The sequence below is a fragment of the Podarcis filfolensis genome, assembly GCF_964270895.1.
Source record: "Podarcis filfolensis genome assembly, chromosome: 7".
Taxonomy (NCBI): Eukaryota; Metazoa; Chordata; class Lepidosauria; order Squamata; family Lacertidae; genus Podarcis; species Podarcis filfolensis.
This window is the reverse complement of record NC_139603.1, coordinates 26628967-26742459: the sequence shown is the minus strand read 5'-3', so window position 1 is coordinate 26742459 and position 113493 is coordinate 26628967. Positions and strand designations below refer to the sequence as shown.

Below are 113493 nucleotides of genomic sequence, written 5' to 3'. Positions count from 1 at the left end.
TCCCTCTTCCATGTGACAAACTTTGAGATATTTGAAGATGGCTATCATATCTCCTCTCGGTGTCCTCTTTTCCAGGCTAAACATACCCATCTCCTTCAACTGTTCCTCATAAGGCTTGGTTTCCAGACCCTTGATCCACCTTAGTTACCCTTCTCTGCATACATTCCAGCTTGTCAACATCCTTCCTAAATTGTGGTGCCCAGAACTGGACACAGTATTCCAGGTGTGGTCTGACCAAGACAGAATAGAGTGTCCCTTCACTTGATCAGACCACACCTGGAATACTGTGTCCAATTCTGGGATGTGTCCAATTGATCTGTGATGGGTCTATTGCTGAAAACCTCAGACACTGTCCAGCCAAAGTTTGATTTCAATGGGAGAGTATTAAGTAGGTATTTAATTCTCCCATTGAAATATATGGAACTTGAAGTTTTTAACTTTGACTAGTATGTTGTAGCTCCTGCAGGGGCTTTAGGTTATGAACCCCTATGTTTCGACCGATTTATGGAAAGAACAGAAGATTCAGTGGCCTTTCAAGTTGGCAGATCTATGCTGTTTACATCAGCATTTGTCACTGGCATGGAGGTGGGGAAACACCTCATAAAACAACTTTCAGGAAAAGAAAACCACCGCCCACAGATTACTAGTTAGATTGACGGCGGCCTGTAGCTACGGTAAATATCAACTTCCTTCTTGAGTGAGAAACCAATCAGCTCAATTTTCCTTCATCTCATTGATTTCTCTGAGAGCTGTGTTAAAAGCAAAGGGCTTCACTCTCAAGCTGCATAGCTTATTCATTTATAAAATGCATGTGTTCCTTATGCAGAACAGAAAAAGTCAAACCAATAAGAACAGTGAGGATAACAGCGGCATTTTTTAAAAAAATTAAAAATCCACTTCTGTAACGAAACTGATGTTTATCTACACCATGCCATCAACAGCTTGTCACTTTGTTTTAGAAGGCAAAGATGAGAACTTAAAATAACTTAATTATAGTGGCTATCACCATGTGGAATGCATTATTCCTTAAGCGTTTTCCCATTTCCAGTGTAAACTCTCAGGAACCAGGTTTAAATTCCTCCTCCTCCTTACGTCAGTTTACGTTTCTCCTTTTCATGCTTTTTTGAGAACTTGATCATGGGTCACAATTTCCCCCACCCACTGAAAGTCCTGTGGATTTGAAAGAAACCTAAAAATCACAGTGTGCAGTATGTCTAACTGTAACACAGATTATACAAGTGTGGGAACAGAGGATCCAGTTCTACCGTGTGTGTGTGTGTGTGCAAAATAATTTTTAAGCAGTTCCTACAGAGCTGCTAGGGATGCGGGTGGCACTGTGGTCTAAACCAGAGCCTCTTGGGCTTGCCAATCAGAAGGTCGGCGGTTCAAATCCCTGCGATGGGGTGAGCTCCTGTTGTTCAGCCCCAGCTCCTGCCAACCTAGCAGTTCAAAAGCACGTCAAAGTGCAAGTAGATAAATAGGTACCACTCCGGCGGGAAGGTAAATGGCGTTTCCATGTGCTGCTCTGGTTCTCCAGAAGCGGCTTAGTCATGCTGGCCACATGACCCAGAAGCTGTACCCCGGCTCCCTCGGCCTATAGAGCGAGATGAGCGCCACAACCCCAGAGTCATCCATGACTGGACCTAAAGGTCAGGGGCACCTTTACCTTTACAGAGCTGCTAAATAATTTGCAGAGCGAATGGAATAGTTGCCTTGCTCTTCCTTTGAGGTCACAACGAAGGCGGTTCACCCAACCCAAACCATATGGTCTTTTAACACATAGAAAGAAAGTCTTACTGGTTTGGCTTTCACAAGTTTCGACAAAAGGAAGGCTGAAAGATCATATCCCTGATTCCCCACCCACAAACATGGGTATCCACAGAGGGTTTTTTCCCAGGGGAGGAGACAAAGCAAATACTCTAGATGAACAAACAAACATAACACCAGAGAGAGAGATTCCTGATAGGTCCAATGACCTAAGCATTTTCTTAAAAACACCAACCACAAAACAAATAGTGTTAGTTCCCCCCCTAAAAAAATAGGTGCCAGTACTCACCATGAAGTTGTTACAGTAAATGCCACACTTTTTAACAACAACAAAAAGATGTGCCGGTACTACGTACCCTTGAGTACCCCCTGGGAAAAAGCACTGCATATAATTTTTTTTTTTAAAAAAATAGAGACTAAGGGGGCATTCCTATGGCAAGATCTGCTGGTTTGAGCAGTTTAGGATTCCTGGCTCAAACCCAGCTCAGCTGAAGATACTCTGGTGTAATTTGCTCATTCCACACTTCACCCTTACCAGATAGTCCCAAGCAGGATTACAGCCATAATAAAATACAGCATTCAAAACAATTGATAACAAATGAGAAACACAGCTAGAATTTTATATATATATATAAAATTAGTGTCAAAGGCCAGGTAAAAAAGTGAATCTTCAGCACACGAGGAAAGCCTACGTACAATTAAGGTGCCAGACACATTTTAATAATGCTGAGGTGCATTTTCTGTGGATTTCTTCTTTTCACATCAAAACCTCCATAGATAGCTTGTCTTTTAAAGTCGAAGTGGGGGGTTTACAGTCAAGGAAAACCCTCTTGTCAGCTCATTTTCATTTGGTGTCACCTTTCCCCTCGGATAGCTTTTGCTGTCTCTCAGATATAATGTTTCTGCTGCAATCAAGTCTTTTTCTTCCCTCTGCAAACGAAACTCCCACTGATACCCAAGCATCCAGATTAAGGCATCAATACGAAATGAAAATGAAAACAAATGAAGAGAGTGACAGGAGTGACTTTGTCCTGTCTCTCTGCCTGAGAGGGTTGGCCAGTGGCTTCTGGCAAGATCTTGCAAGAGCCCCACGACAACGTCTTGTGGACACGGCCAGAGGCCTCGCATGAGCTTCCTGAGACCCCAGTGAGCGAGGTAGAACGCCTCGCTTACCGGGGCCTTGGGAAGGACATGAGAGGCCTCTAAGACATCTCGCAGGGCTCTTGGGGAACCCAGAAGCAACCACCACTACTTCCCTTGGATTCTGTTTCCTGGGCAGTGGTGTAGCATGGGTTACTGGCTTCTGGGACAGAGCAAGTGTTGCTCCCCTCTGGTGGACTGGGCAGTGGTCAGTCCTTTCACCAGCCCACATCTAATCAAGGGAGTCTCTCCTTGAAAACTAGCCCTGACCTGGAAGCAGAGATAAGGCAGAGAAATGCGAAGCCAGGTGTGCCGCTGTGTCGCCTCGCCCTCCTATCCTTCTGGCAAGGTGCTTTAGGCAATGCACAGAGCTCTGGCAGTGTTTTTCCACCTTCCTCTTCCTTCCTCCATCCTCGGTGGGTGCTGCCACTGCCCTCCCACTCCCTTCCTCTCAGTGTGCAGGCTTCCCTTCACTGGCCACGAGGAGAAGGAGGTGCCACTGCTGCCCCAGTCCTGAAGGCCTGGGCTGGATACAGCTTGCCTCCCTGCAGCTCCAGCTTCAGTGAAGGAGCCTGTCCTGGAAGTGCCTAGTTATGCTCCCTCAGAAATTTGCACCCGGGGTCATGCCTCCCTGGCCCTCCACACTTTGCCTCTGCTCCTGAGGTAGCTGCCTCAGTCCTCTTCATGTACAGAATGGCCCTGTTGAGAAATTACCCCACCCTGTGCATCAAAATAACTTGTGAGGCCCCCTTTAAGTGTTTATTTATTGGTATTAGCCCCAATCCACATGCAAAGTGTTATGTACTGAGTTGAATAGGATCCAAACTGCAGCAGTCTGATTGGTCCTAGAACAATAGGATTCAGAATGCAGCAGTCTGATTGGTCCTAGAACAATGCAGCAGTATGATTGGTTGGCAAGAACCACCCAATCATGCTCCAGATAGAAGTGAATCCACAACCTGATTGGCTTACAGTAGAATTCCGGAATTAGCCAATCATGTGCAGCCCATTGTGTAAATAATGTATATAAAGCAGATGCTTTGAGGGGACATTCATTCATTCCTCCTCACCACTATGAGCTGAATAAAGAGCATGAAATCACTTTGCGACTCTGAGTATATTTCACAAAGGAAGCATGCATTGGAGAAGAAGCATCTGTCAGGAAGAATAGCCACCCCTGTGTACAAGGTGTAGAAGCCAAGTTACTACATTGTTTACAAGTACTCCCAACTACTTAGCCTTTCAGGTGCCATTTTGAATTTTGAGAATATTAGAAATGCCTCTCCATTTCAGTAGTTGCGGCCGCCCTGTGGAACGCCCTCCCATCAGATTTCCAGGAAATAAACAACTATCTGAGTTTTAGAAGACATCTGAAGGCAACCCTATTTAGGGAAGTTTTGAATGTTTGATGTTTTATTGTATTTTTAAAATTTTGTTGGAAGCCACCCAGAGTGGCTGGGGAAACACATCCAGATGGGTGGGGCATAAATATATTACTACTACTACTACTACTACTACTACTACTACTACTACCTGAAGACATCCCTTTTCAGGAAGTTTTTAATGTTTGGTGTTTTTAAGATTCTGTTGGGAGCCGCCCAGAGGGGCTGGGACAACCCAGTCAGATGGCCGGCATAATTATTATTATCTTAGCAGAAGGTGAACGATTTTATTTTTGCTCACCAGATGTACTTAAACTATTGATCTCAGTGCTTTGGCAGTGACGCCTCCAGGATTCTCTGTAATAAATGAGCAAATGAATTACGTCACTTCCAGAGAACCTATACATGTCTAATGCGACATAAAATGATATGAAAGTCTGATAGCATCTTATCTCTGTGTCTAATTAGTATTATTCATGCTGTTATAAAGAAAGTGAGGACCAGAGATGTCACGTTCTTTATTAGCTACCCTCCACTCTGTCTTTTTCTCTGTTACTCATATTCTCTTACTCCTATTCAGTTCAATGGAGCTTAAAGGTAAAGGTAACTGACCATTAAGTCCAGTTGTGGCTGACTCTGGGGTTGCGGCACTCATCTCGCTTTACTGGCTGAGGGAGTCGGCGTAAAGCTTGCCTAGTCCACCATCCAGTCATCTTGGGAAGCCTGCAAGGAGGACACAAGGCCAAAAGCACTCTCCTGCTGTTGGCCAGCCACTGGCATCCTCTGGCATGCTGCCTCCGTTTCTTGGGCAAGCATATAGTCAGCAAGATTATCATAGAGCTAAAAATCACAGAATTCTAGAGTTGGAAGGGGTTACGAGGGACAACTAGTCCAACTCCCTGCAATTCATGAATCTTTTGCCCAACGTGGGGCTCAAACCCACAACCCTGCAATGAAGGGTCTCTTGCTCCACCCACTGCAATATCCCAGGTCCATCCCAGTGGCCATTGAGAGCTTTATCCTCCATGAATTTGGCTAAGACTCACTGTTGTTTTATTTATTTCATTTATATCCCACACACCTGATTTCCCCCCTTTTATTCTTCCAGCAAACCTGTGAGGTAGAATAGGCTGAGAGACAGCGAGTGGCCCCAGCTAACCCAGGGAGCTTCATTGTTGTGTGGGCACAAATCTTCCTAGGTCTTAGCCCAACTCTCATCTTTTGAAAATTCAGTCCTTCAAAAGGATCAAAAAACATGAACCCATTTCAGGGCTTAAAAAAAAAATATTTTTCCAAGTTGTGTCTCTTTCTTTCTCAATTTGATCCTTTTACATGGTTTTGTGTGTATTGTGGTATTTTATGCATTGTGACTTGCAGTTATTCTTATTGATCATAGTTTAGTAGATATTGACTGTAAGTGCTAAGAGTGAGTTTAATTATTACTTGCTGATGTTTTGAGAGTTAATTTCATTGTGTACTATTATATACTAATAGAGTATTGAATATTACTTTGTTGGATATAAGTCATTCATTCTAAAGTTACATTTTGTGTGTGGGTTCTTCGCTGTGTATTTTGTTGCTGTAAACTGCCTTGTGTATAGCAATATAGAAAGGTGGTACACAAATCACAAGGGAAATGAATGAAAAACTTTTGCTCAGTACCTACGGTATTTTTCTTTCTTCCTGCTCCAGAGTATGGCTTGGCTCTCTTGCTTTAGTCATCTGCTGCACAGGAATCTCCTACAAAAACTTGCTCTCTGCCTGTGGTCTGAATTGTCTGTGTAGGCAGCCACTATGTGGATAGTCCTGGCCTTTCACCCAGAGAGTTGTACTACCTGGTCATTAGGATGCCACAAAACTACAGGGAAAGGGGTGACATTTCAAAATGTGACGTTTTAGGTGAGCATGTAACAGAGCTTGACTCCCCTCACAAGTCTAGCTGAGATGTTCTCTACACCCAATTTCATAGGCTTATATGAAAGGCTGCAGGAGATGATTTCTTCTCACAGTCTTAGGACATGGGAGTTTGCCCATCTAGGACTGAACTGATGCTCTCGGTTTCTAGACTCAGGGAAAAGCAAGCATCATGAAACGACCGATAAATGAAACCAACGTATTGTCTCCTGGAAATGGGCGCCAACAGGAGGTGAAATAAAATGTCAAATGCAGCTTGCAAGTCAGTGGCTGAAGCAGAAGCTTAAGCCAACAAGGTATTAGATGACACAGGTCTGACTACCCCGTTACTCAAGTTCTGTGGTCCTTGACTGAGGATGTTAATTTTTCCACTGTAGATAAAAGGTCATTCATTTGCTAGATTTGTCTGAGTTTCATTATTCCTCATGTCTCTGTACCCAGACACCCAACTTTGCACGGATTGTCACAACAGATTCTTGAGTCCAGGCTCACCTGAACTCCCCACCCAAACCCGGAAACTTCTGGGAGATGCTCCAGGAAGCACCCTAAACTGGGCTGTATTGGTACTGTGGTGCTATAGCTCCCAATGTGGGGCTCAAATCCACAACCTTGAGTTGCTCTACTGACTGATGACAACAAGGAATTGAGCCTTTAGTGTCACTGGCCCAGTCCTGTGGAATACTCTGCTAACAGATCCAGCAGGTGCCTTCCGTTTTGACTTTTTTAATGCCCGCTGAATATGTTTTGTTTTGTTTTTTCAATGCAGGCAATTAAGAATACATATTTCCACAATAGTTAATTGATGTCAGTTTTTAACTTGTTTTTACAGTATGGTTTTATGTATTTTTGTTGTTTTTAATGAAATAGTTGTCAATAAATTTAAATAAATAAATAAATAAATAAATAAATAAAAACACCTGCAGTCAGAAATTATATAGTCTAGGGCAGGCATTACTACTGCCTTCTGCTGATTGCATAAGCTAGCTATAAACCAACCATGCAATAGAGGGAGAATCTGTTGACGTACAATGGTTACTTGCACCCAAATTATGCAATGATACCATTACTGCTTCAAGAACAGCATCTGTTCACTGGTCAAAATTAAGTGACTTGGTTCATGAAAACAGTACATTCATGGGAGAAGGGTTTCCCTTTTATAAGAGAGCAGAGATCAAAAGTTAATCATCCACCAAACCACTGAAATATCTCTTCTCACCAAATCCTCTTCTCTTCCCCCTTGGGAGAACCCACAGCCACTTTCCCTTCTCTTATTTCAGCAACAGGTTTTTAAGTCTCAAAACTAGTTTTCTCTCTCTCCAGGAGGTACTCAAGGATATGCCGTACTGGCACCTCTTTTTTTTCAGTTGCTAAAAAGTGTGGCACTTACTGGAATAACTTTATGGTGAGTTCCAGCACCTATTTTTCTAGAAAAAAAGCACTGCTCAAAACCAAGACCCAGATTTCCTCAAAGCTTTGGTGCACAATTGTGGTGAAGGCTTTATAGTAGGAAACCTGAGTGATAAGCAGTAGGCAGCTTAGTTAGATAGAACATACTGCCATGTTACTGTGAGTCCGCAGTGGGAAGTCTGGTTATCAGAGGAAGACTGTGGTCTTTCAAGAACCCAAAGAAAACTGGACTTCTGCAAGAATCTTGTTATGTGTATACCTTGGGATATGGGGCTTAGAACAAGGTTAGCCCTCACAGTGCACACACCAGGAATGAGGAACCTCCAGTCTGGGGGCAAATGTGGCGTTTGAAGCCTTCCTACCTGGCCTCCAGGCCTCCCCTTAAGCCACACCCCTCAGTGGTGCTTCTCCATACCCTCCTTGATTGCTTCTGCCTGCATCCTTGAACTCTGAGGAAGTCTGTTGGTTGCCTGGATGGAGGACAGATGAATGTGTGGGAGTCAGGAGTGGGCCTGCAATAAATCACACTGAGTAAATGAAGTTAACTCTTTATTAGAAGAAACAAGGTGTGCTCAGGAGTGCAGGCCCAAGGAGCCAACAACTTTTCTTGGTAAATCTTGCCCCTATGAGGCAGTTGTGGAGACTAAAGGCCCCTGCCTTCCCACAGCTGCCTAAGCCTCCTCTCCTGGATCCTTCCCAAGCAATCAGAGAATGTGCTGAGGCACTTGTCTCTGCTCCTCCCTCTTCAGGTCTTGGGAGACCAGGCAGGAGGGGAGCTTGTCGCAGTAGGAGGGGAGACACCCTGGCTTCTTCACCAGCCTGATTCAGCTCTGCCTCTTGGCTTCCTTCCCCTCCTGCTTCTGGACATCTGCCACAGACTCTCCCTACTCACTAAATCCTGTTACCTCCTCAGCTTCCGACACCTCCTCCTCCCAGGCTTTTCCCTCTGACCATTCATCCCACCACCAATACCTGGGTTCAGAGGTTTCTTCGCTTAGGTGTTCCCCAACTGGTTGCTCCCACCATTCCTCTGCGTCCAACCAGTCCATGACAGTGGCATGTAGAAACCGCTGGCTTTTGTGAACCTGAAATGTACTCTATCATACAATGATTGGAGACACATCTGCCATGAGTCTGTTGGAAGTCCCCCCATGAGGCGGTGTGGCCCTCAGAGCTGTAAAATGTTCCTCACCCATCATACTTCACATGGGTAGAGTATACCTGCTTTATGTGAAACGCAGCCTAGATCTCTTGGCCATCAAGTGCTGGGAAAGTGGCACATAGCTTTTGGGTTTCCTTCACGTGTGAAGGGCTCAGCTGATGGGCATGTCAATAATCAGGCACACCATCCAGTTAACAGGGAAATAATATTCACTCTCAGCGTTTCAGCACTGCGTGGCTTCAATCATCTTCTCAAATGGGACGTGAATTTCCTTCTTTAAACATGTCTGTCAAATGTACTGGAAGTGTTTATGACTTTTTTAAAAACAAACAAACAAAAAAAACCAGTTTCCTGGAATGACTCCTTCTAATTCTGATCTAGGTTTCATAGAAACGCTCTGAGAATGCTTCTTATCTGCAAACTCTTGAGGGCTACTAGGGACAATCCACTTAATCATTTAATGGCTAAAGGTTACAAGAGTTTACAAATCACACAGCAATGATCTTTCACATGGTTGAGGAGCGTTTTATTAGGATTTGGACTCCATAACCTTTCTCGCATTACATATTGATAATGCAATGCACAGAAACTGATGCAAAGTCTCACCATCAATATTACTCCAGATGTGCCTGAAGACACCTCCTGCTGTGTTATTAATTTTTTTTAACCACATATGCTCTTGCATAGATTGCCAGATCAAGAATGACATTTTTCTAAATATCCCCTTATGCAATGTGTCACGTGGTTTGCTTTAATGTAAAAGCCCACACTGAAAACACACAGCAAAATATGATTAATATTCCTATAAACCAGCTGTTTGAGAGCCAGAGAAATACAGAGTTCATGTCTCTAGCTGCCTACAATGCAGCCTCTTTGTGATCACTCCCCATTATTATTGGCCTAAACTAGGATTTTTTTTGTTCACAATTGGCTGCTGAACAACACACCTTCTCCCCCTCAAAGGGGGAGAAACCTAAGGAGTCATTCTGCAACTCTCGCTCGTTTTTGTAGGAGTTCAGGTAAAAGGCAAGTGACCTCCTTAACCTTTTTAAAAATATGCTTCACGTAAACTCCAAAAGCCACAGACTAGGCCACGGTATCATAGATATTCCAGTTTAGACAAAGTGCTGAGGTCCCAGAAAATGATAATTCCCAGAATTCAATGAAGTAGAAATAGAAGATGAAAACAGAATGGAAGATGAAAATTAGAGGGCTATTCAACCCAGCATTGTGTTTTCTATAGTGGCCAACCAGACGCCTAACAAGCAAAAATTATAAAGGCCACAAATCCTCTCCCATTTTATTATGCAGTAACTAGAAGTAGAATATAGTCATCAGAACCAGTAGGCATTGATAGCCACATCTTCCATGAATTGAATTTCTCGGCCTGCCTAAGAACTACCATGATGGATCAGTCCAAAGGCCACCAGACCAAAGGTGTACCATGATAGCTAAAGCAGGGTAAGTACAGAGAACAGAGGTTTGTAAGCTCACAAAAAATTGATGATTTATTATGAAACTGGATCGGTTATAGGACTCCCTTCTTGTTGAACAAAGTATACCGTATTTTTCGCTCCATAAGACACTTTTTCCCTCCTAAAAAGTAAGGGGAAATGTGTGCGCGTCTTATGGAACGAATGCAGCGGGGAGGCAGGCGGGAAAAGCCCCCAAGAGCCACACACACACTCCACGCGGCTCGTGAAAGGGAGCGCTGAGCAGAGCCTGGGATGCATACAGGCTCTGCTCAGCGCTCCCTTTAAAGAATATTTGTTTTCTTGAATTCCCCCTCTAAAAACTAGGAGCGCCTTATGGTCAGGTGCGCCTTATGGAGCGAAAAAATACAGTAATTAAAGAACTGACTACATTCTTGCTGATAAGTGTACAGCATATATTTTGTGAATTAATTACATTCTTCTGAACCAATGAAAACATTTGCAGTATTTTATGATTTGTGTTGGTGCACATCTTGACATATATCAGGGATGGGGAACCTGTGGCCCTCCAGATGTTGTTGAACTCCAGCTCCTAACAGCCTCAGCCAGCAATGGTCAAGAATTATAGGAGCTGGGGACGCGGGTGGCGCTGTGGATAAAACCTCAGCGCCTAGGACTTGCCGATCGCATGGTCGGCGGTTCGAATCCCCGCGGCAGGGTGAGCTCCCGTCGTTCGGTCCCAGCTCCTGCCCACCTAGCAGTTCGAAAGCACCCTTAAGTGCAAGTAGATAAATAGGTACCGCTTTATAGCGGGAAGGTAAACGGCGTTTCCGTGTGCTGCGCTGGTGCTGACTCGCCAGAGCAGCTTCGTCACGCTGGCCACGTGACCCGGAAGTGTCTCCGGACAGCGCTGGCCCCCGGCCTCTTAAGTGAGATGGGTGCACAACCCTAGAGTCGGACACGACTGGCCCGTATGGGCAGGGGTACCTTTACCTTTAGGCCAACATCTGGAGGGCTACAGTTTCCCCACCCCTGACCAGTGCATGGAATGACTGAGTTCAGTTTAACAAGGTTCACTGGATCCATTGAAAAACTTCAAAACTACCCCTGAAAGTAGGTTCCACAATTACCAGGTGAACGGAACTTGAATTAAAATCACTTGGAGGCAGAACGATTTCTAATTCGTTTTCAACTTCATTCTCTTACGGGTGTTTGTTATGCTTTTGACTTGTATTTGGGCCTTGAAGCTAAAATATAACAATTGTGAGGAAAAATAAACTCACCTTTCCCTGTGTGTTTTGGTGTTTTCTTTGTCTTAAGTATATTTTATACTCCTACAAGACTGCTTGGTGTATTTGGAATGCTGAAAATCTTTTGCCAAAAGGTTGAACTTGAACTGAACAAACTTGTTTGCTTTGTAAACAGACAAAAATGAACTGGAATTAGTTCTTCTTTGGACACACTGAACTTGAACAGGTTCCTTTTAAAAATGAACTTTTCAAGCTCTGCCCTGACATACAAGTTTGTCAGCAACAAATCCATTATTAGCCCTTTTTTAAAAAAATGGCAGACTCTTAAGTACTCCAGAAACACACACAGACACACACACAGTCTCTCTCATAACTTGCTTTTGAAATTTGGGAAGAGAGAAGGAATTAGATAGCTACATTTTAGGATTGGGGTAAGAAAAGACTAATAGAGGCAGCTCTATTTCTGGTCTTACTGTTAAAAGCACATAAAAGGAATGTGTGAACTATTTATAGTTTTGTTTGCAGGACACAATCAAACAAATCCACAGAAAAGGACTGAATGATTCTGTCACTTTTTCATACTTAACATTTAGGACTTCACTTACAGTATGAATCTGACCTAGCATGTGTTTAATCATCTCTAGTGTTAATAAAACTAGGAGAAAATCCATGTTGTGAGACGGCAGGATGAGAGCAATCATGTTTAATACAGGAGTCGTGTGTGCAGGATGCTGTTTTAGGGCAGAAGATGGACTTAATGATCTCAAGGACCTTTTCCAGGACTGTGAATCATAGCATTCAAAAAGATGAGTAAAATTAGAGTTCTTTTCAGTCTTTCGGGTGCACTGTTATGTTATTTCCCATCAACAAGGCTGCCAGTAACCGACAGGCTTTTGTTGTTGTGAATCTGCATGTAGGGCACCCTTATCCTACAATATAACTGTTGCCAATAGACTATCATTGTGGGGAAGAGGTGTTGGGGATTTTCTTGGCTTTAAGCTATGAGCCTCCCCAACCCAGGCAGCCAGCAGAAGCAGTTCAGGAAGTAGTGCAAGTGTTGCTGCTCTTATGCCAGAGAGGGAGCTCTGCTTGTGGGACGACACTTACCTTTCTGGAGAGGACTGTTGGTGTAGATGTTCTGGGGCCGGGGAGGGGAGGACTGGATGTGTTAGGGACACGACCCACCAGATCCAAAGCCCTTTGTTCCCCTGACACACCTGCAGAACTCTATGCCAGGGGTGGTGTAGGTAATGAGAGAGAAGAGGAAGCAGCTGCCTTCTCCATTTCTCATTCTGGGTGGTGGGCAGAAATGCAAGATACAGTCATGGGGAAAAGAAAGTACACCTGTGATGTTAACATGAGATGAGAGTGCTGGAGGTGAAATAGTTAAACAGGTTACCCAATCAGAACCCAGGGGGTGGAGTCAGAGGGACTATAAAACCAACTCTGGGAGGGGCGAAAGGGGGAAGTTCATTGGGAGTTGGGTTGTTGGTTGGAGTGGGAGTGAATTGGGATAGAGTCTGTGGGTAGGTTGAGTTCGTGTAGCGAAATAAGCTGAACCAGGAATAGTTAGGGGCTAGGAAGACAAGTAAATATCTGAGAGGTAATTTAGTGAGTGAGAGCAGGTAGCAGAAGATATAGGTCTGGATAGGTAGCCCATGATTGTAATTGACCGATACCGTTTATGAAACCACACGCTTGTTAAACCACAATAAATAAACAGAAGTTTATGTTCCAATTTAACCTTGACTGGGCTCAGTATTTTACCAGGTAGGGCCTGGGTGGTGGCAGCGAGAAATAAAGTGGTGGCAAAGGGATCAATAGACGGTGAAACGTCTGGGGACCCTGTGTGATCGCCACAACACCTTCTTTGAATTTCACGATTTTACATACCGTATTGGCCTGAAAATAAGCTGCACCCCCCCATTCCTACTGTGAAAAGTTAAGTTGTGGCTTATATGCGTGACCTTACAACACGAGGGCCGTTGGGGGTGCAGGACAATGGCGCTCATTCCGACCGCGGCTCCCAAGCCTCCCCTGAGCCACTGGCTTATTTGTGGGTGCAGCTTATATTCGGGCCAATACGGTAACAATCACCCACTGCTTAGAATGAGGCACAGGCAAACTCGGCCCTCCAGCTGTTTTGAGACTACAATTCCCATCACCCCTGACCACTGGTCCTGTTAGCTAGGGATGATGGGAGCTGTAGTCCCAAAACATCTGGAGGTCCGAGTTTGCCTATGCCTGGCTTAGGTGGTCTTGAAATTAGGTAAATACAATCTCAGATGAACAACAACACGACATATTACACTGTGTTGTGGCTTATTTAACAAAAAAATGAGAGCCAAAAATGGAGAAGCCATGAGTGAAAAACTAGGTACACCCTTACTGCTTGGCTCTCCTATCCAGTTACAGCTCCACAGTCTCCGCTGCCTGGTAAGCCTCACTCATGCAAAATGGTGCCTAACTCTCCATAATGGGTTTAGTAACTGAATGGGGAAACCAAGCAAAGGCCCAGCGCCCTAACCCATTATAGAGCCACCACTGCTCATGAATTAAGTGTGAGGGACAGGCTAGCAGCTGCCCCAACCCGGTGGGTTCTGGCAAATGGTTCGGTATCATCCAGGCCTGAAAGCAACGCTGTAGTTTGTGGAAGATGTGTAACCTCCATACTGAGCCTTTGGAGTTTCGTCCATATTTTTAACTTCGGAAAAATAAGTGTCTATGCGAGTGTGCGTGTGTTTTACTCCCGCCATCTAACTTTAACACACATTCAATCACGAGTACACGCTTATATTTATTAGACAGTAACATTTCAGTACATTCTTGGTCCTCCAACTCCTGGGTAATAAAGCCGTTTGATCATTTGCTGACATAAAAGTCGCAGCATGTTCTCTGGTTGAAACAGATCATTACAAAGCTGGCAAATGGGGTAAGTAAAACCGAGAGGACTGTTGGTGAATATAGATGACAACCACAATCTGCATGTCGTCACCTGGTAAGTCAATAAACTGGAGAATTTTACCACATTTCTGTAGTTAATTAGAAACACGGGGAAGCCAGAAAATTCTCATTGTTTGATAGGATAATTGGCTGGCCAAACACATGTGCTGTGGTAAATTACCATATAGAAAATTGCAATTGGCATATTTTCAAGACAAACCCCCAACTACAAAAGCTTCTGTTAGGCATTCTTTCTGGCAATGAAAGGCTGGCAAATCTTTTTAACCTCTGGAGTTCGGATTCAAGAGACACAAATGGACCAACGTAGTTGTCGGCAACTAAAATACAGTAGCACATTGAGAAGAAAAAGCAGTTATCGGGACTGATACTGTTTCCTTTTCCTAACACGATTACATTTCAGAGTTGCCTTATGTCTTCACCATTGTGGAAGAAGAAGCTTGAAAGCATGTGAGCTGCAGCTGCATGCTACTCTTGAATATATTCAGTAGCTCTTCTAGCAACCTGTTCGAAAGGAAAATGCTTTTAAGGTTTCGACTGGCTTGCATGGTATTTTGGTCATGAACAGAATCAACAAACTTCATATACAGGGGGAATTAAGGCAGAAACAGAAATACATTGTGCCACAAATTGCTGCCCTTGGGCTCCTTTGGAGTATGAGGTATAAATTTAAATAGTAAAGAACGCAATGCATTGCATACACACATATAAGAGTATGTCTAATCTGCTATGTATGCTTACTAGGAGTGCTAGTTTAGTTTCATGGGACACACACACAATTTTCTCGGTGGGAGAAGACTCATAGCAAGGTTCAATGACCTGTTTTCTGATGTGTTCACAATAAAATGGAACCCTCCCCCATAGTATAGTATAACCATAGTATAACCCATGGTTTGAAACTTGGGCAAAATGGCCGCTTTTTCTGGCTTCTTAAATAGTGTCCTTGATTCTTACACTGAAGTGAATCACAATGAGTGGTGCAGACCCTGTGTCCTCCAGATATTGTTGGACTCCAACTCCTATCAGCCCTAGGCAGCATAAATTGATGGTCAGGAATGATGGGAACTGTGGTCCATTTGGAATGCCACATATTCCCCATTCCTGTCATAGAACTTGTGTCTCGTTTTGCAGGCTCACAGATCTTTTTAGCATTTGTGTGTGTTTGAAGTTGCAACAGCTTGAGGAAATTCAGACAGACAATGGGATTAGCCTACATAACCTCACTGTGTGGCACAACCAGAAACTGAAACCCTGTTGTTTGGGCTCCTTTCTCTTTGATTGCAATGTTTACTCATTAGTTAAATCAAAGATTCAATAAACATTCTCAGATTGCCAGATACCTATGATAAAGCCAAGCCTTTAGGTGGTAAGCATAATTTTTGTGTGTGCATGCACACTTGTGTGTGCATTTTTTAAAGGATCAGTAAAACCCTCAAAACTCTAGGAAAGAAAAGGGAAGAAACCACATAATTTTGTATTTTAAAAAAGATTGAGCTAGTCGTTAGGCAGCCACCACCAATTTCCTTTTGAAAAAAACGCAGCATTTAATAGCGGCAGTAAATTCCACAGCTGTATAATCTGTGCCAGGGCCAGCAAGGAAAAGACATAAACATGTCAGTATCTACTTCCTCAATAACACCCTGCAGGAACAGGTACTAGCAGGGCAGCCACACACAGGCAAATACTTAATAAGTCAATATTAAATATAATATGTCACTGGCAACATGAACAGGTCTAAATCATTCCATAAATGTGAATTCATTACAAGAAGTGTGCAGCGAGCTTGCAGATGCAACAGCAGTGTATGAGGGCAAATAATAAGGAAGAGGGAATAGAACCCTTAAGTTTGCCAGCTGCGTTCTGGAAGAAACTCAAGCGTTTCTGTATGCCAATTGCTGCTCGAAGTTCAGCACTGAAGCTGCTGGAGGCAAACCAAATCCCAAAGTTACATCTGGAAATGTAAGTGTGTTGACCTCCCAGCATCTAAAAGGAAACTTCCCTCTTGGCATCACTTAGGCGCAACGGGAAAGTTAAAAAAGATACGGGCTTTTTGGTGGCAGTTTGGTTAAGGGGACAGGGTGTCGCGTTTGGATGTGGGAAGGACAAGATCATATTCCTGATACTGCTTGTGTGGTGCTGAACTAAATTAGCAGGTCAGGAGTGGCGGACGTTAAGCCTGAGGCCCAAATGTAGCTCTCCAGGCCTTCAGTTTTCCCACTCTGCCTTCGACTAAGTTGCCCCACAGAGTGCATTCAAAGACAAACGGCATCACGATGATATTGAACGTGTGTGCAGAAAAGGGTCATAAAATAGACATTACTACTTTAACCACCAGCAAGGTGATTACTTCTTGGACCAACCTTATGAAATAACATTTATCATCATGGAACATTTTAACCATCCTACTGTTCATAGAACACATTTTCTAACTTATGAACTTACTTTTTATCTCCACCACTTGACAGCTGTGGCAAGGCTTCCAAAGCTTGCTTAAAGCTTGAGCTGTAACATTAAAACACACACTGATGGTATCTCAGATCTACAACGACCTTTTTATTCCCAACCTATATCCATGCTTTAAGCATAGACTCGTTTTTTCGATTATGCAGGTTGTATAGTTATGCATTTCCACAATACAAGCATTTACACTCTAATATTAACATCACAATAAAATGCCTCAATTTACAACACTTTCCAGCATGTAGATAGCATTCAGTGCACATGTACAAATGCAGATGTGTGCATGCATGAGACTGCATTTCGCTTAAAACTTTAGCCGTTTCCCGCTCCGTTTCATTTGTTATTTTGATTATGAAGCCTTTTCTCTATTTGCTTTGAAAACTAGCTGCTCTCTATGAATTCCTCCACATCTAATCCTTTTAATAAATGACAGATTATTATTATTATTTTAATAACATGCAGGGGTCCTTCACAGAAAGAACCAGGAAGGCGCTATGTTAAGGCTCCTGCTTTCATGGGAGAGAAGAGTTCATAACAGTTGCACCCAACCGGTCAAAACAAATGAACGCACAGGCTCTCTCGTTCCTGTTCTTGATGGATGTGTGGGAAAGGGAGCCTAATAGGAACCATATTGCCGACTGTTTCAGCTAATGCCAAGTATTTTTTAATCTCTGCTACACATTTGTAGAGCAGGGTAAAAGGTAACACACTTTCAAAATTATACAAAACTCAGCTACGAACAGTCTATGTGCGTTGCTTGAAACTATAGCCCTTAGCACAGTGTAATTTGTGGTTCTGCTGCAGAAGAGGAGCAGCTGCCTGGACAAGAAACTTCAATTCCAGGAACTCTACCTAACCAACAAGACCTCACAATTGGTTCAAAATTACAGTTCCCATTGCTTTGCTAATGTGTGGTAGCAATCAACGAAAAAGAAAAGGAATGATAGAGCCCAGCTAGAGCCTAACTCCTCTGGACCGAGAGCATCTGTGTAATCTCTAAATGAAGCGGATGACTGATTGGGGATCCCTTGGTTGGGAGTTCTCAAAAATCTTGCCTAGTGAGAGTGGCTCATGTGGCCATGGGGAACCTCTCCCCAAGGGTGATGTCATTGCTTCAAGAAGCCTGTCTGCTACCCAGGAAGAGGCTCAACCCTTGTTGTTAGTGTGTAGTGTGGTGTAGTGGTTAAGAGCAGTAGACTCGTAATCTGGTGAACCGGGTTTGCGTCTCTGCTCCTCCACGTGCAGCTGCTGGGTGACCTTGAGCTAGTCCCACTTTTTTGAAGTCTCTCAGCCTTACTCATCTCACAGAATGTTTGTTGGGAGGGAGGAAGGGAAAGGAGAATGTTAGCTGCTTTGAGACTCCTTAAGGTAAAGGGTAAAGGGACCCCTGACCATTAGGTCCAGTTGTGACCGACTCTGGGGTTGTGGCGCTCATCTTGCTTTATTGGCCGTGGGAGCCGGTGTACAGCTTCCAGGTCATGTGGTCAGCATGACTAAGCCGCTTCTGGTGAACCAGAGCAGCACACAGAAACGCTGTTTACCTTTCCGCCGGTAGTGATAAAGCGGGATATCAAATCCAAACTCTTCTTCCTCTTCTATGCTACTCAGGAGGTGATAATACAACAGCATAGGCTCATGTTACCTTTGTGCACATTTGCTGAACCTCCAACTTTTGCACTTACTTGCTTTCAGATGTGAGGAACACAGCCACTGCATCTCTCAGTGCACAGATTTCAAGCCGGGCCTAAAGGACATAAATGTTCAAACGTAAAGCCAGTGTATTTATAGCTTCAGAATCTGATTTCACAAGGTTTGGCTGCATAAGCAAAACAATGTTGTTGCTGGTGCAGCAGAAGGAGGCAAAAAGTTAAGAGAACTTCACCAAAAATTTGTTTCCTGTGCTGGAAACATCAGTCCCAAAACAGCTGTAAAGTCAACAGGAGATCTGGGAAGTTCTGGAAACGAATTAAACCAAATCTGACTATCAGGAAAAGTTCGCAAATATAGTTTCTTAAAGTCCCCCACCCCCACCCTGTAAATGTAAAGTAAAAGTCCTGGAAAGTGCTAGCATTTATTCTTACCAGGGAGGTTCTGGTCTCTTAATATACAGTGCCACCAAAGAGGAAGGAAGTGCAAAAGGGTGAAGTCTGTCAATATGCATCTTGTTCTCTCCCTCCCCCCCCTACTTTCTGGCTGCTGAACAGTAGCAACAACAAAAGGCTCCCCTCCACTCCTTCACGTGCTTTACATTCAGTGATTTTAAGAAGTTCATTTATGTCAGCCTTCTTCACCCTCTAGACGTTTTTGGACTACAACTCCCATCATCCCTGACCATCACTGGCTGGGACTAATGAATGTTGTAGTCCAGCACATCAGAAGAGCACTAGGTTGGGGAAGGATGAAGGGATAAATGGCCTTATATACCTATAGTAGGTACATGCCAGTGGTGGGCGGGGCCAGAGTCAAAAGTGGGTGGGATCTTGCAGGGTCCTCTTTCATATCCAAACCATGTGTAATGTAATTACAAAAGGTGACAAACTGTGGTGCGCTTAAGCGCTTACTGTTAAACTAAAAGTATCAGCAAATACCACACTGCTATATTCTTCCAGCTAGATATTCTAGTTCTATTGGAGCCCATGAAGTAAGAAGGAGGTTGGCTTCTCTATCTCCTCCACAACTTGTGATACGCTATTAAAAATATGTAAATTCCTAACTTCCTTGGGATGTGAGCGAATCAAGAAAACAGAAAACTGAGCTCTGGCTAAATGAATCCAAATTGTTTTTTTCTCTCCAATTTTTTAAATTGATTTTCAACATTTATCACAAAAATAACATAACAAAGCACACAACAAAGAAAAACACACCACACTACAACAAACTACCGTATTTTTCGCCCTATAGGATGCACCGGCCCATAGGACGCACCTAGTTTTTTGGGGGAGAAATCAAGGGAAAATTCTTTATTTCCCCCCCCCCAGGTTTGCGCAGCCATCCCCAAGCTAGAAGAGGGAGATGGAGCGCTCCGTCTCCCTCTTCTGCCTTCAGGGACAGCCTCTCTAGCCTCCGTGGGGCAGCACACTCCGCTGCCCTGCAGAGGCTTTGCACAGCCATCCCCAAGCTAGAAGAGGGAGATGGAGCGCTGCGTCTCCCTCTTCTGCCTTCAGGGACAGCCTCTCTAGCCTCCGTGGGGCAGCGGCTCGCCCTGCTGTCCCCCGAGCTTGTGGGGCTGGCGATGGGGAGAAGCAAGTTTGCTTCTCTCCCCCCCCGCCAGCCTCCAGATCAGGTCGGGGAATAGCGGGGTGGCGGCGCTCCACCTCCCCGCTGTCCCCCGAGCTTGTGGGCTGCAGGCTGTTGCCCGCAAGCCTTGTGAGCCCGCGGGACCTCCCGCCGGGCTTGCAAGACTTGCGGATAGCTTCCTGAAGCCTGGAGAGCGAGAGGGGTCGGTGCGCACCGATGCCTCTTGCTCTCCAGGCTTCAGCGAAAGCCTGCATTCGCCCCATAGGACGCACACACATTTCCCCTTCATTTTCGGAGGGGAAAAAGTGCGTCCTATAGGGCAAAAAATACGGTAAATACACACATAAAGAATATCTCTTCAAATATCCAATTCTCATCACATTGATAACTGACTTCCTCAAGTCCCCTCTAACTGAATTTCATTATATCTCCTGTATAACAGTTCTCCAAGTTCATATTTCTAATAAAATTAACTCCTTTCATTTACTAACCTCTTCTCCTTTATTGATATTCTAATCCTTAATATTTACTATCACATATTCTTATTCTACCCCTAGGCCTATTTGTTACTTCCAAGAATTTTCTATTTATATTATATCACAATATTTAGCTAAATATTCTTTGAATTTCACAAATGAATCCAAATTGTTAAGAGAGCAAAATTTGATCATAGAAAGAGTTCAGTCTCCCCAGGCAGTCTGACATGGTTTGATACACTTAGAAAAACAATAATTTGCACGTCACAATGCAGTAACTCTGTGTGGGTGTCAGACACACCAATACCTCTTCAGAAATGAATCTACACCACCCTTCCATCCTGGAGACTACACTTGATCATTTTTGCGCTGAGTTGCTCGTTGCAGGCTTCTAAGTCTATTTACATGTACTGCAAATGTGCATTCATTTCATAGCAGTTTAACTGTCATGGCTACCCCGAAATAATTTTTGGAATTCCCAACTGGTGGGGATGTGAAGATGTCTATGTGAGATCCTTGTATCTGTGCAGGGGTTGGAGGCTGCCCACACCTCCTCAAACTCCTGACCTTTCCACTTAGCAAGAAAAGGTCTTAAAGGAGTGGTGTGTGTTCAGCTGCACACAGTTAGCCTGTGGTTAATCTGTGGTCGCAAATCAAGCACAGTTTCAGATTGTGAAAAGGACTGTAACCATGTTCAGCTAAATGTACTTACAATAGGGTTGCCGTATTTCAAGAAGTAAAAATCCGAACACAAAAATCCTGACATTTTGCCAATTTCCCGAAATTCCCCCAGACGCTAATTCCATCATTGGAAACCCAGACATGTCCGGGAAAATCTGGACGTATGGCAACCCCAACTTACAACCTCCTTTTGAGCTTCTGAGCAGGTTGGCTGGGGGTAGAGGGAGTGCCGCCTCCACAGATACAATATACAGACATCTGAACAGGACCTAACTGTGTTAAAAAAGCTACATTTGCCCGCCACTCGTAGAATTCAGTTACCTGCAAAGCACCATTTCTGCTGAAGGATGAAACACACTGCATTAGCCTGCTGAGTTCTTCGGCGACTGCTTCGACAATCCTCGACAGCACTCGGGGTACGAGCTCTTTAGAGATGGCAAATACCTGCAGATTTCAAATTAAAATAATACAACCGAAAGCTCAAAAGCTGGAATTCCTTTTTCACTCTGAAAGCCTTGTCAGCATTAAGACGTTTTCTCCTGTCTAGAGGTGCACCCATGTTTGGATGGGACTCAATCGCCTAGTGGAAAATTTGTGTTGCATGATTATAGCTGCTTGGGAGGTCTTGTGCAACAAACCAACTTCCCCAAAAGACTTTTTTTTGCTGTAAGGAAAGTGATGGAGAAATGCCCTGGAAAGTGTGGGATTAACCCTTGCTTTGACACCGCACCACCCAACCTCCGCACAAATAAGAAGGAATGCTTGTTAAATTGTCATCGGCATCTGGTCTCCCTGCAAACAAGTTGGGATAAACGCTCAGTGAACAAGTCATGTAGAAGCAGCCTAATATCTGCCGACCATAAGTGATCCAAAATAGGTATTTAAAAAAGGAAAGTAAGTGAGCACTTGCAATGACCAGTGTCATGCCAGTCTCAAAAAGGAGTGCTCCTTTTCTATCCAGGTCTTCCTCTTCTGCTTCTCTCTAAAATATGGTTGAAGTGCTATTGGCAAAGCCCACCAAAGGCCAGGGCCTGTTCACAAGTCACAAACTGAATACCAACAGAACACAGTCCAGGCTAATATTTATTTGGAACGATTTTCTGGCACTGAAAAAGGCCTGCTTTTCTTGAACTTCCAGTTCCACTGATACGTTTTGGTTTGAACACAACAACACTCATCATAGTCTGAAAGAGCCTTACCTCGGCATGCACAGCAATGATGTGAACTAAGGCTTCCTTCAGATAGTTCCTGACACCTGTAATTAAAAATAATATACAACACAATAGTTGGTGATTTTCATTCTGTTATGCTGAAATATCACTTGACATGCCATGCAGGCCTTTTTATCCTGTAACAGGTACAACGTTGACTACGATACCAGCATACAGAAAATGAAAACTTCTCCCAACCACACCACTAAAATCTATTTCCTTTTTGAAAGTGAAATGGAGAAAGGCACATTTCCTTACACAAAAGGTTAAAGAAGCCAGAAGTTCCTAGTCTCGTCTGGCATCCCTTGTTCCCTCCTCTTCAAAATAGCATCAAGGGGTGGTTATTGTTGCTTTTTTGGTCATTTTTTCCAATACTATTCAATAAAAGGCAGCTTTCATCTGCGATTGTCTTATTAAATATATCTTGCTATTATTAAAGAGAAATATGAGCTTGGAAAACAGAATTGCATAAATCACTGGCAATAACAACCATCTCATTTCTATGTTGGTGGCTTCAAATGTAACTCATGACAAAGGTTGAGCAGACAACTGCGATCAAACAGCCCAAAAAGTTTGTGGCACTAAGCACAGTGAAATCAAGCTAAAAAGAAAGGCCATGAAATTTTCAGCATTTATTTCAACAGAACCAATATTTTACTTGTTACCAATAAATATAAAGAAAAAGCTTATAAACCACTTTGAGCATTCTAAAGACAGGCAATCCATTTTATAAGTAAATAAAATATTGAAACAGACAGGAAGTTTCAACAGGAAGAGTGTGTGTTAACATAGTAAATATATTTATTCACATTTGCTTATACCGTGCATATATTTCTGTCGCTCTGTTGTGAATATTTTAAACTGAGTTTGGTGAAATGCATAGAGCGTGCATGGGTTTGTTTAGCATTCAAATGGTTCTTTACAATGGAGGGAGATAAGCCAAGTTTAGAATGAGAAAAATAAAACGTGCTACAATAACGTCAGTGATGGCTTATAAATAGAACGGAAAGATATTATTCTGGGGAAAGCAGAAACTAAGATGAACTGTGAATCAGTTAGTCTTTAATTACAGTCATATGACCTGTTCAAATACAGAGCACAATTGACAAGGAAGAGAAGCAAGAATATTGTACTATTTGTTCCATTTAGGTAACACAGTCAACTAGCTGATCTAGACATGCACTTAGTAATATATAGGACCTTGTCTGATAAACATTTCATAACCAGTCTTTCATCTGGTTGTCCGAGTAAACTAAATCAAAATAAAAAAAGATGAATTATATTTTTAAAAGCCAAAATGGTGCAACAATGGTCGGAGCCACACCCTGAGGGACCCCTACTGTCTTCTTCTTTGGCGATCACTCGAAGCTGAGTAATATTGTCTTCCATAAACACGGTTTTAACAATGAGTCCGTAAGTGACTGTGGAGGTCAATTCTGGACCCACACGTCCTTCCACAGTGGGGACATTGGTTTCCGGGCAGGAGTTGATCACAGTGTGTGCCTTCCTCTTAGCACGTTTCTCCCTTGCGTTCTGAGTTGGAGTGTCTTCAAAGTCCACGGCACCTTTGGTAAAGGCTGTTCTCCAACAGGAGCGCTCACAGGCCAGTGTTTCCCAGTTGTCGGTGTTTATACTACATTTTTTAAGATTTGCTTTGAGAAAGTCTTTAAACTTCTTTTGCTGACTACCAGCATTACGCTTTCCATTTTTAAGTTCGGAATAGAGTAGTTGCTTTGGAAGACGATAATCAGGCACTCGCACAACATGACCAGTCCAACGAAGTTGATGTTGAAGAACCATTACTTCAACACTGGTGATCTTTGCTTCATCCAGTACACTGATATTAGTTGGCCTATCTTCCCAAGTGATGTGTAAGATATTTTCGGAGACACCATTGATGGACTCTTTCAAGAAGTTGGAGATGGCGTTTGTAAGTGGTCCATGTTTCACAAGCATACAGTAAGGTTGGTAGTATAATAGCTTTGTAAACAAGCATTTTGGTTTCCCTGCGAATGTCCCGGTCCTCAAACACTCTGCACTTCAGAGCAGTAGAAAACAACAGGCCTGTCTTCAGCACAGAGCTTGGCACAAGCATGCTGCACCCAATGGGTCTGATGCCAGGCTCAGACAGCATCCTTTCTGCCTTCTTATTTTAAAAAAAGCATTTTATATGCCGGAGGCTCCTGACTGTGCAAACACATAGTTACAGGCGCTCATTATTTTATCTTTAACTGCATCAAAACCTATTGTTTAACCATGGTAAAGAAACACCAATGTATTACTGTAGGCACAATGGTACAGTACTATGATTTAAGCTAAGCCTGGAAGACCATTTTGTACTGATAAAGAACTAAGAAATGAGTAAAAATCTGAAGTAGGCTCCACAGAATAGTTGTAGGAACAAAATCACATTGCATAAAAGGCTGGAAGTTTTATTATTTGAAGTGAGTGCCTGGTTAGGGCACAGAGAAGGAATGCTCTCTCAAGTTTTGTGTTCTTCGCTGTGCTCTGGGGTATCAGAAATGGGTTATTGGGTGAGACGGATTTATGTTAGAAGGTTAATTAAAGATTCTCTTGCAGCCCCCATCCTAAGCATGGGACTATTGGAGGCAGTCTGGGAGTGTAAGAACTTTTCCTCTAATAATTCCAGCAAATTACCACCTTCAAATGCCAAAACACATCTAACAGAAACCTGGGATGAATTCAAAGAGGGCATGAACTTCAAACGCTATAACCCCCTCCAGAACAAAGAGCTCAAAGAATGGAGTTAAATGCTGCCAAGAGAGCAGGAAAAGCAAGAATTCTTTTTCAACTCAATTTCCCTGTATGTTAAGCTCTTTGAGGTTTGCCCAGTCTGAAGATATGATGAACAACGCTGGCTGAATTAGGAAGTGCAACCTGCACTTCCCTTTGACAAGAGATCCGTAGTTTACCCACACATCCAAGACCAAAACCCCTCAAACCACTTTGAAAAGTGAAATAGCACTGCTTGCCAATTTGCAAAAGACCTATGTTTTATTCAAACGCACTGAGTTATGGATGCTTCAGGAGCAGAAGAACCCTTTCTGCATTCACTATCCTAGTCTGGTTGGGAGCTGTGTGCTGGCACGTACAGCTTCTGAAGGGAAAAATAAAAACCTTCTAGCCTCAGGTATAAACTCCTGAAGCCTGGTTCACTTTGTGGCCTTCTGTACCCAGCCCATGACATGAGCGTCACCATACCCTCCAACATTTCTCTGAGGAAAGTCTATGTCAAATTTGTGTGGTCCAAATCTGTCTCACATATACAGCTCATGAAATGCACATCATACATGGGGCAGGGTGTGTGTGTTTTTTAGCACCACCCATAAAACTGGAATACCACAAAGACCCCATGAGCTGGGGATGATGGGTTCCAAGCAAAAGTCCCTTCCAGAGCTGAAATGGAGGAGGAAAGTGAGAGGGTTTTTTGTGGCATCACAGTACCTCTTGAGGTACTTCCTGTGGTGCATATTATTGTCACACTACTCTTCATGGCACTAAGAGCTCTAAAGCCATCTTGTCAATTTCATGTGATGGCTTACTTCTTATAGGTGGAGGCCTGCCAAATTTGATAAGTTGTGTGAGGAACGCTGCACCAAGTTGCCCCTAGGTATGGCCTTCAGTTGGAGTGCTTCTTTCCTTGCCATTTCCCCAGTTCAGCGAAGAGGAGCAGTGATCACATTATGCTGTGAAAATGAGTCTTTCCATTCCCCGCCCCCAACGAAAGAAAAGAAGAAAATAAACGGAGGTGGAGGCAACACACCTTGAGGTGCAGAAAGGGTGCTATTTCCTCAGAGTAGACCCCACGGAGATGAACGAACATGACTAAGTTAGATCAAATTCAACAGATTTGTTCTGAGTAAAACGTAGTTGAATACCACTCCCAATTAATGTGCAGGTCAGTGTAAAAACTTGTGACTATTGTGCTTTGTGACATGGGTTTTTATCAAGTCTTCCTAACTGCCTTAAAAGAAAAGGAAGCCTTGTAAATCAAGTGGGTTTTTTTTGTCAGTCAGTGATGAACAAGGTATTTCTGATGAAGGTGCAAGTTATAAAAACCATAACCTTCTAAATGCAAAGACAGACATAGGCAGCAGATCTGATGTCATGGTATTTGTCAGAACTGTCCCCACCCACATGCCTTCTGACTCGTTTAGCAGAAGGTAGAAGTCTGACTGGGAAATTCCCCAGGGACACACAAAATAGACTGCTGTATTCGACTGAGTAGGAAAATGGATGAGATAGAGAGAGAAGGGGGAAAAACACACCTGATTCTTCACTAAGATACCACACTACTGGCTGGGCAGGTAGCATAGCATTACATTAGAATGGTCCTGTAGGTTCAGGCTAACGTTCAACTATCCAGAACCCTTTTCTCAACCAGCCAGCCTCCTGATCCAGCCACAAGCAAAAATGAACTATTCATATGCAGCTTTTAGCAAAATCAAATTAAACCCCAACATTTGAAAGAACAGCCCTGCAGGATCAAATCAATGCCCACCTCACCCAGCATCCTGTTCCTACAGCGGCCAAGGAGATGTCTATGGGATGTCTGCAGGCAGGACCTGAGTACAACAGCATTCTCCTCTGCCATGGGCACTGTATGGCTGTGCTGACTTTCTGGGTCTCCCAGTCTGGCATTTATTATTTGTAGACATCAGGGCCATGACCAGGGCTGACCCGGGGAACAACTGACCTGACCCAGATCTGGCCATAAATCAATTTTGGGAGCAGAGCTAATGCTCTGTTGTTTTTTTAAAGGGTGTTTTATTTAAAAAATGATTTACTCCTGCTTGGTGCTGGCCTGTAGCCAGCATGACTGCATGCTCCATGGCTTTGCAAGAATCTTCCTTGCGGAGGAATCCATGCAGTAATTCTACATTGACTATTGAAGAGGAACAGCAGGAGTTCTCTGAAATATATACAAAGACAAAGCAGCAGCTCGTTCTAAACCACACTGGGATGTGGTGGTAAGGGTGCATGGGCTTCAACAAGGTCACGTTTCCAGGGGCATTTGGTCTTGCCTGGTGGGGACTGAAGGCAGGATCTGCCCCAGGACCGTATCTTTCACTGCAATGCTGAGCAAAGGCAAAAGAGAATACACTACTCCAAAGAACGCTTGAAGGATGACCCTGATCATGTCAGTGACTGTGCAATCATTCTAGCTTCAGCCAGCTGTTAGAAAACTGCAATGTGCAGGTCTTCCCTGTGCTTTCCTGCACAATGGGGGCACAAAATAGACCTCACTAAACAGTTCCCCATGCTTGGAACGGACTGGGACACCCTTGCAAATTTGTGGCACTCTTGCCAACCAATGCTGGATCAGCCAAGGATTAAGAGGAAGTTGGAGAAATGCCTCTAAACACACACTGAAAGGATATTGAATGATCAAGTGCACTTCAGCATTTAACATATGGGGTGCTGATTCAAATCCATGGTAATGATTGTGAGAACAAGGACCAAGCATGTTGCAATCAAGTAAAGAGTAAGAGCATGTGATTTTCTGAAGTGTCAACAATTTCAACTGGTACAGCCTCTGGAAGTCAAAGAGGAAGCACTTTGTCAAATCTGAGGCTGTGATACTAACCTCACTGACGTCTTCGGCTGAAAGACCGCACTATAAAACCTTAAAAGGGTTTCTTTAAATTTCTTGGAAAATGGAACAATCAAAATCGGGATTTTATGAATATGCCAATTATTTGTAAACTGGTGCCACATGAATAAAACTAATAATTGCAATGTAAGGCCACTGCCTTCCATATTTATGCTCACAGACCCTTGATTATAATTTTGTTCCTCTTCAAGAGAATAAACTTTCCAAGAGCAAAGGAAAAAACAGATTTAGAGTGGCCATGTTTAGGTTGACCCTGACTGTAATTTAGAACCTGAACAACATGCACAGAAATCCAGAATGAAGAGGTTACAGTTTGCTTAAAACATTTACTGGAAGCGAATGGTGATCATCTGCATGAGGAAGGAAGTATTTTCTTCTATGAGCCATTTCCTGCTTTTAATGGAAACATTCCTCCACTGATCATAGCAGGATCTCAAGATGCTCTGCATCACTTTGCTTTGATATCATAGTAGCTAGAAAAATAAAATGTGAACATGTAGGCCAGCTCTGGAAAGTCTTTGGAGGGACTACCCACCACTTTAATCACATTTCCTGTTTTTAACTCCTTAATTCTAACGTAGTTGTAGCCTGACAAAAATAACTTGAAGAAAACAGTTGCTATAAATACCCTAGGGTTCTTTTCTCTCTCCTTGCTTTGAGCTTTTTTAAAAAAGGGGGTTTTCATTGCTCTCCTGAAAGCAGAAAGGTACCTACTTTGCACAAAATCTACCAAGTTCCAGCAGAGTTCCCAAACCCCCAGCACCACCCGTCACAAAGTTCTGGATGGTCCTCCGACAGGAAATGTAGGGAAAGCCATTTAAAACCAACTTCCCGCTTCTGCCAGCACAAATCCTGCGGGAGGAATTCTACCCACACACGTAGGCTGGATCTGACACTCTGATTTTGTGAGCACAAGCAACATTTCAATAGCAGGAATTGCTTTCTCAAGTAGACACCCAAGTGCAAACCATATGAGATGCAGGTTGCTGGCTGACTTCTACCACTGGCTAAGCCACTAGCATGGTTTAATCTGGGAATGGGTGCCATGTTATTTTGAGGCAAGAGGAGCTGAAGGACCCATCTCTCATGATACGCACCTCTATGGAAGATGCAAAGAGCTTAACTATGCCTCTTTCCCCCAATCTGGTGCCTCTATTCAATTTTTTAAATGCTATCAGCAGTCTTCATTGATTTGAAAGACACAAACTAAGTTACTTAAATATCTACTTTACAACACCACTCTATAAGCAGAGAGTGCTTATTCATAAACATATCAGTAATAGGTACATCTTAATTTAAACCCACTTTTTATTTAAAAAAAGGTGCCACCCACCAAAACAAAACAAAAAATAATGCTTTAGTGTTTGGGCATTTAATCCACTATTTCTTTTTATGAACATAAACCATCCACTGGGTGCAAGGTGTTATTTTCTCCAAACCCTCCCATCACTATGATTTTATAAAAAATTATATGAAAATCTTCAATACACAAACTAGCTGAAAAGTGATAGGCGCTTATAAATCCATAAAGCTGTTAGCTGTTGCCATAATAATAACCTGTCATAGCCTTTACAAGATGAAATGACAGCAATTTTGCAAATGAAGAATGGGCTTAGAGATATGCAATGTTTATGAATTTAGTTTGGTTGTCACTCAAACATTATGAATATTACTTTTTAGAAAAATAAGAAAATGAATCCATTGATCTGAAAAAGGACTTCATCTGGGGGAAAATGCCTGGAATGTGATGGAGATTACAGAAGCCTAATTCTCTCTGAAATACTTGTCTTCTCCTTGCATGGCCATAAAAATGCCAAAACCTTTGATGAGAGACAGAGGCTATAGTACATTGGGTTTGGGGCAATTTTTTTTGGAAAAATTCAATATAGGCAACCAAGTCAGCTGGGTAACTGGGCAACCATTCTGTCCCTTTTATTGTGTTACGAGTTGTCTCTGAGAAATGAGAATCCTCAAGCAGCCTAGGTTTTCATCTGTTACATAACAACAACACCATTATTCACCCTTCAACCTAAGGTCCTAGAACAAGTTACAATTAAAACTGCAACATTAAAAACAGTTTAAAACAAATCACAATTGCAAAAGTAGGGCAGGTCTTAAAAATATACACCTCAAGTGCCAAAGACCAGAGTAAAGAGGTGCGTCTTCATCATTCACCCAAAACAGTAAAGTGAAGTTGCCAGATACACTTCTGTCGGGGGTTCCACAACTTGGGCACTGCCCCAGAGAATGCCCTTCCTGCAGCCAATCAGAAGCCGCAATTTGGTTTTCGAACGTTTTAGAAGTCGAACAGACTTCCGTAACGGATTCTGTTTGACTTCCAAGGTATGACTGTTCTTGATTCTGACCAAACTAAGCCTATAAGGAGTATACACTTTGAGGATACACTTTCCGAGTTAATGCTAAATACATTACTTCTGGTAAATGAGCCACCACAGCTGCTAGATCAGGGGTCAGCAAACTTTTTCAGCAGGGGGCCGGTCCACTGTCCCTCAGACCTTGTAGGGGGGCTGGACTATATTTTTTGGGGGGGGAAATGAACAAATTCCTATGCCCCACAAATAACCCAGAGATGCATTTTAAATAAAAGCACATATTCTACTCATGTAAAAACACGCTGATTCCCAGACCGTCTGCGGGCTGGATTGAGAAGGCAATTGGGCCAGATCAGGCCTCAGTTTGCCTACCCATGCGCTAGAAGGTTGTGAAAATTTGTGTCTCAGGCTATTGTCTACCCATGTGCTATCTGAAACCAAAGGGGCACATTAGTTGCCCAATGTGAAATATATTTGGCATTATTTTCAGCTCTCTCACCCCACTAAAAGATATAACTTGGGGTTCAAGGTTACCCATGTGCCAATAATAATACTAATTTCTGTTACAATCTGCTTCCAGAACTTGTGTACACAGTTACATCTGCCAGTATGTTCCTTGTACCTTATAAGCCTGCTAGCATAAGGGGGAAATAGCTACTACAATTTGTGGTAGTCAGATCAGGGTTCAAAACCTGTGGTGGACCACTTTCAAATTAATCTCCCTAACATTAGCAGACATAGACCCAAAGGGGCAAATGGACCAAGGAGTTCAAGCTGGCATGCCACACATGGTTCCTTGTCTCTCTTTAATTCTCACAACAGCCCAGTGAAGCAGGTTAGGCCAGTCACTATCTCTCAGCCTAATGTCACCCAGTGAGGCTCCTAATTGACTTGAATCTTGGTCTTCCCAGTACTAGCTCAAACCACACCGCGGCACTGGATGCTATGATTCAGAACAGACAGAAGGAAACACTTATTCATATAGGGCATAATTAAACAATGAAATTTCCTACCACACCAGGTAGTGAGGGTCACCCAACTTAGACAGCCTTAAAAGAGTATTGCAGGAATTTGTGGGGGAATAAGATCATCAATGGTTACTGGTCCAGGGTCAGAGGAGGAGGCCTCTGAATGCTAGTTGCTCAGAAGCAATTGTTGGTGAGGGCTATTCCTCTCATGCCCTGGGGTTCTCATAGGCATCTTGATGGCCACTGTGAGAAACTGGATGCTTCATTTGTTCCTTTGTAACAAAATCACTAAGACCAAATACATGCTACCGCTGCTGAACACTCAGGACTATTTATCATTGTGTGTGTGTGTGTGTGTGTGTGTGTAGACTCAACACAAATGTTAAAAGATCAGTTCCTGGGAGCAGAACTGGATTAATTAAAAACCAGTGGGTTTCTAGGTATTAGGTGCATAGAGGTATTTCAAACACAGAATGAAGGCTTCGGACATCCCAAGATCTGAACAAACATGAATTAGGGATTTTTTTTAAAAGGTGGACTTTTGTAAACCACTTCGAATTTCTGCAAACTGCCTACAGATTTGCTCACAATCGCATGGTATATACCTGTTGTGAAACAAAGTAATGCAGACGGTGCCAAGGATACTGTTTGTGCTGATGAAATTGTGAATTCCATATGCACAATGTCAAACACTCTGCCACTGCATGTAAAGTATACAGTGCAACAGACACATATATGAGTATATGTCAAAACTCTATTTACTCTTCTATTTCAGAAAAGTAATGGGAAGATCATGGGGGCCAGGAATGCATGTAAGCAAATACATGTACATACTTGCTGCATAATAAGCTGCACCACAAGCACAAATGGAATATATATGTGCCCAATAGATTGTCCCACACAGAAAGGACGTATGTGGTGTGTGGGATCACAGAAATTCAACTGCAGTGGCTCAATCTCAAGAGCGCACACATGTATTTCCAGTCCAAAGGGGATTGTCTGCATGGAATCACATGCGCAAGGAATCTCGGGGAAGAGAGAACTGGGCCATGGGAGTTTATGTGTTCTGTGTGCATTAATGGGTTCAGTTATTTACAGCACAATCCTAATCAGGTTTACCCAGGTTTACTATTGAATTAAATGAGGCTTACTCCCAGGTAAGTAGGATTAGGATTGCAGCCTCAGTTTGCAGTCAAATTGTAACACCCATCCTTGTCTCAAGACTGCTGCATGCATTAAAGTCTGCGCAAACATTGGCAGCCTATTAAGATCTCATTATGCATGTTCAGATATTAGGCTTCCTGAAAAGAATGTCATCTCTCAATGTGTTTGACGATTTTAATAGCGAGCCCAATGAGATGCAAACAATTAATTAAATGCCACAAGGTAATAAGACAAAACTGCAGTTTAGAAGGCTTGAACTGGCAAACTTTGATAAAAATGGGATACTTTTACACACTATGTGCTACATGGTTTCTAAGTAGCTTCCTATTTACTCCACTCAGAGGGAAACTACAAAACTTTCCTAGTACACACCTTTAAATGTTTTTAGCAGTTCACGCTTCATTTTCTACTTCCAAAGAATCATCATCAAAATGAACCATAATCTTATATACTTGGGAGAGTGGCAGAATGGAAAGTGATTTGTTTTTTTAGTGTGAGCTATGGCACTCAGCTCAAAATTCAACATTTGGAACTTATCTAACCTTATGAATGAAGTAAAGAACTGGAAAGCTGAAGATTTTTCACAGTTCAAAGTTAAGGGTTTAATAATTCTGAATCACTCCAAGCTACAGAACAAGTCCAGAGCTCTAATCTCATCCAAACATTAATAAAATTGTGAAGTGTTTCATTAAATTGAAATTGCTAAGCAGAGTGTAGAGAAATTTTAAAATAATGAAATGTTTGCTGTTACAATGGCCCTGCTATACTGGTTAATGGATCATTCGATCTCCCAATATTACAGCTTGGCTCCAGACTAAGGTTTACATTCAATTCACCAGCCAAGGTTTTTTTAAACCTAAAACTCCACCAAAAAAATTATGGATCGAAAAACATTATGTTGAAAGCTACTAAAGTCACGTGTTGGGAGGAAAACCCCCAAAACAAACCAAATTCTTTTCCTGTTGCCCACCAATAAACAGTTTTCATAGTTTAACTTACTGGTGAACCCAACTCTGTAGACTGAAGAGTGCCTGACAATACTCTGATGTAGTAAAGGAGTTCACTGCTATGATTGTGCTTCAATACAAAGATTCAAACAGTTCATTTTATTTCTTTATTTATGGGGGGAAATGTCAAGCTTAGCAGTCACTTCAAGGTAGCCCATCCAGGAAAAAAAGTAATTGCCTACAGGTAAATTGTTAATTTTATTTATTTGCATTTATATCTCACCTCTGCTTCCCAGAAGTCCAGGGTGCTATTGTCTCTAGTCAATCAGGTTTTGCAGCTGTGCAATACTCCCCCCTCTGCTACAAAATCTTTTTGACTCAACTTGCCTGAAGGTCTTCAGATTCTGTGCACCATAATCATCACACAAGCTGGGAGGCGGGGAGGGGAAGAGCTGCATGGACTATTGTATTAGGTAAAAAGGTAAAGGTAAAGGACCCCTGGATTGTTAAGTCCAGTCAAAGGCGACTATGGGTTTGTGGCGCTCATCTCACTTTCAGGCCGAGGGAGCCGGCGTTTGTCCACAGACAGCTTTCCGGGTCATGTAGCCAGCACGACTAAACCGCTACTGGTGCACGGAGGACCATGACAAGTGCCAGAGCGCGCGGAAATGCCGTTTATCTTCCCATCACAGTGGTACCTATTTATCTACTTGCACTGGCATGCTTTTGAACTGCTAGGTTGGCAGGAGCTGGGACAGAGCAACAGGAGCTCACCTCGTCGCAGTGATTCAAATTGCCGACCTTCTGATTGTCAAGCCCAAGAGGCTCAGTGGTTTAGACCACAGTGCCACCCACGTCCCTACTATTATTCTATCTGGCAGGGTGGAAAGCAATGAGAAAATACGGAGGCCAAGATTGCACAGGGGAAGTCTATGATACTGGATCTGACCCGTACATTTTATTCTTTTCATCCCATACCACCCTTTCAAATTATATACCCAACACAAGGAATCTAACAAAGGGACAATATGAATGGACTCTCTGTCCTTCCTATGGCAAAATGACTGGTATTGATGAACCGGAAGATATGTACAAACTCGCTACACATGAACAAGTTGCATACAAACACAGATTTGCCATGGACAAATTTAACAATATTTGGAATTCATTTTTATAAATACCATATTAGGTTAAGGTCTGGTTAGCTACAGTAACAATTTCCCCTCTTTTTTTGGTACACAATATCTTTTTCTGTTTTGTTTTCTTCATGGGTACTATTTCTTGTTTCTTCTTCTTTTTGTGTCTTTTCTTACCCTGTGCATTTGTAATTTTGTACTTTTTGTTTTTCAATAAAGAATATAAAATAAAATAAAAACCATGGTGAAGTGTTTAGTCAATACCTGGAAGGTAATTGCACATCCCTGGGCCCATGCAACTGCCTGTTAATAAAAGCAAGGGTTATATATTTACACAACATTTTAAATCTTAAGTAGAAGGGTTTAAACAACCAGTATTATATTAGCACACATAATGAAAGAAGGAACTTAAGTTCCAAATAAACATGACCTCAAAATGAAAGAATATTATATTCTGTCTTCTTTTCTTACTCATCACCTATCAAAAATTTCTGAGTTATGGTGGTTAAGCCTAGTATATTTTTGTGTGTGCAGGGGACTGCCATAAGACCAAAATTTCACCATCTTTGCTCACTATTGATCTTGGATATTGAGAAACTGTTGAGATGGCAGTGCAGTGAAGCTTGGTTTGGGAGAAAGCAATGCCCTTTGCACTACAAGTATGTTCATATGATTTGTGAGACTTCCTTTCTGTGGGTACTAGGGTTGCTTGGTCCCATGCCATTAGCAAGCTGCACATCCAATGGTATAGTTACACCACTGCTCTGTGCACCTGAGCCACCATGACTCATACTGACTGGCTGGCCCTAAGTAGAATCAGTGCCAAATGGATCTGAGCAGAAAGACTTGTTCTTAGGTTCCTCCTCACCTACAACTGTTTCAACCATTTATGGTTCTGTCTCTCTTGTGGATACAGCACCAAACCCATGTGGCCTTGGGCAAGTCACTAGTTATCATGTTCTCAGTCTGTAAAATGAAAATTATAATGGCATCCCACATACATAGGGATGCTGGGATGGCAAAACTTGTGCAAATTTTAAGTTGCTTTTGAAGTGTTTTCCTCTTGCTGCGATTTCTGATGCTCGCCCTCGCTTTCTCTGCTGCTGCATTCCCTTGCCCCCATCCCAGCCTCTCTCCATTGCATGGCTTTTTCAGTCCTTTGCCTCCCGCCTCCTGTCTGGATCCCCACCCCGTACCCTCTCCCCCTCCTCTGGACCCTCTTCCTTTCCTTCCCTCTTTCCCTCTGCCAGGATCCATCTCCTTCTTCCATTCTCTGCCTTTCTCTGCTTTCCAGACTCCACCCTTCCTCTGAGGGCTTCCACAGAGCATTGGAAAAGCAGTGCCAGGGCTGCAGAAGCATCCAAGAGCCCTTACACTGCTTTCTCAAAATCAGGCAGGCTATGGGAAGGTGGCAGGGTCTACCCCCCTCAAAAATGCAAAAAAGAAACCCTCAACAACTCTGTCTGGATTTTCACTTTTAGAAATATGGCAACCCTACACAATTCTATATTAACGGGATTAAATCCTCCTCTCCTGTCCACTGAAATCTTATCAGTGGAAAGGTGCAAGGGGTACCCTTTTAAGGATGAGATTTGGTGGCAATGAAAGCTCAAATGCCCAGTAAACCCAATTTAAATGACAGGTACAGGAGTTGTAAAGTTCAGGGTACCCTGTTGTGTCAAGTTTCTAAAACAAAGTGTTGGCTCAGTGACAGGCACTAAACCATCCATCTTGCCGTCCCTTGCCTACCACCTCTGGGTATGTTGCCTCTCAGAGCAAAACCACATATTATTCAAGGATGACTGCAATGCATTCTACATGGGGCTACCTTGTAGAAGGTAACTTGGAAACTACAATTAAACCAGAATGCAGCTGCTAGACTGTATTTTTGTTGGAAGCTGCCAGAGTGGCTGGGGCGACCCACTCAGAAGGATGGGGTATACAAACCAACCAACCAACCAATGAACCAACATTATTATTTCTGATTCTAAATCTCTTGGTAACAGTTAGAGCAACAGTGGCATGTCACTGGAAGTCGATGACCATACCAATGTGTGCATAAGGGACTCTGGGACAAACATCACCATGGAGAACAAACTTGCTCATCAATTTTTTTATGAAAAAGGTGACACAAATCAGATCCTACTGGATTAACTAGGACAACTCTGCTAGGGCAACTGATCAGCTGCCATTTGGCTCCTTCTCTCCCTCAACTGCATCCATCCTCACCTCTCTGAACCATTTGCAATCAAGCTGGTTATTCCTACACAACTTAAAGGATTGATGCCAGTTTCTAAGTTTCTCTCTTTTGTCTCCATTACTTTTTCCTTTGGGGGTCTTCACTTTTAGACTGAAAACCAGAGGGCAGGGACAGTCTTGTTCTTAATCTGCTCACAGTGCTTAGTAATTATAGGCATGTGAGAAATAACAACTCCTTATCACAGATCACAAATTTACTATTGGAATGAACTCATCTTACAACTTACTGAAATATTCACATAAGTCTGTCCAAGAACTCCTGCTAACCGTATGACAACTTTCACCCCTATTCTTCTGTCCTCCCTTTTGCTTTCCAGTATGTTGATTCCCTCGATACCTGATTGCATCTGATTTTGTATACCAATCTGAAAACTGTCTATAAGTAAAAAAAAAGGGGGGGAAATAGCTATGTGGTATTTTAAAACACTAACACATTTCTGACATAAAATTTCATAGGTAAAAGCTACTTCAGCAGATGCAGGGGCAATATCCTAAAGAGAGAAAAAAGGTTTCCCCGAAGACGTCTCAAGTAATAAACACTTTTACTTTAAGTCTTTCAGACTTTGGTGTCTATAAGGACTTCATTTGTTTTTACAATTAACATTAATTTGTATTTGAAAAACAGTTCTGTTAATATCCTGTAACACTAGCGGGGATCATTGTACTGGCTTTCACTAGCACAATGGTTTCACTGAATACAACCCTAAGTGTCATAGCTGAGAAGGGATCTGATTTTCCTGTTTCCTTCTGTTTCCCAACGCCCAGCCCATGGCACCATCTGTGGCAACAGTTCCTAAGCCCTACTTTGCCAAGCAACAGTTTGCTATAGATTTAAGTATGCCATCTAATCTAGGTCAAACACTGAACCTCTATGGCAGAAAGTGAAATACAGATGTACCACACTTCATTTGATCAAGGACAGCAGCGGCACGTCCGAAAGTACTGAGTAATCAAGCGGTTCATATGCATACACAAACCTTCACACATCTTGACTCTTGCCACTACTTTCAGCAAAGCACAACTTAAATGCCTGTAGACCTGGACCTATGTTATATTGAATATGCTTGAAAATTAGTGTGGACAATGGATGTAGAAAGGAGGTAAAAAGTGATACGTTATTTCAAGAGTCCTGTGTACATGTGCCTCAATGCACATATGTAGATTTTGGAGGAAAAATCTACCTCCAGTAGCAAGCTTCTTGTGCAATGCCAGATAGCACTCAGTAGGTTCCTCTGTCTGAGGCAGGAAGTCAACGTGTACTCAGCAAGCCTTAAAATCAATGTTGGCCAAAGTATCTCGACCAAAGAGATGCTTATTGGACACTCTGGAACACTCAGTTTCATAACACATGCAGCCTCACCCCATCCCTGTTTCCTTGGGAGAAACTGTTGCTCTGCTCAATGGGGCTTACTCCTAAGTAAGTGGGGACAAAACTGCAGCCTAAAAAGTATGGCTGCAAACTGAGAATGGCATTAGCTAACATTGTGAGAGGAGGAACTGCACTGAGAGATCCACCAATGTAGCAACCTTCAGGATCCCTGAAGTTTATGGCAACAGCAGGATCAGCACGATGGGCAAAACTGCACATAAGTTGCATGCTGGTTCTGGCACATTACACTGTTCCTGCTTCACAGTCTCCTGCTCCCTGCTGCCACAAAGTGGTAGCTGTAGGAACTTCAGGCATGCCTCAGCATGCGCCCAGACTGGGCAGAGATGCTATCACTAGACTACAACGTACCAAACTTTAAATAACTTTTAAGATCCTTGAGTGCTCATATTTTTAAACGAAACTCAATTCTAAGTAGGCACAGATAATTTGCTTGTTAAATATATGCTTTGATGAACAGCGATCTTTAAAAAAATAAATACTGAAAATAACACCCATTACATATTTTATACTTAAACACGTTTATACCAGTTTCTTTTATCATCTGAGGGAGTGGGTCAGGTCAAGCTTCCCTTAAAAGTGCCATTCTCACACATTTTCTTACACAATGGCATTCTGGTACCATACACAAGTGACCAGATTTTATATAATGGATTTGCAAAAAAACCCAGCAAAGTTGTTTTTCATAACTATTCAAAAATGTATGAAAAATGAAGGTGGATGATAACAAAAACAACAATTCAGAGAGATTAGCACTGATAGAAGATGCTATAATTATATGGGTTATTTGAAAAGCATTCTAAGAATTATATACAATGGATCCACTGAAGGAAAAAAGCTTTAAGTAGTGATACATAATTTTTTTTATTTAAAAAAAAATCATATCTCTTTATACTACAGTTTCAGAGGCTTAAAGATTCCTACCTGTTGGAGGAAGACAGTCTTTCCAATCAAAATAACCTGCATAAATGCCAGGTTCCAATGAGCCTACTATCGGATCAGCCTTTAGTTCAATGTACATTTCAAACAGTCGTTGATCAAGTTCTTTTAGTGAGTCCATGCTAACCTAAAACAAAAAGGTACAAATATGATTATTTACAATAGTATTATTGTGTGTAAATCTCCTCTCATTTACTAAAAAAAAGCCAGGCATCTAACACTTTTATAATGTTATACAATGTATATTTTGGAAGTCAATATTTCTGTTTAAAAAAATGAACAAAGAGCCAAGAAGCTTCATAAGAAGCTGGCAGATTCCTCAAAGTCAGATGGATGGTATTTTTTGCCAGCCAGAATATTATATATTCCTTAATCATTCACTTGGACTGAGATGTTGTCCTGCCTGCTAGGATATGCGGAAAAGCTTCTACCTATTGATTTCTCTTCTTTTTATAGAAACCTGACTGAGTGAAGACCTAGGAATTTGGTAGTAAGATGAAGGACAGCTAAGAAATCCTTTTACAGGGAGGCTCTCAAAATGCACAACAGAGGACATTGGCTCCAATACTTCCCCAGCATGAAGGCACCGGGAATAAATTTGTGACAATCAAAGGGCAAAATTAAAAGTATGTTGGACTGGGCACTTATGGATGAGGTGCATCAAAGCCTTATTATATTCAATGCAGGTGAAGCTGTGCTGAAACAAGAATGGGAATAATAAGTAATGACAAAATTGTAACATCACAGATGTCTATATAGTATGATTTTGAGTCATAAAGACTAGCCATCAAACTTTGTAAGTGTGAAAGGAGCAAAGATTAAAGGATTCTATCAAAAAGGACACTGCAGGATAGATAGTGATATTTAGGTTTTAACCAACATTAGTCAAACCAATGGACAAGTAAGACTTGGCCAATATAGCTAAAAATCATGCAGCAGTACAAATTATGAGTAGTAAAATACAATAGAGATCTGGCATTTTGCCTCTCATGCCAGCACATTCCCTGTCTTTCTTCCTTAGCACAGAGAACTAGGGCTCAAAAAAAAAGGAGAGAGTTCTGCATGCAGGTGCCATAGTGCTGCACTATGTTATTTTTCTGGCACATCTAATTTCCAAAGGGCTGGAACAGGCTCCAAGAATAGAGCTGTGATGGTACATGTGAGCAGGGTGGAGCAAAAGGATGGGTGGTAGGTATGTTTTGCTACTTGGCTGCATGTTGGGGGCAACTTCCACTTACCCTACGTGAGGGGCAAATGTTAAGGTTGAAGAAAAGGAATGGTTGAATGTAATTTACAAAAATATAGCCACCATAAATACACCTTTGTTGTGTCCTAGAAAATGTCAAACAGGCTTACTATGAAAAGTATGCACACTTCTGTGAAAGAAACTAAGTGTATAGTCAAAATATTAGAGATTAAAAAGTAAGTTATCAATTTACAAAAAGTCAGGACAATGAGACATCATCTCCCGCCCACTTTTGACATTTCTCTTCTTTGTTAAGAAGCAAAACCCCAGCACTTGGCTGTGGAGTTTACCTTTAATATTTTTTAAAAAATGTTTTATATACCTTTGGAATTTTTTAATGCCACAAAAAACTATTACAACTATGTACCACTGACTAAAATTGTTCATAGAAATTTGATAAACGGATGAACATGAATGCAGACACCTTCCCTATCATGAACTCAAAAAGCTAGCCTTTTTCATTTAGAGCAAAAAGGGGGGGGGAAGGGGGGAGAAATTAAAGAGGTTTATCCAATTAGTAACAAAAAAGCATCCACTTAACATACATTTCCAGCAGCAGGTTCAGAACAAGCAAAAGAAAATGTCATAATCCAGTCCGTAGGCTAGATTTCTCTAACCCCATTTTTTCTATTGCATTAGCCTGTTGCTTATCAACCGATGGACCCCAACAGTTGGACCCCAATAGGCTGGTGCATCCTAAGTCCAACCTGCTTCTGCAGTAGGGTTGCTAGTTTAGGTCTCCAGGCTGGTTGCTGTCCAGCTGCCATCTACAGAAACAACACAGATTTTCCTGACCAGCTTCTCTGTCTTTTTATCAGTCCTGTAGTTTCAGATTGGTTTACAACAGAGCATTTTGGCTTCATTCTGCAGGGATGTGGCTAGAGACTCCGGTTTATGTGCATTTGCTTGAAACTCATCTAACTTTACCTTTTCACACAGCATGCAATGCATTTAAGGAATTGCTACAATGATGCAACACTAGTCATTGATTCAATTTTTTTTACAAAGAATTGGACAAATTCGCAGATAGCAAATCTTACAAGAACTTCCAGCTATAATTCAGGACAATGTAGTCTCCAAGTGCAGAAGATGTATACTTCTGATTACCAGATGCTGGGGCCACACAGTAAATGGCTGTGCTCAGCATACACTACGTATGAGTTTCCTAAGGTATTGTGACTGCTGTCACTGAATACTGGACTAAATTAAATTTTGCTCTGATTTAGCAAGGCAGTTCTTATGTCAACATATTGTCTACATATTTCTTTATGAATGTGGAATATGCCAGACTATGGATGTAGTGCATTTATTCTACTTAAAAATAAATAAATCTAAAGTTGTAAGTCCCAGATATGAAATCTGACTGAGTACTTCAAAAAACAACTTGGTAACAATGAAAGTTAAAAACAACAACAAAACCAAATTCTCTAGATTAAAATTCTCTAGATTAGGAACAAGATGTACAAACTACAGTATATGTGCTTCTGAGCAATTGCAGATTAAATTTCTATTCAGTGGTGCTAATCTTATTTATAATTTATTTTGGAAGCCTACTGAAAACTGAGACTGAAAGAACTGAGATCAAATACTTACTTGAGTGATTTTTTCAGCTCCTTGGAAGCCATGTTTCTCAAAGTGTTCAGCTAGGTTTAGGAAAGTGTGACGTTCTAGATAGCAGCAGTTGCTAAGCACAATTAAAAGTCTCCGCTCCTAAATCAAGGAAGATTTCAACAAAAAAATGAATTAATGGTACAAGAGAGGCACACAGGTAAACAATTTTGCTAAGAAGAAAGCAATTGTTGTCTAAGACAGAAATCACACTAAGGTTACAAATTATGACCACGGGGCAATACTGAGACTTTAAAATAGAATTGTCTGAAAGACAAGTGTAACCTTAACATGGGCACACAACACAGTATTCAGATGAATTGCCAACCTATTTGCATAGGTGAACCAGCAAGTCTGGTTATACAGCATTGTCCCCAACCATGAGATTCTTGCTGCAACACTGCCTACTTGTCCTTGATTGGGCAGTGGAGTTTCTGTATCATTGCTATTTGGCTACCACTTCCATAAGGTAGAGGCCATTTTTAACTCCTCAAAATGTACTGCTAATCTCTCTTTGCCATAACTGAAGCTGTTTACCAGAGGTCTAAATAGGGGAGTTCGGAACATAAATATAATTTTCGATAGGGCTTTCATCTTAATTGCAACTAATCTGTCCATAATAGCAAGATTGAGCTTCCACCCGGACAAAGCCTTATTTATTTGATCCCACACAAGGCCATACTTAATGATAAAAAATACATATTTAGATTTTTGTTTTATGTATGCCCAAATACCTGAATGAGACATAATGCACCTGAAAATTTAATATCATGGAGGACTCCTTTTGGATCTTGGGAGCAATATGAAAAAACGTGGGATTCTGATTTTTTTTTTAAATCTACCTTCAGGCCAGTAACCAATTCAGACTCAACACCAACTTTTAAGTAGATGAATGAAGGGCTCAGAAAAGGTAAGAGCGATACCACTCACGTCGATTCCTAGCAAGTATTCCTTTGCTTTAATTTTAACAACTTTGATTTCTGGATTGTGATGCAGCTTTTTGTTACACCAGCATAATTTACACTGGCACATATGATGCTAGCTTCCTATCATTTGGATTACTCTGCCCGTATGTGTACGTAAAGGTAAGTCCCACTTACCAAAGACAAACTGGAGTCTTCATGGATACTTCCAAATAAATCTGAAGATGAAACATCAGCTGAAAGACTGAAAGATTTTGTAAGAAGTTACTGGTGAAGTACTTGTTCTAAATACATAAGAATGTATCTCTACGTTACTAACTCAAATTGGGTTTTCGCTACTTAAACCCAAAGAGAAACAGGTTGCCTATTTGTAACTGCGGTTGTTGCAAGTGGTCATATGTGCAGTATGGGATCTATGCTCATGCAAAGCGCCGTTAAAGAACTTTTAAGAGCTTGGTGATAAAAGGTTTTGGCAGGAAGCCTGCTCCCATACCTCAAAGGGCATGGGTTTTCACCTTCCTGTTCAAATTCTTTTTCTTCACTGTCATACAGGCAGCATCTGTAGGGATCTTCAGTTCCCTCTCTTTCAGTGGGTGGGGAGTGAGCTAGGCCTTATTTCAAATATAAAGACATACCCCCCTATATGAGACTGCACAGATCCCACAAAGAAGAACCTGTAGTTCAGAAAAGGTGCTGAGAATGGTCTGTAAGAATTCTTAACCTCCCTCACAGAACTGCAGCTCCCAAGGAAGGAATGATTCTGTTTAACAGTATTATGGACATGCACTTATCGACCAGGGATGCCCAAACTTTTTTCAAGGAGGGCCAGAATTGATGGAGTGAACATGCGTGAGGGCCGACCAAGATTGTTGCTTTTTTTAGGATTGAAGTTGTTGAGCTTTTTTTTACAATTTTACCCCAAAGTTGGTGAGCTTCTTTTAGGATTTTACCCCAGGACATATACTGCCAAGGGGAATAGATCGACTGGTGGGCCAGATTAGGCCCCCCGAAACAGACTTTGGACATGCCTGACTTAGACCTTTTGGAGTATGGCTGGAATACAATGGGACCTCTGGAGTTAACGGCTCATGAACAATCTCGGCCTAAGTCATGGACTGGAAACATGTGGCCCTCCAGATGTCAGATTTAAATTGCCATTTTCTCCAGCTGGCATAGCCAACAGCCATGAATGATGGAAGTTGTCATACAATAACAATCTGGAGGACTACAGGTTTGCCATCTCTGGCCTAAGCCATCATTTTAAAGTCGTTTGTTCAGAAACATAATATCTAAATTAAAACAACAACACAGAAACAACTCCAAAAACAAGAACCAGAACATTGGAAGAATACCAATAAACTAAGACAAGCTAAAGATGCTGCTGAATAGATATGCTTTAGTGTTGGCAATTGAGAGACAATGAGGGAATGAGCAGGAACTCTGCCTCAGATGATTTCCCTTAATGAGAAGCATGGCACCATTCTCCATGGGGAAATGGTATTCTACTCTTTGCATGCACATCAACCAGTAATGCAGGCTTCCTCAACCTTGGCCCTCCATATGTTTTGAGACTACAATTCCCATCATCCCTGACCACTGGTCCTGCTAGCTAGGGATCATGGGAGTTGTAGGCCAAAAACATCTGGAGGGCCAAGGTTGAAGAAACCTGCAGTAACACAACCAGAAACCACTTGTTGAACTTTGGAATAAGTAGAACATGGATTACTGCCAAAAAGACCACGACCAGATTATTTTACTTACTGTGTATTATCTACATCACTATCAGGCTTGGTACTTAGCTGCTCCAGGAAGTCAATGAATACCTGTGAAGGATGAACGGAGGGGGAAATCACTATTTAACATCACTACTTTGATTGTTAGGAACATCATTAGCCAATGGTAAACTCTCAAACCACATATTCATAGCATTTTCCCCCTTCACTCTCACAACCTCCAATTTAACCAAATTTTAATGTCCTGTGTCATCACAGTTTTTGTATTTTATTACTCAGACTTCTCCACTTGAGAGCTGAAATTAAACTAATAGAAGGTATAATCTATGACAACAAACCCACACTTTTATAATAAGTGTATGCCTGTACCAATGGTTGCAGTTCTTCATGTTTCAGTTGTGCCTGTTGCTAAAAGCAGGAACTGCACATTATGAGGAAAACATACCCCAGATCTGTCTTTTGTTCAAAAGGCAAATGCAAATGGAGGATAGACTTGCAGGAAGAAATCGGTGGAAGAAGTTGTTTAATCCTGAAGCAGGTTTTAAACAGCACCACACTGTTCTTGGTTGCACAAAGTAGTTGTGTATTTGAAATGTGAACTCCTCGCTCTCTCAAACCTGCAGGCCTCAGTTCAGACCCCTCTGTTCAGCTACATGGCTTGGTCATTTGCAGCCAGGCCTCCCTCTTACTCATGATCTCCAGTTGTACATGGAAGAGGCAGGGTGCGTGCAATTCTTTGTCAGGACTAGCTCTAAGGGAGCTTTGCACAACACAAACTCATATTTGAGAGGGAAGAGTTCACAGTCTGAGCTACCTACTCTTGAACCCTCTAACCCACCCCTAACAGAATTAGACTATATGCTAACTGTCTGAAAAGCGAATGCTCTCCTCGATTTCTCAAGTATGTAGAATTCAACAGACACACATTTACTGCTTAGAGAACTGCCTTAAGCCACACTTTTATATTACCTGCATAATATCAGTGCTCAGTCGGCACACCTCTTCCTGTATTTTTGGATGCTGAAAAACCTAAAGAAACAGAAAATGGCAACTGAAAAAAGGAAGCATGGGAAAAACCTTTTAAATTAATAAGACAAAAACATGAGGACAGCATATTATGGTGATAGAGCAGAACAGTAAAATCTTAAGGCCAGACTTAGAACTTCCTCTTCGCTCTTTCTCATGCCACTCCTGGTTATGTTAGAATGAAGAAAATGCACAGGCTGGGTGGAGTTATATGGGAAGAGCAATGCTAATGTCATTTTTCCAGCATTACCATTGTTTGTGTGATGCAGTGGCACTACAAATAGTATTTGAATAACCTCTTTACTTATCTGAATAGCATTATTAGGAATTCCTTATAATCCCTTCCATTTATCCTGAGGAGTGTGTAAGGAACAAATTATTGTTCTATATACGTAAGAGGTTGAGATGATTTCAGTGTCCATCATGCTATTCATACCCTTGAATTTCCCCAAACACGACCTGACATGACTTACGCTGGTCTCTCCAGGTTTGCAGTCCAGGACACCTTTAAGTGACTGCAGAGAATGCACAATACACTGCTCAAACTGGGATGGCTAAAAGGTAGAGAATAAACAAGAAATTACTTCTGAAACCTAGAAATCATGACTGCAGTGGAACAGTCCTGGTTTCCAATCAACCATCTATTTAAAGCTCCCGCTCTCAATGTCCAGTCAGACCATACTGGCATTTATATGCTCGTTATATTGTGTAACAGCTATAGTGCCATGTTAATTGGAAGTCAATGTTGCAATCTCATTATTAAAAATACCTTATCTATTCAGTTAACAATACAGGGCTCTCCTCTCTCCTTAACGAATCGCAGGCTGAGAAATAGTAACACAGCAAGCTTCAAGACTGAGTTGGAACTTGATCCTAGTCTGATATGCCACTATATTTTACTAGCTCTCCATATACTGATATACGTATAAATTTAAATAAATGTAATTGCATTTGCTAACATTGATCCTGGCTTATCAGGACAAGATGACTAGGGCATGTATCAGTGTTTTCACTGATATGAGGGGATAGAAAAGGGTGGGATTTTCACAGAAGAGTGAGAAGAAACGAGGCTACTTTTCACCAGCAACTCATGAATAGGGTTAAGCTACTATATCCTCATAACGCACCCATTGAAGTAGATTAGGCTGAAACGAAGACTAGGCCCAAGACCCCCCCCCAGCCAGTTTCATAGAGAGCAGGGAGTTGGACTTAGACTACAGAATCCATCATTCAATACAGATGCCTAAAGACATAGCAGCATACCCACCAAACTGGTTAGGCCTTCATTGTCCACCACCCAGTCTTCTTTTTCAGCTAATCTCTTTACATCTGCAAAAGGTGACAAGTTTTTGGATGGTTATTTTTCTATTTAAAAAAAATTAAAAATGAGGAAAGTCCTCTGTCTATCACTGTAGTGATTTGTCATCCAAATACATTGCCGCTGGTACCTTAAAAAGATGGCAGCAACTTTATTACGCATCAAACATGCTTACATCAAGGCAAGTCAGCTAGTTATAGGCATGCAACAGGTTGGATATAAAGCATGCTGTGTCACAGAGATTATGTGTGAAATAGTTGTTTTATGATAAAACACTAATGCAGCATATTGAAGCCACAAGAATGAAAATGACTGTTGTGAAGACCAATACTTGTAATCCTTTGCTGAATTGTCATTTTTACTTTTAATATGACACAGCCATACACCCAGTTTACTAAAACACTTGAAAATAAGAGCATTGAATGGTATGCTTGACATATATGAAGGTAAAAATCACAAAGAGGATAACAACATTTAGGGAAAAAATCCAACCAGAAGGACACTCGTGTTGATATACACCCAACAAGACAGATAAAAAAGTGTATTTTACTACCTTCAGCTGTATGCTGTAATGTGATCATTATACAACGAACTCTGAGATCCAAAATAAGATCCTGGATGATCTGAAGCATATCATTTGGTATTTCAAGCGCAGCAAGAGATTCATAACTAAGCCTGGAAAATGAGGGAAATAATGTGAAGTTATAGTTTTTGATGTAGTTCAGATGCTAAGGGGAGTCTTTTTTTAACTTTTTAAACTTTTTTTAAAAAGCATGTTCATAGCGTTTTTATATGTGTCTAGATTCCACCCTGGTTTCATATGGATGTAACAATTTCCATTCCTGATTGGGTAGAATCATTTGAAGAACTTTAAAGAGCTGTTTTGATTGTGTTCCGGAGCTATAAACTAATATTTAAGCATTCTAAATAAATAAATATTTTCTCCTTATTTGTGTGTGTGTCACTACATGGTCCCAAGAAGCCTAGAGGTGACAATACTGATGCTTTGATAACATACTCTGTTTTTTTTTTTTTTGGCATGGCTGCTTGGCAATGCTGTAAGCCATCTTCTCCCCAACCCCTAGCTAACAAGCTGATGCCTGATTCCATCTTTTGAGTGCTTCCCACTTGCTATAATTTCTATAAATACTATTTGTCAGCAATCTACTCCAGTAAAGGTACTGAGTGGACACCTGGATAGCTGCACTGCTTAAATACCGTTTACACCTTCTTGCCTTTGCTCTCTGTGTCTCAGCCATCCATTTCCCTGGGTTGTTGATCTGGATCAGGGCCAAGCTATCATAACACCATGACTCCCAACTGTTTGGCTTCACACAGGACCCACGACTGGGTCAGAGAACAGAGCTTACTGAAGCTTAACCCCATGCCACTTATCCCAATGCACACAGGTGTTCTACTGAGTTACCACAGTACTTACCTAACTGTCTGGATGACATGAGGTAACCATTGGCCAGAAAGTTCAGATTTCATCTCCCAGCCACCATATTCTCTCAGTTCACTTTCTCCAAGGCTAAATGGAAGCAAAGCACCACGGATCAGTTTGACCAGGGACTTCATCACTTGCTGAATCATCATCTACAACAGGAAAAGGAAACATTTCGTGGATAAACACCGGAACATGTGTAACAAGTTGTGTTTTATGTAACCAGTTAATTCATAAGACCAGGGCTTTTTTCAGGTGGAACTCACTGGAACTCAGTTCCAGCACTCTCAGATCAGTACCACTGCCATTAAAAGAGAACAAGGGAGACATTCATGGTGAGCTAACTGCTAAATTATTCTACTTATTTCTAATTCAATGCTTATATCAACTAAAACAACAACAGACCATAACTGGGGTATCTCCTGCTCATTCCATCCTCTCCTCCAATTTTATTTAACTTATACCTAATGTTCAATAAATAGACAATGGAAAGGCTATTATGTGTATAATATGTGAATGTCCAGAGAATCTACTGCAGATCTGCCATGTCAGAGAGAGACAATTCCTGCCCTGCCTAACTGCACCAGCTATCTGAAGGGCAAACAAATGGTTGAAGCATGGTGCTAGGTCCAGTAAGGATGGAGAGCTCATAGAGCTTTAAAACCAGTATCTTCTTGATTGGGTGGTAGCTACAGTGCACCGAGGACTGTATGTCTTATTAGGCCATCCCATTACAAAATATTATTAAAAATAAACCTCTGCTGGTCTTCAAAGGTTTTACACCCTTCCACTTTGGGTGGCTGCACACCTACTTACCTTGAAATCATTCTGTCTTTGTCTAGCGTTCTTCTTTGATCTTTCCATTTGGCCTGATTTTTCGGCAGTCTTGGGAAACAGAAAAACAACAACAGAGATACTATGGCTGATAGCCATTGTGAACATTCACCTGGAACAAATCAGCAGGTCTATGTATTCTATCTTAAAAAGTAAAGGTATATGTTCAGGTTAGCTCTTAATAGACAAAGTCTGATTAGTTTAAGAAACAGTAGAAAATTCATGCTTAGATCAAACATATCAACGTGCCAGAAAACTTTGGCAAATTAATAAATCAAAGAAGACTAATGTAGTAGTGTAGTAGTAGTAATAGTAGGTCCTTCGGCAGCAGTAGCAATTTTATTATATATCTGACTGGGTTTCCACAGCTACTCTAGGTAGCTTACAGCATATCTAAAAACCTAATAAAAACATCAAGCATTTAAAACCTCCCCGCAGCCACTCCCAGTCAGCAGTCTAGCTGTTGCATTCTGGATTAGTTGTAGTGTCTGAGGCACCTTCAAAGGTGCACATAGAGCAGTAGTCCAAGCGGGAGACAACCAGGGCTTCTGCTGGAGAGGAGCACCCCAAAGCAGAAGCCACTGTCAATGGGGTGTCTCAGATCTGCTGGAACTTGTGCAGACCCTGCTGCCACCATGTGACGGCAACAGGTCCAATCTAGGACTCTTCACTGTACTATCTTGGAAGCTGCTGCAGTGAAGGGGTATTTTCCCTGGCTCCTCCACCACCTTGTGCCCTGGGCCTGCACAAGAACCAGAGCGGTGGATGCACTTTATCCAGTCTTGCTGCTGCTGTCCAGGGGTTACGATTACAGCCTTAACATATTGTTACAAGTGAATGACATCTCATGGACAGTAGTGATGATTGCAAAACTGGAGTTTGGAAAAATGCCTCTTTATTATTTTAAATGATAAAACTTGTATTTCTTTTTTATTTTTAAAAAGTGATGTTTCTAATATGGGTGAAACTAAAACGGCAGTAATGGAGTTCACATTTCCTATATTACATTCAGGTATACAGAGACAAGTCTGTCAGCTACAAAAAACCCTTTTTTATACTTTCCACTTTCTAAAGTAATATTCAGACACTGCCTACTAAGAATGAGCCTAAGTATGTACTGCCCCATTTAAATATTTGCTAAACATAGGAAGCTGATTCAACTTGGCCTGTCTTGCAAATTTTCAATATTTTCAATATTCATTAAACCTGTTTTGCTTACTTCCTGTGTTGTTCAGTCTAGATAGGCTGATCAGAGGGAGAATGAGACAGGGCAATGGATGATGCCATCTTTGTGCAAGGAGTTAAAATTAGATGTCCTCTGCTCCCTCTCAACCCTATAGATTCTAGAAACATGTAAAGGTGCACCAAAGCTACCGATTCCCTTCCACCCACCACTGATTTTGCTGAATAGTTACGCACCTTCCTATACAGACCTCTGTGGTAAGTACCAACGGTTAGTTCTGTGGACAGATTCAATCTGTACGCAGAAATGGGTCTCCGTTTAGCTACAAACCTTCTGTTGAAAAAAACTAAAAACCCTAACCAAAACGTGTGCGTTTTTAAAGAAATACAGATCACCCTTATAACTTCGAGAAAATAAATCACAGTTCCTTTATTACTGGTCGTTTCCTTTCAATCATTGCTCATCACTTTCATGACTACATGAGGCCCCTGAGGGGTTTTTCGTTTGCTTCTTTGTGCCTCAGTGTCTATGCTCAACTGTCCTTTTAGCTGTAAATTGTCAGAAATTCAGAACAGCCATAAAAATTATGGGCTAAGTGGGATGAAACCCCAAACAGTTTCTCTCCCTGCCTGCTTAAGTGTGGACTTCATTTTAAGGCACCCAGAAGTGCCCTGGATGTTGAACTTTGGGTGCATATGAAAGTCCAGACGTCAAAAGTACTAGAGGAGAATAATGGAGGACCCTTCCCTCGCCCTCTCAGAAGATGGGGGGCTCCAGGTTTGGGGGCACAATGTTTGAGAACTCCTCCTTTTCAGCCCTCTCATCTGCCGTACAGAAATCCAGGGTCAGTGGCAGTTGTGGCTGATCTTCGGTGTGGTAGTAGAAATAAGGCAATGAAGGGGAGCTGCTGTCAGGACTGCCATGCAGGGGGATAGAGGGACCCAATCCCTTCCGCCATGCCCACCATCAAGAGAGGGAAGGCACGCCAGAGTAGCAGGGGCCCTCCCTGTACCTTTGGCAGCTGATCAGTGTTGCTAATCACTGATGCTGGCCTGCAGCAGAACCAGAAAAAGGTATTATTATTATTATTATGTATTAGGTTTATATTCTGCTTTTCCCCCAAGCGCTCAAAGCAGTATGCTTGGATCTGCTTCCCCCTCCTCTCCTCCCCCAAATCTTTCCTCAGAAGAGCCCTGAGACATAGGTCAGGCTTAGAAATAGTGCTTTGTTTGAGGTCATTCAGTGAGCTTGGGGAGATATGAACCTCAATATCCCCAGACTAATTTGATACTCTAACCACTTTACATATTGGATCTCAAGGAGTGTAAGGAAGCAGTTTCAATCCAGTTGCATTGACAAGTCTCACACCGGCTGTTCCAAGGCTCTTCATCTGTTTTGGCTAGCAAGAGGGAACGGAGAGAGCACAAAGCACGACTGATACATAAACAAAGGAAACCTGGAGAAAGATGTCATGTTCCTCAAAGAACTGTATATAGCTGAAAGTATGGGAAAGACTGAATGCCATACCTCACTAAAGAGGCTCCCATTCACATAAGAAATCCAGAGTTTCCAGAAGTTGGGGAGCTGGCTTACGACAAGCTTTGTTAGCTTTTCGACAAACGCCACCTGCTGAGGAGCTTTAAATCGCCAAGCTGGAAAAGGGGCAACAAAATCAGCCGTTAACTACTGAAGGATCCTTGGTAAGGAATTGTTTTCAATTGTAGATGTGTCATTGGAATTCGTCTGCTTTACAAGTTTAACTTTAGGCAATTACAGAGGTGCTCACATCAAGAAGGAATTTTAACTGATTATAACAACCATCTGAGGAACATGCCGCTATGAGGGGCTGGCACATGATTCCATCATGGTAGAATAAATAATCTGATTAGTTTCTCATAGGTTTCAAGTTCTGGTGACAGCACACTGTAAGGATGCTGTGAGGATGCAGAGAAAAAAAATCATCATCATCAATCTACATAGCTCTATAGAATATTCAAACCACTTCACACAATCAGTCTACTGTAATCCTTACAACTGAAGTCTGAGGATGAAATTGCAGGAAATGGCATAAACAGTATGAGTTGCTTAAACACAACTAGTGAGTTTCTCTAGGTGAGAAATAAGCCAGGAAAACTTCCTGATTCATGGATTTATTTAACATAATGTATGTATCACTTGATTGTAAGAAAACCTCTAAGTGGTTTACAAAAGGACAAAAAGGATAAAAAACAAGGGCACTGAGAAAGTAGGCATCTGCTTACGTGACCAAACTTTCTCCCCACAACCCAATAATCTGCTTCAGAGGGCTGGAGCACACACACACACCCCAAGAGCAGATTCTGGGGGCACACGGGTGGGGGTGGGTGGGGAAGATGAGAAACCAGAATTGCTGTTGCACAAAAAGATTTCCATTGTGCAAGCAGGCAGCCATGATCAGGGCATCACACCAGCATCAAATTGCAACACCGGTTTCTCAAAAAGCAGAACAAGAAATAAAATCTCAGCACCTACTTTCATCACGACTGGACTGATTGCTGCTGCCTCTTTTCAGTGAAGCACTCCGACTGAGATGGCCAAGTGAGGAGGAGCGTACTTCACTGTCCAGATCCAACATTGGACTGTGCAGTAATGGATTGCCTGGGAAGTGGGGGGAGGAGAATTATACAGCTATTGGCATTAGCAATCTGTTGATCTGAACAGTGTTAAAACATGCAAAATAAACATAGCATAGTGCTGAGGTCTATACAGACAGGAGGGTGGATGAAGAAAATGATGTATACTTTTCTATTCTTTATGATATGATACTTTTTGCAAAGGGCACACCCATGCTTCAAAACCCACATGGAATTTACCTTTCTGATATAAACAACACTAGCTCATTTCCACTGTACTTTGGTAGGCCAGTAGCTTTATGGCTTTTTGCTGCTCCTGCAACATTGGAGGTGGACTCCAGAGCATGAGCTGATGCACATAAGGGTAATTTCCATGATACAAGTATAGAGGTAAACAATATAGAATTGGGTTAGAGGCAGCATAGGAAATCTACTGCTCCTTCCTAAATTATGGAAGAACATAAATACATTTAAGCAAAAAATTGAGGGTTTGAATGCTGGGGTTCTAGAGCATCCAATAATACAGTCTTTGATTAAATGTTGATGTTACGTTAGCCAGGCATGGCCAAACTTGGCCCTCCAGCTGTTTTGGGACTACAGTTCCCATCATCCCTGACCACTGGTCCTGTTAGCTAGGGATAATGGGAGTTGTAGTCCCAAAACAGCTGGAGGGCCAAGTTTGCATTAGACAGTTGGGAAGGTGGAGCAGGGGAATTCACAACCGCAGAATAACTTTCAAAACATGTACACAGTAGTGCTGCATGTCTGAGCAATTAACAAAATGTGGTTGAGCAGGGAGGAAAAGCTATGTCACAAGTAACACCCACAAAGCACCAGTAACACCCGGGAACCCACAATCCACACTGCAGATACAAATGTTATGACTTATCTGGGAATTGGCTTTTTGCCTACTGCAAAATGCAACACTGGTTGCTTGGAAAATGAAACCCGCTTTAGGTTCCATTTCTCTTGGCACTCAACACATGAGCTCACTATTAAGCCGGAGTGATTCACAGACCCTTAACAAATAAACCTAATTACCGGTAAATTCAAAGAGGGATATGCAAACATTACTCTTGGAATCTTAATGCAACCTGTGTCTCTTTCCCTTATCCACAGAAACCCATTACTGCTACAGTTTCTCAACATCTTCAAGAATCATTTATTCCCTTCTGCAAAATCTTCTAGATCCACCCTGCCCTTCCTTCAGCCTCTCTTCTTTAATCAGTTTAGATTCAGAAAGCCATTGCTGGAATATTCTCTCTTTTGTTCCATCGGTGGGCTCATGTCTGACTTCCAAGTCATGCTAATTTGAAAACACAGGGTTGCGAGTTTGGGAGGCAAGGGTGAAGACAACAAATGGTGAGCTGGCTGGAGCTGAGGAGCTGCTTTCAATTGATTTTTCCACTCCCTGGGAGCCTGCTGTGGAAGAGGGGGCGCAAGAGAAAAGAAAAGAAGAGCAAACTGCAAAATGGAGGTGAAGAGCTGCTGCTTATAGATCTCTTCACCCCACGGCATAGGAGGTTGCAGAGGAAGGCCTGAAGAGATTGTGATGGAATGGAAACTTGCTTGAAAGGAACAAGCTGCTGCTATGTTGGGTTAAAGATACAACTGTGTTTGACTATCTGTTTTTGATGCTGTGTACACTAATGCCTTCATTAATTTGTCTGTTATTTTTCTGCAGGGAATTCTGTATTCTGCTGTTTGCTTGTACATCTGGGGACAGATGTCTTGTTCCTGGGAGGAGGTAGTACTGTGATTTTGGGGGAGGCTAGGCTGTATGCCTAAGTCCCCTTCCAATTCCAGGACCCAGCACAGATTCAATTCCTGGAATAGCCAGGCTAGCTTCCTGGTGAGGTAATGGGCTAAGCATCCGTTGTTAAGGTAACAAAGGAAGTGGCTCAGTGCCAGAGGGCAAATGGGTGCTGTCAGTGGCGAAGGAAGCCTCTCCGGCACCCAGAGCGGCGCGCATGCGGCGCCCATACCCTCGGCCGCTCTACAGCTGGGGGGGAGGCAGCAGGCCATCTTGTCACCACCACCCCCCGGTGACACCTGGGGTGAACTGCCTCCCGCCCCCTCTTCATACACCCCTGGGTGCTGTCCATCTTCCAATCACAACTGTCTGGTAGTCAGAAAGACAAAAGACCAGAGGTGAAGCTGGCAGAAGCCAGAGAGATAACAACAACAACAACAACAACAACAACAACAACAACAACAACAACAACAACAACTTATTATTTATTCCCCGCCCATCTGGCTGGGCTTCCCCAGCCACTCTGGGCGGCTTCCAAAAAAATATTAAAATACTGTAATACATCAAACATTAAAAGCTTTCCTAAACAGGGCTGCCTTCAGATGTCTTCTAAAAGTCTGGTAGTTGTTGTTCTCTTTGACATCTGGTGGGAGGGCGTTCCACAGGGTGGGTGCCACTACTGAGAAGGCCCTCTGCCTGGTTCCCTGTAACTTGGCTTCTCGCAGTTAGGGAACTGCCAGAAGGCCCTCGGTGCTGGACTTCAGCGTCCGGGTAGAACGATGGGGGTGGAGACACTCCTTCAGATATACTGGACTGAGGCCGTAGAACCATGTCCAATTTCTGCTAGGATCCAAGGCTGTGGCCATGGAGGAAGCAAGACCCTCTTGGGGTGTTAATGCCACAAGCCCCTCTATCGCAGGCTCAGGTTGTATATATGTGTAAATAAACCATATACAGTGGTACCTTGGGTTAAGTACTTAATTCGTTCCAGAGGTCCGTTCTTAACCTGAAACTGTTCTTAACCTGAAACACCACTTTAGCTAATGGGGCCTCCTGCTGCTGCTGCACCGCCAGAGCACGAGTTCTGTTCTCATCCTGAAGCAAAGTTCTTAACTCGAGGTTAGCGGAGTGTGTAACCTGAAGCGTATGTAAGCTGAGGTACCACTGTATCCTAAAGATACCACAGTCTCCGCTGTCCCTTATTCCAAGAAAACCGAACCTTGGAACCCCTGGAATCTTACACCACTCAGAGATTGGTGGCATGCAAGCAATATTGAAGATCAGTTCTCCTGGCTTTCCTGCAAAGAAGATTGTGATTGGTTGTTGCACCACTGTCATTTTAAGGCTGCAAATATAGAATGTGTCAAGTTTATTTGCAAATCTGCTTCGACTTCTTTTTAAAGAAGCAGGCGTATAACGGATTATGCTGTAAAATACGGATCTGTTCAGTCTAGTTCTGCCCTGTTCAGGCATTGACTGGGCCTAGCTGCCACTGCTACCAGAAAAGCTTGTGCAGAGGACCCTAAGTGCCAAATGATGTGATGTGCTTATTCTGGTATACACAGCTTTGGATTGGTAGAAAACATTATAATTCTGATAGGTCAATCAGCTGTTTTGGGACACCAGCTCAGTCAACCACAAAAGAAAGTTACAAATGTAACCTTTATGGAAATTTATTGCAACCTTAGTAAATCTATATAACTCCTGACTGAAAAAGTATACTGTAAACAATTTAATACAAATATTCATGAATTTTCTCAAATACTGTCAATATGTTCCTATTAAACAGCACCCACCTACTTTCAAACAAAAAATAAACAATTTGGCAGCCTGGCCATTCAGTCCTTTATTTCATGGAGTGACTGATTTAAGCAATGGGTCTACACGAACTAAAGGAACTGTTATTTAGGTTAGCTGCAAAACAATATTTAGGAGTAAAGCTCAGGCACCAACACTGTGAAGGAGAAAAAAAAATAGTACAGGGAATTTACAAAAGTACTTTAAAAACACATCTACTCATGCAGATGTATATACTGAGTGTGGGCATTTGACCGATATTTGCAGAATGGCTTTTAAACGAATTAAATTAGCATTAGCGTAACCTCTCTTAAACAGGAAAACCAAACAAAAACAAACAAAAAGGAAAGCATGCTAATTATGATTTTTTTTCTTTCCCAACCCAAAATTCACAAGGGTATTCTAGAAACCCTGTTGAAATTCTAAATGCTTTGAATCACTCATTTTACATACATATGGTTTTCGCTCTGTTGTTTAAAACTAAGTCAAATAATCTGTAAATTTCCTGAAAATCACTGGAAAAATATAGTAAGACAAAACAAAATTGAAACATAATTATTCTGTTTGGCATGGCTTTTTCCAGGTCAAACGCTCTTCTTCATACATTAAAGCTATACATTATCCCTCTCTTTGCATATTCACATCAAAAACATTTTTCTGGCATTTTAGCATTAGTTGATTTTTTTAAAAAAAGTTTCCAGAATGTTTCAACTTGCATTGCAAAAGGAAAGAGTAAAAACTATGGGTTTCCCCCCTCCTATGTGCTTTTGATATTTCAAAACACATTTCTCATTTATGCATTGTAGCCTATTTCAAGTTCAAAGGATTTCTAGTAATTAGGGAAAAAAATTAATAATAATAAAAAAGATAGCTTAGTATGCTGGTATGGTTATTTTAAAAAAAATACACCAGCTCAAAAAGTTATCCTTTTGTAGTATTGGTCAAAACAGCTTGTCTGTTACTAGATTGATATGATGAGAGCATGACTACACCAAATTGCCACTCCTGCACTAAAAACAAAAAACAAAAAAACCCACCAATGGTTTGTTTATTCACCAATAATAGAAAACAGGGCAAAGAATACGCTCTTGTTCCACTAGAAACCACATCATCAGTTTGCAGTGGTACCAGGAAAAGAAAGTTTAACATGAAACTAATTTCTTAATTGGTTGTCTAGCATTACAAGAAAGTACAACACAGGAGCAGGGAATGGCAACAGCACATATACCCTCAGGACTAATGAACATCTGGAGCGCATTAGCAAAGCTGACTTTTTTCCAAGTTGTCCAGGAGATAGCGCTTCAGGACTACACATTGCAGCCAGGGGAGAAAAAGAGTTCTTCTACAAATCAGCATTCAAACATCACTCACTCAGAACAAAAAGTTAAAGCGTGGCCATTTAAAACCATGCACCGCTATTTTAAGCACTGGATGTAGATGTTATTATCTAGCTGGCTGTGTTTTCCCCAAATTCAGGAGAAGTTATTGTAGCTTTCAGAGTTCAGACATGCATTGAGGGGAAATTTTGGGGCTCACGATATGCTGGAAGAAGGTGTGTTGTGTGTGAAACACTCCTAAATTGCTATGATTATTTTGTAAAAAATATGTTTGCCAAAACTAAGAGTAACAAAGAAAACACAAGACCCGTTTAAAATAACATAAAACGTCTATGAACAATGGAGAAAGCAACTGACCTTAAACAGAGCAAGTGCCTACCTTTTAAAAATAATCTTTTTAAACATTTCGGTATACTACCTAAAATGGCGTTTATAGAGACTGCAATTTATACAAAGCTGCAACTGTGTTGGGAAAATTTACATTTACACAATCTATGTACAGGTTTCAATACAGGTCCCTGAAAATTAATGTGAATCAGTTATTAAGAGTGTGGCTGTAGATAAATTTGCTAGAAGTCTAGGTTTAGCAAGAATAATAATTCTGAACTAGGAATCTTTGATTTTTTAAGAAGCAATGCACAAATGTTTGGTGGCAATTTCATTTCCCCCAAAACATTTCATTTTTTCCACAACTTCATCTGCACAATTCACATTAAGCGAGACACGCAGTTTAACGTCGTTGATAAGAGCTAATGTAAAGTTTAGTTCTATCTGTTTTTGATCTTTTAGCACAAACATTCCAATGAAATTACTTGTGATCTTGCTTAAGCACATGGCTTATCCAACGGATCTTTGTTTACATAAAGGGAAATCCATCAAATAACAGAAAAATCAACTGTTATGCATAAGAGTCTGTACACAAGTTTATGAAAGTTATGCAGATATGTCACAAGATGATGAAATTCCAGTATTTTCTCTTGCTTTGCACACCATATCGTGGTCTCTCTTAACGGCTACAATAGTGAGAAGAAACACTGATCTATAGCTGTTGGATTCTCTGAAGGGCAGCAGACTTCCTTACCGCCCTTAAACACCTTTGAACATTTTTTCCTGTGCACAGCAGGCCCTTGTCCTGAGCTACAGTCCGACCACCCACCATTGCTTGTTGACCAAACAGGCAGTGCCTAAAGCCTGCACCGACACAAGGAGGATAGGATTCCTTTCAAACACGCCACACAGAAGACTTTCAATTTGCCGAAGCAAGAAATTAAGGAAGTTCCTTTAAAATTAACTTGAATCAACAATGTATTTTTAAATGTCCTGTTTGTTCCCCGTATCTGTCTATATTTGGAAACTAAGACGAGCCATTTATGAAGCGCATATTAAAAAGATATTGCTAATAAAAAATATGCCTTTCATTTAAAAGCTTTTTGCTATCATAACTGCCAACTAGTTCAGTTCACTTTAGAAACATTTTTTTTTTAAATTAAAACAAATACACATTTTGGTATTGAACAAAGTGGTTTTAATATCTATCAATTGATTGATAAATGATTTTAAAACAAACAAACCTGAGTTACCAGATTTTGCAGTGTATTGAAGTAAAACCTGCCATTAATATTTAGACTGTTTCTGAGTTCCTTCTTTCAGTGCTTTAGGTGAATGGTAAAATCCTGAATGTGCCCCCCTAAGAATTTTATGCATTTAAAATGTGGGGAAGCTCAGAATTAAGGGTGAGTCTAATCCACAAGAAAACTAAAGTCTTGCAGCAAACGTCTAACATTAGTTATACACAGAATAGACCTACTAAAATCAATGGGCTCAAGTTACTTAACATTTATTTTCATAGGTGTACGCTGAATATGCCTTAGTTGGATACTCCACCCCCATGGTCAAGAATTGAAAATTATGGAGCAGTTTTGAAAATGAAGATAAAACAAACTACATATAAAAAGAAAAATTGGGGGGGGGGGAAACCTCCATGTTACTTTAATATTTGGACTAAGCTCTAAATGCCAGTGCAAGTGATCAAGAACTGTACCAATACTATAGCTCAGGGTTTCCCAAACTAGGGTCTCTAGCTGTTTTTGCAATACAGTTCCTATCATCCCTGACCACTGGTCCTGCTAGCTAGGGATGGGAGTTGAAGTCCAAAAACAACTAGAGACCCAAGTTTGGGAAACCATGTTATAGCCAATAAAAGTGGCGCACAGACTCATGCCACTCCTCTGGGACTCTGAGGAAGAAACTGCAGAGGAGAAGGCATAACTGTACATTGTCCTTGAACTTCATCATGATGCCATTTTTGAATGAGCAGTCCACTCATTTGTTCCTGATGTATGTATGTCTAGGTTAGCAAAACACTACAGTGAATGCAATTTAGAGCTTTGTGTGGTTTTAAACAAGGCAACCTACACCTTCTGCCTCATATGCCCAGGGAAGGTTGCCATTTCACAGGCCGTGTCAGAAGCCTCCTCTTTGGTTGCACCTGCTAAAAGTTGGAAGGGAAGAAATAGGATCCAGCTGCTCAACTGCTGCTGTACTTGCTGCTGCCTTCTGTTCAGCATGGAGGAGGTCAGCAATTACTCTGAACCCAATTCAAATTGCTGTAGAGCGAATTTACCTATACAGACTTAGTAAGACTCTGTGGTCAGCTTTGTGACAGTGTGGAGCCTATGTATGACCTATTTTAAGATGCCTTGACATAGCATGGATTATACGATGAACCTCTCTTATGTAAGCCCCACTGAAAAGAGTTGCACAATACCAAATCTATTTAATACAGCATGTGCCTCTGAGTGCTGGTCTTGATTAAACTGCATAAAATTCAGAGGAACTGGAACTGGTTTAATTTGAACAGGGTTTATATAGACATTTCTTTGCAAATTTCAAGAACCCAGTTGATCAATACTGACCTTCGCTGAGCTTTATTATACTTTTTAAGATCTGCAATATTTTGGTATAAATGCACTTGTAGTCATGTTCATCCTATTTTAAGATGCGGCTGACGGAAGTAGGTAAGCTACCTAAAAGTTGTGAAACATCTGCTAAACTGGCAAGAGCTCAAGAGGCAAATGCCAAGCTGCATAATGATTATTAGTTTAATTTCATAACTGATACTACATTAAAGCTTTGTCTGAACATTCACTGTTAAAAGAATATTTCTATTAGGAACAGGGGATGTGAGTTAGGGATGAAATAACTCCCAGCTGCAAGAGGCCTTCTTCCAGATGTACAGTATGCAAAGGCAACAGAGGAGAACCAGCTGCTAGGATAACAAATTGAAAAGGCTCCTTTGACACAGGCCCTGTTGGCCTGTCTGTCTGATCAAACAAAGATAGATCATTCATTGCAAGGTGAATAGAAGTCTGGTAGGAGGCATGAAAGGGCAAAGATCTGTCTGATTTCCTAGCACTTAGGCAAAGCTACTGGTACGTTAGAACTAAAAGCAAACACATATCTTTACTCCAGGAACAGAAGCAAGTTTCACAATTTGCTTGATATTCATACTTTTCTATCAAAGTTGAACATTTTGCAAGAGTGCTCAGAGATTCTGTAGGAGCTAGCATGATATCAAGCATACCTAGGAATAAGTTAAGGCTTTTCTACAGGTATATTTAAAAGACTTCATTTCTAAACTGCATAGCACTCCCTTCCTGATTTTCTTGTTTGTTGTCCTATACAACTTGTGTTGGGAAGTCTGTTTGAAACCCCCCTTCCTCACACAATGCCAACAGATAAAAAGAGAAGCAGTAATCAGGCAGAAGAGCCACAGCATATTACTGTATTTCCCCAGCAGCAGAAATCAGCACTAAGCACTAAGCACTAAGATTTCTGCCACTCTGGGGAGTCTTCAGCCCAACTCAGACATAACGATCTCAGGCTGATAAACCATGCTTTATTGGCCCCCAAACAAACAGAGAGCCTGCGTATTCCACTTTTATGTATTGCCCTTGCATGCCCAGCTGCAGTACTAACATTGTGACTTATTTAAACCACAGTTTCCCCTTACTTGAACTGTGGTTTAATACTAACCAGGATCTAAAACCAGATCAAACTCGGCATGCCTTAATCATGCACTTGGTCCTAGCAAAGACAGCAATGCACTATAAACTGTTTAAACCCACTCACATCTTTTCCTAGACACAGTTACTTATTTCTTTCCAGTCCCTCAAATGCAAGCTACCTTCTTCCATAAAAAACGGTTTTGCAGCTTTTGTGTCCCTGGAAGAAGAGGCCAGGGTTCTTTCCTAGCACATCAGCTCAGAAATGCTCTCATGGGAGCTCCAGCTGTCACTGCTTCTCTTGATCACCAGAAAAAGTGGATGGCAAGACAAGCAGTGGCTGGGTATCATTCCTACCAGGAAGGGAGTTGTGTTTTTGTATCTTCCTCCCTGTCAGTTTCAAGAATCGTAAGAATTCATATGAAATATGAATTCTTGTAAAATAAGATGGATCAAAACTGAATAGCTGAAAAGGTTTACGTATGCGAAATCTATACAAAGAGAGAGAGAGAGAGAGAGAGAGAGAGAGAGAGAGGCGGCGGAGGGAAAACCTATACTGCAGTCTTCAGGTTCAATGAAGGACACTTTTTCAAACAAAAAATTAATTACCTTTTTGTTCTTTAATATAGCTCTCTTTACAGTTGTGCATAAGCTGCAGAATCCACTTATGCTGGGCAGCGATACATTGCCATGCTGGGTCCCCTTCTGCATGGAGATCAGAAAGATACCTGCAAAATTATTATGCTGAATAAATGAGGATTCAAAACCAATCCATGCCACTTCTGTGTTTCATGGATCACTCCCCTTTTTTCCCACCCACCCCAGTCCTGGGCAAAAAGGAGCAAAACCAGAGTTCTGAAACAAAACTGATGATTTGAAAATCAACAGTGCAATTCCAGTCAAGAGTAAGTCCCAGTGAGTCAGTGGGGCTTACCCTCAGGTGAGTGGGATATGGCTTTAGCCTATGTCACTATTACAGAAAGACAGCCACAGAGCTTGTGTTAAATGTGCATCTTTTTGCAATATTCCAAGGCAGCTGTTTCCAGTTAACAGTGCAATCCTAGACATGGACATTTTAGAACCACCGAGTGCAATCGTGCATACTTCCAGGTAAAACGGTATGTATAGGATTGCAGCTTAAGTACAACTAATCCTGACTTCTGAGCAAGACAGGCCCAGTTCCCAAGCAAAATGGAAAGGTAGCCAATCGCAGGTAATTGGAGATTAAGGCTTGTTACACATGCAAACATTCTAAGTCGTTTAAAAAAGTGGCCTATTCACCTAGCTTTAAGTTTCCAAATACAAAAAAATACTTTCACTAGTAAATGCCTAGAGGCAGACACACTAATCCAGGAACAAAGCATGTGCACGTAGTTATTAATACTGATTTTTATTTTTAAAAGAGAGATTTTTGTAAATTCACTGTGAATCTGGAAATGGAGGCACTGTGGTATTATGCTTTCAGTCTGCTGTTTTGTTTTGCCAGATTGTGCTACTATAGGCAGTTATTTCTAGCTAACACCATGCCATTTTTATATGGGATTGCATTCATACCGCAACACTATTTTCCAAGGCTATAGGAGTCTGTAGACTCTGCAAATGATAACTTATTTACTACACTTATATCAGGTAGTGCAGACAGTGACAAGACCTGCTCAGCTTCAGCCAGGTTGCTGTGTTAGATGCAGACTACAAGACATAAACTAAAGGCAGCCCCTTATTTACAAACGCATAGTAATGTTAAAAGGGGGGGCACCTATATCACTCATATCCTAGTAATACACCAAAGCAAGCTGAGAAGTTTTAAGCCTTTTTAAATCCCCACTCAGTATATGTGTGTTGCGGGGTTTGACATAATATAAATAAAGGGATATAGTTAAGCCAGAGCACTTTTATTCTTTCTTTCTTTTCCCCACTGGCAAGTATTCAAGATTTCTGAAAATAAAATCAAAAAATTGAATAGAGGGTAAAAAAAAGCAGCAGTTAATTATGAAATATGTCTCTAGCTAGTACACGAGTCTTGGGGTGCAGCTCCTCCCACTGTCTACTCTACCTCACTGCATCTTTCCGTATTACTCAGCTGTGATACCACTTCCCCTACATTTCTTGGGGAGTGAAGGGGAAGTCACTGAAAAATTATTCTAAGTTCTTGCATCAGCTCCAGGGGCTTAAGCAAGCTGAGCAGTTAGAGTATTTGGCAAGAGGATTCATTATCCATCCTCGCAGGTTAAGGAGATACACAGGACCCTAATTCAGATGCTTACCTGAGCCAAATCCTGTTCCGTGGGACAGAAGCAGGAATATTCCCCTCCATCATGCTCATAATGCGACACAGTAAGGGAAGCAGGAATATTCTCCCTCATAGGGGAGGGGGAGGGCCAAATTGTGTGATCTTCTGTCTCTTCATTGAGAAGAAAGAACTGCACAGACATAGGTGCATTCAGCTGGCTGCAAGGAGCACTGGTATTATGACATACAGTGGTACCTCGGGTTAAGTACTTAATTCATTCTGGAGGTCCGTTCTTAACCTGAAACTGTTCTTAACCTGAAGCACCACTTTAGCTAATGGGGCCTCCTGCTGCTGCTGCGCTGCCGGAGCACGATTTCTGTTCTCATCCTGAAGCAAAGTTCTTAACCTGAGGTATTATTTCTGGGTTAGCGGAGTCTGTAACCTGAAGCGTATGTAACCTGAAGCGATGTAACCCGAGGTACCACTGTACATAGTAAGTGTGGTGATGGGATGTACAGAATTGTCTGCTCCTCCACAACTGGAATGGGATTTTGACCCAATTAAGCACTGCTTAAGCTTCAAGTGTCTCTTCCCCATTCTCACTGCCTTGCGCACGGCTACTGTGAATGAGAGGCTCACACACTGTGCTCTCTGGGGACCAGCGGTGACAATCTATGTTCCTGTCTGCACCTGGCAGACATTATAAATGAAGTTAAGCATATGCTACTAGCCTTCTTTTAAAAAAAACCCTCCAAAACCCTGTATGTTCCTAAAACAGCATTTCAGTTCTTCAAGGTTCTTTCCAGTCAGTCATATATAAAGTATGCAATATTTCCAACCATTGCAACAGGAGCCTTATTAAGAAACTTGTGGATATTTAGGCTTCAGGACACCCAAAATTAACTTTAGGTTTGACTCATAATTAAACCTGTGCAATGTTGTCTAGAAATGTGTCCCGACACACACTGCTGATCAGCAGAGCCTGAAAACCTTGCCGAAGTTGGCAGCACTGGGGAGTTCCCTTGCTTCAGCAGCGATCAGAGGCACTCAGGGATTTTCAGTCGCAGCAAATCCTAGTGGGGCTTGCAGGCACACATTGCCTGAAAACCTCACTTTTTGAACCAATCCTAGTGGGGCTTAAATTAGGTGCCAAATTTAAAATGCCCTGAATACAAGCCCCACCGAGCCGTTTCAAGCTCTTGCCAAATTGATTAGTAAGTGTTCTGGGTCTCAGAGTTTAGGATGCAAAATATGAAAAAGAAATCATGATGAAAATGAGTCCTCTGTTGCTGCACGGATGCATATAGCACACTGCTTCTAAGCAGGAAACAAGATGGATTAAGGCCAACAGATGAAACAGCAAATCCCTGTTTGCCCCATTCAACTCTGTCACTTGTGCAGTAGCATCTAGCGGTCAATGTGGGTACAAAACATCATCACTATTTTGTCTCCTCTTTAAAAGAAAATGGCATAAGCTAAAATAATTTGCTTTAATATCCATCTCTAAAACCATTAAATTCGTATTTAATTATCCAAGTTAAATATAGCCAACTGAATAAACTGGACAACAAGAGAAACCAAAACTTCTTGCCCCCAGAGTGATATATAGCTCCTTTAAGATGCCTTGTATACTGTGCAAATTTCCAGATACTCTGCATTGCAGGAAAAATATTGATTAGCTGCATAAGTAAGTGTTTTCAAAGCTCTGTATGTGTCTTCCAAAAGAAAAGGTGAAATTAAACGAGTATTAAAGGACAAAGCAATACAAAGGTTGCAAAGTGTTTCTATAATTAACTTCTCCTAATTTCAGTATTGTCCATTTCAAAGGTATTGTTAATACGCACTTTCAGATGAAAGCTACTTTACACCTCTTACATTGCACAAAATCAATCATGAAACCAGTATGCCTAGTATTAGAATAATGCATTGTGTTCCAGTTAAACACAACGTCAGAAACACTTTGAAAAAATGAATCAGGAAAGAGACTTTTTCAAACTTATCTAAACTATTAAATGTAATCTGATGTTAATGTTTCACACAAAACACTGGAGTAGAAAAACATTATAGAGATTTTGCCATTATTTTATGGTAACACATTACTAAGTTAAGAAAAAGGTATTATCCAAAAAATATTCCCATCTATACAAAGAATATATATAAAAGACAAAAATGTGAAAAGGTCACCTTATATAGCGTTTCTGATCATGTAATGTTGATGGAGTCTCAAGCAATTTATCCAAAAGCAGTTTCCTTAAGGCATCAACTCGTGTTTCAACTTCAGCATAATCTATGGTTGTAAAGAGGATAAATTTGGTTTTCCTTAGCATAAAATGTTATGTATATGTAAAGCTAAACCTTTTAAACAGAACCTTTATTAGTTCAAGCTTTTTAAGCAAAACTTTTAGTAGTCCAAAAATGCAAGATATTACACAGGTGACTCTCAGCTTACACAGGGGGTATATTCTGGTGATAGCGCGTAAAGCCTAAACTGTGTATAATCAAAACATATTGGGTTCAATGGTGGATGGGATTGCCAAAGTTTTTCCCCAGACATTTTTTTTAAATTGCCAAGCATATACAGCTGAATACAGGAAAGTTAGATGTGCATAATTTGTGAGTTATCTCTACTACTATCACCTTCATATAATTTTCTTCCTCATTCATTACATTTGTTAGTTCTCTGCTTTTCATGCCTAACTACAAGTAGAAAGAGAAACTGGAATTTCTGTTACTTCTTCAGTCAAATCCTTGATTTGTTTTATTACTAATTTCATCCAATTTCATTTCACTCTGAAATGATAGTTTACTTACAGATATAGAAATATGTACCTTGCAGAATATCAAAACCACATGTAATATGCAACAATGTATTTTTAGAGAATCGGGAAAGAACTAGTAGTAGGATTCAGAATCTTTTTCCGCACTCAGGCAAATACACAAGCAACTTATATTTTAATTTTAGCCTGGAAAGATTTGCAAGAAAATCATTTTTTAAAACTGCAGGCTGCAACTCCATAGCTTTTTAAGATACAAATATACCCAAAAAGACACCCCAAATCTCAACCTGTTTCATGTTACATAATGCCAAAAGGACTGACAAAATCCTGCTATATAGAGTACAGAATAATGTACATTCTCTTGTACTTCTCAGGTAGAATCTGCACTGTTGTTTCAAGTAATTATTCCACACATTGCAAAATGCCTCACATAAACAGAAATTAAATGCCACAGAGGGCTTCTTAGCTTGTGCTGTTACACTTTCCTAACTGACTTTGTAAAAACTCACATTTTTTGAACACTTGAACCTCAGTCTTCCCAAACAATGACTTCGCTTTTTCATAGTCATTAATGACTACATCATAATCACCCTTGAAAAATACAAAAAGGAAAGAAAAAAGATTTGCCACCAGAAATATGTAGAGTTCATTCGGGTAAAAATCATATCTGTACTGTATCTTAAAATAACAAGTACCTTTTGAATGTTTCTTTCAATATTCAGTGGAAGATTAAAAAGAAATTTGAAGCGTTGGAGGACATTGAGTGCATTTCTTGTTGAATCTGCCTTGTCTTTGCGACCCAAAACTTCCTGGAACAAGGTATCTGCAGTGTTACTTGCTCCTTTTTAAAAATAAAAATAAAAATTGGAACATACATGTAAATAAGTTGTTTACAATGGAAAGTAGAGTAGCTTGTAATGAGTTTTAACTATGTATCTGTCAAGCTAATTATAGTGATTAATTACAGCTACATTAACACACACAAACATTCATATTAAACCTGTAAGAGAATTTTTTTTAAAAACCCCTAAGGTACTGAATCAATATTTTATAAGTGTTGATTACTTAAGACTTTTAATGTGGCAGAAACCACAGTACAATTAAGGCAACCTTAGTTCTTAGACCAAATTCTTTGACTTCATTGTGGTGAATTTAGAGTTTGCTTTGGCTACAGAGCTGAATTTTGCAGTTCTACCTAAGCCTTGTAGGCAATTTGATCATCACATAATACATTCCTTTTATTACAGAAGGATACAATGAAGCAAACACGATTTTTAATGCCATTGTTATGAGCAACGAAATACAGATTTTGTTCTTTGATGGGACGAGAAATAATAAACAGATAATTGGACTTTTAAGGAAAATGTTACTAGCAGAGTACCCTTATTATTTTCCATTAAATGATTCTGTTTAAGAAATTTATCAAATTACAAGCTCTGACTTTTCTTCGGATCCAGAGTTTTGAGCAACACAGACTGGTTTCAGTAGATCCTGAACCAGGAACCTAAGGACCTGAGTGGATGAGAATTTCTGTTAAATGTTTAAATTATGAGAGATCAAGCCGTTAATTGTGTTTAATCTTCATGGCCTAACATAGTATATCCAATACTAAAGCATGTTTCAGTTTGACAAAAGTATGCCCCTGCCTCTTTCACTCACAACGAGATGTATTAGACATTTTACTTCCCCCCCTTCCTTCAAACCTGTGACTTATTTTTAATTTACCAGAAAAAGGTGAATGTTTTTAGCTCTTTTGATGGCTGCCTGTAAAAAAAAAAAAAAAAAAAGTTTCGACATTATCTGGTCTAGTGACTATAATTTAAGCAAAGATGAAAAAATTACATCAGTCTCACTGGGTGGCTTGCATGCCATTTTCTCTCGTCAACACTGTGGGTGGGCTGCTCATGTTAGAAGTAGCCTTTGTAAAATAATTGTTATATCTAAATAATGTTTAAACACTGATGAAGTTTCAAGCCCTCGATGCAAGAAACTTTGTTTTGCCAGGAGAATTGGTCCTACTACATTTCATGGTTGTTAGGGAGGGAAAAACAACACACCACAATTACCTGATGTTTCAAACCTAGTGGGGTATTTTTGCTAAATCCTATTCTTTGGAAATGGGTTACCGGATTATATTTTACATTTTTTGTTTTTAAAAAAATGGTTCTGGAAAATGAGTATCTGGAAGAAAATAAGATTCCAATAATGAAATAGGGTGATATCGAGCCAAATCAAATGTAGTCTTCTGATAAACAAGTGTCGCAAAATGCATTTTGATTAAAAACCACATGGCATTATTCATTTAAAGCCTGAAACAGATTCAAAAACATTTATAGTCAGCTCAGAACAATTTACTGACATTTTAGTGAATTTAAATTTCCACTTTTGGAACATAGATCAGCATAGTCAAGGAACTCCAAGACAGTTAGCATATTCAAAAACAGCCTTCTTCCAGTTGATAGAAACAGTGAAAAGCTATTTTTATTCAAAATTTGTTTTTCTTTAATAGTCTGCAACAATTAATGTTATACCATTTCCTATTACGGCAAATGGCACCTATTCTGGCCAAGATGACCAGGAATTTGGCAAGAAATTAGTATTTTTTAGAGATCTGTATACAGTATGCAACATCTTTTTTATACAAAACAAATGTTGTCAGCCAAACTTTTTTTATTTTTTAAAAAACTGACCTTATTCAAACAGGGTTGTTTTATACAACCGAGGTTAACTGGATCTTGTCTTGAAACCCTCAGAACTGCTACATTTGTCATATTGTAAAAGTTGGTAAAACTGCATTTTAAATTACTTTGGTTTTAAATAAAGTTCTTTTCCCAGATGTCCTAAGACTAAAAGAACTGGGATGTGAGAAACTGTGCCTGAAATTCTGGCTCACACTTGCTTCCCTCCAGCTTTGCCTGTAGGGAAATGAGAGTCCCAACAGACAAGTAAACTATAAATATAGATTCTGTATAGCATACCGCTGTTCAAAGCTTACTACTTCCAATTGCAGTGGTGAGACTTTAATCATACGCAAACAAAACATCCTGAGATGAAAAGGGAGAAGAAAATGCCTTCATGTCACTTTTCTGATTTCATTCAATATCCTCATATCCTCAAAAAGTGAGTCAATTATCAGGATGCAGTTCTGTGCTTACTGATACAGTTTAAGGGAAGTATTGCTTCCACTGAGGAAGGTGAAAGAACTTACATCACAATGAAACAAAATAAGAGTCTTTTGCAAAATACTAAATACCAAATACCCTGATTAGCCATGTGCTGGAATTTATCCAGTATAATATCCATTGCAATTTACCACCACAAAAAACACTTTCTTCATATTTTAATGGTTCTTCTGAAAGACTCCCTGTCTCTTGAACAAAATGCCAAATAAAAATGTTTCCTAGTTTGGAAGTCAAGTTATTTCAACCAAACTCTGGTTAAGATGGAGAAAAGCAACACTTAATCACATATTTAGAAACCAGCCTTCAAATCATGAACCTCTATTTAACAGCACTATTTAAGTTTGATTTAGAATGCTGGGATGAATTTTTTTATATATCATCTAAGATTTCAGCATTAACTTGTCTTCTTCCTTCAAAATGTAGTTTATTACAATCCCGTTATTTATTAAATTGTGATATGTGTTTCACAGCAAGTGAGGCAAAGGTTACATCTTCTGCTAAAATTGTTCGAGGGTAAGATTAGGGTGTGGCAGTCCTGGATATAACATACCCTTATGAAGTGGATCAGTTACTCTAATGCTGTGGCCTCATCTAGAGAAGTCAAAATCTCTGTATTCACCAGGCAGGGTTTGAAATGAAACCCCTATAAAAGCTTCAAGCTGGTATGCTAAGAGAACATGAATATCTCTCCCCCTTAGTGCTAGGAAACCAAAGATCCCACTCTGCAAAAAGAAGCCACTTCTGGTCATGCAGTTTTCACAACTTTCCAGCCCTTTCTGCAGTCCCCCCAAAACAGGTGGTCCACAGGGTTCTTTGACTTTCTGCAGTCAACTTTCTGGGGGTACAAGGCCTGCAGGGTTACCAGGGTTGATCTGGTGAACCCTCTCATGTAGCAGGATCTTGCAATCTAAGCCTCTGGCTGAGTAGAAAGCTAAGAAAGAAGTCTGATCGTACATAATATAATTATTTCCGTGGAATATACCATGAGACAAAAACTCTCGGTGTCTCTGCAAATCTCCCAAGTATTTTCAGAAATGCCATTAAGTGACAAAGGTTTCGTGTTAGAAATCACATTCTGTAATTTGAAGGCTTTTTATATTTAGGACAGGGGTTGTTCACATTTAAATATATATATATATATATACAGAGAGAGTTCAACAGAATTTTTTTTAAATAAATAAAGTGGTATCACCAGACTGAGGCACAGAGCATTCCTGGAAACCTAAAGAGGCTAAGGAATTTCTCAGATATAGCAGAAATGGAAATGTTAGTGTCTTCAGTGCACATCAAAGACTCAGGGAGCCATCCTATACACAAAGCAAGCCAGTGTAAGTTAAGCTGATGTAAAACTACACCAGATCCAAACCCCGCTCGGCTGTGAGGCTACTGCTGGTTGAGCTGGAATAAGCATGGCAGAGGAGAAACAAACCTTTAAAATAGAGTTTGAGCTTTTTGCTGCCTTAACTTTGCTGAGTTGCCAGGTCATGTGACTGAGGTGACCATTTTTCCTGTCTCATCCCACACCCAGAACAGCCCTTTCCCAGGGTTTGCACCAGCTTAAGGTTTAGCAGGGACGTGGGTGGCGCTGTGGGTTAAACCACAGAGCCTAGGATTTGCCAATCAGAAGGTCGGTGGTTCGAATCCCCGCGACGGGATGAGCTCATGTTGCTCGGTCCCAGTCCTGCCAACCTAGCAGTTAGAAGGCACTTCAAAGTGCAAGTAGATCAACAGGTACCGCTCCGGCGGGAAGGTAAACGGCATTTCCGTGTGCTGCTCTGGTTCGCCAGAAGCAGCTTAGTCATGCCGGCCACATGACCCAGAAGCTGTATGCCGGCTCCCTCAGCCAATAAAGCGAGATGAGCGCTGCAACCTAGGTCACGACTGGACCTAATGGTCAGGGGTCCCTTTAAGGTTTAGCAAGCTTGGCTCAGCTGGCTGGGTCCCAGATGGGTCAGGATGGAGGAGAAATGCCAGTGTATGTCCAGGTGAGCTGAGGGAGTTCAGCCAGAGTAAGCTGGCTATGCTGGAAACCTCAGTGCTCCACCAGAGACCCTAAACTGCTCATGTTAGAGGATGTTGCTATAGGATTGCTCCCCAAATGGCTACCATTTATCAGATATTTTGACAAATGGCACCCAATATAGAGAAACAAGACCATGTACTTGCAAAATTATTCCATGTTTCGATTGATATTCAAAACTCCTTCTGAAGAATATGAAATGTTAAATGATATAATAAAAGCTATCAAACTACGCTCCGTAAACCTGCCTCATATCTAGATGAATTGCCCTTTGTAATTAAATCCTATACAATGCTATCATTTGTTAAACTCTGAGGCTCCATATATTCTCATGATTTGGAAATAAGAATCTGGAAAAAAATGTGTTTTCCCAAAAATTTCAAAGTCCAAGAAGTATGCCTCAACTTGTTATAAAACACAAAGTCTATAAATAGCTGTTACTGGGTGTTCAAAACTCACTGTTCAGAACATTCTCTAGTTTTTGCGTCATGGATCCTTCCACTTTTTCTGTTCCATCCGCTTCCAGTTTTTGATGGATTGCTGAAATAAAACATCTTGTTAAATGCCAACCATTTTAATGGGTGAGACAACATGTCTGAGCAGTACCCTTGTTAGATCTGAGCGGTACGTGTTTGTTACAAAAGAATTAGGGATCTAGTGAAGCGGGCACTGTTGATAAGAGCCAGATACTTCAGACTTCTAAACTCTCCTATTCTGCAAGCTTACGGTATGATCTTTGGCAGTACGGCTGAAGTCATCAACCTGTGGGGGCCAGGTTACCTTATTTAGTCCTCTGAATTAACATTAAAATTCTGTATTATATATTGGGCTTTATTGTATGTAGTATAAAATAGTTCTGTTTCGTATATTTTATTTTGCTTCATTGACTATAATTCCTTGCTTTATCCGACTCTCAAGAAGCAAATTTATTTTATACCACTTTGTAGGTCCTACTGTGCTCTAATTTGGAAAGGTCAATGTGGCACTGTGGAATATGATAAACTAAATATAATTGTTATCTCACCAACTTTTCACGCCTTCCTCAAACCACTGGTCTTCACTAACAGTACCTGGGCACACTGCCACGACTTTCCTTAACTCTAGAGCTTTTCCATGCCCGAGTTCTTCATTTATTTATTTAGGGTATCTTACCAGAAGATTCCCATGGTAGCTTCCAAATTAAAATACTCCCCCCCCCTTTGCTTCCTTCACGCCTGATGTCCAGTAACTTTATTCTTGTCCTATTATTCTCTACTATTGCTTGTTCTGTAGCATATTTCAGGGGCTATTGTGACTAGGAACCCCTATTACAACAGGTAGTTTATGAAGAACACACACACAGGATTTCTGAATAATGGTTGGACTGAGAACATAACATTTGAATATTTCCAGTTTAGGCAATGGGACCTCTTGCTTGAGAACGGTGGTGGGAGAATATTTGCTGAATTCATTCCCACCAAAGTCCTTCATTTATCAATTTACACCAAGGGTGGGAAGCTTGTCCTGCAGGCCTATGCTTTGAAACTGACTTTCATGTGAAAATAAGAAATGAAAAACCTACAGGGCAAGCCAAAAATATGCCAAAGTAGATGTTAAGACTTCTTGTGCCGTGTCACACATCACATGCCTAACTAAATAACGCTGAATTAAAAGCCATTATCCATACCAATTTGGAATGTGTAATGTCTACAAAACTATTGTTTTAGATGTGAAAAGGGAAAGAAGGGCTGATCTTGCACAGTTTTGCCAAACAACAAAATGTTCACTGGAAGGAAGTTCAGTAGTGCTTGCTTTGGCATTCCCAAAGGATTTACAAATCAGGTAAAATGATATATTTTACTGGATCCCTTTAATGTAAAAATATGAAATCTTCTTGATCACTTTGCATGTTTGTATACCCACATAAGTTCACTCAGTTACACAGATGCCATTTCTACCCGCATCTCACAAATGATCACGTTCCAATGCTGGCATCATCTAAATGCAACCACTTTACAATTAAAGTACACAGGGGATTATAGACAAGATCTGACAAGAGAGATGTATTAATTTTTCTAGGCAAATTAAGATGATCTGCATAGGTAATTAGCAGCAGAAAATTTTCAGTTTGCATAGGAAAATGTTCTGATGCCCCAGAGAGTGATGTAATTTAGTATGTTTATATTACTTGCATTTGGTAAACAAAGCTAAACTCTTTGAACCTGCCAAGCTTGCCTAGTTTCATATCTGCAAATGGCATCGATTCACTAACAAACTTACAAAATAAGAAGAGCTTGCCATGGAAAAATAAAGTGCCGAAAAATGTTCTGCCCCACATGATTAAAATCTGATATGACCACCAAGAACCAGATAAAATATATTCAAGGGCTGGATTTGGACCACCATGCCTGTCCATCAGCAATGAAGGCAACTGGTAACGCTACAACTCTTTAGATTATGAAGCATCAGTTACATGGCATCCCTACTTTCCCAATTTTTATTCCCTGCTTATACCAGCAAACACTATAAATATATTTATTTTTGTATGCTGCCAAATGGGAAGAAGACCCAGATTATGTGGCTTTCACACAGACTGGCAATTAGTTAAAAAGCAGAGAACTGTCATGCTTAAGCCAATATCCATTTTACAACACTAATTACGAACAAGAGTTTGTTTTTCCAGGAGATGTGCCTGATCAAAACAATACAATAGATAAACTAAGAAAACATTTATTATTATATTAGTGCCACAGTATTGATTTTATCTGTGTGGACTTAAGAGCATAGGGCATTTCTGCTTTGCACTATCAAAAAGCTGGAAAAGCCCCAAAAAGCTTTTAAATACTGAAAAGCACCTTCTATGAGATACTGCAGCACACTTACTCTCCAGTTCTACATCCACACAAACTAAACAATAAAGGCAGTTAAGAAAGCCTATAAAAGTGCAGAACACATTGTAAATGTTCCATGACCAGAATCTCACATTTCTGAAATGTAATTCTTCCCACGAGGGGAAAAAACAAAACACTCTCAACAAATGGGTAATGACAAATGTTCACGTAAAGGACTTCTTTTCTGATCCCAGATAGCAGCTTCCCTCAGATTCCTCTGTGCTGATAGAACTAAAGAGAGCTTTTCCTTCTATGAACTACAGATTGTTTTAAGATGAGACGTAAGCATCAGTTTATGCAAGGATCCACGTTACGCAAACTTCTGAATTCAGGGGCCTGCTACAAACTGTGCTGAAAGAGAACATCTATGTATTTAATTTCCAGAAAACAAATGTATTTTATGCCAATTCTTACCTCAGTAATATAGAGAAGCCTGTTAACTCAGTCACCAGAGTAAAATAATGTAAGCATCTATTCACGTGAGTTGTTGCTATTCAAAAGTAAGAATTAGCATTTTTGGAGAGGGAAGTTATAAAATCTTTTGGAAATACCTAACAGGTACTTTTCTCTACCGATATACAGCTTTTCAGAACTTCCTGCCTCCACTAGTGACCTTAGTCATTTATAATGTTCATATTTGTCCGATCCATGTCCATCCACATATTCTTCTAGAAATCAGGGCAAAAATAAAGGTAATTAATACAGTATAGTTTTCTGTATACTGCATCTGACACTTACCTGATAAGGCGTCTTGTGCTTCAAAGAAAGTACTGAGACCTCCTTTGACATACTGTAGACTTCCCTCATTTTTCTTGTTGGCTTGCTTCTTCAAATTCATAACTGCCATTTTAAGTTGCTCAAAACTGAAACCAAGAGGAAATAAAACAAATTGAATTCATTCATATAATAAACACGAAATGAGATACTTAAATTATGAAGAGATTGAAAACCCTAGCTACACACTTAAGAGACACCAGAATGCCTAGTGGACAATTTCCTAATTTCTCCAGTGGCAGGAGCTGACTAGGCATGTTGCAGTGTTGTGCTTGCTAATACTTGATGGAAGTTGTAAATTCCCAGGTTAGAATATGAGACTCAACCATGAAAAAGCCATGGTTATGTGAATGCACCACCAAAAACATTTGGAACAGGTAAGGAGAAGGAAGAGAACAGAACAAATAAAGAGGAAGATTTACAGAAGACGTGAGACCAGCTAGTTCTCAATATCTATTAGAAACAATATTGTTAACTGAAACACAAAGTATTGTAATGGATCCTTTACATTTTCTTTTTTTAAAAAAAACAACCACTAGATTTTGGGGGGGAAGAGAAAGAAAAGGAAAAAAGAATAGAAATAGACAAATTAACAAAATTGTCTACAGCTGCATGATATAGCAAACCAAAATGTCATTCATATGAATCTTTCATCTCCTAGTTGCTGTTACTAGTCTAAAACAATAATTGGATCTTGGCCTTTTAAAATTTCGGTTTTCTATCCTTGTACTTTTGTTTATTCTTGTCATAATGACAAATGTACTTGGTTCAGCAAACATGCCAAGAGGAGGAATATTCAATTTAAATAAGTAAATACGTTAACAATGAACTCCAGCAATGAATTATGGCTACCGTCTAGAGGGCTACATTCCAAGAAATGAAAGAGTTTGGTATTTCAAATAGATGGAGGTATGAAATAATGCATTCTACACACTAAAATGGTGAAATGAGAAGCACAATTTTTCATACATATCAGAGGCAAACTACTGGGGTGGTTTACTTTTTTAAAAACACGGTAAAATCAAATTATTGGGTTTTTCAAGCAAAGTAAGAGCAGTTCTGCTGGATCAGACAAAAACCCAGGAAGTTCATCATTCTGTTTTCGCAGTAGCCAGCCAGATGTCTATGGGAAGCCCAGTAGCAGCCCTCTTCCACTTATGAGCCCCAAGAAGTGGTGTTCACCTACTGTAATAATGGCAACAGATAGCCATCATGACTAGTACCAACTGATAGTCTTATCTGCGATGGATTTGTCTAATTCTCTTTTAAAGCCATTCAAGCTGGTGAACGTTTTCTTGCATTATTCATTCATCTCTTGCATTCAATTAACATGATAGTAAATCTTATGAATAGGAAAATGGTTCCCAGGGTTATTAATTTATGGCTAACATTAATACATTTACACCAAATCTCAGAGTTAAGATGCAATCCACAACCTTTGCAATTACTATTACTCATTATTTATTCGCCTTCCACATGTATGTCTTGAGGTGATGTGCACGACATAATAAAAACTGCTAAAAACAATTAAAGACATAATAGAAAATAACAGCAGATGAGCTGAAAAAGGAGAGGGAAGGAAAAACCCATGGTAGAGATCTGTTCATCCAGCTGGGAAAGCTTGTCAGAACAAAAATGTCTTCAACTGTTTCCAGAAAGTGCAGAGAGTGGGCGCCTCTCATATCTCGACAGGAATACTGTTCCACAAAACAGAGGCAGCCATACTAAAAGCCTTGCTCCAAGTTACTGTGGGCTTTTGATATCTTTGAAACTTGCAGGAGAAGCTCTCCCATGCTCTGCGGTGACTACTAGGTATTTAAGGGCTAAGGAGTTTTCTCAAGTAACCTTATCCTGAAGTCCCACAATTAGGGCATTGTATGGTGGCGATAATTTGCCTGCACAAGCAATCTAGCTTGCCACGTTCTGCACAAGATGAAGCCTCTGGACCAACCTGAAGATTGCCTCACATAGTCAGTAAAAGATGTTACACAAATCTTTATGAGCTACTGATCTGCAACCATCAACCGCCAATTCACACCCAGTATTACTGATATTTCCTCGATAGCATTAAAGCATCCACACAAATTTTGTATTTACAAACCTTGTAGTTGAATGGTTCTCTATCAAATACCAGGCCGCGGAAAAGTTTTCACTGGTGAAGTCAGCACTCATCCCAGGAAACAGAGCTTCCAGCTCCTTTTGTGGAAACTTTCCTCTGAAAAGTAAATAAAAAATATTTACGGAAACAAGGTCAGGAGGAAGAATGCAAACACAATGGATTGTCATTCAAATGAAGGTATCAAGCATTAACATTACAATCCCACATACAAGTTGCATGTGTCACGGGCATCGATGGATTTCAGGGCACTTTTCATGCAAATGTCTGCAGGTCTGTTTTAATGGGGCTGGGGATTTTTTAAAGCTCTGAGCATGTACGTCATTGGCATGGCAGAGGGGAAGCACCACATCCAGAATGGTATTCTCCCATATAACAAATGGCAGGGGCACCCAGAAAAGCACTTCAGAAGAGGAACTTAACATTTAGGTAGGCTTGTGTAGGGGAAGGCAGTCTATTGGGTACAGATTGATGGGTTAAAATCAGCACTTTGAATTGCACTGTGAATTGGGACTGGAAGCTAGTGTGGTTGTAACTGGCAAGGTTCCATTCAACCAGCCCCAGTCAACAATCGAGCAGAAGTATTCTGAAGCAATTGGAGTTTTCAACTGTCTCTCCTTCACTCCCTTCCAAAAGAAAGAAAGAAAGAAAGAAAGAAAGAAAGAAAGAAAGAAAGAAGAGCCCTACATACAACACACTGCATTAAACCGATCTGAATGTTATTTAAGCAAGCTCTATCATATTACACAGCTCCTTGATTTGTGTGAAACTTAACAACTACATTATGTTCCATGATGGATGAAACCTGTGACTAATTTGTTTTCCTGTATTAATCACCCCTGCACTTCTACTTATAGTAGTTAGCCATGGATCACCTGTTTAGAAAATTCACTGAGAGACCACAAACAAGCAGAAACCAAACCTCTTGTTTCTTAACTACTCCAGTGAACTCTGCAATAAAAGCGAACACTCTACAGTGCATGACACATTTAGAATAAAACAGAACCCCCTTTGAGTGAACGTCCTGTTCTTAGACCTGAGTCATATGTTACCACTGAGGCATGGGAAGCAACCATGTCTGCTAAACCCAAGCCCACAAATTTTGTGTACAGACATTACCATTGCAGGGTGGACCACATGGAAATGGATCTCAAGCTTTTACAGTAATAAATAAATTTGCTTTCTTACAGAATAATAATATTAAAATTTATTATTTATATCCCACCCATCTGACTGGGTTGCCCCTTATTCCCTTATATTTATCTTCTTCCTGTTCATAAATGGGAATAGAAACAGAAAACAAAATAACTTGGTATGAGTTTAAGGCTCTGTGTTATAACGTCAGGTCAGAAATGGAAAAATGAAGAGGATATTCTGTCTTAGGGAAGGGTGTTGGATTGGATGCCCCAGTTATTTCCTTGGAACTACATGGTTCAATGAAAATTAGAGCCCTTTGCAGGTGGTTCAGTTTAGAGCCTATATAGCAATGTTAGAAACTCAGATACATAAGCTAGGCTGCAAATGGCCCCTTAAACCAGGGTTACAGTCGCCAAAATAGAATGGCTAGTTGCCATTTTGGGGCCAGATGGCTCGAAAGGTGTATTTTTCAATACGGCTTTTTGGTTCCTGAAATTCATTCTGTTTGTGCAGATAAAAATATAATGGATAGAATTCTATCCGATAGCCAGGTGTGAAATGTGCCTGGCACCTGGCAAATTTCAAACACTAGCCTATAGACATGATGGAGATCTGGAACCACTTTTTCCTGCCCTACTCCAATACATCTTTTATTATGGGTCAATGTGGTTAAAAGCAGCACATGCAGATCGGATCCACACCATCAAGAACCCTTTAAATTGGGAAGGGACAATGATGTACTAAGGGTAGGGGCAATGATGTCTTTACCGCACTAATAACACAGGAGCATAGCAAGTTACTTTATACTGATTTCAAACAAGGGTCCCTCCCAACGCTACCTGGAGATACAGAGAATTGAACCTTGAACCTTTGGCATGCACTGAGCTAGGTCCTTCCCTAACCTTTATTGCTTCCAATGCCAAATTACCTACTCATATAGAAACACATTGTTTTGAGGACAGGTATTGCTTACTCCTCCATATGTGTGCCTCAACTGTCAGAGGGTTGGGAAACCCAAATCTAATGCATCTAGCTATGGATAACATCTTGAAAGCTGAATAGTGGAGCTTAGATCACCAGAAACCACATGAGCACTATTCTTCACTGTTCACAAGATTCTACTGGCTCAAATGAACTGAAGAACAGATATACTGTATCTAAATCAGGCAGCAATTGTCAGCAATAAGGATGCCCTCCTTCCTCCATCCCCTGTCCTCCTGTCTTGCTATGGGTCCAAAGGATATAATGTTACAGTTATGTTGCAAAAAAAAAAGACAGCAGAGCTGCATCTTGCTACGTATAAAGGCAAGACTGTTTGTATTTTGCAAATTTTATTTACTTGCTTACTAAATGTATTAGTCTCCTGATAGCAAACACTATGCAAACAATAACTATTTCAGTACATATTTAAAATATAAAAAACAAAAAATAAAAAGCAAAATCACAAAAGTCCAATGACAATATAAAAACAACAATTCAACAATTAAAAAGGGAGCTAAAACATTAACAAGAGGTAGACAGTCTTAAATGCTAAGAAAGGAAATGGGATTTTTTTAATTTAAAAAAAAACAACTGCTAAAACAGAGGCTGTCAAAGTGGGCAGTAAAAAAAGAACAAAGATTCCACTTGGCTCTGAATGTTGTTTTTTGTTTTTTTAACTGATATTGAAAGTTTCAGCTGTGTTCTTTTTAGTTTTGATTTTTTTAGTTTTAATCCTGTTACCCTTACTATTATTTTTTAATCAACCACATTGGAGGCCACTGTTAGGGCTGAAAGGTGGCATAAAAATGTTTGAATAAATAAGAAAGTAGAAGTCCCTTTAAAAATGAAATAACATTTCAGGATGTTGACTACAGCACCTAGTATCGATTTCTATGCTTCTGGAAGCTAATCACAAAATACACACAGGCTTATGAAAGCATGCCAAAAAGAAATCAAGTGAGACTGTGATAGGATGAGGACCACTGGGCAACGTCCATTAATAAAAACAGAATTGTATTCTGGTAAGTGGTTTGATTATCATAGCTCAGTTTGTCAAATGGACTGGATGACAGTATATGAGACAGTTGGCTCCACTCAAAGTGTGTTATGTTTTCATTGCATTCCACTGTCAAATTAATTTCTAGGACTTGCTTACTGGCTCAAGTACCATAGTCAGCCTGCAACAGTAACAATGGTGAGTCTATGATATCTGTCTTACTTGAGAGGTGAGAGTCAAAATATGGGGTGGCAAACGTCAGCTTGTAACCAAAGAGCGACCATGCTGAGCCGCCTGGAAAATGTAAAATGGCATTATGTATCTAATTTACCTTAAAAACAAAATAGAAGTGTCACATCAAGAAGAATGCAACTTCAAATGCTTTTGCTTTGGCTGGCTCCACTGGAGGTATGTCGAGAAGCAACACCATCTTTAGAATTTTGGGACGTTTCCACATAAAATAGCCTTTTAAAGGGGAATTCACACATGCATATTCACCACTTGATTTCTTATCACACGACCACTCAACAAAGCTCTGTGGTGGAGGTGCTATGGCATGATTATCTATGGTAATGAGGATTCCTTATGGCTCATTCACATATGGAAGTCGTTCACTCATTACATCATCATTAAGCGATGATACTGATGTTACGAATGAGGAGCCCATGATTTGCAATGCTGAATTAAAATTAAAATTAAATTGAAATAAAAAGCACTGTGCTTGGGGTCATATTGGGAGTTCTTTAGTGATTAATCTATTCCACAAATGTAAGTCACTCCTCGGTTCTGCAGTCACTGAGCAGTAAACACACCTTACACCAGAGCTTTCCAAACTTTTCATGTTGGTGACACACTTTTTAGACATGCATCATTTCACAACACAGTAATTCAGTTTTACTAGCAAACTGGAGGTTAAACTAACCCCTTTTCAACCCCGGGAGGAGCGCGGGGAGTGTTTGCACAACACATCTACACACTGTAACTGACACACTAATGTGCCGCGACACACAATTTGGGAAGCTCTGCCTTACACAATCACTTTTTCTGAGATAAATCCAAGTGAAACAAATTAAGGGATTGTTGTTTACACTACTGATGAAACTAATCAGATTGATGTACTTTAGACTGCAGTTCCACCATTTGGGTTTAGCTTGCAGATGCTCCTGGATCCATTACTTTTCCTGGATAGTCAAGTGGTGACTATGGATAGATTTCTTTATTTTTAACGAGATTCGGCTGTTTTGGAAGTTATGGCCTCTTCTGGAGGAGACAGATACAGCAGAGGCTATTCATGTCTTAATTACATGGAGATTTAACAACTGTGATCAGACCAAAAGCCTATTTAGTCCAAAAAGCTGAAAAGTAGGACATGAGGGTAATGACATTCTCTCAGCGTTCTTTCCTAGCAACCGGTATTCAAAATCATGGGATGATAGTCAATGATGGTCATACTCAGAGCAAACCTACTGAAGTCCATCAACATAAGAAACTTAAGTCCATTAATTTAAATGGATCTACTCTCAGTAGAGCGTAGTTGGATATCAGCCATGGTACCTCTAACCCTGAAAGTAAAATATAGTCCTCATGACTAGTAACTACTGATAGCCAGAACCTCCATGATTTTTTTAAGGCCCTCTAAGTTGGTGGCCATCAGCACATTACATGGTAAATAATTCCAAAGTTCAACTATGCAACATGTACAGATCCCTTTCAATTTGGTTCTTATTACTGTCATTCCGCTCAATGTGCTCTTAAGAGATCACTGAAAATTTGAGTTATCCACAAAACTGAGTATTCAATCATTTGCTTTTTAACTTGGCTTATTGAGTCATAGACAAGTCAGTAACAGGACTATGGAGAGCTGTAAAGAGGATACTAACTGTTGGAGGAGCCATAGTGTTTGCCAGTTCATCCTACCCATGAAGAACAAGAATTTGCTATAGCTGTGGTTAGTTAGTTTTTTTGGGGGGGGTAGTGTATCTACTTGGAGACCCCTGGCAGGACAGTCCTTGTGGGGAACCCCTAAAGGGGCTGACACTAAATAAATGACTGCTTAGGGAGCATTCTTTCACTGTCTGATAAGGCTGAGGCCACTCCCCCTAGGCTACTGTTGTGAATGAACTTGATTAGAAATGAGAGACTGGAAAAGGTGGGGGGACTGTGAGTTATCCCAGTTTCCAAAAGGAATGCTGGGAATTACATCTGTGCCGAAAGCTGCCCGTGAAAGTGAATGGTGGGTATTTGGATATTTGCTATATTGTTCTGATTGACTGTACTGCCTTTTTTTCTTTTGTACTAATATTTACTTTGTATTACTGTTATATTTTATATTGGCATTTTGTATTAATATTATGTTCAGCCCCCAAAGTGGTTAAAATATAATCTGTAACATATAAACTGTTGCATAACATTGAATTCTTCTTTGATTTTTGATGTGTATGTATGTTTCATTATTACTGTTTTATAGCTTTTAAGGACAATCCATCTTCTTTCCACCTCTTATCATCTTCTTTTTGTCCTGATGATTTCCTCTTTTAAATGCATTATCAGTATGTTGATAATCTGAAGTGCTTCTTTTATTCTTCTAATCTCTCTTCTCTTTTTATACCTGTCATCGCTATTCTTCCTGAATGCCTCTGCTTGGCTCATCTAAAACTAACTGTGGAGAAGGAACTGCTGGACTTGCCTTTCAGTAGCCTGACCAGTAATTGGCTAGGATGGGATGCCAAAATGCAGGGGTGGGGCTGGCAAGACTTGGAAAACATTCAGACTCCTCCTGATGTCTCATAAGCCTCAGAAGTAATTGTGGAAATGGGGTAAGAAGAGGAGAGGTTTGAAGAAGACAGAGGTTGCCTCTTGAGGAAAGGATAAAGTACCGTATTTTTCGCTCTATAAGACGCACTTTACCCCTCCTAAAAAGCAAGGGGAAATGTGTGTGCGTCTTATGGAGCGAATGCAGGCTGCGCAGCTATCGCTGAAGCCAGGAGAGCAAGAGGGATCGGTGCACACCAATGCCTCTTGCTCTTCTGGCTTCAGGGATAGCCATGCAAAGTCTCTTGAGCGCAGCCGGAGTGCTCCTGCCTCTTCGCTCAAGAGGCTTTGCGTTGCTTTCTTGTTTCTTGTTTTCCTCCTCTAAAAACTAGGTGCGTCTTATGGTCGGGTGCGTCTTATAGTGCGAAGAATACGGTAGGTGGTAGCCTGGGTTACTTACTTCCCCCTAAGGATGAGCAGGGCTCTTGAGGTTGGATGGGAAGACAGAAAAGGAATACATTTTTTCCTTCTCCCTGAGTCATGGGTTGGGAACCTCTGGCCTTCCAGGTGCTGCCAGGCTACGATTTCAGCCCTAGCTTGGAAACTGGGTGCGAGAATACTCCATTTAAGCAAATGCTTCAGAAGAAACAGTTTAAGACTATTGCTTCCCTTGAGAGAATTTAGTTATATGGAAGGATTTGACAGGTTTATATAAGAAGAAATGTAAATCTGTGCCTCACAAATAAAGCTTTTAAAAAGTTATCAACCACCCAGGGGTAATGATTCTGTGCACAAAGCCATGTAAAATCTATTTAAAAACTAAAACCAGGCAGTTCTACTGGACACTGTCAGTGAAAAGTCCCATGAACTGGATTCCATAGGATTTTATAGGTCAAGAAGAGCCATTTTAAGTAAATAAAGACTGAATGGCAACCACCATAAACAAACTAAGTAACCATTCACATTCCCCCCCGCCAGACTCATAGGAGCAAACGTTTGTACCAGCTGTATTCTGTTACTCATGCATGCAGAAGACCAGCAGAAAGGACGCTGGAGTAGACTAAACAGGACAAACCCAAAGGTGTTAACAAGGACTTTCTCCAAAGGTAGGACAGAGGACAAGGATGGCCTTTGGAAACAGTCCAATGGACAGCTAATGGCAAATCTGGACCCAGCCTAAGGGCAACACTGATGTGGCAGAACCTCACTTCACTATTGCTGACTGCATCCATATAAGACGGTGGGAGACAACAGAAGGACCTTCAACTGATGGCAAATACAGGGCAAAATCTGATCAAAGCTGAGCACTTTTATTCCATTCAACTGAAGAGCCAAGTGCACAATTTAATCATTGGAAATGTTTTAACACTGGCCAGATTAGGCCTACGAAGGCATCACCTTGCCTAGATTGCTATGAAGAGTTTTCTTTCCTTGTAAGATTTTGACTTCTGATGCTGACAATCAAAATATTTAACTGAACCTGCAGCTAGCTTCCCAGCTGAGCTGCTGAATGACAGCCTTCTTGTATTTACATATAAACAAAAAAATAAACTACCTCTGATAAAATTGTCAACTTTGCCTACACAAAAGAGGATTCACATACTCCATTAGGTGGCAGTGTATGCTCAGCAAGCTAGACCTTGCAGATGGAAACCATTTTTAAATTTACTAATAAAACGACATGTAGTGCTACTGCGAATATTTTGAGAAATGCCTAGGAATGACATAGTAACTGAACACAAAGCACACACAGGCTTTGTACTATTATTCCTAGCCTGTCCTAGGCAGATGAAGTATATGTAGGATTGCTCATTACTGTCATATTTTAGGGAATGTGTATTCATCTCAGAAAAGAAATGAGCTACAAATCAGTTTTATCAGCACGGAGTAACTGTATTGCTCAAAAACACACAGTCCTATGACACTTTAAATGCAAATAAGTTTATTGTGGTCTGGGTTTTCACAACAAGTCTAAAACCTGAGTGACCTTGTTCTATAGTGGGTGTTAGGAGAGAACAGGCAGCTTTCCTTGTGTGAACTTCCTTAAGCTAATTTTTTTAGGATCCAAGCATTAGCCATTATGGAAGAACGGCTTTCCTGCTAGAATTGGTTCTCCACTGCTGTAGATGTTTGCACTGCTATACATATAGTCCTCTTGGAAATTAAATAAAGTAACCTAATTTATACGGGATCGAACCTACAATATATAGTAACTACTGTCTGCTCTATTTAGCAGAAACACTATACCCAGATTAGAAAGATTTTTGTTAAAATTGCTATTGTAGCACTGAGGTCACATGCCAGCCAAAACTACTATGTTGTCATATGTTGTATGTCAATATCCCTAAAGTCAGTTTTGTTGGTTTTTTTTAAAAAAGATGAGCACTATTTGCTGTGCTGGTTTGTCTGAAAGCCTGCCCCTTCTCTGTTTACTGTGCAAGTATCGAGGTTCAGCCTTGCTCAGACCTGGAGCTGGTTGTCTCCTCAATGGAAGAGGAGGACAAGGAGCCATCAGCAGACCCCTGTACCACCACTGACCCCAAGGAGCTCCTGAACACAGGCATGTCTACCACATGGCCGGAGATCTCTATACCCATTGTTCTCGTTCCTGGCTGGTTCCTTGACCACTAGGACTGCAGAAGTAGACAGGACAGCACACCAGACAGGAACCTCAGGGCTGATGGCGAAGTGCCCAGCTATCTGCATCTACTTCTTCATGGTATGTTCATCTGCAATATTACAGTAGCATTGCAGCACTTAACTTGCTATGACAGCAAGTGTTTTAAATATATATAAAGTGTTTTTTATATGAATGCAACTACTAGAACCTTTGCATTTGTGTATAAAAACACTAAGATTTGTGGTTAGGAAACAAATTAGCATTTCAATAAAAACTAAAAGAAAAAAGACAGATGGATGGAAAATATATTTTTACTCTGCAACTCCTGCTGCAAATCCCAATCTAAACAGAATCACATAAAACTAGCTAGTGTTTTTAACAGCTAATCTCAGGTCATTTGCCACCTCATCCTGTCATCCCCCACAGCTATTAAAATTGTTCACACTGTATGAAGTCTTAACTAGATTTGTTATGTTTTATTACTGTGAACCACTTTCATATTCCTCTCTGTAAATAAAAAGTGGTGTGGAAATATTTTCATAAATAAAAATATGAACAACACTAATATTCAGTATGTTATGAAAACTAAGGGTTGTAGCCAATGTCAGCCCCACTCAAGAGTTCACACATTGAAATTAATGAACATGACAAACAGTTGAATTAATTTCAATGAGCCTACTCTGGGCAGGACTTAGTTGGCTAAAACGTGATCTGTTCTGGGGGATTCCGCTTAACTTTCAAAAATAGATTTGGCGAGGGACTGGCACACATGCAGGGGGGAAAGACCTATTGCACATGCAGAAATTCTTGAGTTGATAGGGCATAACCTCAGACAGAAATATAATTATTCTTCCCATTTCCAGAATAAGAAACTGAAGAAACACTATCTTTCCATGGCAAAGTGAAATCAGACTATAGTCTTGCTTTCTTCAAATCTCACATTCTGAAATATTTTTGAATTCTTACAGGGAAGTCAGGTAAGAATGTAAATTGACACTACTTGGTACTCACTTGTCTATCTCAATACCAAGAGGATTAGCAGGGCGCAGAGACAAAGGGGGCATCCCTTTGTTCCTGTCAGTGCGCATGTCATAATAGTTAATTTCATCAACCCAGACTGCAGACTGATCCAAGATACCTTGAGAAAACAAAAGAGATATCCTTAGAAAAACAAGCTCTGTCGAGCATCGTGAAGTTCTCATGCACTAAGTCAAAAACTCCTACACGTATAAAATGCATACTTAGATAATTGTCTGGGGGAAAATAGGGTAAAAGCAACCTCGAAACACTGCTCCTAATCTGCCTCTGCAGCCAAAGGGTTGCAGAGCAATACGGTTCTCAGAGGATTTTATTTGGATTTCTCACCTACGACACAAAATATGGTGGGTTGTTGTTGTTGTTTGCTTTCCTGTATCTATACTGCAAAAGGAAAACTTCAACTGGCAAAAAAAATACATTTAATTTTGGCTCTACATTCCATCCTACTTTAAAATGCACACGCACCCAAATAGCATCAGAAAGATTCAAATATATTTTATGCTATCAAGTGCATATCAAGTGCATTTGATTATATAATCAAAGCAGATTTATTAGAAACTCAGTGGAATGCCCATTGGATACAACAGAACATACTGCTATACAGAAGTCCATGAGCTTGAGATGCTAGTATGAGAATAGCCTGATTTAAAAATTGATCAGGAACCAAGAGAAGCTCAAGTATTTTGAATTCATAAGATTTTACTTAGAACAGCTGATGTTCAAGGTCAGAATAAATACTCTACATGGCCCTAGGTTCAATACCAACATCAAGGACCAGGCATGGATAAAACCTATGCCTGAGACAGGTTGGGGAACTGTTGCCAGTCAGAGTTGACAGAACTGGACTAGATGGGCCAGTAGTATAAATCTGTATAAATACAGTCTTACGATTTGTTCAAGAAACCCACTTGTACATCCCATGAAGATTTTCTTTTTTTACAAAACTTTTTTATTACAGAACAATACTTACAGGAAGAGAAATAAATGGATAATACAACCATACCTATTTTATCAGGTTTCAGGAGTTTAAAAGAAACAGTGGAAGTTCCTTTGCCCCCTGACTTTGTAGTGACAATAATGTCCCCTTTGTCATTCTTAGCTTGACCTACTCGACACACAATTTTGCTGGCAGACATCCATTCAGCAGTCAGAAGACAGTTGTGTCCACAGATTGTCAAGCCTGAGAGAGTCACACAAAGCAGAGGAACAAATGTTGCTTAACAGTGAATATTATTTATTTCATCATTATCGGGGGAACCTGAAGTGCTTTCAGCCCACAAACGGATCTCAAGTGTCTTATGGATTCACTCCAGAAAGATATTTTTTAAGTGTTGCTCTAAATACATAAACATTAGTAGCCAGTACTGAAATACTCAGTCTTGACCAATGGGTGAAAGTGATGATACAGATACAACACAGCAAGCTTGCTCAAAGAGAACAAGTGGCATGTTACTGTAGTGATTCTCAAAAGTGGAAGCATGAGACACTTGAGGGGGCGAATTAAATTTCCCCTGGCAGAAAACCTTTCACTGCATCCCTACTGACCCATCATTTCAACATGATCTGAGAAAAAGGAAGCTCAGGAAGAAATAACGCAACAATACTTCTCCCGGGCTGGACTCTACTAAGAAGTTCTGCAACAGGGCTCCCCCCTCTTCCCCACCCCTCAAATTGGCTCCACAGGTGTCGGGAGAACCCCCAGAACAGTGCATGGGGTGAGAGGGGTTGTTCTGTCATGGAAGCGGAAATACTCGAGCTAACTGAACGTTTGTTTTAGCACTACACTGAATTCCTCCCCTGGTATTTAGGAAAGGATCTCTTCAATTTCATGAACAAAAACCAACAACATTTTATTGTCTATCAATTGTTTTCATAATACCACTACCGTAAATTATCAGCAACTGCACATTTCCAAATAAACTCTGCTGGATGCATACTACTGCCATCGAAACGGAAACAGCTTTCTTGACTTTACCTATTAGATCTGTTGGGCCCATTCCCAAGTTCTCTCCTCGAATTGTGACCTTTGTCCATGAGATGCCTTCATTGGGAGAAATGCCCGTCACAAGAGGGGGCTTGCGTGCGTGAGACATTATAGCTTTCTTCTTTGATGAAAGACTGATATATTCAGCAGTCTAAATCAGAAAAAAGTGAAATGTTTACATTGCACCAATTATGATAAAACCTAGAAATGCTCAATTGTGTGATTTAAAATGTCTTGATAAGGTGTGTTTAATTCTTAAGTGCTGATGGTTCCTAAGGAGTATCAAGATGAAACTTCTCAACTTTCGAATCAGGGCTGGCTGGGTCAGATGCATGGGGGTGCCCATCTGAAAATCCTGGGAGCTCCCAGGATCACTGCCAGGCTCCCAGCCAACGCTGTCTGTGTGAACTGCTAGCTCCATGTGGGTGGCCTATACATGAATGCCCTGATTCCTGCTATACCAGTTGGACATTTAGATCCACACCCATGATGAGAATTAGGAATTAAAATTCCATTTACTTGTGTCAGCAACTCCAATGGAACTACTTTTAGGGCAACATTACTGTATTGGGCATTCAGTTTGTTGACAGAGCTATCTGAAACAAACCATGAGCCAAAATGATTCACATCAAAAGAAAGCATGAAATTACCTGCCACAGTGCCCTTCTTTCTACAGAATATATCTGGGTTAGGGAGACTTCAGGTGTGCACTATTGCAGTGTGCAAGATGGGGCACCACAACTGCACCATTCTTCTGCATGTGGCAGTGCTGCTGTTACTTGGGAGTATGGCAGCAAGGGATGCAGGAAGCAGTGGAATGGTAGTCACAGGTGAAAGCATGCATGTATCAATGCCTGCTCCAGCCAACCCAATGCTTCCCCTGCCCTTGTCACTGCATCCAGCAAGTGGCAACACCATCACTGCCTGGAGGGTGGCATAGCAGCGGTGGTCCATCTTATGTACTGGGCTTGGGGTCTTTTATTAGAAACACAGATACACACACTAAAAAGAGCCTGGTTCTAAAGACTTGCACTTGGAATTAAATCAATTTGAGTACTAAATTTATTTAATTCTGTAGTATAACTTAGGGCATGTGGGGGGGCATTATTTCATTCCTGCTATTTTTAGCTTAAGTTTGGAATCAGAAATTTTGCAGATCTACTGCCAATCACCCAGGAAAACTGAACGGCCGGACTTTGGCTTGAAAAGGTGACAGGAGCAACCCACGGGCATGACCCCCATGCTCAAAGCAATGGCGGCAACAATAAACTGCTCCAAGGCTCAAATCCTTCACTAACTTACTCCAGGGCAAAGCCTCGCTGAGCATGGCGAAACGGTACTTTCGAGTGAAGCAAGGTTAGGATTAGGCATTGCAAGTGCTGGATCAAGTACAGCCGTACCTTGGAAGTTGAACGCCTTGCGAGATGAACGTTTTGGCTCCCAAACTCTGCAAACCCAGAAGTGATTGTTCCAGTTTGCGAATGTTCTTTGGAACTCGGAACGTCCAATGTGGCTTCCAATTGGCTGCAGGAGCTTCCTGCAGTCAATCGAAAGCCGCACCTTGGTTCCTGAATGTTTTGGAAGTCAAATGAAAGGATTCTGTTTGGCTTCCAAGGTATGACTGTACAAGGATGCTGAACCAGAGCATGTTTCATGCGCGCTGTCTGAGTTGCGACACTAGGCTGGCCATGACCCATGACAGAGCCTGGTGGCCCAGAAAGCCCAAAGCGCACGGTGGCCTCCCAAGGCTCCCCCACGAGCTGGCTAGTGGGGTATGCATGTATGGTGTGTGTACAGTGGTACCTCGGGATGCGAACAGGATCTGTTCCGGAGCCCCGTTCATATCCAGAAGCAAACGTAACTAGTGACAGCACGTCTGTGCATGCGCACATTGCTTTTCGCCGCTTCTGCGCATGACGTCATTTTGAGCGTCTGCGCATGCGGCGAAACCTGGAAGTAAAACGCTCCGTTACTGCCGGGTTTCCGCAGAGCGCAACTTGAACGCACTCAACATGAAGCATATTCAACCTGAGGTATGACTGTACTTGTATTATTATTATTTCATAATATGAATAATTATTTCATATTAATTAAAATTCATATTATTATTATTGCATGTTTGTATTATTATTTCATATGTGTGTGTGCTTGTATTATATGTAGTGTGTGTTTGTGTGTGTGTGTGTGTGTGTGTGTATATATATATATATATATATATATATATATATGTTTGCATACCGCCCTTCATCTGAAGATCTCAGGGCCGTTCATAGCATAAAAACACAAGATAAAAACAGAAAATGCATAATACAAACAAAACCCCCCTCCCAGTTAACTCCCTTCCCCCACTCTCTTCCTTGGCAAAATAAAATAATATAAAAATAAAAGCCCCACCCAACCCGTCAGCCGGGCTTTCCCTCAGCGCCCTCAGCTGAGGTGGGAACGGAGGTGGAGAAGGACCCTCTCCCAACCGTCAACCGCCACCTGAGGCAGGAAGCCTGCAACCACCGCCGCCGCCCCGCTCCCTAAAACGCCACTCAAGCAGAGACCTACCTCCCGCCGGAAGCGCAGCTGGCGGAAAAGGGGCGGAAGGAGCGCTACGCGAGGGGGCTCTGACGCCGCCACGCACGTGACGCGACGGAGCGGAGGCCGACGCACATGACGTGACCGGGGCGAGCGCCGGCTGGCTCGCTAAGCCGGCGCTGCCACTCAGCCGTCCGCAGCCAATGGTTCGCGAGAGGAGGGATCGGCAGAGTTCTTTGCCCCGCCCCTCCTCCTCGCTCCTTTCCATGTCCCTCGCCAGGGTCGAGCGCGCGCGTTATGTCCGTGCAAATTGAGTTATTGCTGCTTCTCCATCTACCTTGTGGCAGAATGATACATTTCCTTTTTTTTATTATTCGTTCAGTAGCAAAGCATTCAGAAAACAATTGTCCTTATGCTGTTGGTTCAGGTATGCTACCCCAGATTTCAGTATGTTATTTCACTGTTAGCTTGTTAAAACTGCGGTATTTGCAGTGCTCCCTCCACGAGAGGCTCTGGACGGAAAGTTCACAGCGCAACGTGGTTGTGGTTGTTTCAAACAAGGCGAGGAGACAGGTCGTTGAAGCTAGGAGGGCGGCAAGTGCTGCAATTTGCAAAACCATCTACTGTACCCTGGTGACCTGCAGAGTTGCCAACCTTCCTCCCAGATTGCTGCAATTTAGGGGCAGTGAGGTAGTGCAGGGATAGAATTCCTCTATCAGTGGAAGTTACAGGTAGGTAGCCGTGTTGGTCTGCCGTAGTCGAAACAAAATTAAAAAAAAAATATTCCTTCCAGTAGCACCTTAGAGACCAACTAAGTTTGTTATTGGTATGAGCTTTCGTGTGCATGCACACTTCTTCAGATACACTGAAACAGAAGTCAGTACAACATGACCCCATCTGATTTGCTCGGCGTGGCTTGTTTCCCTACTTGTTAATATTTATTTAGAACATCCAACAACGTGCAAGGAGCTTCCTGGAACTATAGTCCAGACTCAGAACGTTTACACACAGGTGGGATGTTAAAACTGATGCAAAAAATAAATAAACTAATGTTGTTGAACTGATACTTGCAGTGGGGTGTGTGTGTGTGTGTGTGTGTGTGTGGAGATTGCAACTTTCTAACGTATTGAAAGTTTGAAACTCTGGCAACAGGCCAAAGTGTAAGAACATGAATACTGTGCAAGGAGCACAAATTCACTGAGTTACCCGAGTAAAAGACATCCTTATGCATAGTAAGACATGTTGGGGGAACAATAATCCTAGGGTCAAAAATAAAGGCCCAAACTATTATTATTTTTTTAAAAGCAATATTAATATGAAGGAAATTATATGCTGAATATTTATTTTCTCCGTATTTATTCTTTCTTCCCAGTTCCACTTTCCCCTTAGTCTATAATGCCAAGGCATTCAGGTGATGCACTGGAATTAAGACTATACTAGACAGTAATATTAGAAAATATTGCAGCACGCTTTATTGGATTTCAGAAGCTGGCACACTCTACCTCTTTCCATTACAGTATGAATTCATGTAATAAAAATGCTGAGCCTCCCAAAATCTAATATTTTTACTCAGGTATTTCCGTGCTTATTGCAGAACACTTTTTTAAAAACTGCACTGGAATGGTGAGCATGAAGAAAAGACTCAAGAGCATTATAGTGCTTTGAGTTTGACCAGTGTCCATTATCAGCAAAATAAGTAAATTTAAAAGAAGCAAAGCTTGGGCAATGAAAACATTGTGTTTACATAAGGACCGTTACACAATAATTACATCTTTGAGTGCTTAAAATATTTATCAGTTGATTAAATTTGCATATGAGAAAGCAGCACATCTACAAAAAATTATTGTTTTTAAGAAGATGTTGGGACTCGGGTGGCGCTGTGGGTTAAACCACAGAGCCTAAGACTTGTTGATGAGAAGGCTGACGGTTCGAATCCCCGCAACAGGGTGAGATCCCGTTGCTCGGTCCCTGCTCCTGCCAACTTAGCAGATCGAAAGCACATGAAAGTGCAAGTAGATAAATAGCTACCGCTCCGGCAGGAAGGTAAACGGCGTTTCCGTGTGCTGCTCTGGTTCGCCAGAAGCGGCTTAGTTATGCTGGCCACATGACCCAGAAGCTGTACGCCGGCTCCCTCAGCCAATAAAGCGAGATGAGCGCCGCAACCCCAGAGTCGGTCACGACTGGACATGATGGTCAGGGGTCCCTTTACCTTATGCATGAGGGGAGAATTGACTCCATCACAGGCTGAGCAATTTCTTACTGCTTAGCCCCTCTCGCTGGTTTTAGAGGCCATCCATGGGAACCAGTAAAGAAAGACTGTCTTCACCGTGGACTGAGCAAAGTTCAACTGCTCAGTGTCTTGCTGCAAGTGCTGACTTCCACAGCAACAAAGCAAAGCTGATTTGTGCAGCGTTCATCCTCAGTGTGACAGGAGAACAGTGCTTGGGTGTTGCTTCAGCACCAGTCAGCCTTAGAGCAATCCCCATGTAGGAGCAGCAGTTTTGTCCCAGTTGCAAGTAAAGAAGACTGGTTGTACTGCGGCTTCTGCGATAGAGTCCTCTGAGTCAGAGGATGGCAATACAACATCCTTAGGCTGGTGGGGTACTGGCACCAAGGTATAGTCTTGTGGCAGTGCTTCTGTCTGCAATTTCTCCTCCGACCCCACATCCTTGAACTCATCTGCTGAAGATGGGGAGTTTGACTCCAAGGCTGTGATAATCAACTAACTTCAAAGAAACTCAGTGGGCCTCCTGTCCCACTGGCAACACCAGGGAGGACCAAGAATATGAGTGAGAAATGTTTGGGTCTGAATTTTAATTCTTTCTTCCTTAGTATTTTTTTTTTTAGTTGTTAAATGGATGAAATCGCATTTTGGTCATTACAGAGGTCTTAAATGTATTCTGTCTTCTGTTGATATTGTAGTGATATGGAAAGCACTTTGGAATCTTCTTAAACATAAACGTGTATAAACACTGCTAATAAACGTTACTTCTGAGTATGGGTCAAAAGTTTTTGAACGTGATTGAATTGTGCAAATATTTTGTAAGCTGCTTTAAGAACCACATAAGGATAAAAGTATTCTGAATGTGTGAGTCTTAGAAAGCATTGTCTTAAAAAATACAGTCACCCTGCTGTCTCATGTTTTAAAAGTGTAACACCTATATGGCATTATTATTGCTTTACTTCTTATGTAACCGGTTTGCTGATCAACACGACATCCATTCCAACTGGTCATTGTAAGAACAAAGCAAGCTGCTTTAGACCGACTGAAGATGATCTGCCCATCTAGTTCAATATTATCTACACTGACCACTGAGCTATGACCCTTCCCCAAAGAACTTATATTTAACTTTGTTAAATTAAGATTTGATGACTGTTTACATTTTTTCTCCCCTCTTCCCCCCACCCCTGTGTGTCATGTCACTTGCATTGTAACCTGCAGGCAGTGACTGAAACGGTGAACCATTTCACTTCTTCCAAGCTGTGATCTGAGATCACTGCAGATAATACAAAAACAAATTAAGGAAAATTAGAATTCAACATAAATGCAGAAATATAGTAGACACAAGTTAAAACAGTAAGGCACTCCCCCCCTCCACCTCAATACATTTTTTTAAAAAAATGATGGTGATATTCCTTAATCCCTTTGGAGAGCTTTAGCCCACAGATTTGCAAGAGCCTTCACCACTGCTATGAATATTACAGCCTTCAACGCTGCATCAATAATACGAAGTTCATTCCTGCAAGTCTGCCAGAAAAGACTAGGAATGAATAAGCTAAACAATGCTGGAATTCCAAGTCATATTAAGAGTGAATGCATGTTTATTTGAATAATGAAAGGAGACTTGTCATTTTAAACAAGTATTGGTCATGAATGTTACATTTGGTTCAAAAAAAAAATTCTCAAATATCTCTAAGCTACTTAAAATGAAAAGATAAGCACACATAAAGAAACAGTCTAAATAACTAAAGGTTAATTTGCCTTATCTTGTCGTAACCGGCGTTCACGTCAAGCAAATATTAGCAAATGACAAGTCATTTTAACTTTGAATAGGGTTTTTTTTGTTTTGTTTTTCAGTACAATCCTCTATGTCTCTACTCAGAATTAAGTCCTACTGAGCATATTTCCAGGTAAGAAAGTGTATAGGGTTGCAGCTTTATTCTAGCATTCCTAATGTGCTTTACTATCCCAATAAACAGGTCTTTGAAGCAGTTTACGGTATAATATCAATACGTACAATAAATAAGAAAATAAAAGCAGATTTCTGGCATTTCACCAATTCTAAAGCAGTGAGCAAAATAAAATGTAAATTAATGGGAAAGGGTCAAAATATGAATATGAGATTGCACAACTTGAGGTTCATTGCCTGACCCAAATAGATCTGGAATCTAGATTACAAGTTTGTATGTCACAGCTAAACACACACACACACACACACACACACCTTTAAAAAGACCTTCTGTATCAGACTTCATAGCTACAGTACATATTACCAATATCTTAAAATTCCTGCATTAAATAACCCACAAAAAGTACATCTTCCAGGATTCAGAGACACAGAGAGAAAAGGAGAGAGGGAGATCCTATCTTGACATAGTAAAACCAAAATAATCACAGCACTCAGCGATGCCATTAACATTTCTGAGTCACAGGGGATTAGCAGGCTGGACTTGAAGCAGATGCTGCAAAGGCACTTGGTCGAGGAGTTCAGCACATATTTCAGACTGCGCTGCAGCTGTGAGGGATTGCTGCCACTAACTGTGGAATCAAGCTCAGGAGAAACTCTGGGCACAGTTCCGGCATCCGAAATAAATTAAAGTAAACAGAGTTGCTCTCTCTCATCCACCCTGTTAGCAGCCTCTCGGCCAAGCTGGAGACCACACACCCAGACCACACAGCACCAGCTGAACTCACTCGCACGCAACATCAAGAGGCTGTCACTCAGCTGAGGTACCGGGAGGGTGGGGGGTGGGAAAGTGTGTGTGTATTTAAGAAAGCTGCTTGTCGCCTCCTCCTCCTATCTGTACAGCTGGCTTGAGGGCTGTGTGGTTTGGCGAGGAGGGATGTGGGGATCCTCAGGCCTTGCTGAGAGCACCGACCAGCAGTCATGGCCTTTTGTCGTGATACCTTGGGCACCTCCTGGCAGCAAACTCACAAGAGCTTCCGCTTAATGACTGTCCCATCACAGGTTCTTACGAGAATTGATCATGTCCATTTTAATGGATGTGGGTTCTTCCTCAGATATTACAGAAATAACCATTAGAGAGAGCTAGCGCAGCATAGGAGGAAAGGGACTTCGGCATGAGCTAGGAAGTCCTGGTTCAAACTTTGCTTCTAGTCGGTCACTAATCTGGAAATGAAAAGCGGGGCGCTGCAACAGAATATTGCAGTATGTTGTGTTTGTGATCAGGATTCCAGAACGTTCATTCCATTTCCCTTCTTGGCCTGCACAGTTTTGCTCTTGCCCCCCCCCTTCAGTGGTCAGTGAGCATTCCAGTCTTTGGGCTATTTGTCTATTTTCATTTTGAGGGTTTTCTCTCCATTGCTGAGCAAAGTTGGGTGATGGGGTGTTACATATGCCCAGTTGTAGCTAGATTATCTAGATAGATATCTCAGTGTGAACCAGGAAATGACTTACCCAGACAATTAGCTGATCAACTCTACGCTTTATACAGCAATGCATCTTTTCCTCCTGCTGTTTAGAAGTCCTTCTGTGGACTCTATGCTAGCTGGGATAGACCAGTAGCCAGGAATATGTTCCACCAGCTTCAACTGTGGTGTAGTGGTTAAGAGTGGTAGACTCGTAATCTGGTGCGTCTCTGCTCCTCCACATGCAGCTGCTGGGTGACCTTGGGCCAGTCACACTTCTCTGAAGTCTCTCAGCCCCACTCACCTCACAGAGTGTTTGTTGTGGGGGAGGAAGGGAAAGGAGAATGTTAGCTGCTTTGGGACTCCTTTGGGTAGTGATAAAGCGGGATATCAAATCCAAACTACTACTACTCCTCCTCCTCCTCAACTGGTGCACCAACTGTGGCTCTATCTGTAGAGGTCAGGCCTGGCTCCAGTGACTCATCTTCTAGTCACATCTAGGCTTGGCTGGTTCTATGTGCACTATGTGAGGGCATCTTTGAAGATGGCTTAGAAACTTCCGCTGGTTCACAGGTTCACAATGCAGCAGTCAGAAAGTTCTGTCAGCGGGGCAGCTGGATCCTGTAGGACCATTATTATACCAGCTTCTCTGGCTTTTGGAGCATTTCTGAACCCAATTCAAAGTGGTGGTTTTACTACTAATATTATTATACAGTGGTACCTTGGTTCTGGAACTTAATCTGTTCCGGGAGTCTGTTCGACTCCCAAAACCGTTTGAAAACGAAGACACGGCTTCCGATTGGCTGCAGGAGCTTCCTGCACTCAAGTGGAAGCCATGGAAGCCACGTCGGACATTTGGCTTCCGAAAAACGTTCACAAACCAGAACACTTACTTCTGGGTTTGTGGTGTCTGGGAGCTGATTTGTTTGACAACTCTCGATCCATTCCAGTCCGGCTTCCGCGCTGGTCATGGGACCGAGACGGCTCTGGTCGCCCTAACAGATGATCTCCGCAGGCAGCTGGATCGAGGCGGGTCAGGGCTGCTGATTCTTCTAGACCTGTCAGCAGCCTTCGACATGGTCGATCACGAACTCCTAGACCACCGCCTTGCCGACGTGGGGATCCAGGGCACAGTCCTCCAATGGCTGCGCTCGTTTCTCTCTGGTCGGGGACAGAGGGTGGCGCTTGGGGGGGAATTGTCATCGCGCCACTCCTTGGTGTGTGGAGTGCCTCAGGGTGCGATTCTCTCCCCGATGCTTTTTAACATCTTTATGTGCCCCCTCGCCCAGCTTGTTCGGAGTTTTGGGCTGGGTTGCCATCAGTATGCCGATGACACCCAACTCTATCTGTTGATGGATGGCCATCCTGACTCGGCCCCAGACACACCGACCAGATGCCTGGAAGCTGTGGCTGGATGGTTACGTGGGAGCCGGTTGAAGTTAAATCCTTCGAAGACAGAGGTCCTCTGGCTGGGACGGGATGATATGGGATTGAGGGGGCAACTCCCATCTCTTGCGGGGGTGCAGTTAGTGCCAGCACCGTCCGTTAAGAGTTTGGGTGTAATCTTCGATACCTCCCTCTCTATGGAGGCGCAGATTACAGCTATAACAAAGGCGGCATTTTTTCATCTCCGCCAAGCTAAGCAGTTGGCCCCTTATCTCTCTCGCCCTGACCTAGCCACTGTGATCCATGCGACGGTCACCTCCAGACTGGATTATTGTAACTCGCTCTACATGGGGCTGCCCTTGAGACTGACCCAGAAACTCCAGCGGGTGCAGAATGCCGCGGCGAGACTCCTTATGGGGTCTTCGCTGCGAGACCACATTCATCCGGTGCTATATCAGCTGCACTGGCTCCCGGTGGAGTACAGGATCAGGTTTAAGGTACTGGTTTTAACCTTTAAAGCCCTATACGGCCTAGGACCCTCGTACCTACGGGACCGCCTCTCCTGGTATGCCCCACAAAGAAACCTACGGTCTGCAAATAAAAACATCCTGAAGGTCCCAGGCCTCAGAGAGGTTAGGCTGGCCTCAACTAGAGCCAGGGCCTTCTCGGCTGCGGCTCCAATCTGGTGGAACGCTCTGTCACAAGAGACTAGGGCCCTGCGGGACCTGACATCTTTCCGCAGGGCCTGCAAGACAGAGTTGTTCCACCAGGCCTTTGGTCAGGGCGCAGCCTGACTCCCTCCTCTGGTAACCTGCACAGAGTTTTGCTTAATGGTTGCCATCAACTTGATTTTAATTAATTTTTACAGTGAAATATTTTTAGAATGTTGTTTTATTTGATTGTTTGATTATTTGAATGTTGTTAGCCGCCCTGAGCCCGGCTTCGGCTGGGGAGGGCGGGATATAAATAAAATTTATTATTATTATTATTATTATTAAGCCATTCGACATCTAAGGTACCACTGTATATTTATTTATACCCCTCTTTTTCCCCTGGTGGGACTCAAGGAAGCTTACTGATAAAAAAAAGAGAATCACTAAAAACATAGAAATGACAATAGTTTAAAAGCAATTAAACATAGATAGAATTAAAACTACATACACATATAAAATGTTTTAAATCAACAAATGATTACAATAAAAACAGAATGGCAAGAGCCCTTTCATTAAAACCAGTCAGTTCCCAATCTTTACCTACTGGTGGAAGGAAAGCAAAGAGGGAGCCAGTTTAGCTTCTCCGGGGAGCACTTTCCAGAGTCTGGGAGCAGCCACTGAGAAGGCCCTTTAGAGGTTTTAACCTTGAAAGTCTTAAATTATTTGAACTGGAGCTATTTGAAGGGCTGCCTGCATATACAGTGATATCTCAGGTTACAGACGCTTCAGGTTACCGATGCTTCAGGTTACAGACTCCACTAACCCAGAAATAGTACCTCGGGTTAAGAACTTTGCTTCAGGATGAGAACAGAAATCGCACAGCGGCAGTGGGAGGCCCCATCAGCTAAAGTGCTACCTCGGGTTAAGAACAGTTTCAGGTTAAGAACGGACCTCCTGAACGAATTAAGTTATTAACCCAAGGTACCACTGTATATATCAACTTGCCAGCCCATAATATCTACAACAGAGTCCTTCCTCACCTGTCTTCCCTTCAGATCAATGAAGTTTTCAGGGTTGAGGGGAGGACCTTTTCTGTGGTGGCCCCAGTGCTCTACAGCTCTACCAGTAACCCCCAGAGAAGGCCACCTAGCTTAGTCATTCCAAAAGGCCTTGAAGACTTACCTATTTCAGATGGCACGCACAAGAGCTGTATTTTCTTTTTGATGTGGGCATTCTTCTGTATTCCCTGAACAGCTGGTTTTGTGGAAATCATGTTTTACATTATGGGCTGGGTCTTTTTATTACTGCCAGGGAGATTTGTAGTAATGCTATTTGCTTTTATGCTTTGTTCTATTTTTTTATTATTATGTAAGCCTCCCTGAAAGATTTGTATTCATGAAAGTGGCCTATAAATATTTTAAAATAAATGAAATAATAACTGTACAAAGTCATGATTTGTCGGCATGTTTTCAGGAGTAAGATCTGGAGATCATATTTACATGCATGGTGGACGTTGTCAGACATGCTGTTTATTGTAAAAAGGGTACCCCTTAATGGTTACAAATTGGAATTGCAACTTTATATGGTAACTTGTATGTTAAAGCACTGGTGGAGTGCTAAAGCAACAATAAATTCAACTGAAACATGCATATTTTCAAGTTTAATAAAGAGATTTGTGCAACACAATTCTATGCAGGTTTATGCAGAAGTAAGTCCCATGACATTCAGTGAAGTAAATTCACATATGCATAATACAGCAGCATTACAGAAGCTGTCACACAATTTTTACACATGGACTGTGTACAAATGAAATTTAAGGTGTTGCTTTTGTAACAAACCAGCACTTGCCTACCTGAATATTTTGATTGGAGGTGAATGAGATGGTGAAAGCAAACTGTTCTTAAGCCATGTAAAAACCTTTTTGCTTGAGCTTTGGTTTATTTTTAAGAAAAGGATTTGTTTTTATTGTGATTAAAATCAGTTTCAGTTGCCTTGCTGTAAATCAACCCATCCTGTTACACATAAAAGGAAAGATCATATTAAATGCAATATTAAAGGCATATCCCAGTGAAAATATACATGACCTTGGGTAGAGCTCAGAAAGCAGGATGGTCAGAGATAGGGACTGAAAAACAGGCTTATCAATCCATGGGAAAAAGGACTAATTTCTAGCAAACTGTTTGTTAGAAGCTCGAAGTGACAAGCGAATCCTGAACATCTTTTGGGTGGCTTTCCTATAGTAAAATGTTTTGGCTACATGTTTTAATAAAGAATGGATAAAAACGTTGCAAACCAGCTTCATATAACAAGACCCCACAGATACTCAGCCTGAAGACTAGACTAGGGCATCACTGCCATCAACAGTACCATTGTTTTCTATAACCTAGGTTTTTACTTAGTGGTTTTAAGAGCTTTTTAGAAACTGCCCTGTTTATTTCCGGGACTGTCTAGCCAACTCTATTTAAAACCATGTCCATATCACCCTTTCCAGTTAATACAACATGGCAGGAAGCTGTAAGAGTTATGGATAAAATTCTTCTTTTCATCTCCAAGTAAGAGAAGCATGGACATAAGAGGAGTCCTACTGGATCAGGGCAAAAGCCTTTCTAGTCCAGCACTCTGTTCCCACCGTGGCAAATCAGATGGGAAGTCCGCAAACAGAACTTAAGCACAACAGCGCTGTCTCTCTGTCAAGGCTCTGTCGAGGTTTCGAGAAAGCCATTCTTCCCCCGGTTGCAGCAAGGGCAGAGAAAACAAGGTATAGTCCTTTTTAATTGAGTTTTATTCAATCTTAATAGCGAGAGGCAAAAGAATGCAACAATCCATAACAATGGCGTTGCTCCAAACTGGGCTCCTCCTCCCGCCTTCCTAGCAACAGCATCTCGCTTTAAGGTGGCTGCTTGTGGCCAAATGTCTCTGATTCTGTTGTTACTGCACCCTTAATGAACGCTGAGTTCTGGGTGAAGGGGGGTCAGAAATACTCTCCAGTGACAACGTGTCAGCTGGCTGCCCTGTCACAACCCCCTCCTTCTTCTAACACTTCCCAACTCTTTTGTTCATCTATCTCTGAGCTGTGACCTTCCTCAAACCCCTGCTGTAAATCAATACTGCATTCCTCTTCTCCTGTAGCGTCAGGAGAAGCGGTCTCGCCCTCTTCCGTCCAATCCCTAACACTCTGTCTGTGATTTCTAGCCATTTGTATTCAGAGGTGTACTGACTCCAGCAGTGGAAGGTAGAACATACTGTAGCCACCGCCCAAAAATGGAAGCAAGAAGAATTATCGATGATTGAAGAATGGAGAATGAAGTTAATGGACTATGCAGAACTAGATAAACTAACAGGAAGGATTCGAAACCGGCGGGACCATAAATTCACGGAAGACTGGAGTAAATTTACGGACTACTTGAAAAGTATTTGTGAAGATCAGACGACGTTTGTAGGTTTGCAAGAAGTTTTGTGAGGAGTATTACTGGAAGTATTGCAAAAATGGAGAAGGGGAAGGATGATTTGTTAAGAGATGTAAAGGCAATATAAAGTTAAGAAATGCATAAGAAGTGGTTAAAACGGTGGATCATCAGAGGTGCTGATGGAAGTCTAAAAAGATTGTATAAGTGATAAGTTTTGTGGTACATTTTATATTTTATATGTTAAAATCTATCTATCTATCATCTATATATATATGTATATATAACATACTGTAGCCACCATTATTCTCCATGAATTTATCTAATCCTTTTTTTAAAAGCCGTTCAAGTTGGTGGCCATCACTGCCTCTTGTGACAGAAAAGTTTAACTATGAGCTGCGTGAGGAAGAATTTTCCTTTATCTGTCCTGAATCTTCTGACATCCGGGTGCCCACAAGTTCTAGGGGGAGAAAAATATTTCTCTATCCACTTTCCCTACACTGTGTATAATCTTATAAACCACTATTGTATCCCCTCAACTCAGTCATTTTAAAAACACTTTAAACGTGGCTTTCCCCAAATAGTTTTGGGAGCTGTAGTTTATAAGAGTGTAAAGAGTTATTGGGGGCTACAATTCCCAGAGTTTCGTGGGAACAGAGGTTGAATGTTAAACCTCTCTGAGAATCAGGGCCAACCAGATTCCAATAGAAAGCAGGACATGAACTCAACAACAATAATAATAATAATATAATAATAATATATTATTTATACCCCGCCCATCTGACTGAGTTTCCCCAGCCACTCTGGGCGGCTCCCAATCAAGTGTTAAAAACAGTACAGCATTAAATATTAAAAACTTCCCTGAACAGGGCTGCCTTCAGATGTCTTTTAAAGATAGGATAGCTGCTTATTTCCTTGACATCTGATGGGAGGGTGTTCCACAGGGTGGGTGCCACTACCAAGAAGGCCTTCTGTATGGTTCCCTGTAACCTCACTTCTCGCAATGAGGGAACCGCCAGAAGGCCCTCGGCGCTGGATCTCAGTGTCCGGGCTGAACGATGGGGGTGGAGACAATTTTCTCACTTGAGATTCCCAGTATCTGGTACCTGTACTCAGAGCCATCTTCCTCCAATGCTGGTGGTAGTACATAGCTTCTGTTAATGGACTGTTCAGTGTAGGCAACCAGGGGAAATAAAGGATATCTACTTAGTGCCAGTGGTGCTGTTAAAACAGAAGGGCTGATTTAGCTGTTTTTTGCTGCCTTCCTTTCTTCTTATAGTGCAGGCTACAGCCTGTGCAGTGACTTGCTCTATTTTTATTTATTTATTACCTTTTAAACCCATTTATACCTTTCTTTGGTAAAACACAAGACTTATCCCATATTTTGGATACCACAACCCCCATCAAAACATCTTCTAGCAATCAATACCCACCGAGGAAGCATCTTAAATGACAGTAGAAATGAAGGAATAGAAACCTAGAGAAGAGTTATCTCCGCACTTAGCATGGCCAGAACAATATGGTGTAACAGTCCATTTATCCACAGCACCAGAGAAAAAGGCCTTTTATAGCCTGACCAGAACCCACGGTTCTCACACTGCTTTAGCTTGCTGGCTTGCGGTCCAGTCATTTCCACCCTCCTCTTCTCTTCAATGCCTTATCTGTGAATCCATGCACTGTTGACCCTGAGACATTGTTTTTGGAAGCCAAACAAATCCCCCAAAATTGTTCACAAAACCCCGTACAGCTAAAAAATACAAAATATTGTATTCCACAGATCAGGCAAAAATGTTTTTCCACAGATCAGGAAAGAATGTTGTTCATTTTTTTGCTGCTATTTTTCTGGCTCGGTACAAACATAGCTTCTGAAAAATACCTTACATGTACTATTTGCAATTCTAAATTAAAGAGAAAACGCACAAGAGTATTTGAGTCTAATGGAAACAATACTCCTGCTGGTGGAGGGTGGTTGATATTATTATTATTATTAATAATAATAATCCTGATGTATTATGCTGAAAACAGAGAAGGAAAACTCTGATCTTAAACCTCTGCTGCCTTGGGGCTATACTCATTTGTGAGAAAGGCTTTGGGAGTAAACCCTGAAGAAAAATCCACACTCGCCGCCTTGCGGTATGTCTTCAGGAGAAGAAAAGGCTAAGCAGTAAACTCTACACAAATCCGGAGTGGAGTCCCTAAGGCGGTTGGATGAGGCCTTGTATGCCTTCATCTGCCAAATCCTGCAGCTAAGATGGTGCCAAATGCTTTGCTCTGCTTTCCATTGGCCCAAATCAGTGGGGCCAAGAGGAGGGTCTCATCGTCTAGGTAACCCAGGACCTCCATACACACTGCCCTGGCTTGCACCCCAGAGAGGTCACTTGGGTGCTGCTAACACAGCAGAAACTACGCAGGGGGCAGCAGTTATGAGTTACTGGTCTCTGCAGCCACAGCAGGTGCTGTGATTCACCATTGATTTGACTTCACCCCAGGAAGTGCACCCCATTGTCTCTCAAGACATACAGATGCCAACAATGCTGAAAATCAGTGTGCTTTCATATACATTTAGCATTGTTCCTCTAGAAAGTGAACCCTCCATTTGTAGAGGTTAGGACCATTTTTCCATTCAAAGCTCTGTGTATTCCAGGCTGGAAGGGGTCCCTGAGCTTTCCCCAAGAGAGATGGTTGACATTTTAATATTGTCTAGTTTGGCAATCCCAAATGTAATAATGTCCACCTCATGGGCACATTAATAAATCTGGTATCCCCAAGTGGATTGCCCCAGTGACTCTGCTTGTTATTCAGAAAAGGTGAAAGTTGCCCAAAGGAGGTGGTTGCTGCTTACAGACAGAAACCAGACAAAGGGACTAGATGGCCCTTGGTTTGATCCAGCAACACATAAGAACATAAGCCTGCTGGATCAAGCCTGAAGACTGGAAATATGTAAAGATATAGAAAGAATATATAATAGCAAAAGAAACAAAAGAGTCCATAGAATTGTAGAGTTGGAAGGGACTCTTGAAATTGAGTTCAACCCTTGAAATTGAGGAATCTCAACTGGATCATACATGACAGATGGCCACCTAACCTCTGCTTAAAAGCCTCCAATGGAAGAGAGCCCCCCACCTCTTGTGGGGGCTTATTCTACTGTCAAACAGCCCTTGCAGCCAGAAAGTTCTTCCTGAAGTTTAGTCAGAACCTCCTTCTTTGTAACTTGAAGCTATTGGTTTGGGCCCTACCCTGCAGAGCAGTTGAAAACAAGCTTGCTCCATCCTTTAGATATTTGAAGATGCCTCTTTTTCCTTTTTTGCCACATCTTGAAGAGATCCACCACCAAAGAAAATGGACTCTTCTCAGCACATCCAAGTCGTTTTGCTCCAGTGAAACCACACTTTACAAATATTGCTAATGATCAAATCATTATTACCGTATTTTTCGCTCTATAAGACGCACCAGACCACAAGACGCACCTAGTTTTTGGAGGAGGAAAAGAAGAAAAAAATACATTCTGAATCTCAGAAGCCAGAACAGCAAGAGGGATCGCTGCGCAGTGCAAGCAGCAATCCCTCTTTCTGTTCTGGCTTCTGGGATAGCTGCGCAGCCTGCATTCGCTCCATAAGACGCACACACATTTCCCCTTACTTTTTAGGAGGGAAAAAGTGAGTCTTATAGAGCAAAAAATAAGGTATTTAAATGCCAAAGTTTCGATAGATAAATGTATTCTGTGCTGTCAATGGCATACAGTTGCATCTCGTGTGGGTAAGAGTGAGTGTCTACGTCCTGCTATGCCAGCAATGTCGGCAACAGCTTACTGTCCCAGCTTAAGGTGTGTAGATTTGAATGAACATGCCTCACTCTGACAAGCACAACATAGCAGAGTTTTTTTCAAGTATTAATATAAAACAAAAGAAGTATTGCATAGGTTGGAAAAACACATAGGATTAAAGAGAATGGTGTTACGGGAGGAGGAACCCACAAAAAGCTATATAGAAGTTCTTTATTTAATGATGCACTTGAAAGCCAGATTCCTAAATAGACTGTCCCAAATGGTTTCGCACCAAAATTTTGTGGAATCACATTTTTGAAAAAATCAACCATGCCTAGTCCACACTACTAGAGTTTACTGGCAATTTTGTAAAACTTAGAGAAGGGGGGAGCAAAAGACTGGATATTTTTTTGGGGGGGGGAATGTATAACCATTGAAACTTGCAGAGGATCTCTATTGCATCATCCTGAAGGCTAGAAACATATTTTTTTTTAGAGAGCTGAAAAGTGGTATGGCAGAGGCAGTGTTAATCTGGGTATAAAGTAGTACACATGCACACACATTTTGTTTATTCCACTGTCATCTCTTTCGAAACGATACAAAAACCACCCCAAAGTACCCTGCTTAAACCAGATAGCGGGTTAAAACTTTATAAGACCTATCATCTGGCTCCAGCTGTAATAATACGCTTCGCATCAGAGCTTTCAAAATTGAAATTCACGTTAACGCTTAAAAACGAGCATTTGTGCCTCTGGTTCTGCAAGGGGAAAGCAACGCCGATTCCTTATTTTCCTCCGTTATTTTCTAATGGTTTAATCAAAGTTCCATGCCTCATCCTTTTGTCTGTGCTCGCGCATGCCTGGGAGCGCACTCCTCGCGCCGCAGCAATTTTGAAATTGAAACGTTGCACTGCTGAGAAAGTGCCATGAAAATATAACCTACTGCATTCCATGAAAATAAATAAGCAAGGCCACCCAAATTTTCAATTAGTGCTCGGGCAGAATGCAGGAAATGGCTAGAGAGCCGTCAAAGGCTGCCTTAGGCTGGGTCGTGGACACGGAACAGTGACAGGAAGGTTTGCAGCTAGGAATACAGGCTCAGTGTGAAAATGGCTCTTCTCCAAGGAAAACGGCATGCTAATAGGTTGATACCGATTTCCTGAAACATACAGCCCGGGTATTACAAGCTGGAATTTACATTCTGACAAAGGCCGAGCCTCAAAGACTTTGCCTTTCTGTTGATAGAATAACACTAAAAAGTTCAAGCTGCATTATGCGTTTTACGGCTTTAAGCTTCTTAAACATTCAAAGTACAAACCAGGCACATACTTTTTAGCCACCTGAAACAGCAACGGCCGGTCAAGGCTTGTGAAAAATAAAGAACAATGTTAGATCCCAGGGTTGAACGCAGGTCTGCCGCTAGCGACTACGTATTTGAGTCCTAACGGGAAAATGCCATCTAAGGTGGCTTTCTTCTGCTACATAGGGCAGATGAACGAAACGATACCCACAAGGGGCAGGAATCTGAGGGCAGCTTGTATCACACAGAGAAAGTTCCAGAACCTTCTTGAAACAATAGAATAGGAAAGATCTCTACACATTAAATCAACACATTCTGTACCAAAAAAATGCAAACCTTGTCAGTATTTGAGTCCTAACAGGAGAAGGGGCAGGAATCTGAGGGCAGGGGGGTGGAATGCCTTGCATACTTTTCTGCATCAAGGTCTGTCTGTTCCAGTGCTGAAAGCCCAACAGCTCTGAATACATTTCCCAGCCATGTTTTCCAGGTCATCCAAATATATTGCCCTATGCACTACATTTCCGCTTCACCACCAAAGTCTATGTCCCTTTCCAAATTTCTAATTCTGAAAAATATAATCCAGAATTTTCATTTGTGGTCCAAAGCACATTTAATAGATTTGTGCATTTTTATGTAAGCTCGTACCCTCAGACATTTCTCTGATGAGAATAGGGACGTCCTATTTAACAACAACAACAACAATTTTATTTATATGCTCTCCACCTGACTCGGTTGCACCAGCGACTCTGGGCAGCTTCCAACATATATAAAACCATAATAAAACATTAAACATTGAAAAACTTCCCTATACAGGACTGCCTTCAGATGTCTTCTGAAAGTCTGGTAGTTGTTCTTCTCTTTGACATCTGGTGGGAGGGTGTTCCACAGGGTGGGTGCCACTACCGAGAAGGCCCTCTGCCTGGTTCCCTGTAACCTCACTTCTCGCAGTGAGGGAACCGCCAGAGAGCCCAGCGCTGGACCTCCGTGTCCAGGCTGAACGATGGGGATGGAGATACTCCTTCAGGTATACTGGACCGAGGCCGTTTAGGGCTTTAAAGGTCAGCACCAACACTTGGAAACTATTGCATAGTTACTTATCTCCTTGGCTTGGGGGTCATGTAATTCCATACCCTCTAACATTTCTCCAAGGAAAAAAGGGACATCCTAAGGGAAAGCGGGACATTCCAGGATCAAATCAGAAACTGGGATGGCTTCTGTAAATCTGGGACTGTCCCTGGAAAATAGGGACACTTGGAGGTTGTGTAAGCTCCTTGGTTTGCAGAAGTTCAGGTGTTCAGGCTGCAATCTAGTATACATTTAAGTGAGGCCTACTTCTGAACAGTGGACTTTGAGGAAGAAGTCTGGTGCCCTTCTCAGCAAAATGAGCAGAAGAAAACCCCCCACCAAACGCAGCAGGCCTGGCTTGCCACATAAAAGTGAAGTCATAAACATCCTCTAAAGAGACCCACCCAGCCTCGTGAGACTATTAAGTTCAGATTTTAAAATTACACGACTGTACCACTGCTTCTGAACTCGCACGCCTAGGATTACATCATCACCTGCAAAATTCGGATCATTTTGGTGAGGGATCCTTTGCTTCTTTAAGCAAGGTCCACCTGGGGTAGTAAATTTGGGGGTGCCTTTAATGTGTGGCAAATTGCCAGTTAGGTAATGTGTAAAATATACATATTTTACCTGGGCAGGGTGTGTGCGACTTTTCTGCTCCAGGCACTCTCATTTTGGAGAAAAGTATTAGTATGTGTTCGTATTTCATTCATTTCATTAACAAGGCTCAGATATCCCCTGCTCAAATATTCCAGGGTGTCATTTGAAACAGAATCACAGCAAGTGATAAAAGATGGAAAATCATCAGAGGTGTTGACGGAAGTCTAAAACAATGTATAAGATAAGAAGTTATGTTATGTGATTGTTGGAAATGATATGTTACATACATATATATATATATATATATATATATATATATAATGAAACAGAATCACAGCACTTAATGAAAAAGCTCGCATCTTCAAGATTGCATATGAGATCAAAGCACATTATTTATAACAATGATTAAAGTTCTATAAAGAGCCTGCAGCCACATCACCACAAGAATACATTTCAAGAATCATCAGATACAAGCAATATAAAAGCAAAACAGAATACCCAAAAGTCAAAAGTGACATTTGTTTATACTGCATTAGTGTAGCCTTCCCCTCTGTGGCTTTTAAAAGGAGAAATAGAAATAAAGCTAGCGGAAAATATTTTGATGAGGAGAGGGGAGGTGGGAGAAACCTAGACCTTTTTGCCTGTTTGAAAGTGATGTGTGGTACAGTGTGGTGTGTATTATCTTTGTCCTTTGTTTTGAAAACAATACTTTAAATACCACTGGCCTAATTCTTACCATATTTCTATAATGCTGCGCAAGCTTATGTGGTCTCAGAAGGACAGAACTCGTGGAAGCCTCTTCTTGGGGTGCTTATTAGATCAGCCTTTCCAGGTGTGGAGTACATTGGTTCTGCATCTACAGGTCATGGGCTGTCGGGCCAATTCAAAACCCAATTAAGACGAAGACCTCCTTGGATTTGTGATCTGCTTTTAGGCAGCTCTGCAAGGCAACCAAGTAAATCATGCAGCAAAAATGACAAAGGGTCTCTCTCTCTCTCCCTCTCTCCCTTTTGCTATTCCAGAGCAACAGTGGCAATCAGTCTCAAGTACTGTATACCTTGACAAAGGATAAACGGGTGTGCCAGTTTTGTTTTTCTCAGTTTTTCATTTTTCCAATCTTTAATTCAGTTCTCCACATTTCTGCAGCAGTTTGCAATTTTTTTAAAAAAACAACAACCAACAACCTTCAGGAAAATTTATGAGTATTTTAGTGTATATTTTAACTAAAGTATATATTTTTGGAAGCAATTCCCCCTAATGTAATGCATTTTGTATGCTATTTTCACTAATATATTCATTTCAGGAACACTTTTCACTAACCTATGCATTTGGTGTGGGGGTGTTTGAGAATTACATTGCAAAATTCAGATAAGGGCGAATTCAAGATGATAGCTGCATCTCAGTTAGAGTCTTGTTTTGGAAACTGAGAATTTGGCAGGTTTGCCTTTCAACTGAATCAGATTTCTCCCCTCCCCCCCATATCCCTTAGTTGGCATGGTAGGAAATTATTGTAGCTGGATGGACCAGTTTGCCCATGAGACCTGTACGGCTGAACAAAGCACAACTTTCTTCAAGGAGCAGCTATACATGCTCATTCTAAAAATTACCAGAGTGGTTTGACAGTTCATCCCTCTTCCCAGGGAACGCTGGGAATGATAGCTCTGTGAAGGGAATAAGGGTCACTAAGAACCCTTAATATGCAACAATTCTCCGGATTCTTGGAGGAAAGCCATAGTTGTTTAAAGTTGTTGGCTATTGCTTTGCGTGTATAGTGTAGATGGGGCCTTAGGGTTGTAAACACAATTGCTTGGATATGTCCCCACTGCTTCCAGTAGGATTTAAGGCCAAGTAAAGAAACTGAGCAAAACACAGTGCTGAAATTTCAGACTCTCTCACCTTAATAACAAAGTAACTCTAAGCCAGAGGCGGCAAACCCTCCATTTCAGAGCCTTAATCCCCCACAAGCAATTTTTTTTCTAGCCTCCTAATGCCCCACCAATTTGGGAGGTGCCAGTAAAATAAAATAAAAATAGTCACAGTTCTGGTTATGTGGAGCCCAGTGCTGTGATGGGCATGTCTCATTTTCCTACTCATATTGAAATACTGCCCCTCAATGAGGCCAAATTTAGATTCACAAAATGTTTAGGAATATGCATACCCCTGCGTCCCCCCCAGAAAAAAACCATTGCATAATTCTCTTCAGCCCTAGATTTGCCAGTGGACAAATCAGCAAATCCAATATGGCTTTATTTGCAGTTAATATACAATTAGAGCAGATTGATGCAAGAGTCATAGGTACAATTCACCTGGTATGAAGAAACACATCGGGAACACCAGTCTTTGCAATTGACCCTTAAAGTGGGTTTATGTTTTTTGACAGCTGTTTTTGATTCTCTTTTCTTGTTTGCCCTGTCCACGATACCCAGAACAGATTGGAAATTTCAACCAAAAATGCTAACACAAAAATAACATGGCTGCTTGATACAATTTGCTTTGTGGCCTTATTCTCCAACACCCTTTCCCCGCTTTATAGGAATTTGACAGTGCCCCAAATCTGTCCCATGTCTTGAGGTTCCCATAGTTTGTGCTTTTTTGCTACTGTTTGGAGGACAGAGGATAATATTTTTCAAACGCTCTAAAACTTCAGTGCAATTCTATAGATGTCAATTCAGGAGTAAGCCTTGTTGAACTCAGTGAGATTTATTCAAGGTAAGTGAACATCAAATTGCACTATCTGAAACTTACTTATTAAGTCCTACTGAGCACAGCAGAACTTCATTCCAAATATTTTTTTAAAAACTAAAGAAGTAAGCCATAATTAAGCTGGAATTAGGGTTTGAGGGTTTGGCTCAGAATCTCAGCCTCTGAAGGCTAAGTCTGGAAGGGGCGGAGAAACCTTTGTTATTCTTCACAAAAGTAAAACTGTTGTCTTTCAACAGTGCATGCTGATTTTCCCCATGTGGCGCAAGACAGAAGTACTTAAATTAAGCACACAAATCACTTTTCTGTTGATAGATGCTACTTGGATTCCCCGCCCCACAAATTCAAGCATCAGAATATTTTTTGTGTGTGACAAAATACGTAATAATTTAGTGCACAACTGAAAACAAGCATGAAGAAAACAGGCTGCATCCATACATTTCCACATGTGCCTTTCTGTTTACAGACCTACATCCTTTGTATATTTTATCGCCTCAGCAATGGCATTTTTGTATGGGCCACCCCTCGCACTTGTGTAACAAGACACTGTGTTGGCAGTAAATCATTCGGAATTCACCACAGCTTACCTTATTTTCCAACCAGGAAAGAGGGATTTAAAAAAAGAAGATCTGATAAAATATTCCTTCAGTAGTAATCAAGGAATATATATTCACAGAAATGCCCTCCCCTTCTTTAATGCTCTTCTTCTCTTTGGCGATCACTCGTAGCTGAGTAAGATTGTCTTCCATAAACACAGTTTTAACAGTGAGTCCGTAAGTGACTGTGGAGGCCAATTCTGGATCCAGCCCAGTGCCAGATTTACATATAAGCTAAACAAGCTATAGTTTAGGGCCCCACTCTCTTGGGGGCCCCAAAAAAAATTAAATGAAAAAGAAAACCTGGATGTACATTTCTAAAATATAAGATAAAAAAATAAAACCTACGAATAGCAACAGTGTTTTGTGT

At 41.3% G+C, this 113493-nt stretch overlaps 1 protein-coding gene across 6 annotated transcripts; it reads right to left on the bottom strand.

The window, feature by feature from the left end:
* Positions 1-14232: 14232 nt before the first annotated feature.
* Positions 14233-92201, bottom strand: EXOC2 (exocyst complex component 2). 6 transcript variants are annotated; one of them, XM_083623757.1, is made up of 28 exons: positions 92098-92201; positions 89536-89695; positions 88564-88740; positions 87534-87660; positions 78022-78135; positions 75885-76009; positions 72736-72816; positions 67770-67915; positions 67584-67665; positions 66482-66584; positions 62677-62795; positions 53076-53201; positions 52092-52216; positions 49364-49432; positions 48542-48699; positions 47657-47778; positions 47053-47114; positions 46259-46339; positions 45729-45788; positions 44788-44849; positions 43204-43270; positions 42089-42205; positions 39235-39376; positions 22470-22525; positions 21592-21714; positions 18559-18620; positions 16859-16918; positions 14233-14920 (listed from the first exon to the last, which is right to left on the bottom strand). In XM_083623757.1, the coding sequence occupies exons 2-28, from the start codon at positions 89651-89653 to the stop codon at positions 14827-14829; spliced, it is 2778 nt and encodes a 925-aa protein (XP_083479883.1). In that variant the 5' UTR covers positions 89654-89695; positions 92098-92201; the 3' UTR covers positions 14233-14826. The 6 variants fall into 6 exon arrangements, with proteins under 6 accessions (XP_083479883.1, XP_083479885.1, XP_083479884.1 ...); XM_083623759.1 differs by having other exon boundaries at positions 91783-92106; XM_083623758.1 differs by having other exon boundaries at positions 91939-92105.
* Positions 92202-113493: the final 21292 nt, after the last annotated feature.

Coding starts and splice junctions, on each gene's coding strand:
- EXOC2 (XM_083623757.1), bottom strand. CDS start 89,653: ATGTCTCACGCACGCAAGCCCCCTCTTGTGACGGGCATTTCTCCCAAT. Junction 72,817..75,884: donor AGCACAAGACGCCTTATCAG/GTAAGTGTCAGA, acceptor GTTTTATTTCAG/CAATCCATCAAAAACTGGAA. Junction 53,202..62,676: donor CTATATTAAAGAACAAAAAG/GTAATTAATTTT, acceptor CCCACTTCCCAG/GCAATCCATTACTGCACAGT.